General features: G+C 44.2%; 1 protein-coding gene across 1 annotated transcript; it reads left to right on the top strand.

Annotated features, from left to right (window-relative positions):
• Window positions 1-71,838: 71,838 nt before the first annotated feature.
• On the top strand, window positions 71,839-129,936 carry LOC309551049 (adhesion G-protein coupled receptor F3-like). The gene is made up of 7 exons (XM_082251490.1): window positions 71,839-71,894; window positions 79,212-79,382; window positions 81,107-82,474; window positions 110,095-110,136; window positions 116,474-116,527; window positions 118,921-118,971; window positions 129,857-129,936. Exons 1-6 carry the CDS (start codon window positions 71,856-71,858, stop codon window positions 118,945-118,947), a joined length of 1,701 nt encoding a protein of 566 aa, XP_082107616.1. The 5' UTR covers window positions 71,839-71,855; the 3' UTR covers window positions 118,948-118,971; window positions 129,857-129,936.
• The last annotated feature ends 14,243 nt before the right edge of the window (window positions 129,937-144,179 follow it).

Raw genomic sequence — 144,179 nt, 5'->3', positions numbered from 1 at the left:
ATTTATAACCCTATACTTTTATCATACATTTTTTTAGTGCTGCACTATTGTATTATGCAATCCGGTCTTAAGACCGGCTTCCTGTCCTGATTGGCAAGGAGGGGAAACAGGAAGACAGTAGCGAATGTTGATTTGCTAATTTCACAAGTGGGTGGGCTCCGCCCTAAGCCCAACTTTTTTGAAGCCATTTAGAGTCTCAGGCTCTAATCATGTGCTTTAAAAAAAAAAAAAAGTTTGTAGAAATCTATGCATCTGGCCCCCCGCATGGGGATTAGGGGCCGGCACATGGAGATTAGGGGCCCACACATAGAGATTTGGGGATTAGGGGCCGGCGCATGGAGATTAGGGCCTGGCGCCCCTGCCCCCCTATCCCTCTTATGGACCAGCCACCACTGATCAAGACAAATGCATGGACCGTAGCCCTACACTGCTGTAGGCATCCCTATGGATGTGAGGACACCATGGGACAGTCCACTGCCGGGCACAGGGGAGCACTGTATGCCGGGGAATGGAGGATCAAGTAAAACTGCTGCTACGGTCCCCTGGACTAAATAGGCATTTACCTACAGTGAATGGGACCTCACCACAACCACGTGGTCGGTTGGCATGTTGAAGGTCAAAGCAAGCGGTGATGAGATGACATATTGGGGTTGAATTACTAAAACTTGAGAGTGAAAAATCTGGTGCAGCTCTGCATAGTAACCAATCGGCTTCCAGGTTTTATTGTCAAAGCTTAATTGAACAAGCTGAAGTTCAGAAGCTGATTGGCTACCATCATAGGTGTGCACAGCCTATTGCATTAGGTCAGTGGCGTAGCGTGGGTTGTCAGCACCCGGGGCAGGGGGCGAGTAATTTGTGCCCCCTAACTCGCGGGATTTTAGCACTCGAGTCTGTTCCACTAGTTTAGTTAAAGAAACCCTTACCCCCTAAGCACATTCTTTGTTATGAAAATACTGATGTAATTAAAGTAAAATGCATTTAAATACAAGTTTGAATGACCAGCGTGCCCCCTTTCAATGCAGAATGACCAGCGTGCCCCCTTTCAATGCAGAGAAACCAGCGTGCCCCCTTTCAATGCAGAATGACCAGCATGCCCCCTTTCAATGCAGAGTGACCAGCGAGCCCCCTTTCAATGCAGAATGACCAGCGTGCCCCCTTTCAATGCAGAATGACCAGCATGCCCCCTTTCAATGCAGAGTGACCAGCGTGCCCCCTTTCAATGCAGAGTGACCAGCGAGCCCCCTTTCAATGCAGAATGACCAGCGTGCCCCCTTTCAATGCAGAATGACCAGCATGCCCCCTTTCAATGCAGAGTGACCAGCGTGCCCCCTTTCAATGCAGAGTGACCAGGGAGCCCCCTTTCAATGCAGAATGACCAGCGTGCCCCCTTTCAATGCAGAATGACCAGCATGCCCCCTTTCAATGCAGAGTGACCAGCGTGCCCCCTTTCAATGCATAGTGACCAGCGTGCCCCCTTTCAATGCAGAATGACCAGCGTGCCCCCTTTCAATGCAGAATGACCAGCATGCCCCCCTTCAATGCAGAGAGATCATCATGCCCCTTTCAATGCAGACAGACCAGCGCCAGGCTGCTGACCCACTTGCTGCTAAACTGACTGAGCAGTGAGGAGAGGCGGCATAGGCGGGGCTTGGCTTGCAACGCCACCCCACCCTACACCAATGGACAGGTGAGGCACAGTCCAGCCCCGACCCGCCATTTTCAGCCATAGGGCGGCCGCGCTGGACATCTCTCAGCCTAAAGATGGAGGTAGCCGCAGACAGTGTGTGAACTGTGTATGTCAAAGTCAGACAGACAGAGTGACACTGCAGATGTGCCCCCCCCAGATGTTGCGCCCGGTGCGGCCGGCCCCCCCTGCACCCCCCACGCTACGCCACTGCGTTAGGTGAGTGTATATATACTGATGGTTTTCTGTAGACCAGTGGACGGTGTCAGTAGGGCAGAGATTGGTGTCAGTAGTTTTTATTTCTATTATTTTATTTTGTATTTTTTTTCATTTTGCATTTATTAGGAGCCTCATTAGGGGGTTTTGGTGAAATATCAGGGGTTTAAACAGGAGGAATCTGCGCCACACAGGGTGATTAGGGCATGCCCAGGCACACCTGTCACACCCTGAGCACATGACTATGGCTACCATGAACAGTTGCACCAGATTCTGAGTTCTTCAGTTACAGAAAATCTCCTCCATCGTATCAGTAGAGAACTGGAAAACGTTTCATCATTTTCGATAACATTTAGTATTTTTTTTTTCCGTTTTCTTGCCTAGGAGAGAATGACATAGGGACCACCGCAGCCTCCTGGGACGTGTGACAAGGACATGCAAGGAAGCAGTGTTATTTTTAAAATCTCTATACATATCCCTACATAACAGACAGTCACAGTCCACATGGGCTTATCTGCTGCTTAACTGCAGACAGGAAAAAAAGACATAGAGCATACCACAGATGTGGCTACAAACAGGGTCATCTACTGCTTGAAGAATTTATTTCTACTATATTGTACAGTAGTTGTTGGACAAAATACAATTCTGTACTCCAACAGTTATATGGAAAGATGCGTGTCCACCACATGCGCAGACATGACGCTGCTCTCTGCCACTTTGAGAACTGGTAGAAACCAACTGTGTGCGTGCGTATGCATAGGGGGGGGGGGGTTCCCTGCACATGTACACAGATGTCATGTATATATCTCATATTTATCAACATTGTGGCGGATAGATCGGACCCCTAACTGACATTTTTGACAGTTTTGGGGGGACCAGTGACATTACTACAGTAATCAGTGCAAAAAATATGCACTGTTACTGTACTAATGACACTGGCTGGGAAGGGGTTAACTCCAGGGGCGATCACAGGGTTAAATGTATGCTTAGGGGGTGTTTTCTAACTGTGGGGGGGGTGGGCTTATGGAATCACTACAGGAACCTGTGTAGGCGGGTGCAGAGGACATGGCCAATAACGGAAGCCCCATAGTAAGTCTATGGGTGACGTCCCTTCCCATTTATTTCACAGTCGTTGTTGGCCGTGTCCTCTGCAGAGCTTCCGCCTCTGGAGATCTGGTCGGATCGGCTTCAAAAAAGGTAAGTATACTGATTTCTTCTTTACAGGGCTAGATAGGTTAGTATTAGATCATGGAGGTCTATGGACGCAGGGATTTTAGTTTTATTGTGGACTTATCCTTTAACTTTAGCAACCTCTTCATTTTCTATATGGAAACTAGTATAAAAAAAAAAAGAAAACGAACGATCATTTGTCCAATAATCTCATCATGTGTACTATGCTTTACTTTAAACAGTGCGGCATGGGCAAGCCGTCTCAGACCCATTGATCACATTTTCTTATAAATTACATTGAAAGGAACCAAGGTGGCAAGGTGTCCTTAAAAAAGTCAAGCTGTGTTTAGTTTTTGGGGTCAAATGACTGCAAAATAAATCATTTTAGGCCAGAAGATTACTAAAAACCCCCAAAATATTAATTTTGAAAAGGGTAAAGACCCTGGACAAAGTTCTATTCAGGGTCACAAGAAGCCATGCACAGTATACTATATGAGCCTCAGTAGATGATATATAAATATATATATATATATATATATATATATTTTTTTTTTTTTTTTATTTTTTTTATTAATAATATAATATATATTATTCATATCATAAAAATACACACACACACACACACATGTATATATATATATATATATATATATATATATATATATATATATTCTCTTTTTTATTATTATAATATTCTTAAAACTCAGACAAAATAAACTCTTTATACAGAATTAATTATCCATACAAGGCATTTCACATTGCAATTATAACCCCCTACTCCGCCCCCTACCATAAGAAAAAAAAAAAAAAAGAATAAAACCCCCAAATTATCCTCTTCCTACTGAATCTCACCCTGGCCCCCCCCCCCCCCTCCACAGGTCCATTTTTTGCTCCCATTCTAAGATATATATATATATATATACACACATATATATATATATATATATATATACACATTTATATATATATACATATATACATATATTTACAAGTATAATAAAGCTTGATACCTGATTCTAATCTAGTATAATATATTCTAATGTTTTGTATACGCTTTATTATACTCAATAAAACTTTTGAAACAAAAACAATATATATTTATGGCCAGTTCACACCACATGCAGTCCACTGCGTTTTTTTTCTGCATCAAAAACACATGGAAAGTAGGTTATATGGTTTCTGATCGGCATAGTTCACACCAGTGATTGCAGTTCCAGAGCGTTCCAGAAAAAAAAGTAGAACATGCTGCATTTTTCCTGCACTTGACTGTACTGGAACGCTGTATAACACACTGGAACGCACCTAAACGCACCAAAAACGCACTGGAACACACATGTCCTTATTTAAGGCTAAGAAAAAGAGAGGGGGAGAAATGCACTAGACTGCATCCAAAAACGCACCATAAACGCACTGAAACACATCAAAAACGCACGGAAACATAAAAATATGTAAAAAACGCACTGAATTGCACAAAAAAATGCACTGGAACACACATGTCCTTATTTAAGGTTAAGAAAAAGAGAGGGGGAGAAATGCACTAGACTGCATCCAAAAACGCACCTAAATGCACTGAAACACATCAAAAATGCACCAAAAACGCACTGAAACATATCAAAAATATGTAAAAAACTCACTGGAACGCACCAAAAACGCACTGGAACACACATGTCCTTATTTAAGGTTAAGAAAAAGAGAGGGGGAGGAATGCACTGGACTGCATCCAAAAATGCACCAAAAACGCACTGAAACACATAAAAAATGCACCAAAAACGCACTGGAACATATCAAAAATATGTCAAAAACGCACTGGAGCGCACCAAAAATGCACTGGCACACACATGTCTTTATTTAAGGTTAAGAAAAAAGAGGGGGGGGGGAATGCCCTGGACTGCAACCAAAAATGCACCAAAAACACATCAAAAACGTGTCAAAAACGCACATGCAGAAAAGCATCTGGAACGTATCTGGACTGCGTTTCTATAGTGTGAACTGACCCTTAATAGGAATAGTCTGTGCCTCTGCTAGCACTGTATTGGGGTAGTTTGGAGTTTACAATGAAAATGTATACTCATAAATAAGGAAACATTTCACTCTGTATGCTGACAGTTATTAGTGATGCAGAGAAGGCAGAGACTGCCCCCTGCTGGCCACCTTGCAAATTACACCTATTATTAATACTCTGCGGCAGGAATGGATTTGACATCTGCATGGCAGGCTATTAAAATGAAGAATGTGCTTGTCCAGGATGGTGCAGCCAGCTAAATTAAATCAGTAATGTATGCTTCAACAATGTCATTTCAAAGGTCATTTTCATTCTATTAAAATCTGCAACTCTAATTAAAATAATCTGCCTTGAAGGTCCTTTTTAACAGGAGCTTCCTGCTATAGGGTGACAACGCTCTGTCCCTGTTTCCTAAATGTGTTCTTTTGTTGTCATCCTGTCACATGCTCTCCCAATGCAGACCTCACTTATCAATTCTAATACACATTACTCAGGCATGGTCTACTGCTGTCTCCATCGAGAAATGCCATAGAACCATTACTGGAGTGTATATTGGCAGGAAGTGGCTGCAAAGAGACTTCAGGAGATCAGCAGCACCGAGTAAGTGATTAAATAAGGTAAAAATACTATTTTTTAAATTTTTTTAAAGGCAATTTTTTATGGCACACGATGCTTTAGCAGACTACTGTCAATGTAATTCAGGTGGCATTTACATCTACTTTAACCACTTCAGCTCTCATACTTTACCCCTTATGGACCACAGCAATTTTAACATTTCCACGATGGGCCCGTTCATTTGGGGAGAAGTTTGTCATTATTTGAGATAACAACGTAATATATACAGTAATTTTTTTTTTTTTGGAGGGGGTGGGGGTATTAACTAGGCTTTCTTTTGGCAATATTGTCTTGCAAAAAAATATTTCTATTTTCTATGTAATCTATAGACTAAAAAAATGCTTTTTTTTACATTTCGACCAGTCTTCCTTTACAAAAAAAACGTAAATGTACTATAAATTAAAAGTAGGCATTTCATTTCATATTTTGTACTTGCCCAGTTGAAAATGAACACTAAGGCCCCTTTCACACAATCGGACTGATCAGGTCTGCCTGTCTGTTTTTCGGGCGGACCCGATCGGGTCACCCATTCTACTTTATGGATAGGCGAATGTCAGTGGACATGTGTCTGCTGACACCCGCCTGGCATTTGACCCAACAAGATCCGCTGAAAACAGACATATGGCGATACATTCACCACCCGTCCAACGGGTCAGATTGGATGAAAACGGACAGGCTGTTCATTTACATCTGATCTCCCAATAGAGGAGAGTGGGACACTGACAGGTCTGTCTCTGCACAGTGAGCAGAGACAGACCTGCCATACGCCTGCTCAGCGGGGTCAGTCCAAATGGATCCGCCCCGTGTAAAATGGGCCTTATGCGACACCAAAAAATAAACTAACAAAACAAATAAAAACACAAAAAAAACGTTAACAGTAACAAAAATAAAATAAACAAAAAAACAAAAAAAGAAATAATTAAAGAAAAAAAAAAAACAGCAAAATAAAAGCAAAGGGAAGGAAGGAGTTAAGTACCGTATAATAATAGCAATGGGAAGGAAGGAGTTAAATACTGTATAACAATAGCAAGGGGAAGGAAGGAGTTAGTTACTGTATAAAATAACAAAGGAAAGGAAGGAGTTAATAACTGTATAATAATAGCAAAGGAACGGAAGGAGTTAATTGCTGTATAATAATAGCAAAGAGAAGGAAAGACTTAATTACTGTATAATAATAACAAAGGGAAGGAAGGAGTTAATTAATGTATAATAATAGAAAAGGGAAGGAAGGAGTTAATTGCTGTATAATAGGAAAGGGAAGGAAGGAGTTAATTGCTGTATAATAATAGGAAAGGGAAGGAAGGAGTTAATTGCTGTATAATAATAGGAAAGGGAAGGAAGGAGTTAATTACTGTATAATAATAGGAAAGGGAAGGAAGGAGTTAATTGCTGTATCATAGGAAAGGGAAAGAAGGAGTTAATTATTGTATAATAAAGAAGATTAAATGTCGTTGATCTAAAATATTTTGATTTTATTGAAAATTGATATCACTTATATGAAATATTGTTTCTCTTATGTATATACAGGGTATTATAGCTTGTTACACAGATAATAGCTCATCCATTGCATTGTAACGATACATGATACAAACATGGTGTAACTCACTCAAGGAGTGGTACACAGCCAACGCGTTTCGATACATGTGTGATCTATAACATACAAATCTTCATCAGGGATTCTGATTCACTCCTGAAAAGAGTACAACATAGTATAAGCTTTATGCATGTTATAAACAATATACAAAAAACATCTTTACATGCGTCTGTGACTTTTTCATAGAGGGAGCCAAGAGAAAACTACCCGAAAACACCACCCTCTCCCCCCCACATAAAATTCCACCACATACCTGATGACCTACACCCTGCTGTATTTTTCCTTGTAGGTATCCTGTATACTCTAAATGGAGGCTAGAGACATGCCTGTGGGCTGAACGAAAAAAAGAGAACCTAACAGAAATCACCACAGGAAAATTGTGTAGTATACACACCATTAACTGCCCAAACATCCAAACCCACTTATTTAATGGCGGGTATACATGACTATATTCCACGTATACCTAAAGGTATTTTAACTGCAGTGATGAAATCAGCTTACCACAGCGCTGCCATCAGAGGTATCCATATATGCTGTGCGCAAATGCTGTTTGTGTCAGAATATATAAAATCAGTGTGGCAGCCGACGAGTACCTGCAAGGGAAACAGGTCACAAAAGAATGAAAAACAAACAAAGTACAGTAGCAAGAGTAGAACATAAAAATAACTGACACGACAACTGTTTTTGGCTTTTATATTTTATATTTTTTTTGTATTTTTTTTAACACTTTTTTTTTGTGAACTGCTATTTTCCAGCTTAGGGTCTCGGTCTCTCAAAATGTCTATAGCCATCGAACATCTTTCGAGACCCTGTGTTTGTGTGCCCTACACTATGTTGTGCTGTACCCTACACTAAAACTCCACTAGTGTGTGGTAGCGCTCGAAACATTCCCCGATGCAGAGACCAGATTGGTCAGGACAGGTGGGACAATAATAACGGGTGTCACGCCTAAAGCCGCGCCTGCTACAGACATGACATCTTCTTTGGGGACGTCTTTGGGTAGGGGTACTCGGGAGGACATGTGAAAAATGCCTCTCATGCAGCCGGCTCACTGCATCTGGAAGGGGAAGTTGGGCAGAAACACCTCCTGGGTACAGGTAGGCATTGATGATCTCTTCCTGGAATTCTCAGAATGATCCGGTTCGTCCTAACGCTCTGTATAGTACAAAGGCGTTCAGCATAGCCAACTGGAATAAATAAACAGACACTTTTTTGTACCAGCGTCTGGCTTTACGGCCAACTAAATACGGCGCCAAAAGCTGGTCGTTAAGGTCCAACTTTCCCATATTAAGGTTGTAGTCGTGGACACAGAGGGGTTTCTCCATAACGCCAGTTGCAGTAGTAATTTGGATCGTTGTGTCTGCGTGAAGGGAGGACAGAACGAAAACATCCCGTGTATCCCTCCACTTCACTGCAAGCAATTTGTCCTTTTCAAGCAGGCTCTCTCCCCCCGACTAAGATGGGAATTTACAAGTCATTGGGGGAAGCCCCGGCGATTAGGTCGCACGGTGCCACATGCACCAATTTGTAATTCAAGAAGGTGACTAAATAGTGACACGCTTGTGTAAAAGTTGTCCACGTACAAATGGTACCCCTTTCCGGATAAGGGTGACACCAAGTCCCAAACTATCTTGCCGCTGCTCCCTATGTAGTCTGGGCAGTTGGGGGGCTCCACAGAGCTATCTTTTCCCTCATAGACCCAGAAACTAACTGTATAACCTGTGGCCCTGTCACACAGCTTGTACAGTGCGACCCCATATCTGGCACGCTTGCTTGCTGGGGAGGTACTGTTTCATAGCAAGGCGGCCAGTAAACTTAATCAGGGACTCGTCAACGCAGACAACTTGTTCGGGGGTAAACAAGGCTGCAAACCGCTGATTGAAGTGGTCTACGAGGGGTCGAATTTTGTGGACCTGATCATATTCAGGGTCTCCCCGAGGACGACAGATTTCATTGTCGTTGAAATGCATAAATCACAGAATTTGCTCGTATCTCGCCCTGGACATGGAGGCAGAGTACATGCGCATATGATGAATTGGGCTAGTGGACCAATATAGCCGCAATTCACTCTTTTTGGTTATGCTCATGTTGAGGGAAAGGCCCAGAAAGATTTTAAAATCAGGAACTGTTATAGGTTTCCAGCCGAATGGTCTGGCAAAGGGCGAATTTGGGTTGGCGGCGATGAATTGTTGTGCATATAAATTTGATTGATTCACAATAGATCTGAAAAGATCTTCCGTGAACAGCTCATAAAAATTCAGGGGCTTAAAATTGGCTGTTATCACGTGGATTCCAGGTTGGGCAGTGAATGGGGGAAGTACGGGCGCTGTAGTATCAGTGGGTTGCCAATTGGGATATGCTAGTGCATCAGGGAGGGCACTATGGGCTCTACAGGCCTGTCTTCGAATACGCGGTGGCTGTGGGCCACTACTTGTGCTAGCCACTGGACCAGCTTCAACTGCACTTATGGGACTCGCCACATCACCAAGTGTTACTGCAGTGCTGGTTGTACTAGGTCCAGGGTGTACTAGGCCGCTGGCGGTTGCCAGGCCACCAGAAGGATGAGCGGCACTAGTACCGACACTCTGCTCCATACGAGCACGATGCGATCTCTGCACCTCAGCAACTCCAGAATGGGGTTGGGTATGCCTGGGTCTAACAGGGACCCATCCGTCGTCGGAGCTATCTGTCAGGGAGCCGCTGCTCTCTTCAGGTTCGTATACTGACCCTGATTCTGCCAGTGAGGCTTCCCCTTCGCTCTCATCTGACATGGTCAGTATACTGTAAGCCTCTTCACTACTGTACCACCGTTTGGTCATTTTAGTAACTAAATTTACCGGTACAGTAGTGTGACTTACAGGTAAAAAAAGCACCTGGTTGTCAATGACTATTTCAAGTGCTACCATAAAAAACTGCTAATGCTAGCAGGGATCAGGCCTGACTCTGCTAACACAGCGGTTTTGTGTGTTGTGTTTTTTTGTAAGTGACAGTAATCTATTGATTACTACACTTGCCTGGGTGGGGTGGGGTGGGCTGGAGGGGTTAAACGCAGGTGCTGGCAGGAATCAGTGCTGATCATGCAAACACCGCGCTTTGGGAACCCTAAACTATGGGGATGCTAGTATAGTTCTGATCATATCAGCTATTGATCTGTTCAAACCCTATACTAGTAATTGAAGTGTATGTGTGTGTATATGTGGTAATCAAGGGGTTATTTCTAACTATGCGGCGGGGATCTGCGCTATCTTAGACTGACACTAACACTAACTAATGTCACCTGTGTCACTAATAATAGTGATCAGAAAAAAAAACTGTACACTATAAAAGTGACACTGTGACAGGGCAATGAAGGGGTTAACTGGGGGGGGGGGGGGTCGGGGGTTAAATCTTCATGGGGGGGGTGGCGGGGACCCTAAACCTACTTGGGACAGAAAATAGTTTGCTAGCGCTAACTCAAGTCACAATCACACTAATACAAAAATACAGTAAACCACTATATTACCTGTTTATAGTGTGCAATGTGACAGGAGGGAAGAGGTTAACTGGGGGTGATCAGGGGGGATCAGGGGGTTAAATCTTTATTGGGGGGTGGCGGGTATTCTAACACTAAAAGGAACGGCCGCAAGCGCTAAACCTGGTCACAAGTCACACTGATACAGGTATATAGGAAACTGCTATATACTGTATGCAGTGTGTGTTGTGACAGGGTGTGTAGGGGTTAACTGGGGGTAATCAGGGGGTTAAATCTTTATGTCGGGTGGCGGGGACCCTAAACCTCCTTGGGACAGAAACTAACTCGCTAGCCCTAACTCAAGTCACAATTACACTAATACAAAATACAGTAAAACACTACATTACCTGTGTATTAGTGTGCAATGTGACAGGGGGGAAGGGGTTAACTGGGGGGATCAGGGGGGATCGGGGTTAAATCTTTATTGGGGGGTAGCGGGTATCCCTAAGTATAAAAGGAAGGGCCGCAAGTGCTAAACCTGGTCACAAGTCACACTTATACGGGTATATAGGAAAATGCTATATACTGTATACAGTGTGTGTTGTGACAGGGGGTGTAGGGGTGGTCAGGGGGGGATCAGGGGGTTTAATCTTTATTGGGGGCGGTGGCGGGAACCCTAAACCTCCCTGGCACAGAAACTAACTAGCTAGCGCTCAGAGTTGTATAAAGTACTTGAAACCCATACTTGAGTAAAAGTGCTCGATCAAAAAGTGACTTGAGTAGAAGTACTAAAGTATTCAACATTTTTTGTACTTAAGTATTGCAAGTAGTTTTTTTAAAAATTTTGCTACTCAAGTACTGAAAGTAAAAGTACCAGTAGTTTTTTAAAAAAAATTGCTACTCAAGTACTGAAAGTAAAAGTACAAGTACTGTGTTATGTAGTTATTAAAGAAAGAAGTCAAAAGTTTGAACATCATATTGTTTTTTATTATTTCAAATGCATCTTTTATTTATACATACAGTAGCTTTTATTTTCGTATGCGCTGATAATACACATGTTTTGAGCTTCATGAAACCTGCCATCTACTGTTCTGGCAGTGGTAATTTTTATAATTGTAACGAGTAACTATGCAGCACAAAAAAAAAAATATCGGACTAGAAGTATTGAAATCATTGAAAAAAAGCAGTGAAGTAAAAGTGTAAGTAGGAGAAAAAAATTATACTCTATGAAAGTACAGATACCGCCTTTCGGTACTTAAGTACAATAGTGAAGTAGTTCTACTTAGTTACTATACATCTCTGCTAGCGCTAACTCAAGTCACAATCACACTAATACAAAATACAGTAAAACACTATATTACCTGTATATTAGTGTGCAATGTGACAGGGGGGAAGGGGTTAACTGGGGGTGATCAGGGGGGATCATGGGGTTAAATCTTTATTGGGGGGGTGGCGGGTATTCTAAGTGTGAAAGGAAGGGCCGCAAGTGCTAAACCTGGTCACAAGTCACACTTATACGGGTATATAGGAAACTGCTATATACAGTATACAGTGTGTGTTGTGACAGGTGGTGTAGGGGTTAACTGGGGGGGGGGGCGATCGGGGGTTAAATGTGCCTATCTAAGTGTGTGTGGGTGTGCTGGTGCTGTACTCACAGTTTAGATCCGCTCTCTCCACTCGATGAATCCAAAAAGGATTTGGGGAGGAGAGAGCGGGTCTTTTCTGTGCCTCTGTTTACATGACACAGGCACAGATCAGTACCTGATTGGACAGGACCGATCAACGGGTCCAGGCCAAAAATCATTGGCCTGGACCTGATGACTGATTGGTTCTGAACCCAATCAGACAGTCAGCGGCGCCAGGGGCACGCGGGAGGGCGCCCCAGAGCGGCGTGAGCGAGCGACGTACTGATACATCCCTTTGCCTGTAGGGGGCTGACTGCAGTCGGTAAGTGGTTAATTGCTGTATAATAGGAAAGGGACGGAAGGAGTTAATTACTGTATTAGTCTGATTAGGCCTAACTAAGAATGAATGAATGTCGTAATGCGAAACTCCGCCCAAATGGTGAAATTCCACGTGTTTGCACTCTCCCCCCTCCACTGCCATGTTTGGCATTTTTTTGGGAGGGGGGGGAATTGCGGGTACCTGGTTTGGACAGATACACGCCCCCACTTCCCCCGTCCCTCCTCCTTCCTGAGCAGTGTTCTGGGACACATCACAGGTCCCAGAACACTATGGGACAATTCCCAAGATGCAGCGTGTGGCCCTCACATGTGCAGTAAGAAGAGGACTGTGAAGCCGTGAGGCCTAACTTCCTGTTTCCCTTACTAGAGATGGCGGTGCCAGCACACGGTAGCAGATTGAAGAATCGGCTCGAATCAGGACATCACTGGATCTCTGGACAGGTAAGTGTCCTTATATTTTTTTACATTTTTCCAAATCACAACAAGACATAAAACACACAAAACATTTCCACTAAACAAAAACAAAAAAAGTTTCCTTATAATAAAGTCAGCAGGTACGGTATTGGGGGAGCCTGGAGCTCCTCTTTAAATAGGGATGCAATTTATTAACCCCATGCTGTCCAGGGCAGTTTTAAAAAAAAAAAGAAATTTACGCACATGTTAAAATCTGAATTTATTTGCTAGAAAACGACATGGAACCCTCAAACATTATATATTTTCTGAACACAGAGGCCCTGGAGAATAAAATGGGGGCTGTTGCAATTGTTTGATGTCCTCCTAACAGCCATGATCTTCTGGCATTGCATAGAGATGCACAGAGACCCAGTGATGACATCACTGGCTGTAAAATTAGGTATGTAATAAAAACATACAGGTTGTAAAAATGAAATTGGCATGTTGATGGGGGAGGGGCAGAGAGGACAAACTATTAGGAGATTAAACCTCAGCATTAAATAACACTTCCAGGTCCTGTACCTCCCTCAGACTCTGATTAGAAAGGGAAAGAAGAAGCAATTGACTGATAACTCATCTCCCTGTTCCTCTGCTCTCTTCTCCTATCAGCATTCTCATTGTTAGCACATAAGCACTGTAGTATACCCGACTGGCTTTTTGTGTTCCTTTTCCTTCTTCCAGTCTGAGCTCTTCTGTACAGGGACAGCAATAGGCTGATACCAATGCAAGTGTACTTACTGTCACTGCTTGTATTAAAGAAAATACATATAATGATTGCAAAGCTGCAATATTGTGTGTCTTTATTATCTGCCTGGTCTACCCAGGGGTCCCCAAACCTGATAAACAAAGAGCCAGTTTACTGTCCTTCAAAATGTAGGGGGGCCGGACTGTGGCCAGTTGGAATAGAAAATGTCTTGATTTCAGTGGAAGTAAACAATGCCCCATCATTGGTGTCCATGGGAGGAATAGTGCCCCATCATTGGTGTCAGTGGAAGGAATAATGCCCCATCATTGGTATCAGTGGGAGGAATAGTGCCCCATCATTGGTGTAAGTGGGAGGAATAGTGCCCCATCATTGGTGTAAGTGGGAGGAATAGTGCCCCATCATTGGTATCAGTGGGGGGAATATTCCCCTATCATTGGTGTCAATGGGAGGAATAGTGCCCCATCATTGGTGTCAGTTGGGGGAATAGTGTCCCATTATTGATGTCAGTGGGAGGAATAGTTTTCCATCATTGGTGTCTGTTGGGGGAATAGTGCCCCATCATTGGTGTTAGTTGGGGGAAATAGTGCCCCATCATTGGTGTCAGTTTGGGGAATAGTGCCCCATCACTGGTGTCAGTGGAAGGAATAGTGTCCCATCATTGATGTCAGTGGGAGGAATAGTGCCCCATCATTGGTGTCAGTGGGAGGAATAGTGCCCCATCATTGGTGTCAGTGGGAGGAATAGTGCCCCATCATTGGTGTCAGTGGGAAGAATAGTGCCCCGTCGTTGGTGTCAGTGGGAGGAATAGTGTCCCATCATTGGTGTCAGTGGGAGGAATAGTGTCCCATCATTGATGTCAGTGGGAGGAATAGTGCCCCATCATTGGTGTCAGTGTGAGTAATAGTGCCCAAACATTGGTGACATGGGAGGAATAGTGCCCCATCATTGGTGTCAGTGGGAGGAATAGTGCCCCATCATTGGTGTCAGTGGGAAGAATAGTGTCCCATCATTGGTGTCAGTGGAAGTAATAGTGTCCCATCATTGGTATCAGTGGGAGGAATAGTGCCCCATCATTGGTGTCAGTGGGAGAAATAGTGCCTCATTGTTGGTGTCAGTGGGAGGAATAGTGCCCCATCATTGGTGTCAGTGGGAATAATAGTACCCCATTGTTGGTGTCAGTGGGAGGAATAGTGGCCCATCATTGATGTCAGTGGAAGGAATAGTGCCCCATTGTTGGTGTCAGTGGAAAGCGGGGCCTCTCCTGCTGGAAGCTCTCAGCCATCCCCTGGGCTGATGGGAGACATACCTGCCCCTGTACAAGCCGTGGCTGGTGATCTCTCTACTCCTGGTGAGGACGAAGGTTCTGGGTCCATTCGGGAATGAGTGGTGGCCTGGATCAAGGTCCTCAATAAGGTGAGAGACAAGCTCTACAAGCTTAGAGCGGATTTGAAGTGTCTGCGAAAGCAGCGTGGAAGCTTGTTCAGCCAGAACCGTGGATCCATGGATTCAGAAGTCCAATTGGCTAAGGTCCGTGTGGAACACCAGGAAACCATCATGGCCATTGTGGAAGGCAGAGATTGTGCTTTCAGGGAGAAATTTTGCAACGACACAAGGTTTGCAAAGATGGAGGTGGAGGAGGAGACCCCCAGTTCTGACCCCCTGCCCCCTCAAGGTAAGGTAAGCAGCCCATTGCCATCTCAGGGCTCAAGAGGCATGCTGAGAGTCATTCAGGTAATGGAGTCTCCAATATGGTGGGATCAGCTGGTGTTTGGTGGTGAGGAGGACTTACCTGACAATGTACCTGATAAAGTAAAGGCAATCAAGCCCCAGGTAATAGATAAAACTGTTTTTGCGCCATTTAGCAACTTGCCTAATGATGGGTTTCCCAGTGACACTCAGTGTGATACCCCCATGCTCAGCAATGTTTTGCCTGCTGATATCCAATCTGGAAAGGTTACGTTTAAAAAAATGACATTTCCGCTGAGGAACTACAAATTCCAGCAGAGCCAATTAACCCTCCTTCTGCTGAGTCCAAATGAGTCTGGATAAAATCCATGATGAACGTTGCATCTGGACTGGGGGTTGGTTGGCAACCGTCAGGTTGGCCAGGGATGCGAATGTTGTCCATCACCTGCCCTCCTCTGCTTTTATAGGGAGGGATAGGATAACTATTTTTTACCCATGCCAAAGCTGTGTCACCGCTGTGGAGAAAAGGTGCATTTTAGCTCCTCCTGTTCAGCATTGATCTGTTCAGTGTGTCGAGGACAGGGTCATGTGGCCAGGGACTGCACCCAGTCAATAAGGTGCAACCTGTGCCTGCGCCTTGGCCACAGCTGATGTCCTGAAGCCTGGCACAATATGGAGAAAGAAGTATTAGATGATCTGTTAAGGATGGACAGGTTGGAGGATGAGAACCCTGGTGTACCATCCTCCTCTGCGGTGACTGACTCCCCTGGTCCTGTTCAGGATCCCTCCCTAGTTTCTGTGCCCACCCCTCTTGTATCTGTAAGTATTCCTTCTGTGTCTGTCTCTGTGTCCCCCCCAGCCTACTGTACCGGTTCCTCTTGTGTGAGAACCTTCTAAGCCTGTGCCCCCCGAGTCAGTTATTCCCCATTAGTTTTCCATTCCTGAGTCTGACCTAAAGGAAGCCCCCCCCCACCAGGAGTGGTAGAGAGTACCAAAAAGGGTGCTGCTGCGGCTTCCTCTGTAAAGAAGTCTTCTGCAAAGACTTCAAAGAAGAAAACAAGAGATGAAAGCATCTCTGAGTCTGACCTGCAGTACCTGCAGGTGAGAAGGAAGGTTGTGAGGCGGAAGAGACGGACGGTGAGGACGGAACAGGGACAGGATGCTCCAGTGCCTGTCTCCAACCGTTATAGGGCTTCTGCTTGGGATATTTCCTCATCTGGGGATTCTTCTGAGCAGAATTCAGAAATTGAAATGGAGTTGGAGGAGGCTTCAAGAAAGAGAGAGGCTTCTGGTGATGAGCAGCAGAGGGGAGCTAAGAAGCAATCCCCCCCAATAACTCAAATGGTGGTTCCCCCTCCGTTAAAAGTGGTGACAATAAATGTCGCCAGCATTAAGTCAGTAGGAGCTTGTTCTATGGCCTTCTTTTTGTTCAGCCAATTAGATGCTGAAATGTTATTTCTGCAGGAGACTAGGCTCACCTTCTTGGCAGATATTCATGTGGCCAAGAGAGAGTGGAGGTATGGTCCATCTTACTGGTCTCTTGTGGCCGAGCCTTACGGCGCTGTGGCGGTGTTGTTCAAAACCAGCATGGTAACTGTCCGGCGGGTTATTGAGGTGGAGATTGGGAGATGTATGGTCTTAGACGTCCTTGTGGGAGGGCAGGACCTGCACCTAATTAATGTAAATGTATGGGCCGCACACAAAGTGGGACAGAAAATGCCTTTTTACAAGGATCAAACCATTTCTTTTTACATCCTGGCAAGTGGTTTTTGGAGGTGATTTTAATACTGTGACTAGGCCCAAGGACAGGAGGGAATTCAAAGACAAGCTGGGATATGATAGTGCTTTTTTAAATAATATTGTTAGGGATGCTGGTCTTGTTGATGTGCACATTAAGCACCTTCCAGATGACACAGGGTTCACCTTTCATCGAGGTAGTAGTCAGAGTAGGATAGATAGTTTTTTTTTTTTAAAGGAAGCCTCTGTTTTCTCACCCCCAGTGGTGCAGGCAGTGGAGTTCTCTGATCACTACTATACTTTTTTGGTGCCTATCGGCAGTAGCAGAGTCTTTGCTTTCTCGCCATCAGCACTGTTCGATCCAGGGTAGGAGCACCTTCACAGCAGTTTTATCTGTCCGGGAGGCCTTGGAGCAGTGCAGGGCTGCAGGCTGGGGAAAGTATTTGCTGGCATTGGATCAGGCAAAGGTATTCGATCGTGTCAACCATGAGTACCTGTGGTTGCTCTTTAGTAAGTACGGTCTGCCGTACAGTGGTTTTGTCAATTGGTTAAAAGTCTTGTATAAGGGGGCAGAAAGCATTCCTATTGTTAATGGTTGGGTTGGACAGTCCTTTAAGGTTGGCTCTGGTGTGCGCCAGGGTTGTCCCCTGAATCCCCTGCTGTATGTGTTTGCAATTGACCCCTTCATCAGGAGACTAGAGAGCAGCATGATGTGTGGGGTACCAGTGGGAATCCCGGGAGAGCTGCCTTTGAGGGTTGTTGCCTATGCAGATGATGTGTCAGTGATTGTCATTGGGACAGATGAAGTGGAGGAGGTGGTCTCTCTGACATCGCGGTACTCTGAAGCATTAGGCTCCAAGATCAATTGGGAAAAGAGTGAAGTTTTCTGGGTGGGAAAGGAAGGTGAGGAGTTTGATCTTCCGGACACCTTTCCAGTGCCCCAGGAAAAAATTAAGATATTAGGCATTGAATTTGGACCTGGCGTTTATGGCCTCAAAAACTGGGAAGGCAGGCTGGAAGTTGCCAATACTAAGGTGGTCAGCTAGAAGAGATGGAAGTTATCTCTGAGGGAAAAGGTTGATCTGATTAAGACTTACCTGATACCGATCTTCTTGTATGTCAGCTTTGTCTTCATCTTTCCAGTGTCTCCCTATGCTAGGATCTATAGTGTGTTCTTCTAGATGCTGTGGGGGAACAGACTGAACCTCATCAAGAGGAATGTCACCTATCTATCCAGGAGGGAGAGTGGCTTAGGTATGGTCAACCCCGTTCATTTGTTCTCACTGCCATTTCTCAAGTTTAACATTGGCAATATGCTTGCAGTGGAACCTCCTGGATGGGCAGGCATTTTTAGATCTTGGTTTAGGCCTTTTCTATGACTTTGGGAAGAAGATGGCCAAGTGAAGAATCTCAGGGGTCATCGTGGTCAGCTTCCAGCCTATGTCACTTCGTGTCTGAAGTTGCTGCGGCAGTCGCGGCTGTCAGCTGAAGATCTCAGATCCACTCCGAGGAAAGTCCTTATGAGCCGAGTCTTGAGCAAAGTCTTTCATGACCCACAGGCCTTAAGGGATTGCCCGGGCCCAATTTTGAGAGAAGGGTTAAGAGTCCCCCTTAAATTCAGGGATCTGGCCTGGTTGTGCCTCCACGGGAGGCTCTATGTTTGGGGCAATTTGAAATTCCGCAGTGGGATAGATCGTGGTTGTCCTCGGGAGGAATGTGCAGGTGAGGAGGAGACTATGGACCATTTTCTGCTTCGTTGCCCTTTTAACATAGAGGTATACGAACAGGTGGGGTGGGCCTCTGTTTTCCTTTCCTCTCCAGGCTGGGTTATGCTGAGTGGGTGCATTCAATACTAGTGGGGGCTTTTGTTTGGATACGCTTTTTTTAGTTAGCCTAGTAGTCCGTTATTACACCTGGAATGCACGGTGTCAGGTCACCCTTCGGCGTAAAATCCTTCTTGTTCAGGTGGTGATGGTGTGTGACATTCTGCATGAGGTGGGCAAGATTCAGGTGCTTGAGAGAGACAAGTGGGCTCAGAGGGCTTGGTTGAAGGCATGGAGGGTTTTCAAGCCCCCCTGTGTAACGCTCCTGCGTTTTATGTATGATGTGGATTTACAGCTGCAGAAATATTCCACTTCAGTAGTCATGTAGAGAAACGCTGAGACACCAATCCCAACTCCCAAAGACTCATCATGTGTGGATGATCTCAATTCAGCAAGTAAATACACACACTCAATAAGAAGTTCCTGGAGTGATCTATGTATATAGTAGTATAGAGGTGATAAGCTGAAGAGACAGGTTGAGTAGAGACGATAGGTGACAGACACTTGAGAGGAATGTTCTTGAGAATGAGATAGTAATAGGTGGGATGCAGATAGGTTAGCAATCATGTATGGTAGTAGATGATAGGATAGCAGATGACATACAGGAGAGACTAACCCAGTGCAAGAGCAGATGATAGTAGGCTCAAGAGCTAGCAATCTAGATAGTGCAGATGTAGTAACAGTCCTTAGTATGCAGAGCTAGACAGTGTAAGCTTTAGTATGAAGGTTATTGAGGTTTCCCCTGTGGGGTACTTATCACTAGTAGCAATGTAGCAGAGGAGAGGTTCGACAAGAGCGGATGATCCGGTAGCGGGATACAGGGATCAGCGCAGCGTGGTTCCGACAGCGAGGTATGCTTGCAAGCATGAGAGCTTCAAGACAGGTTAGCATCAAGGCACATGTAGGCACACAGCAGGTTGAACGAACCCATGTGAGTGAGAGCTGGTGATTTAAATAGCTGTTCAGTCCGGCGCTCAGTGATGATGTCAGCACTCTTAAAGGGAAACACACCTATATGTGCTTCATCTATCTAGGTAGATGGAAAGCACCCGGAAAAGATGTGATAGGAGGCACTGAGAGTGCCAGAACCTTACACCCTGACTGCCAGGAGTCTTTTTCCTGGGTGTGACTTTCTGTCACTAATCACCCTAGATTTTTTCTTAATGCTTAGTTTTTGATAAATGGCTGCATACATACTGTAGGTGATGGGTTGTGCCTCTTAGGCCCTCTCTGTTGCTTTATGTGAATAGTTTTCTAAAAATGTTGGAAATGGATTATGTATATATTGTATATATTCTGCACATTGATGTGTATTCCTTTGTTTTCTGTTGGAATATTGTACTATAGTTCTGTTTTTTACTTTTGTATAAAATTTGTTGCTTGATTCTTTTCAATAAAAGATCAATAGTGCCCCATCATTGGTGTCAGTGGGAGGAAAAGTGCCCCATCATTGGTGTCAGTGGGAGGAATAGTGCCCCATCATTGGTGTCAGTGGGAGGAATAGTGCCCCATCATTGCTTTCAGAGAGAGGAATAGTGCCCCATCATTAGTATCAATGGGAGGAATAGTGTCCCATCATTGGTGTCAGTGAGAGGAATAGTGCCCCATCATTGGTGTCAGTGAGAGGAATAGTGCCCCATCATTGGTGTCAGTGGGAGGACTAGTGCCCCATCATTGGTGTCAGTGAGAGGAATAGTGCCCCATCATTAGGGAATGAGCTTCGAGTTTGAGTCGAGGCTAAGTTCTACTCGAACATTGGTCGTTTGCATTACAAAAAGGCTGCCCGTGCAGCCACAGCTTGTAGTGTGATTGTGCGGGCGAGGAGACAAGGAGACGTGTTTGAGGCAAGGAGAGGGTAGCTTTTTTTGGAGTTTGTCAGACAGTGCAGAGACATTCCTAGAGTGTGGGGAGGGACAAGAACGTGTTTGAAGCAGGGAGAGATTTGTTTCTTTGCAGTTTGTCAAACAGTGCAGTGAGACATTCCTAGCAGTGTAGGGAGGGCCAGGAATGTGTTTGAGGCAGGGAGAGAATTGTTTCTTTGCAGTTTGTCAGACAGTGCAGTGTCAGTGATTCATTCCTAGCAGGGATGGAGAGAGATTTCTCATATATAGGGCTATCGATTACATCATGTCACTTGCGTACATCTATAAGCACTGCAGCTCATCTATAGGGCTATCGATTACATCATATCAGTGAGAGTATTGTTAACCGGTCACTTGCGTACATCTATAAGCATCGCAGCTCATCTATAGGGCTATCGATTACATCATATCAGGTCATTGAGTATCTATTTGTCACTTGCGTATACCCTATATTGATCTGTATCAACATCATGTACGAAAGGCCGACAAGGAGAGGCTGATGCTCACAGGCCAAAAGAGGGCAAGCAGCCTCTGTGTCCATTGTGAAAAGTGGTGGTCACCATTGACATAGTGCATCCTCTGCAGGCGGGGCACGCCCGTCCTTTATTTCTGGTGCTGCCGGTACTATTTAGCCACAACATGTGGAAGATTTGGTAGAGTGGATCTATAAGCCGTTCTCGTCCTCTGAGACCCACACTCACAGTAGTTTGGTTTCCACCGCAGCTGCCAAAGCGGACCGCTTCACAGGCTCCTTCTCCACAGCTACTCCTTCTGTCGCCCCCACCATCATGTACGGAGGAGTCACCTGAACTATTCGATCATAGTGTCAGTGACATGCTGCCGGCAGGATGTGAAGCAAATTGAAAGCTGTGATGTTGGTTCGAAGGTTGATGAAGGGAATAACGTGAGCCTAGAAAGAGGGGGTGACAATGACAGACAAGAAACCAGCAGTCATGTTACCACAGCTGAAGCATATTGCCAAGTTTGCTCCAGTGATGAGGAGGGAGGGGATGATGAGGTCACTGACTGTACTTGGGTGCCTGAGATAGAGGAGGAGGGGGAGGATGAGGAGAACGCACAACTCCAACGAGACAGGATGTGCTCCAGGGGCCGCCATAGCAGTAGCCAACCTATTGCATCACAGCACAGAGCTCCACAGGTGCAGGGTGCTGCAAAATCCCCGCGGACTCCCAAAAGTTCATAAGTGTGGGCTTTTTTCAGTACCTGTGCAGTAGACCACAGCGTTGCTGTTTGCAACATCTGTCTAAAGCGGATCAAGTGTGTCCAGAACACCAGCCGCTTGGGCGCCACATGCTTGACAAGGCATATGACGACCTTTCATACAGTCCATTGGCAACAGCACCTGAAAGAGGCACCAGATCAAAACAAGCATATATCACCTTGCTCCTAAGCAGGTCCCGTTCCTGCACCCAGCAAGAGTATCTGCGAGGGCTTGGTTACGGTGTTCAGGCACCACCAACAGCAAAGGCCCAATTCTTGGCACCTGTATAGCCTATGCAATTTCAAATTTGTATGTAATTCTTACCAGCAGGTCCCATTCCTGCACCCAGCAAGAGTAACTGCAAGGGCTTGGTTACGGTGTTCAGGCACCGCCAACAGCAAATGCCCAATTTTTGCACCTGTATAGGTCATGCAATTTCAAATTTGTATGTAATTCTTACCAGCAGGTCCCGTTCTTGCACCCAGCAAGAGTATCTGCGAGGGCTTGGTTACGGTGTTCAGGCACCACCAACAGCAAGGCTCAATTTTTGGCACCTGTATAGCACATGCAATTTCAAATTTGTATGGAATTCTTACCAGCAGATCCCGTTCCTGCACCCAGCAAGAGTAACTGCGAGGGGTTACGGTGTTCAGGCACCACCAACAACCAAGGCCCAATTTTTCTGCACATGTATGACAAGTTCATGCGATTACAATTTTTTATCTAATTTCTAATGCCAGGGCTTGTCGCTATGCCCAGCAAGAGTAACTGTGAGGGCTTGGGGTGTTCAGGCACCCCCAACCACCAAGGCCCAATTTTTCTGCACCTCTATGACAAGTACATGCGATTTCAAAATTTGTATGGAATTTCTTACCAGCAGGTCCCATTCCTGCGCCCAGCAAGAGTAACTGCGAGGGGTTGCATTGTTCAGGCACCACCAACAACCAAGGTCCAATTTTTGGAACCTCTATGACAAGTACAAATTTCAAATTTGTATGCATTTTTTAGCAGCAGGGCCCGTTCCTGCGCCCAGCAAGAGTAACTGGGAGGGGTTACAGTGTTTAGGCACCACCAACAACCAAGGCCCAATTTTTCTGCACCTGTATGACAAGTACATTTGATTTGAAATTTGTATGTATATTTGTATATGACATTTTTTGCTTTAGAAATGTCAGTATTGCCTACATACATCGTAGAGATGCACTACTTTACAGGCACATTCAGGGGACCCCCCAGGCACGATAGTTGAAGAAATTTTTCATTTTTATAATTTCACTTTAAGCCTCATTAACTACTTAAGCCCCGGAGGATTTTCCTGCTCAAAGACCAGGACCTATTTTGCGATTCGGCATTGTGTGAATTTAACAGACAATTGCGAGGTCGTGCGACGCTGTACCCAAATGATATTGATGTCCTTTTTTTTCCCCACAAACAGAGCTTTCTTTTGGTGGTATTTGATCACCTGTGCGATTTTTACTTTTTGCGCTATAAACAAAAAAAGAGCGACAATTTTGAAAAAATAACAATATTTTTCACATTTTTTATATGAAATTTCCCCCAAAAAATATGTAAAAATCTAAATTTTTTAACATTTTAGGCCAATTTGTTTTCTGCTACATATTTTTGGTAAAAAAAATCGCAATAAGCGTATTTTGATTGGTTTGCGCAAAAGTTATTGTGTTTACCAACTAAGGGAAAGATTTATATTATTTTTATGGTTTTTTTTTTTTTTTTAACTAGTAATGGCGGCGATCTGCAATTTTTTTTTTTGCGGGACTGCGACATTGCAGCGGACAGATCGGACCCCTGACTAACACTTTTGGGGGTACCAGTGACATTACTACAGTAATCAGTGCTAAAAATATGCACTGTTACTGTAAAAATGACACTGGCAGGGAAGGGGTTAACGTTATTAGTGATCAAGGAGGGGTTAAGTGTGTCCCTAGGGGCGTGATTCTAACTGTAAAGGGGCATGGCTAGTGATGTAACCACAGAGACATACGATCCTACATAGCAGGATCGTGTAGTCTCTGCAGTTAGATCGGGGAGAATGACAGGCGGCTTTGTTTACATTAGCCGCCTGCCTTTCTCCCTCTCCACCGGGAGATCGCGGGTGACCGGTGGACATCGGAGCCGCCGGTCACTCGCACGGACATGTCAGGGAACGAGCGGGGTCGGGGGCGCGCCTCCGGCGGTGCACGCTCGCCCCCTAGAGGCTCGTAGGCAACCGACCTAGCCCTACATTGGTTTGCCTGGCCGGGGCTGACTGCCGCAGTAAATAGTCGTGCGGCGGTCGGCAAGTGGTTAAAATCAGTAAATCACTGCTTCTTTAAAAACGATTGTTTTAAAAACTTTTTTTTTCATTGCTACATGTTCCCCAGGTCAGTACCTGGATCCCCATACACTTTTTTGGGGCAATAACTTGCATTTAAGCCTTCAAAATGAGACCGTTTGATTTTCGAGGTTTGAGTCCCATAGACGTCAATGGGGCTCGTTTATTCGAACAAACTTTTCCTCTGTTCGCGGTGTTCTGGTGAGAACCGAATCGGGGGGTGTTCGGCTCATCACTAGCAAGAAGATAAGCAGGTAGGGGATAACAGCAGAGAAGAGGGAAGGGGAAGGAGGAGGGTAGTTAAAGAGTGTGAAGGAGAGCACAGGAGAACATGGGACCAGAGAAGAGACCAGGAAAAAAATAACGAATGGGAGAAGATAAGAGGGGAGAGTAGATGACAGGAGGGAAGGTGAGGGAGAGAGATGGAAGAAGAAAAGAAGAGGGAGAATGAAAGTAAGGAAAAAAAGGAGAAGGGGGAAAGAGAAACGTGAAATAATACATACATTTTTGTTATTGTAAAATACAGGTGCATCTCATAAAACTAGAATATCTTCAAAAGGGTAATTTATTTTAGTAATTCAATTCAAAAAGTGAAACTCATATATTTAATATAGATGCATTACACACAGAGTGATATGTTTTAAGCATTTCTTTCTTGTAATTTTGATGATTTTGGCCTACAGCATGTGAAAGCCCAAAATTCAGTATCTCAGAAAATTAGAATATTGCATGTAACAATGCTCATTGTAACTGAAATGTGCAGGTTTACCAATGCATTATCATAGTTAATCTTTATTGCAAGAAGTTCCTTTTTTCTGCCACAAGATGGAGCTTTATGAACTTGGATTAATCACCACACCAGTTAAGAGAATTTCATTTTGGGAGTTGTGGTTCCATAACAATGTTTAACCAACCCAAAAGGACTTCTAAGACCAGCCTGCTATTGTATAGGAGGGGGTTATATAAATTAGAAAACCTGGGAAGCCAGAGGGGAGTCTGGGAAAGGAGACTGGTGTGGGAGGAAGTGCAGGCCTTGTCTGGGAGAGATACAGGGGGAAAGATCAAGGAGAAGACTTTACAGTAGAGACAGTGCCTGTCAGTTCTGGGAACTGGTGAAGCTGCTGCCATTTGCTAAGACAAGTCTGCGTCCATCTCACCATGTGCGGGAGCCAGCGATCATCCTGAGACCTAGTGCTGGAGACCCAGACCTGCTGATTTCTGCTGTGACGCTGCTGAGTCTATCTAAAGGCTGTTGCTGTATCGCAGAGGTACTGCTGCCTGAATACTGCAGAGGTACACCTGGAATTGTTTCATCTTAAAGGGGGCCCCCGTTCATCCCCGAAGGACACCTGCTGCTACAAATACTGTGCTGTTGGAGAGGATTATTAATCCTTTGTGTCACACTGACTGACTCTGTAGTGAAATTCATTGTAAGACAAACTGCACGATCCCTCCTAACTGCTTTAAGACCGCCCGCTGCACATTTACTGCAGCAGGCAGCCTCTCCTGCGCAAACCAATGTAACCCTACGTCAGTTGCGCGCCTGGTGCTGGGGGGCGAGCACATGCCGCCGGCGGTACGCTCCCACACCCACTAGGCAGCAGGGATGTTGATGCACGGGTCCGGTGGCTGTGGTGTGCGGAGTGGTGTGGTCGGGGGGGGGTATGATGTGGTTCATCTGCTGCCCCCCCCTGCCCATGGAGCACCAGCCGTCACTGCTGTCACCTTATGTTGCTCATTTTCAGTGGGGAAAGCTACAGTTTATGCAGCTTTATCAAAACCTAAGGATGCACTCCTACTGCATTGATAACTGCAGTGATATTTTAAACTGTATATGCTAAAATGCGTACTACATTGTGATTTCCTGTTATATTTGACTGCTCATATTCCTAATATAACTTGTTATCATACTCCAAGGTCTCGAGTCTCATTTCAGGGTGACCCTGAGGTATTTTCCAAACCTTGTCAATTTGTGTCTGTTGACGGGTATACCCAAGGTGGCAGAGGTACAAAGGTCTTTGTAGAGGTCAAGGTAAGAACAGAGGACCCAATTCAACCAGCGGCTCCAGCGGGGGTAGCGCTACACATAAATTGTTTTCATTGTTGTCACAAGCAATGTACCTTTTCATAATGTCATTTTAAGAACCATTCCCTATGCAAAGACCGACACTGCATTATGCTGATTGCTTTGTGTTCAGAGAAATTCATTACCATTTGCATCCACTATTTACTAAAGCAGTATAGGATGTAATGTGCAGCTTGGCCTCTCAGTCTGAAGATGGCGGAGATAATGGATTGGATAAAGGCGACATTACCTTGCATTATTCTGCTTCAAGTCCTCTTCTACATCACCGCTGATGACTATGAGTATTCCTCTGAAGAAGATAACTTTGTGAGTAGGAAACCAACTTTGTAATTACTTTATCAGTTGAGATCCATACAGTGTTTACAATAAGTTATTGTGTATCCACAACCAAAATTTTTTTTTCAGTCTTGGAAAAAAATTCTATATCACTTATTGGGTTTGTATTGCTGTTTGTATTCCCACTGGGGAGCTTTGTGTAGCCATTTGGGCTGCCAAACTAGTAATTGAAACAGGCTTCATGCTCTCTGGTGTTTCCAAGGTACTTACCTATCGTTGTGTAATTTAGCTTAAATTCTAACTCCACCAATTACCCCCTACCTGTTAATACCCCGCAACCCCCTTGTAGCAACCCACAATTTTTTTGTGACATAATGTGGCCCTTTTCTTTAAAGCATTATGATTTTAGGGTGACTGGAAGGCATGTTCCTAGGGGGGCAGGTCATTGACCCCCTAGGATCACAGGGAGCGGATTACGTGACACTGAGCATCATTATACCTAGAAAATGGAGATTTCAGGGGACAGTGCCGGACATAGGGTGAGTATTTCACCCTGTAGCTGGGTTGTAACATTTTAAGCCCTGATGAAGGGAGCCTATTAGAAACCCAAAGTGTGTTGGCTTTTTTAATAGACACTGTGAAGGATGCGTTATTTATGGACTCCGCCACTTTTTGGTGCTCTCCTTACTCTAGTTCTGATCATTTTTTATTATTGCGGTCTGTGTTCCTACTAGGGGAGATTGACTTTCTCTTCCTCTCCTGGTTACCAGTAACTCCAGGGCAGAAAATAATGGGAAACGCAGTTATCACCAAATCAGGCTGTGAGGGAAAATCTTCCAACACACTTGTTCCAGAGTCAAGTATGCAGATCAGGAGTTCTTTTTTTTTGATCAATAGATTTTATTGAAGTTTTAAGGCACAATAATAAACATACATACATTCGGTTTTGTATTTGACATATAATCATAAGAGGTTAGCAACAGAACTGGAATGCAGAAGCATCAACCGCTTTTAAAGAACAAATATATGTAGCCTGTATCATCTGAATGTTCCATACATTTATGCAAAAATGATAATATTATAAGATCCTGTTGATAACTTAAGCAATACCATGGGAAAATGGGGTCTTAAATATATTTTATTTTAATATACTTAGTTCTTTACTTTATAATGGTAATCCTCTACTGGCTTTAGACACCTCTATTACACCCTTTAATTGCTATACCTACCCTGCATTTGGTTTATATGGTTTGGGAGTCCACTAAAACAATATTGGGTATTTCAGGGCATACTGGATATACACCGTTATGGTAAAACAGAGCGTTTTCTGAAATTTCCCATCTGGATGGATTTTCGAGATGGGAACGGGTGGGTATTACTACTCTGGTGCAACCGTATGATAAAGTGCTGAAAACCTATCAACAGCTCTGCATAGACTATGGTTTGGATCAAAGATGTTTTTTTTCAATATCTACAATTAAGACATGCTTTGAAGACCCAAGGTCTGGACCCAACTATTTTTTTTCATTCAGTCCCTATTTTGGATAGTGTAGTCCAAGCAAACAAATACCAGGGGACTTATCTGTAAATTTTATAAGCGACTATTATCTGAACTGCTTCTTAAATTTCCGATTTCATGTAGACAAAGATGGCATCACATGCCTGACAAAGGGGTCCTGTGTGGCTCCAAAACGTTGGACTGTTTCTGATGTGGTTCTTTTTTGAAATAAAGCTTTTGGACTGCTTTTGCAAGATCCATGGTGTGCTGGCGAATATGTATGTACCAAAGCTGGGAGATGGACGTTCATGTGGCACTAGGGGATATATGGAACAAAATAATGAAAAACGTACAGCTGGTTTCGATACCTCCAACCCATAGTGTGACCCAAGTCTTTTTTCTATACAGGGCTTACCGTACCCCAGAGCTGCTGTACAGGGTAGGTAGGAAAGAAAACTCTAAATCAGTGGTTCTCAACTCCGGGCCTCAGGACCCACTAACAGTCCTGGTTTGCAAGATAACTAAAATATATCACAGGTTATATATTTGGCTGCTCAGTGATTGTAGTATTCTAGTCTGCATCTTCCCAAGGTGATACTTAAAATCTGGCCTGTTAGTGGGTCCTGAAGACCGCAGTTGAGAACCACTGCTCTAAATGTGTAAAATGTCCTCAATTTCTTGGTCCTTTATACATCTGTTCTGGAGATGCCCAAAACTACATCGGTATTGGCAGGATGTGATAGATGTGATTAATTCTGTATATGATACTATGTTGACTCCAGATCCTGTCATATGCCTCCTTGGGTATATAAATTCCAATAATTGGGAATATGATGAGGCAGTGGCCATTATAGGAATGATCTTTTTGGCCCGCAAGTTATTATCCGCTCTGTGGGTTTCTCCCAATTCTGCTACCCTCGAAGACTGGATCCCGGAAATGGACAAACGTTTTATTTGAGAAATATAATTATGCTCAATGTAATGCTTCTCAGAAGTTTAAAAAAATACTGAAAAAAATAATGAAATGGCCCATGTTCCAATCTATGCTAACAATAGGGAGTAGGAAAAGGCAACTTTTTTTTTTTTTTGCTGTTTTCCTCATTGCTTGGACAGGCCGGCCATTTATAGCAACCTTTTTTCTATATTAAACATACAGTTAAAGTGGTTGTAAAAGGCACAAGTTTTTTTACCTTTATGCATCAGCCCCCCCAGTCCTCCTAATATTTACCTGAGCCCTGTCTCGACCCACCAGTGTCCACAAGAGCGTGTTTTGTTACATTTTTCAGGTAACATTGTCGCATTTACCACAGACAACACAGCATGCATTCAACATATCTTCATCCAAGCAACATTTCCTCATCATTAGTTAGCTAACACAACACAAAGAGCTCAATGTATACACACTGTACATGTCTTACATTACTGTAAAACTAGTATTCTACATCAGCTCATCATTTTGAAATTCAAAAAAGCTAATTTCTCTGAAACTTGCCTACAGTGCAGACTCAAACGCTTTTACTATCAAAAATTGAGGCTTCCTGAAGATACAACCTTTCCAATTGTATATGAGTCTCTTGGCCAATTTTTCAAAATAAAACAAAATTGCAAACCGATCGGCTTGCATCTGATCTCAGTTAAGCCAGCTAAGTATCTGACACATTTTCTACGCTTTCCTAATGTGCTATGGCTTACAATATAAGAACACAACTTTAAACCCAGGACAAACAATCTAGCACAATTCTGCATCATTATTTGTATCTCTAGTTTACACAAATCAAACACCCTACTTCTGGTACGAAGTGTTTTGTCACCTTTTTGGGGTTGTGTTCGATATGTGCAAAGAGAGATCACACAAATACTTAAAAGTATAACATTTATTAAATATAATGACAGAGAAAGATAAAGAAAATAGGACAAGAATACTTAACTAAAGATGCTGTTTCGCCACAGAGTCCCCCCATAAAGGAGTGGCCAGGTAATCAGACCAGACGCTTGAAAATTGCATGATGGAGACGAGACTAAATGTTCCAAGTAATACCTGTAGTATTTAAACTTGTGTAAGGAATAGACAATCCCCAAGGCATCTCCCTTTGCAATATGCCCCCTCAAGGACTTGATCAGTTAACAATGACATTCCTTTGGTGTAAGGTAAAGCTATGCTTATGTCCTTATATGGCCTCCTTAACCAAGATTTGGAGGCTTACAATTTATTAGCGAGACACATTATTAATAAGGAAATAAAAAATATACAGTTTCCCCATCAGAGCCTTGCCTCTCCAGGGACTCGCATCCCTGATTGGCTTTTGGCAGTAGTGGGAGCCATTAGCTTCTGCTGCTGTCAATTACAGCCGGTGAGCTAATCAGAAGATGGAGAGGACAGGGCCGAGCCGCGGCTCCATGTGTGAATGGACACACAGAGCTACGGGTCAGGAGCACACCTGCTTGGGTACCCCCAGAGCAAGCTGCTTGCTTTGGGGGCACCCAGCAGGAGGGAGGGGTCTCAAGAACTGTGTTTTAATGCTCAAGAGGAGTGAGAGGCCTACTTTATGGGAAGTAGGGAGAGTGGGATGAAGAATAAAATGCACGGTGATGTTTGCCCATGGCAACAGAAGAATTTTTGCCAGGATTACAAATTGTCTGATCAAGTGATGTGCTGGAGAACGGGAGAAATGCATCTTGCTGTACTAAAAAGACTGTGTCTGCTTAACAGTAGAATGTGCAAGTATGGACGGAGAAAATGGCGGCCCAGGGCATGTGAATCGTTGTGACAGGGGCCATGTGTGTGCTGGAGCTATGCAGGAAAATGCTGACCGTGCATCCAATGACAGCGGGACATTCTTACAAAATAGTGGCAGTGTGGATGCTATAGAGAAAATTGTTGACCATGCATTCAATGACAGCGGGACATTTTTCAAATACAGTATGGCGAATCTTGCTCGTACAAGTGCTAAGAAGAGAAATGTTGGCGGTGCATCTGACAGCGGGACAATTCTACTGACTAGCAAGGAGGGTCAGCTGGCTCAGAGTGATGGAGGTGCAGCTAGGGCCCTGGTACAAGCAAGGAGGGTGGATGCGTGCAAGCTGAGAGGCACGGTCCGCTATACAGTAACTTCCATGCAGGCTGAGTTGAAAGACAGCGGCATTGAAAGGGTTACTGTTCCTCGCGGGAAAGCATGTGTCTATTTGTGATTCACTGTGTCCAATAGGGGAGGGGCCTGTTGGACAGTGGAGGAAACACAGCCAGTGACACACAGACTTTGTAACTGTCCCAGTGGGTTGGCACAGACAGTGGTGCATCCTGGGATATGTATAAAAGCCAAGGACACATGTGACAGGGTGTCTTTTGACGGAAAGCCAGGTCCCAGGAGGAGGGTGACAGCTGTCTCTCCTCCTGTTTGCTGGGGAAGGTGGTCACAGGCAGTCGGCCTAGTGAGCCAGTGGTGTGGCTGAACCCAGAGGTCCAGTGAAACTGACTGTGGAGGTGAACGCAGAGCAGCTCTGGAAAAACAGTGTCCGTGAGTACAGGGGAGCTTGCCATAGGGTCTGCCCAGGAAGGGGACAACTCCAGTGGCTAGAGTCAGCGGACAGGTGTCAGCACACAGGCAGTGATAGTAAAGGGGGTGCCAAGTTATTAACCCTGAAGAGAATATTCAAACAGGAACAGTCTATTTATCTTCACTTCTGTGGCAAGGTGAAGCAGCGGCACAGAAATGGTGGGAATCCATCATAATGAGCATATCAGTGCCCATCAGTGCCCATGAATGCGGCCTATCAGTGCCCATCAGTGCACATCAGTGAAGGAGAAAAATAAACTGCTTGCAAAATTTTATAAAAAATTGTTTTCAAAATTTTCCATCTTTTTTAGTTTGTTTAGCAAAAAATAAAAAACCCAGCGGTGATTAACCGGTTGAAGACTGCTGCAAGCACATAAACTGCAGCGGTCAGCCCCGGCCAGGCAAAGTGACGTATGGGTACGTCCCTAGCCTGTAAGCCAATAGGGGCGAGAGCGCGCCCCCGCCCCGGCTCGTTCACGGACACCTCCGTGCGTGTGACCGGCGGACCCGATGTCCGCTGGTCACTCGCGATCGTCCGCTGTGAAGGGAGAAAGGCAGGCGTCTAATGTAAACAAAGCCGCCTGTCATTCTCCCCCTGTGTAACAACACAGATCATAAGGTCCTGCTATGTAGGACCATTGATCTGTGCTGTTACATGTAAAGCCACATCCAATCACAGTTAGAAGCATGCCCCTAGGGACACACTTAACCCCTCTTTCCCCAATAAAGTTAACCCCTTCCCTGCCAGTGTAATTTTTACAGTAACAGTGCATATGTATAGCACTGATTACTGTAGTAATGTCACTGGTACCCCCAAAAGTGTCAAAAATGTCAATCAAGGGTCCGATCTGTCCGCCGCAATGTCGCAGTTCCGCAAAAAAATAATCGCACATCGCCGCCATTACTCGTTACAAAAAAAACAACAAAAATGACAAAACTCTTTCCCTTAGTTAGTAAACGCAATAACTTTTGCACAAACCAATCAAAATACGCTTATTGTGATTTTTTTTTACCAAACATATGTAGCAGAAAACAAATTGGCCAAAAATGTTAAAAAAATTAGATTTTTACATTTTTTTTTTTTTGGGAATTTCATATAAAAAAATGTGAAAACTATTGTTATTCTTGAAAAATTGTTGCTCTTTTTTTGTTTATAGCGCATGATCAAAAAATCACACAGGTGATCAAATACCACCAAAAGAAAGCTCTGTTTGTGGGGAAAAAAAGGACATCAAATTCGTTTAGGTACAGCGTCGCACGACCGCGCAATTGTCCGTTAAAGTTAAGCAGTGCCGAATCGCAAAATAGGCCCTGGTCAGGAAGGGGGTAAAATCTTCCGGGGCTTAAAGTGGAGTTCCACCCTGGGAAAGTTTTTTTAATAAAAATACCCCCGGGACAGTCAGGGCTAGGCCAGGCCACAATGGATAGCCTCTGATCTGTCCCGGGTTGCACTTACCTTTTAGAAGATATACTTACCTTGAAAATGTATTGTCCAGCGCTGCCATCTCAGGTGTGGGCAGCTTGAAGCCAGCGCGATCCTCTTCTGCGTCCTCTTCCGTCTTCTTCGGTCCCACGATGCACTGCACCGGCCCCGCCGTCACTTCCGGTGCCGCAGCGTCATCCCTGCACAGCTTCTGGGCATGCCCAGAAGCTGTTTAGCAAGGTATGACGGCGCCTGCACCGGAACTGACGTCGGGGCCGGTGCAGGCGCATTGATTCCTGGGAGCGATGACGTTCAGCTCCCAGGAATCATTGCAAGCCAGGAAGTGACGAATCGCCGTGGCCGCCGAGGGGAGGAAGAGGAAGTAAGGTAAGTATATTTTCTTCTAAACGAGGTAAGTAAAAAAAAAAAAATTGCGATTATCCATTTGTTTTTCAGGTGACCCGGAGCGAGAAGATGGAGGTAAGTATCATTTTAGGGTGGAACTCCGCTTTAAGTGGTTAAATACCAATAAAAGAACGCTCTATTTGGGTAAAAAAAAAAAAAGATAAATATTTCATTTGGGTACAGTGTTGCATCACTGCACAATTGTTATTCAAAGTGTGACAGCACTGAAAGCTGAAAATTGGCCTGGGCAGGAAGGGGGGGTAAGTGCCCAGTAGGCAAGTGGTTAAGTAATAAAGTTATCACCAAATAAATAGGCTCATAGTGGAAGTGTGAAAAGTGCTCTGATCCATTATGGGTATACAGGGACGAGAGCTGTTAATTTGCCAGTTTACTTTGCAAATCAGTGCAGCACATTATGGCAGATCTCTTACTAATTTGAATAATGTATTTGTTAAATGAATTACTTGCTATTATCAATCTGTCAGTCCTGTTGACATGCAAACAGTGAATGCAAATGTTCTCACCTGGTCCATTACCTGATGAGCTCACGGTATCCATTGCAATGCTAATTGTAGATATGGATTATTAGCGTCTGTGTCCTTTGCTTACTGTATCTCATCAAGTGCGTACATTTTTAACCACTTCCATACAGGGCACTTTCACCCCCTTCCTGCCCAGGCCAATTTTCACCTTATAGCGCTGTTGCATTTTGAATGACAATTGCACGGTCATGCAACACTGTACCTAAACCAAATTTATGTCATTTTTTCCCCACAAATAGAGCTTTCTTTTGGTGGTATTTGATCACTGCAAGTTTTTTGCTAAACAAATAAAAAAAGACCGAAAATTTTGAAAAAAAAAAATATTTTTTGTTTAAGTTATACAATTTTGTAAATAGATACGTTTTTTCCTGCACTGATGAGCACTGATAAGGCCGCACTGACAGGCACTGATGGGGTGGCACTGATGGGGTGGCACGAATATGCGGCACTGATAGGCAGCACTGATGGGCACTGATATGTGGCATTGATAGGTAGCACTGATATGCAGCATTTGTGGGCACTGATAGGCGGCACTGCTGGGCACTGATAGGCGGCATTGATGGGCACTGATAGGTGGCACTGATGGGCACTGATAGGCGGCACTGATGGGCACTAATAGGTGCCACTGATGGGCACTGATAGGGGGCACTGATCAGCACTGATGGGCGGCACTGATGGGCACTAATGGGCACTGATAGGCTGCACTGGTGGGCAATAATGTGCACTGGTGGGGGGCACTGATATATGGCAATGATGGGCACTGGTGGGCATCACTGATGGGGAGGGCACTGGCGGGCAGAACTGATAGGGTGGGCACTGGCAGGCTCCCTGAGCCCTGAGTGCCATTCCTGGTGGCAATGGTGGGCATCCCTGGGGTCATGGGTGGGCATCCCTGGGGTCATGGGTGGACATCCCTGGTGGTTCTAGTGGCACCCCCCCCCTAATGATCTGCACTGGTAATCAATGCTCTGATTACCAGTGCAGACCCCCCCTGTCAGGAGAGCCGCAGATCGGCTCTCCTATACTCGTGCCTGTCAGGCACGAACTAAGGAAAGCCGATCAATGGCTCTTCCTGTGTACTATGTGACCAGCTGTGATTGGACACAGCTGGTCACATGGTAAAGAGCCCACGTCAGTAGGCTCTTTACCAGGATCGAAAATGCGGTGTGTCAGAGTGACCGATCGCCGCTCAGAGTCAGAGTGACCGATCGCCGCTCTGCGCGCCCCCGGGGGGCACGCAGAGCGCATTATTCTGCCACCATCATATGACGTCCGGTCAGGATAATGCAACCACTTTCCCGCCGTCAATCGCCTATAAGGCGGGCGGGAAGTGGTTAAAGCAACACATGGGGGAGATTTACTGAAACTGGTGCACACAGAGTCTGGCGCAGCTGTGCATGGCAACCAATCCGCTTCTAGGTTTTATTGCCAAAGCTTAAAGCGGTCCTAAGGGTTGAAGGTTTGAAGGTTTTTTACTTCAGTATGCTGCTCTTTGTGTCTTTTGGTCACACACAGCGGGGCTCTGGAGCGAGCATACACGAGTGTCCCCATAGCAGGTGGCTTGCTATGGGGGCACTCAGAGAAGAAGAGGAGCCAGAAGTGCCGGCGGGGGACCCCAAAAGAGGAGGATCAGGACTGATGTGTGCAAAACCTTTGCACAGAGCAGGTATTATTAACATGTTTGTTATTTAAAAAAAAAAATTAACCTTTATTATTACTTTATTTAAACAAGCTGAAGTAAGAAGCTGATTGGTTACTATGCACAACTGCACTTATTCTATGTGCACAGGTTTTAGTAAATAATGTATTCGCTAATCATATACTGCTTCTGCCATTGCATCATTCACCTTATTTATCAAAATCATTCTCTATCTGGAATTGTTAACATTTGCCCAAATGAGCAACATGTATCCATCTTGACTATAATTTCAGATGATAACATAGAATGTCAGGACAGTGGGAATCTTGTCACGAATAGCTTCAAACATACCTTGTCTATCAACACATTCAATAATTTCCTCCTTAGATCCTGTTGCCACATAGTAGGTTGCTATTCTTCTGATGCCCACCTAACCACCCACACCCTTGACACCATTCCTTCACAAGTATGCCATCCCCATCACGCTCTATTCTATCTTTCCTAATTTACATCTCCAATCTCCCTCTCTCTCTCTCTACTGGCATCTTCCTCGTCACTGGTTACCACCATCTTGAAAAACCTCCAATCTTCTAGACTACTTAGTCTACAACTGCCTTAGCCACCAACTCCCTGTTAACAACATTCTCTGATTCTTAACACTCCACAGAAACTGCTCTCCTAAAACTCAGTTCTCTTGCTCTTAGATGTTTTCTGAAGTTTTTGACACAGTTGACTTCTCATTCGGCCTGCTGTGTTAATTGCACTGCTTAATTGTGTTGGCCCGGCTGAAGTAGTGAGTCCTCATAATCAAGGGTTAACTCTGCCGGCCAGGTTTTCCCAGGCTTTTTGGAAAGTGCCCTCTGCTGGATGAAACATAAAAAGAGTTGATGACACCAGTTCCCGGGGGCCCTCTGTTAGTAAGTGTGACAGACCCAACGGGGAAAAGGGCTTTTGGAGGGGACTGCAAGGTAGCCTCTTGCCTTCTGACTATGGGTCCTGGCTTTTGAGGGGCCTCTATTCTTTGGGAGGTGTGTGTCTGGGCGACCTTTGGAGTGGTTTTGCTTCGGATTTGGGTCCATGTCTCCCCAAAACACACAGACTCTGGGAACCTTGGACCTGGATACAGATTTGGAGCTTCTATGCCCAAACCAACATTGATTGGTTCAACCCCCCCCCCCCCAAGACTCCGAGACTCAGAGCAGATGTTAACATAATCAGCTCAAAACAACCTGATGCTGGGGTCTCCTGCTATAATCTGTTTACTAAGGTATTTTTCTCTCATGGTATAATTTCCCCATTGTATGCCACCTAGGTGTGAATTTCCATTGTTATTTGAGTCACCTATTGTTTCTGTCTGCTATTTTTCTTGGAGATGTGACTAGCATTGTGTCCACTTTAACTTGTTACCAAACTATTGTGGGATGTTGATACGTTTATGTAATTAGATTACTGTTTATGGTAGTTGTTCATTAGATGTACTGATATTACTGTTTACAGTTTACATTGTTTAGGGTAATGTGATCAAACTCTTACCTGATTTTTTGTGGTATATATTCTGTGTAAATTTACAATAAAGTCAGTTTCAGTTTGCACCTAAGCCAGTGTCGTCTAGTTCTTGGGTACACTATTCAGCTATAATAACTGGTTTGTCAGAATGTTTATACTGCTCTGATATAACAGTGTCTATTTATACAAATAAGCAAAGATCTGTAAGTTAGGAGAATCTCAACTTATTTCTATAAATCATAAAAATGCAAGATCGTTTTAAGTGACACTAAACTGAAGATAGAGGATACAATTCTGTGCAAAAATATATATATTTATTAAATACTTCAGTGCAAAATAAATGTCAAAAAATATAATTGGTGATTAACACAAAGTTTCAATAAAATGCAATAATATATCACAAAGGTAATATGAGAATAAAATCAAAGAATATTATCTCAGAATAATAAAATGATCATAACCAAAGACTTTTAAATATAAGTGACAGTCTACATAAAAGATGGCAACCAATATGACAGGTTTGACATGTGACTTCTCTCATCCAACAGATATTCAATTTATATGTTTTAAATACAGTTGCATGGATCAACATTGTTGGACCATGCCTTAAAAAGTCCAGATTGTATTGATAAAATATGTTTCTATTTTCTTAACCTACCATAAAGAATACATCACAACTGAACCCTTTTACTAAAAGCCAGAATCAGCTTAAATCCCAAGATAAAAGAATTAAACCAATCATACTGCAGTTAGAATGATTTAACTTCAAATCTTGATGCTACAGATTAGGTGATGGGTCAGTTAAGTGCATCTAAATAAGGCAGATCAAATATCTATATGAAGAATAGGAACATACTTTACCAGCCAAATTCTATTGTCTGAGAAGTCACGTTGTCTTGGTTATAGGATCAATGGTCACCCATGAGTTTCAGAACTCCCTCACGATCTTTTCAGTCCTCAGCTCCCTCCCTCTCTTAGCAGACTAGGATTTTTAAACCCCCCCTGGAGTATGGGCGGGGATCTCATTACCATATAATCTCCACGTCACTAAAAGCATCTAATTACTATAATCAATTATTGGAAATTAAAATTAAACATCCACTAGGGGCAGTGTTGCATTACTTATTAAATTTTGTTTTAACATACGTCATAACATACAATGGCCTACTATTAAAAGTGACCTTGATGACCTGTTGACTAGTGAGAGCCCATTAAATCACTTGTCTGTGTCTTACACTGTCAATTAAGATGTCTGGCCTTTAGGATTTACAACACCTTGATCAGTCCAAAGTAATTCTTATATAAACACTCCTACCACATGCCTTGAAATGAAGTAATACGTTTTTAAGACGCACAAGTCCTTACACATCATAGAAAAGTATACTTATGTATATATATATATATATATTATATATCTAATATTATATAAGTATCAAGTTCACACTTCTATATTAATAAGAATACAATGTACTATCGTTAATATACATCTTACATATGATGATGTTTTCTATAAAAACTTATATGGTTCATCTTTAAATGTCTGCTAGAATATAGTGGGGTATTGTCCATTGTTATATACAGATAAGATAACAGGCCAGACTAGCCATGAGTGACTAGTACGATGTCTCGCCAATTGATTCTTATCTGATGAGATGTGTAAAGGGGTCTTATTTATGACTGCAGACTTACAAGGATTTTCTGTAGAACTTAAGACTAAAAAGGCATCTTGTAAAAGAACATGAACTTCCCATGAACTCCTAACAAAATGGATCCTGTCCTGTTCAGAATCTTATATGCATAATATGGTATATACATGGCTTTTAAAATCATTTTTATTCTATTAGTTAATTACACCCAATAGTCCCGCTAATCCCCCCCCTTTCTTCCCAGTAGGCAAGTGAGCAACTTAGGCATATCTGGGGAGAAAGCTTTTAGAAGGAGTAGCAAAAGAAAAAAAAAAATGTCTTGTTCTCATTTTGTAAGAGAATAATTCATATTGGGAATTGTTCAAAACTTTTAAGTAAAGCGGTAGAAAAAAAAAATTTGAGAAAAAAAAAAAATCAGTTCAAAAATGTCAGTTCGTAGCGACTTTGCTTAGCGTTAGCTATGTCACAAACTGTTCCTTGTTAGTCTCTTTGAATTCTGATCTCCTGGTAAAGAAACACAAATGTTCCTTGAAATCTGCATCTCCAGTTTGCAAAGTTTTAATGGAGACAGAAATTAACTGCTGCAATGGCATTGGCAACTACCATTCAAAGCGTAGTAAAACATTGTTGGCAATCAGGAATCCGAGAAATCTGTTTGAACGTCAACCTTGGATGTTGGTTGGATAATGAATGGTTTCAGCATGGCCTAGAGTGTCATACACCTAGACTGAGGTTTTGCTCACATGCGCAATGCACCATTCTCACATCACCTTCAACTGAAAACAGGAGATAATGTGATTCCTCTTAAGGGATTTCCTCGGATCAAATGCACAAAGATCTGTAGAAACAAATCTTCCTCTCCTTCAACAAGAATCTGTGGTGTCTCGCAGCTTGATTCCTGAAGAGGGACCTGATGCAATGAGAGGTTCCGTCCTGAGCTGTGCTCTAGGGAGAGATCCATCCGATCGCGGTGTCTTTGGCAAACATCATCGTCTGTACCAATCAACGACCTGGCATGGAAGGTTAATCTCTTCCTATTGGATGAAACATACAGTATGAATATATATATTCCCCTCAATTGATATTTTTCAGAATCACGCAACAATAACGAAACTTTGCATGTAAAGATCTGTTAAGTGAGAGAAAATATCACAATGTCAAATCATTAAGTACATTAGGTTTCTTCTTCAGCCTCGCCGTCCAGCATTCTCAGTTGGGACCTAGGATGACAAGCACGTAATTGATTGACATGAACCCATTTTTCTACAAAACCATCACTCTTGACAATTTTAATCTTGTAAGCCACAGGTGAGATCTTATCAATGATGGTGTATGGACCCTTCCATGAAGGAAGAAACTTCTTTTCCTTTACTCGATCCCGAGCAAAATTGTACAGATACACCTTATCACCTGTTTCGTACTCCTTCTTGGTGGTTTTGAGATCATAATAAGTCTTGTTACTTACAGCTGCTTTCTCGAGGTTCTTCTGCGCAAAAGCAAAAGCATGTTGGAGATGTTGACGTAGGTGCTCCACATATTGATGTGTCGTGGCTGCATTGATCAGATTGTGATCTGATGTGCGATACAACAAATGTTGTGGAAGAATCATTTTCCTACCTGTCATCAGTTCAAAGGGCGACATCTTGGTGGCAGCGCTTGGTGTGGCTCTAATAGCCATGAGCACTAGAGGCAATTTTATGTCCCAGTCTTTACCTGATTCTTTGATGAATTTCTTAAGGATGTTGACAATGGACTGGTTATAGCGCTCCACTGCTCCACTAGATGCTGGACGGTATGCAATGTGCAACTTCCGTTTAACCCCCAAGATTTTCCATAGCTTAGACATTACCTCACTGGTGAAGTGCCGGCCCTGATCCGACTCGATCCTTAATGGCAGACCAAATCTGGAAAAGACATGGTTAACAAGCAAAGTGGCACATGTTTCAGCAGTGTTATTATGAGCTGGTAAACATTCTACCCATTTGGTGAAGAGACAAGTGACAGTCAACATATAACGGTTACCTCGGGACGACTTTGTGACAGGACCTATAAAGTCAATCTGGATATCAGACCATGGCAATGAGAAACCCTTTCTTTGAAGCGGGGCACGATGCGTAGGGCCTTGAGGTTGGAATTGAGCACAGACCAGACAACCCTGACAGTATGTTTGGACATCTTTCAACATATGAGGCCAGTAAGCATAATCACGTAGTAACTCATGAGTAATCTTTTCACCACGGTGACCTGCTGTGGGTGCGTCATGGGCATGTTGTAACATTAGGCCTCTAAATGTAGTGGGAACTACCCACTGTTGAAGACCATTCTTAGATGTCCTCATTAGTAAACCATCCTGAATTTTGAACTGAGATTTAGTTCTCACAAGTAATCGGAGATCTTCCTTTTGGGCATAATCTTCCTCCGATAGGGGGTTGTTAATAGGATCCTCAATGTGTTTATAAAAGATTCCAAGTATAGGATCGTCTTTTTGGCTTTTAATTAGATCCTCACTTGTGGATTCTTGACTCCATTGTGCCACATTATTTGTAGTTTGAGCGTTAGCTCGTTGTCTAGTGACAGCTTCAATGTGTATCAGTCCTAATAAATGATCTATGTCCACATTTGTTCCATTTATGGCACCTTGTTTAGCAAGTTGATCGGCTAGATCATTACCTTCCTTGTCCATGTTCTGGGTTTTAGAATGACCTTTAGTTTTCTTCCAATAAATGGTTAGACCATTACTTTTGACTAATTCATCAATGGCACAGAATAGCTTGGCATGTTTTACAGGTTTGTTATTGGACCGTGACATGTTATTTCTTTTCCAAGTAGGCAGGTATTCAACAAAACTATTACGTACATAATTGGAATCGGTGACTATAACAAATTCTTTGATGTTGTGCTCTATAGCAATTTGAACAGTTTTGTATACAGCTGCTAATTCGGCCACTTGGCTGCTCTTAGCACCAATGCTGTATCCCACTGAAATATCTGGAAATCCACTGGTCCAAGCGATTCCAATACCTGCTACTAGTTCTCTCTCCTCCCCTGTGGTGGTGTGATAAGCACAACCATCAATATACACACATGGAAGTAAAGGACAGTAATCCTCATCATATGCTTTGTAAGGGGAAGAGATTTGTTCCTCTAAGAAATCCTCTATTGGCTCCTCTTTATGAGAATGAGCCGCACAATCATGAAGTTCGGCAAGTCCTTGAGCTACTGGACTCTTTTTATTTTGTTTATACCGAATTTCTAATGGCCAACCTTGTAAAGATAACGTCCATGCAGTTATTCTGCTGTTGGACAAATTGCCATCTCTAATTTTGTCACTTTGTAAATATTGTAGTGGTTGGTGTGCCGTTTCAACAATAATTTTCTCACCCTGAATATAACTTCTGAAGTTTTGAAGGGCCCAGACTGTGGCTAATAGGGCTTTTTCACAGTCATTAAATTTTACCTCTACAGGTGACAGGGCCTTGCTGGCATATGCGATGACCTTGTTTAGTTTGTCTTGTTTTTGACACAATACAGCACTAATGCTGAGATTTGTAAAACCAGTTTCCAGGTAAAAGGGTTTACCCCCCTCTGGATATATGAGACATGGGGCTTGGGTGAGTCTCTTTTTAAGTTCAACCATGGATTGTTCCTGGTCTCCCCCCCATGTCCATGGTACATTCTTCTTGAGCAATGTCAACAATGGTTTACTGATTTCTGCATAATTATCAATAAACTTACGTGAATAGTTCATCATACCCAAAAATGATCTCAATTCACTGACATTGGTAGGTGTTTTAGATTTCAACACAGCATCTACCTTCTTCTTTTGAGGATTTAGGCCTTCGGAAGTGACCTCATGTCCCAAGAAGTTTACTTTGGTACGACACCACTGGGCTTTCTGTAATGAAATTTTAACACCTGCCTCTCTCAACTGGTTAAGCACATGTCTAATCTCCTGGATATGCTGTTCAAAGGAGGTGCTTTTCAACAAAATGTCATCCACATATGTCAAATTTCCCCTTTCGGTAGCATCAGGCATCGCCTTATGCAAAAATACAGCAAATTCATGACCTGCATTTATATAACCAAATGGCATACGATTCCAGGTGAACTGTTCCTTGCCAAATGTAAATGCTAGTTTATATTGGTCTTCAGGACTTACCTTGATGGTCCAATAGCCTTGGGCACAATCCAGTGCAGTGAAAATTTTGGCTCCTTGCATTTGTGCCAAGCATTGGTCAATATATGGCACGGGCCAGCCGGACATATATACACGCTTATTGAGCTGTCTGAGATCAGCACACAAACGCCATTGACCATTCGGTTTGAGGATACCAAGGATAGGATTATTATAAGAACTGTGCACCGATCTTATAATGCCTCTCTCCTTGAGATTCCTTATTATTTCCGCTAGCGAATCTTAACAAGCTAGTGGAAGACGATATTGCTTGACATAAACGGGAGGTGCCTCTGGATCAGTTTGAATCCTAGCAATGTGGATATCTGTTTCACCACAATCATAGGAATCTTTAGCAAAGATGTCCTGACACTCCAGGAGAACTTCTTTTAGTCTCTGGCGCTCTGAGTCATTAGAGCATCCATCAGCTAAGGAGACTTCCTGCTGGACCATTTCTAAAAACCCTGGAAAAGCTTCAGGTTGACCTATTTCATAGGCTTCTTCAAGTTTGTCAGTGAGGTCATGACTTGGCTTATTAGTCTCACCGATAGACACACTATATTCCTTTGCTTCCTGCTCATTAAGTGGATGATCAAAGGTAAGGGAAGATTCCTCCACCTGGCAGGTACCTCTTTCAGGATCAAAAGGATAAATTGAATTAATGGTGAACAATCCTTCAGGAGAAGAATTAAATGTTTGTTCGACCATCTGTTCCTCGGTGAGATATTGTTCAGGAATTAGGCCGATGACTACATTTTGAAATCCAAAAGTATAATAATCTGAATCTAAGGCCAGACCAATTACAGTGTCTTTTGACAAATGGATTTCATTGGGAGTACTGTTGTTGACAATTATTTGAGTTTTGGATTGGTGAATATTTACCATGGGGATAGGACTTACTGAAATTCCCAGTTGTTGCATCCTATTTGAGAGGCATATTAATGCATCAAGGTTCTTTAATTTTTGGCCTTTTGGTACCTGAACAGGTAATAGGAAATTATTGGAACCTGGAGGAATGACAACATTTTGTGGTACTAATACCTTTACTGCATATGGCAGTATCTGGGATGATCTGAGGGCCTCATATTCATTCATGAAAGCACATGGATCCTCTTTTAATCTAGTCCACAATATGGAATTCACCACATCCACGTGTATGGCAAACCGATGTAATATATCATTGCCAATGTACATTTGACACCTTGGCTCATTGAGTACCAGGAATAAATGAGTGGCTGTTTTACCCCCTATGGAAATAGATAACATGCATCTTGCAATGACATTGTGACTTTCAGAGTTATCATCCAATTCATGGACCCAGTTATCTTGAGGGTTAGGATACTTAATTACTTTAGGAGTGGCCACTTGTTTTAGCAGATCCCTACTAATGTAACAGTGTTCCTGGCGCAGATCCAGTTTAGCCCTTTTAGTTCTTCCCAGGTCATTAACCTGTAGGGAAAAGAACATGTCATCATTCACCCTTTCAATTCCTGCTAAGAATTGTGTATGATCACTAAACCCAGTAGGGACAGGATCTTCGGGATGAAGGTGAATGGTCAGAACATCACTTTCCAAGCAAACATTTTTAACTCTTTCAGGGGACACACATATGGTGTTATCCTCCCGTCCACCAACTGTACAGGTGGGAGTGGCTTGTAGGAATGAGATGTCTGGAATTTGGGAATTCCTGAAATGGATCTCAATGGAGTCCGGTCTTTCTTCAATTACATGGCAGTTACGTTTACTGCGATAGGACTGGGAGTGCTCATAATTAATCGGCATTTTTGCTTGGGACCAAATAACCTTATTAATGAAATCCACAATGGGATTCAATCTCTTAAGGAGATCTATGCCAATAATCAAACGATCATAGGGCAAATAAACTATCAATATGGGATGGCAAATTATTTTATTTCCCAAGTTGATGGGCAACCAAGCTTCTCCTCTGACCTTTAAAGCAGTGCCTGAAACACTTATGAGGTTAGCTTTAACACTTTTCAGCTTGTATTTCTCAGAAGATAAATCCTGAATTTGTTGAAAATATTTCTGAGATAATATAGTTGCATGGCTACCTGTATCTAATAAAGCCATTATTTGTGGTAAATCATTATGCAATTTAATTTCCAGATAATACCTGTCATCAATTTCCTGTAGTGAACACAAGTATTTAGAATGATCAGTGAAAAGAATGTCATGTTGTCTCTTACCCCTCGACCCCCCTTCCTTTTTCACACAGGATTGCGTGCCTGTCAGTTTCACAGAGGAAGTTTTGGAAGTCTGCAAAATAGAGTCACAGACAAGTCGCCCCTCCTCCTTGCCATCTGGCATTGGAAGGGTTAAATTCTTTTCAGGCATACAAACAACAGGTTCAATGATTTCACTTTTAGACATTGATACAGTACAGGTATTTACATGACTGGAAACTTCTGTTATTGGGGGTTGCTTTCTGCAGAATTCGGTCCTGAAAAAGGATTGTTGGATTTGTTACTGAGAAGCTGGGATATTTTGTCCATCTGTTCTGCCATAACTCCCACTTGGTTCTGCATCTGATCCATTCTATCATAGAGATTATTTCTATTTTTCCAGTGAACTCTGGTGGCTGGATTTTTGGGATTAGCAGTCTGAGACTTGTCAGAACCTTCTGATCCAGAACAATTATTTTGATTTTCTTCAGGGCCATTTTGATAATTCCTAAACTTCCCTCTCGGGTATCTTTTAAATGGAGGATTGCGTCTTTTTACCCATTGATGCTTTTTATCTGGTGCACTATCAACAACTGGACCCTTTTTATCATCTGGATGTGGTTTAGCCTTATTTAATTTGGGAGTATTGGGGTCTTTAACCACATCTGCATAACTCCTTTTTGGGGCTTCAAAGTGTCCCTCATCTCTTTTATGATGAACCTCAGAAATTTCATTATTCAGCTTTTTAAACCTCCTATCCTGAGTCTCCTCGCTATTTTGCAATACAGCAAAAAGGGTTGTACTTTCTGATAGTAACCAATCTAGACCCCATTTGGGATTATATTCCCGGGCCAGAATAATTTTGATTTTATTTGGCAGAGCATCGTAGAACAATTGGATAAATTCAGGGTTTTCAAAGTGGGGCTTTTCCTCAGTCAGGCTATAGGCATTTTTGAGAATGGACAAAAATTCCCTAGGGCTTTGATTTGGCCGACATTTCAAAGTAAACATGGCCTTTCTAGCAGCTGTGGCTGTTTGATAGGGACCGAATTCAGTTTTCACTTCTGAAACAACTTCAGACCAGGTATTTTTGCCCATATCTCGTAGGGAATTAAAGAAAAACCTGTATTTTGATTCAAACACCCATGAAATGAATTGGATCTTCTGCCTGTCACTATTTAAATTCAGGGTCAGCATAGCCTCCTCGTAGGCCTCCAAATGATTAATTATAGAAGGAGAACCTTTCTTGGTAAACAGACCTACTGTTTCTTTTAAGAATTTTATCACCTTTGGGCTATCACATACAGGCTGAGAAGTCTTTCTTTCACTTCTTTGAGACTGTTTATGAGATAAGGTTGAACTCGCTTTGGGAAGAGAATGTCTTTTGGGTCTAAAAATCTCTTCCTCAAATGTGTTATTGGAATCACTCTCAGAATCTGACATTTGAGTTTTTGTGGGATGTTTAAAAACATTATGTTCAGCAGAGGTTCGGCTCAAAAATTCAGGGACATTTTCTCCCTTCCAAATAGAAGGTGTAACCTTTTCACTGCTGGTATCTTTTTCCAGCACTGGATACAGATAAGCCGAATCCTCTAACTCCTGTTGCATTAATTCTTTAGCAAATTGCAACTGGTCACATTTGATTTCTAAAGCAGCCCTCTGTCTGTCACATGTTACCAATTCACTATGTTTTTGACTCAGTTCTTTTCTTAGGGAATCAATTATTTCTTTGGTTTGATTGCTTTGCTCCTGATGACCTGATATATGATCAACCAGTTTCTTATTTTCATCAAACAAATTTTTAACTTGATTTCTACAGTCACTAATTATTTGTTGTGATTGTTCAACAAGCTTAGCCTGGGATCTCAGTTCATTTTGAATTTTGTTCAATTGAGCAGCTAATGCATCAATTGTGTAAAGAAATACTGGCCATGATCTATATATCAGTCCATCTTTATCTTTCTTATGTTTAGCAACAGCAATTTCACAAAGAAATGAAGCTACCCATGATCCTTCACTCCAGATATCATTTACATATCCTGCAATTCCTCGTTTCATTTCAACTACCCAACTATTGAGTTCACCTTTAACATCCAATCTATCTTTGACATAAGACATCACATTAAATTTGACCGTTTCTCTAGTCTGTTCATTGTGCAGACCCATTTCTGATTCTGGTTCTGGTTCTGTATCTGTGCCAAGGGGAAGTAATTCATCTGACACACCTACAGATTCAGCCATGTTCAATATTGTAACCAACAATAGCAACAATCAATTAATGTGAATGGCAATAAAATATATATTTTGCACAATTATAACCCCTATTTCACTAGGTACTTATCTCGCGCTCGGGCCTCCAATTATGTCAGAATGTTTATACTGCTCTGATATAACAGTGTCTATTTATACAAATAAGCAAAGATCTGTAAGTTAGGAGAATCTCAACTTATTTCTATAAATCATAAAAATGCAAGATCGTTTTAAGTGACACTAAACTGAAGATAGAGGATACAATTCTGTGCAAAAATATATATATTTATTAAATACTTCAGTGCAAAATAAATGTCAAAAAATATAATTGGTGATTAACACAAAGTTTCAATAAAATGCAATAATATATCACAAAGGTAATATGAGAATAAAATCAAAGAATATTATCTCAGAATAATAAAATGATCATAACCAAAGACTTTTAAATATAAGTGACAGTCTACATAAAAGATGGCAACCAATATGACAGGTTTGACATGTGACTTCTCTCATCCAACAGATATTCAATTTATATGTTTTAAATACAGTTGCATGGATCAACATTGTTGGACCATGCCTTAAAAAGTCCAGATTGTATTGATAAAATATGTTTCTATTTTCTTAACCTACCATAAAGAATACATCACAACTGAACCCTTTTACTAAAAGCCAGAATCAGCTTAAATCCCAAGATAAAAGAATTAAACCAATCATACTGCAGTTAGAATGATTTAACTTCAAATCTTGATGCTACAGATTAGGTGATGGGTCAGTTAAGTGCATCTAAATAAGGCAGATCAAATATCTATATGAAGAATAGGAACATACTTTACCAGCCAAATTCTATTGTCTGAGAAGTCACGTTGTCTTGGTTATAGGATCAATGGTCACCCATGAGTTTCAGAACTCCCTCACGATCTTTTCAGTCCTCAGCTCCCTCCCTCTCTTAGCAGACTAGGATTTTTAAACCCCCCCTGGAGTATGGGCGGGGATCTCATTACCATATAATCTCCACGTCACTAAAAGCATCTAATTACTATAATCAATTATTGGAAATTAAAATTAAACATCCACTAGGGGCAGTGTTGCATTACTTATTAAATTTTGTTTTAACATACGTCATAACATACAATGGCCTACTATTAAAAGTGACCTTGATGACCTGTTGACTAGTGAGAGCCCATTAAATCACTTGTCTGTGTCTTACACTGTCAATTAAGATGTCTGGCCTTTAGGATTTACAACACCTTGATCAGTCCAAAGTAATTCTTATATAAACACTCCTACCACATGCCTTGAAATGAAGTAATACGTTTTTAAGACGCACAAGTCCTTACACATCATAGAAAAGTATACTTATGTATATATATATATATATTATATATCTAATATTATATAAGTATCAAGTTCACACTTCTATATTAATAAGAATACAATGTACTATCGTTAATATACATCTTACATATGATGATGTTTTCTATAAAAACTTATATGGTTCATCTTTAAATGTCTGCTAGAATATAGTGGGGTATTGTCCATTGTTATATACAGATAAGATAACAGGCCAGACTAGCCATGAGTGACTAGTACGATGTCTCGCCAATTGATTCTTATCTGATGAGATGTGTAAAGGGGTCTTATTTATAACTGCAGACTTACAAGGATTTTCTGTAGAACTTAAGACTAAAAAGGCATCTTGTAAAAGAACATGAACTTCCCATGAACTCCTAACAAAATGGATCCTGTCCTGTTCAGAATCTTATATGCATAATATGGTATATACATGGCTTTTAAAATCATTTTTATTCTATTAGTTAATTACACCCAATAGTCCCGACAGGTTCCTGGTTCCAGAGTGGAGGAAGCTGTATCGTGGCGGAAGCACCCAAGTGGGGTGCTAGGTGGTCCGTCAGAGTAAGGCCAGGCGGCAGTTCAGTTCTACCCTGTTAAAGAACATAAAGATGTAACTGCTGCTTTTGCTGATTAACCACCCCTTGCAGGAGACCTTTTTGGGTTAACAGGGGTGTGGATTGGTGCTGCTAAAATTGACTAATGGACTAAAAGATTTTCTCACCTGTTATAAGAGGAACTGCAGTCAAACACACAATCAAAATACATAAATAAATAAATAAAAATACAACAGAATGCAGTTTAAATATTTTAAAGCTTAATTAGGAATTAGTATTATTTAAAGCTTACTTTTTCCATGTAAAATTGCACTTTTTTCATACCCCACACTGCTTTTGTGAGCGGCCATGTTTACCCCGGAACTGACGCGTTTCCCCTCAGAAGCAGTCAACTGGGATTGGAGGTCAGCCCCCATCGTCACGATCAAACTTTACATAATCCCGAGGTGAGAGACTTCCGGAGGCATACACAGGAACCGCGGACGTAGGAAAATACACAACTTCTGTTACAATTCTCTACTTCACTCTTTAAACTCTTTTTCACTCTTAATTGTAAAGGTAGGAGTCTTCCACAAATATAAGTAATCCATATTTTTTGCATTTTTTAAATAATTTTTAGACTTTTTGTGGCTTTTGTGCAATGGTGAATTTTTTATAATTGACCCTCCTATAATATTGTTTATTTCCTTCATAATTTTTTAATTTATGTTCATTTTTATTTTCATTTTGATCTTTAATTTATTTTTTTATTTTTCATATTTATTTTTTATATTTATATTTTTTTTCTTCTTTTTTAATTTTTTTGTTATTTTTGTTTCTCATTTTTCATTTTATTTTATTTTTATATGTTTATTTTTTATTTATTTTTTTAGTTTTATTTATTTTTATTATTATTTTTTCTTTTTTGTTTTATTCATTTAGTTTTATTTTTGGAAATGTTTTCTTTCCTGTGCCATTGAGGCTGATTTTAACCACATCCCGCCCGCCCTATAACAGAATGACGGCGGGAATGTGGTTGCATTATCCTGACCGGACGTCATATGACGGCGGCAGGATAATGCGCTCTGCGCGCCCCCTGGGGGTGAGCAGAGCGGCGATCGGTGATGCGAGGTGTCACACTGACTCCCTGCATCTCTGATCTCGGTAAAGAGCCTACTGACATAGGCTCTTTACCATGTAACCAGCCGTGTCCAATCACGGCTGGTCACATAGTAAACAGGAAGAGCCGTTGATCGGTTTTCCTCAGTACGTGCCTGACAGGCACGAGTAAAGGAGCGCCGATCGGCGGCTCCTCTGACGGGGGGGGGGGGGGGTCGGCACTGGTAATCTCAGATCATTGATTACTAGTGTAGACCCTCGGGGGGGGGGGTGCCACTAGAACCACCAGGGATGCCCACCCATGACCCCAAGGATGCCCACCCATGACCCCAGGGATGCCCACTAGGGGATGGCAATCAGGGCTCAGGGAGCCCCCCATTGCCCTCCCCATCAGTGCTGCCCACCAGTGCCCTCCCCATCAGTGCTGCCCACCAGTGCCCATCATCCCTGTCTATCAGTGCCGCCCACCAGTGCCCATTATTGCCCACCAGTGCCGCCTATCAGTGCCCAATAGTGCCCATCAGTGCCGTTCAGTGCCGCCTATCAGTGCCGATCAGTGCCGCCTATCAGTGCCCATCAGTGCCCACCAGTGCCGCCGCCTATCAGTGCCCATTAGTGCCCAGCAGTGCCGTCTATCAGTGCCCACCAATGCTGCATATCAGTGCTACCTATCAGTGCCGCCTATCAGTGCCACCCCATCAGTGCCTCCTCATCAGTGCCTGTCAGTGCAGTCTCATCAGTGCTCACCAGTGCAGGAAAAAACGTATTTACTTACAAAATTGTATAACATAAAAAAAAAACTTCAAACTTTTCGGTCTTTTTTTTATTTGTTTAGCAAAAAAGAAAAAACCTTGCGGTGATCAAATACCACCAAAAGAAAGCTCTATTTGTGGGGGAAAAATGACATAAATTTGGTTTAGGTACAGTGTTGCATGACCGCGCAATTGTCATTCAAAATACAACAGTGCTAAAAGCTGAAAATTGGCCTGGGCAGGAAGGGGGGGGGGGGGAGTGCCCTGTATTGAAGTGGTTAAAGAAGGCCATCTACATTTAAGGTAATTTTTATAAGTGAGCAAATATTCTAGTTCCTTTTCTTTTTAGTAAAGGTTTTAGTTTTAAAGAGTGAAGTAGAGAAATTGAAACGGAAGTTGTGTATTTTCTTATGTCCGGGGGTTCCTGTGTATGCCGCCGGAAATCTCTCTTCTCGGGATTATGTAAAGTTTGATCGTGACGACACGGGCTGTCCTCCAATCCCAGTTGACGCCTTCTGAGGGGAAACGCGTTGGGTGGAGCAGCCATGTCTTCACAACGCATGGTCCGCACCGCACACTCGTTAATGCTGTATTTCGTCTACCCAAATATAAGTGCAATTGCTTTAACAAATAAAAGATGTTTTGAGAGTTAATGCACTATTAGCCTTTCCATATGAGTTCTGGAGAGCCCTGAATATATATGAAGCATATTGATTCATGGATTGCCGTTACCTAAAGAGATGATATCATCTGCTGGGACCAGAGTTTGTCCAAAGTGTATAACTACAGGCTTTCTGTCAATGTCTTTCTGGTAAGCAGCCCTCCATTCCTCTGTTTGATCACCGTGGGATTGCATGCAGCACTTGGCAATACAAGTTGTGTGGATTCACTTAACAACAAGGAATCGTTCGTTGGATTTCACCGTAAAGCTCCATTGTCACTACACTGTTCATCAGACTCTTTATTGCATTCGTTTTTAAAATTTTTGACATTTTTTATTATGGCACCATTTGTATTTTTTTTTCCTGCACTTTTGTGGTTTATGGACTATTTTCAAGGGACATAATTTTTTATGTGTCACATCACTGTCATATATTATATGTTTGCATATGCATATTTAATTTCAGCGCACTAGTCTTTTTTTTTTACTTATCCATTTTTCTCCCAATGTCCAGGGAGTTCTAGGTGCTGCTAACTGATTGTCAGGCTAGCGCATCCTTTTCATAATTTCCCAATGAATGGATCCCTCTCACATCTCCTCCTATATCTGCCTTCATCCGGCACTCCTACACTCTCCTGTCCCACCTCCCCTGCTAGCAAACTCTCATAAGAGTGAGAGAAAAAAAAGGACTCCTGGGATACCTAATGATTCAATCACGGAAATCAGTGCGAATGCACTACACCACATCACTCGCCTGGGGAAAAAACAAGCACAAAAAGTTGAAGTAACGCAACTAAAGTATTTACTGGCACCAATTTACCTATGTACTTTCCAAAGTTAACATAGCAATTGCAGAACATTAAATTCAAAGAATTTTTAAAAAAAGGTAGTACCAGGGGCATGATAAAAGGTTTTGTGCAGAAATGTGTATTGAAAAGGTTTTTGAGAACTCCTCATCTGTTATGCTTAACTAGTTCAGTAAAAGAGGTTTGTTTTGATCTAATCCGCCTAGTCTGAAGTCATTAAATGAGTGCCTGCTTTCCAAAGAACAGAGCTTAATAAGGAGACAAAAGAAGTTTGTGAAGATACTGTACAAATGTCCAACGAGCAGGGAAGCTATCCGGAGGAGACTATATTGTTATTGCCAATGACTATATAGTATTGGTGTCATGTGCATATGCAACCAGCCATTATGCATTGCCAAGACCCTGAAACTGAGCGGCAGCACGGTGGCCAAGACCATACAGTGGTTTAACAGCACAGGTTCCAATCAGAACAGGGCTTACCATGGTCGACCAAAGAAGTTGAGTGCACGTGCTCAGCATCATATCCAGAGGTTGTCCTTCTGAAATAGAAGTTTGAGTGCTGCTAGCATTGCTGCAGAGGTTGAAGGGGTGGGTGGTCAGCCTGTCGGTGCTCAGACCATACGCCGCACACTGCATCAAATTGGTCTGCATGGCTGTCATCCCAGAAGGAAGCCTCTTCTAAAGATGATGCACAAGAAAGCCCACAGTTTGCTGAAGACAAGCAGACTAAGGACATGGATTACTGGAACCATGTCCTGTGGTCTGATGAGACCAAGATAAACTTATTGGTTCACATGGTGTCAAGCATGTGTGGCAGCAACTAGGTGAGGAGTACAAAGACAAGTGTGTCTTGCCTACAGTCAAGCATGGTGGTGGTAGTGTCATGGTCTGGGGCTGCATGAGTGCTGCCAGCACTGGGGAACTACAGTTCATTGAGGGAACCATGAATGCCAACATGTACTGTGACATACTGAAGCAGAGCATGAGCCCCTCCCTTCGGAGACTGGGCTGCAGGGCAGTATTCCAACATGATACTGACCACAAACACACCTCCAAGACTACCACTGCCATGCTAAAGAAGCAGAGGGTAAGGCCCCATGCACTCTGGATGTTTTTGGAGCTGCTGTTAGCAGCGTCAGACATTTTTTTTTGCAGCTGCAGAACGCCCATCCATGTTATTCTATGGCCTCATGCACACATAGAGCTTTTAGGAGCTCCAAGTGGCATAGGCGTTTAATAGCTGCAAAAAAAAAACAGGACCAGTGCGTTCTGGAGCTGCAGCGTCAAGCTGTAAAAACGTCTGACGCTGCTAAAGGCTAAATAACATTGCTTAATGTGCGTTAAGCCACGTTATATTTTTTTTTTCTTCCATTCAAAATCAATGGTTCCCTATGGGAGCCTATTGATTTGAATGGAAGGCGCATCGCAAGTCGGATCAGGATGATGCGACTTGTGGTGCGACTTGCGCTGTGAGAATCTTGAGGGGGAACTCCACGCCACGATCGGAAAAATGGCGTGGGGTCCCCCCCAAAATCCATACCAAACTCTTATCCGAGCATGCAGCCCAGGAAAGGGGAGGGGACGAGCGAGCGGCCCCCACCCCCCCTTGACCATACCAGGCCATACCCCCTTAACATGGGGGTGTGGGTGCTTTGGGGCAGGGGGGCTCTGCACCCCCCCACCCTAAAGCACCTTGCCCCCATGTTGATGAGGACAAGGGCCTCCTCCCCACAACCCTGGCCGGTGGTTGTGGGGGTCTGCAGGCAGGGGGCTCATCGGAATCTGGGGCCCCCCAGATCCCGGACCCCCTCCCTATGTGAATGGGTAGGGGTACATTGTACCCCTACCCATTCACCCCATAAAAGGCAGTGTATGTAAATAATGACAGGAGACGTTTTGAAAAGTTTATTAAAAATCTTCATCCGGTCTTCTCCGCTCTGGTCTTCTCCTCTCCACTCTTCTCCCCTCCGCTCTTCTGCCCTCCGCTCTTCTGCCCTCCGCTTCTTCTGCTCTCCGCTCTTCTGTTATTTTGCTCTTCTGCTTTTTTGCCTCCTCTGGTCTTCTTCTTCCTCTGGTCCTCCTCCGACTCTGTCCCGGTGATTATGCCGGTCTCCGGTCTCTGCAGATTATTATATAGCCATTAGGGGCATGGCCTACCGGTGACGTCACCGGGAGGCTCCACCCCCTTATGTCACCAGCGACGTCGTCAATTACATAAGGGGGCGGGGCCTCCCGGTGACGTCACCGGGAGGCCACGCCCCTAATGGCTATATAATAAGCTGCAGAGACCGGAGATCGGCATAATCACCGGGACAGTGTCGGAGGAGGACCGGAGGAAGAACAAGACCAGAGGAGGCAAAAGAGCAGAAGAGCGGAGGGGAGAAGAGCGGAGAGGAGAAGACTAGAGCGGAGAAGACCGGATGAAGATTTTCAAAACCTCTCCTGTCATTTTTTACATACACTGCCTTTTATGGGGTGAATGGGTAGGGGTACAATGTACCCCATACCCATTCACATAGGGAGGGGGTCCGGGATCTGGGGGCCCCCTTATTAAAGGGGGCTTCCAGATTCCGATGAGCCCCCTGCCCGCAGACCCCCACAACCGCCGGCCAGGGTTGTGGGTAGGAGGCCCTTGTCCTCATCAACATGGGGGCAAGGTGCTTTGGGGTGGGGGGGTGCAGAGCCCCCCCTGCCCCAAAGCACCCACACCCCCCCATGTTGAGGGCGTGTGGCCTGGTATGGTCCAGGGGGGGTGGGGCCGCTCGCTCGTCCCCTCCCCTTTCCTGGGCTTCCGGGCTGCATGCTCGGATAAGGGTTTGGTATGGACTTTGGGGGGACCCCACATCGTTTTTTCCCCATTTTGGCGTGGAGTTCCCCCTCAAGATTCTCACAGCGCACCCCAAGTCGGATCTTCCTGATCCGACTTGCGATGTGCCTTCCATTTTTAATCAATAGGCTCCCATAGGGAACCATTGAATTTGAATGGAGGCAGAAAAAACGCTGCTAAAAGCGACGTGGCCAAACGTGCAACAACGCAAATGGAAAAAGCTACTAAAAGCACGTTTTTACAGCTGCTTTTTCCTGGCGTCAAGAAACAGCTTTGGAGCTCCTTTTTATGACGCCCTGTGTGCATGGAGCCAAGGTGATTGGGTATGCATGTCTCCAGACCTAAACCCTATTGAGCATCTGCGGGGCATCCTCAAATGGAAGGTGGAGGAGCGCAAGAACTTTAACATCCACCAGCTCTGTGATGTCAGCATGGAGGAGTGGAAGAGGACTCCAGTGGCAACCTGTGACACTTTGGGGCCAATGTGGACATTGTCACTTAGGGGTGTACTCACTTTTGTGGCCAGCAGATTAGACATTAATGGCTGTGTGTTGAGTTATTTTGAGGAGACAGCAAATATACAAGCTGTACACTCACTACTTTACATTGTAGCAAAGTGTCATTTCTTCAGTGTTGTCACATGAAAAGATAGAATAAAATATTTACAGAAATGTGAGAGGTGTACTCACGTTTGTGAGATACTGTAAGTATGAAACTTGGTAAAATTACGTACAGGGACAAATCACTACAACACAGGTGTGTTACCTTAGAGTGCTAGGTTGCCATTCAAAATGAATGACACCATACAGCAGAAACAAATGCTGCGTGCGTTATAGCGCATTGTGGTGATAATGGTAATGAACTTGTTACCACAACACAGAAGTGTAAATGGGCCCATAAGTTCAGGAATTGGTGGATTGATCGATTTGTCTATTTGGTACTCCATAGTTACAGCACCCTGGCAACCCCTAAAATCCACCTAAATTCCGATAAACTTTACTTTATTATACTTATAAAACATTTATAGAAATACGTATTTCTGTAGATTATTTATAATTTATTTATTTATTGATCTCTGTTTTTTAGCATGGACCAAAATTCTCATTTATATGCTCAAACTTTTTTTTTGTCATAATAAAATCACTATGCATTTCGTATAGAAATTTACATGAAAGATGCTGTCATGTAAAATTAATATTGTGTAACATCTTAAAAGCACACTGTATGCAAAATATTATGTGAAAGATAATATACCCTACATTCTACAACATACCAAAACCAGTCAAACGGTGCAAGACAGGAGCTACCCACCCAGGCCAAAACAAAGCAGTGAAAAGGCAACCAAAAGAGGAGCAAGGGAAAAAACAGCAAACAGTATCTAGAATGTGTCTATTAACTCCTTGTTGGCCCTAAAGTAGATATGTCCACTTAGTCTACATCATTCCACACAACACTAGTGGCCGCTCCTCGTACGTGTAAAGTGGGCTCTGAGAAAATAAAATAGAACATAGAACAGCAGAGGGCGCCAGACTAAGTGTAGAAGTGTGAATATGATTTTATTGAAAGACAGTTGGCAACTCATATTGGGATGTGATAACAAAGCATGTCTCCATCTACAACAGAAATAGCCCTGATTTTGTGATTTGTTTTGATGCAGATAGACTACTGGTCACTGGATGATACTGCAGAGAATAATGGATCCCGGAGCAAGCGAGCAACATGTATGAAGATTTTTAAATAATTAGTATTATTAGTAATAATAGATAAAAGTTTATCTCAAAATGTGACATGGGGAGGGCAACAGAAGAGCGCTCTATGGGTAATATTACAATCTCTCTCATTCTCCATTTCCATCTCCCCCCTCGCCTCTTTCTTTCACTTTCCACCATCTTTATCTCTCTTTCTATCTCCCTCTCTCCTTCTGTCTCTTCCTTTATCACCCCTCTTTCTCGTTCCTTCTCTCTTTCTCTGCTTCCTTCCCCTCTCTCCTCTTTTTGTCTCAAACCTCCCTCTCTCTATCTCCTCTCACTCTCTTCCCCCTCCTTCTCTTTCTCTTTTTGCCTCTCCCCCTTTCCTTCTCTTCTTTCTCTCTCTCTCTCTACCCCTCCTTCTCTCCCCCCCTTTCCTTCTCTCTCTCTCTATCCTTCTCACCCTCTCTTTCCTTCTCTCTCTCGCCTTCTCGCCCTCTCTTTCTCCTTCTTGCCCTCTCATTCCTTCTCTCTCTCTCTTTCTGCTCCCCCCTCTCCTTCTCTCTTTCTTTATTTCTTTCTTTTCTTTTCTTTCTTTCTTTTTCTTTTCTTTCTTTTTTTCGCTCCCTCCCTCTCTCTATCTCTCTTACTCTCGGTACAGGGGCTACCTCTCTTTCTCCCATTCGGCCTCTCCTCGTTTCCTTCTCTTTTTCTCACTGCTTCCACTCTCTCTCTCTTTCTCTCCTTCCCTCTCTTTGTCTCTGTCCCTTTCCGCTTTTTCTCTCACTCCCCATCCCTCCATTTCTGTCTCTCCCCTCTCCCCTCTCTCTATCCCTCTTTCCATTTCCTTCTCCTTCGTCCCCCCGTCCCCCCAATCCCTCTTTCTCTCCCTTCCACCCTCTTTCTCCCCTATTTCTCTTTCTTGTTCCATCCCTCCAATTCTGTCTCTCCCCTCATTTTCTTTCTCTCCCCTCTTTCTCTCCCCCCCACCCTCTCTCCTCCTTCTTTCTACATCCCTCCATTTCTCTCTCTGTCCTCTCCCTCTCTCCCCTCCTTCCTTCTCTCTCTCTCCCACCCTTTCCCTCTCCCCTCTTTCTCTCGCTCTCTCCCCCTTTTCCTTTCCCTCTCCCCCGCTTCCCTCTTTCTTTTCCTTCTACACTCTCTCCCTCCCTCTCCCCTTTTTCTCTCCTTCCAACCTTCTCTCTCTCACTCCCCCTCTCTCTTTCTCCCCACTCCTGCTGTCATATCGACAGTTGGGAATTGTTGGCAAGTGTGGGGGGGGGGGGGGAGTGATGGCAGTGAAAAAAAAAAACAAGGCGTAGATTCTCCCTCTCTATTTGTCCTGGTATGTCCATTCTAAACAGGACAGGAAATGCAAAATTTGAGAATTGCCCCAAAAACAAGAGCCTGTGTAAGAGGAGAATTCCCCTCTCTTTGCAGGTATTTTCTTGCACTTTCTCTGCCATTTCTGGGAAAGGAAGGGAAGGGAGATCTCCCAAACGACACACAGATAGCAAAAAACTAGGAAGATGTTTCCCTTCCCTACCTAAACCAAAACAAAAAAAAATGATTTGGCTATTCACAGTGTATACTTTACTTTAATTTCAGATAATGTAGCAGAGCGACAGCCTCTTTATTTAATAAAAAGTATCATTTTTTATTATATTATTATTATTTTAATTTTACTTGCTGTGAAAAAAGTCAAATAAAAACAAACTACAGTAAACACACACAGACAAAGGAAATAAGGCAATTAACACTTTGCAAAGCAATGTAGGAAGGTTCGCTGTTTTACAAACCAATTATTTTAAGCAAAAATTATGTCAAAATTAGAGAATCATTTTGCCAAAGTTTTGCATGGGGTGAAATCAATTTTGCACATATTTTACTCATATCAGCATGATAAAACTTTGATCATATGCTGCAAATCAATGGATTGCTAGATGAGTGCGCCATCACTTCTTTTTTTTCCTACAGCAACAAGCAGTTTGTGTTACTTTCCATTTGTGTTCAACCATCGCATCTACAGAACATGTACCACAGACGGCGGGACGGCATTTCTATGGTGCAGTCAGACCTATTACTTCGAGACAGACTTAAAATGGAGCCTATGTAACAGCCAAGGTAAGAATTGTTTTCACATGCTACATATTCATACAGTTAAATTATTCCAACGCCTCAGCCAAAGCTCAGGGGCTCTTTTTACACCGGTGAAGGAGTAAAAACAGGCAGTTAAGGCACGGTTCGGTTGTACAGACTCCCGGGCACCCACTGGAATTCTAACATTACAGTCTGACCGGGCTGTACACATGCCACGGCCACAGCAATTTTAACTTGGCCTGCAGAGTTTGACAGGGGGAACTGACCGTCAAACCTGCTTATTGAGATCAATGGGGCTACACTGCAACTGCAAACTAAATGCTTGGCCTTCAGTTGTGGTGCAGTGCCGTAATCTAAAATTGGTTGTGTAGAAAAAGATTAAAGTGTCCAGCTTGTACTTTTCCTCCTGCAGCTACTGATCCCAGCACCACCTCCTCAGGCACTGCCAACCCACCTGGTTTTAGCTGCCTCTTTACTAGTTCTCCAGGCTAACTTCTCCACACAGTCCTCCAGACTGACACTCACCAGCCCAACCGGCTGACTCTCAGGAGATCTCCAAGTAGCGTTCACCTGCTCCTGCTGTCCTCTCTCCTTGCTCCCATTCCTCCCGGAAGGGCTTCCTCCACGTATTATGGCAGGATCCTTCCAGCATCTGAGGGCTGGCCCAAGGTCCCCCCCCTAGACTAGGGGGCACCCTTGAGGGCCACAGCCAGCCTCCTCAGCACTCCCTCTCCATGTTCCACCAGACTCCCCCTCCCACCTATTTATGAGGTGGCCTGCCCCCTTACAGCCCTTAACTGGGGATTGGCTGAGGCCCTCATAAATATGCCAAGAAGCTCCTAGTAACCTCCACACACTGTCTAGAACATTCTCCAATGTCCCAGAAAATAGGGGAAAGGCACCAGAGAGGCTGCTAGGATGAGTCATCCAGCCCTGAGTCACTGAACCCTGACCCAGATTTACAGCTCAGGCTTAGCCCTTCATTAAAGAAATTTCCTACACTAACACCTAGCACAACTTGGGGGTTCTACATTAGAAAAGGTGTTTTAAATTTCCTTCTTCTATTTATATTTTTAGACAAACCCTATTAATCAATCTGATTGATGGTTTATTTGCTCTCACTCAAAATTCCAGGTAAAGAGGGTAAAGGCACAAGGCACCCATGGAACAAAAGTCTTCACTGATTGAGAAACTTTAGGCTGACCCAGCATTCTGTGACTGTTCTGTGCAGCCTCTGACTGCAAAGCACTTATTATTTCAGCTGCCACACCCTGGGGTGAAGTCATTATACTCCATTGAGGTCCAAGTTTTTAATCCAAGTTTCTCTGGCTCCTCAAGACATCAAGAGTTCATCCGTAGCTCCTCAATCCCCAGGTTACACAAGCTAAGTCTCAAACTCAGGCCTTTAAACAGACACATGCTCACCCTTTCAGGCAGCAGGCCTAGGGTGATTTAATAGCAAAACACATCCCTGCCCTAGGCAGGAGGCCCAGGAGACAAGGTCACTCTCTGAATATTTATACTCTCTCCCAGTATGCACCTCTGACAATAAACCTCCTAGTGGTTGGCCAGGGAGGGATATTTATAACTCTGAGTGCAGGGCAGTAGACAGGAAGTCAGTACAACCAGAGCCTAGGTGAAACCTAACAACGCTGAACTATGAAATCAGCTAAGCTGGCTCTATTTCCGTAAAAATTTACTTTTGAACAATTTCTAGCCCTCTCCCTCTTTGCACATCATAGCCCTCTCCTCCACTAAGACTGTCTGTGCTGCTTCAACTCCTCTGTCCACCCCCCCCCCCCCCACCCCCACACATAATCTTCATGTAGCTGATGGAGGAGCAGTGATAGGGAAAACTATAGAATGTCCTTTGAGTGGCAGCACTAAGTTTTATGGGGTAGACAACATCACACCCAAGATGGCGGCACCCAGCAGAGTTCTCAAGGCTTTTGGATATCTACACAAGGGAGGATTTTACAGGTAAATAACATGCATACAATAAGTTACATGCACATATAATCTTATGTGAAGATGGTCTGGCAACAGGCTTTCATCAAAGTTTATCTAAACCCAAGAACAAAAATGTAATATATTGCAGCTTACTATTTCTTAGATGTGGTGGCTGTATAGGTTTTCGTTTTCCAAGAACATTTTCAGCAAGCACAAAAAATAGCTGTTGATTCTCACCAAAATGCTGTTTCCTGAAGTATCTTGTGTCTGTAATCAACTAATCTTTGCATCTTCCATGTAATGGAGATTAGGAGAATAATACTGGTTTGAAGTCTGCCTGGGTGACAACACCATTCCTCTATAGATAATGTAGAGTGCATAAAGTGAGTGTTGTCATCCTTGTACAGGATTTTTGGCAGGACCGCCAGATAAAAATAAAGGATACAAAATGCCTAGAAAATGAAAACTAAGTCAGCCACTACAACTTAGGACTGGTAAGCTAAAAATATTAAGTTTTTGATTTGGGGTATTAGATAGGCTTTAATTTTACACTGACATTTCGCCAACATATGGGACAGAAAGGTACAGACAGCGATAAACATTGTTAGGAGCTCTATCCTTTCCGATTTACCCTTTCCGCTCTATCCTTTCCCCGCTCTGCTACAAATGTGTTTTGTCTCGACATGAAGTGGTGGGAAATCTCCCCAACAGGGACATAAATAGTAAAAAAAGATACAGGCAGGGGTCCTAACCCTTCAAGTTGACCTTTAAAGCTAAAATCAGACCAAAAAAATATTATATAAATAAATGGGTTATGTACAGTATCTCACAAAAGTGAGTACACCCTTTAAATTTTTTGTAACTATTTTTTTTATACCTTTTCATGTGACAACACTAAAGAAATGATACTTTGCTACAATGTAAAGTAGTGAGAGTACAGCTTGTATAACAGTGGAAATTTGCTGTCCCTTCAAAATAACTCAACACACAGCAATTAATGACTAAACCGCTGGCAACAAAAGTGAGTACACCTCTAAGTGAAAATGCCCAATCTGGGCCCAAAGTGTCAATATTTTGTGTGGCCACCATTATTTTCCAGCACTGCCTTAACTCTCTTGGGCATGGAGTTCACCAGACCTTCACAGGTTGCCACTGGAGTCCTCTTCCACTCCTCCATGACGACATCACAGAGCTGGTGGATGTTAGAGACCTTGCGCTCCTCTGCCTTCCATTTGAGGATGCCCCACAGATGCTCATTAGGGTTTAGGTCTGGAGACATGCTTGGTCAGTCCATCACCTTTACCCTCAGCTTCTTTAGCAAGGCAGTGGTCATCTTGGAGGTGTGTTTGGGGTCGTTATCATGTTGGAATATGGTCCTGCAGTCCAGTCTCCGAAGGGCAGGGATTATGCTCTGCTTCAGTATGTCACAGTACATGTTGGTATTCATGGTTCCTTCAATGAACTTAAGCTCCCCAGTGCCGGCAGCACTCATGCAGCCCCAGACCATGACACTCCCACCACCATGCTTGACTGTAGGCAAGACACACTTGTCTTTGTTCTCCTCACCTGGTTGCCGCTACACACGCTTGACGCCATCTGACCCAAATAGGTTTATCTTGATCTCATCAGACCACTGGACATGGTTCCAGTAATCCATGTCCTTAGTCTGTCTTCAGCAAACTGTTTGCAGGCTTTCTTGTGCATCATCTTTAGCAGAGGGTTCCTTCCGGAATGACAGCCATGCAGACCAATTTGATGCAGTGTGCGGTGTATGGTCTGAGCACTGACAGGCTGACCCCCCCCCCCACCCCTTCAACCTCTGCAGCAATGCTGGCAGCACTCATACGTCTATTTCCCAAAGACAATCTCTGAATTGAAGCTGAGCACGTGCACTGAACATCTTTGGTCGACCATTGTGAGGCCTGTTCTGAGTGGAACCTGTCCTGTTAAACCACTGTATGGTCTTGGACACTGTGCTGCAGCTCAGTTTCAGGGTCTTGGCAATCTTCTTATAGTCTCGGTCATCTTTATGTAGAGCAACAATACTTTTTTTCAGATCCTCAGAGAGTTCTTTGCCTTGAGGTGCCATGTTGAACTTCCAGTGACCAGTATGAGAGAGTGACAGTGATAACACCAAATTTAATACACCTGCTCCCCATTCACACCTGAGACCTTGTAACACTAACGAGTCACATGACACCGGGGAGGGAAAATGCCTAAATGGGCGCAATTTGGACATTGTAACTTAGGGGTGTACTCACTTTTGTTTCCAGCGGTTTAGACATTATTGGCTGTGTGTTGCGTTATTTGGAGGGGACAGAAAATTTACACTGTTATACAAACTGTACACTCACTACTTTACATTGTAGCAAAGTGTAATTTCTTCAGTGTTGTCACATGAAAAGTTAGAATAAAATATTTACAAAAATGTGAGGGGTGTACTCTTTTTTGTGAGATACACTGCAGAGCAAGTATCATGCTGATATGAAAAAAGAGAGCAAAGTGACAGATACACTATATTACCAAACATATTAGGACGCCTGCCTTTACACGCACATGAGCCTTAATGGCATCCCAGTCTTAGTTCGTAGGGTTCAATATTGAGTTGGCCTACTCTTTGCAGCTGTAACAGCTTCAACTCTTTGGGGAAGGCTGTCCACAAGGTTTAGGAGTGTGTCTATGGGAATGTTTGGCCGTTCTTGTAGAAGTGCATTTGTGAGGTCAGGCACTGATGTTGGACAAGAAGGCCTGGCTCTCAGTCTGTGCTCTAATTCATCCTAAAGCTTTTCTATCGGGTTGAGGCAAGCCAATCAAGTTCCTCCACCCCAAACTTGCTCATCCATGTCTTTATGGACCTTGCTTTGTGCACTGGTGCGCAGTCATGTTGAAACAGGAAAGGGCCATCCCCAAACTGTTCTCACAAATTTGGGAGCATGAAAATATCCAAAATGTTTTGGTATGCTGACACCAAGAGTACTCTTCACTGGAACTAAGGGACCAAGCCCAGCCCCATGAAAATCAACCCCACAATGTGATGGACACGGGTATTAGATCCTTGCCCTGCTCACTAACTCTTGACAAAGGACTGGACAATCTCACACCACGCTGTCACTTGCGTGACAATGCCCCTCTCAGCTGCACCCTGCACAAAGATTTTCCAGCTCGTGGGACCACAATCAAGGTGCCAGCAGCCAGTGAGCGATTGTCACTGGACTAATTAAGCAATTAACCCTTTAACTACCACCACCCCCTTTTTTGGACCGAGCAGGTGGGACTGGTAATTCTAGCAATACCAATTAAGATTTTGGAATAATCGTCTGTAACACACACTGTCACCACAGAGAGGTGTATTCATAGGATTTATCTTATACGGTAGCACCCTTTAAGAGACAGGTTATTTTTAGATTGCATTAGGAGCTTAGGGACAAGGTTAACACTTTTTACTTTTATTAATGAAAAGGTCAAAATTGGTGCAAATAAAATATTTACAGAAAAAGGTGTTATAAAGAAATAAAGACATATTTCAGCAACAGAGAAATAAAACAGAGTGAGAAGGAGAATACTTGCGCAATGTCCTTGGGTTGAACAGAGTTTGGTCCATGAGCCAGGTGTTATCGGTTCTCAAACTTGGCAGATGTTTCTGGTTTGATGGTACTGTACTTGAGAACCGTCCAATGGTCCTGGCATTCCTTTTTTATTTGGGACCAAGGGGGCATTGACAGATGGCCTCTGACCATTTAGGCATCTGTGGGTTTGTCACTGGGTGGCCACCACTTTCATGACCAATGTCCCAGGTACAGTTTGTGATAAGTATTTATTCTCTGTATCTCTACTGTTTACAGACTGCTAACATTCATATTATGGTCCAGTGTGAAATTTGCTTAAAAAAAATATAAACATGGCAGGTTTCCGATTTCTATTTTACCTAGGAGGAATAGGAATAAGGGGGTGACAGTGGTTCTCCATATGATCTGACATAGGGGTGCCTTGACTTGAAACATTACAAATGATCTGAGGAAAGTAAATATGTCCATATTATGGCTGTGCTACTATTATTTTGGAGGTCATGGAATGTACTGGAATGATGGATTCTACCGAGACAGAATGTGTATTGTAGACTCACAGGTATTTATGACCCAAGTCTGTTAACTTTTCTAGTCACTGAAGAACTAAGTCAGACACTTTTATGTGCCCTGAGATGGGTATTGGGAAATTGATAAGAGGTGTCTGATATGAAGAGGTTGTGGATTGTATCAGCTGTAAGAGAAGGCGGAGGGGGGAAGGTCACTGCAGCTGCGTCTTCTTATGACAAGATGGCATGGAAGACTTGTGGCCTAACCAAAATGGCTGCTACGTACACAGCTATGCATTAGCCCAGTAGGCATGACCAGTACACACACCATAATCCCCCGTCCACCAAATGATTGGGACCAGTACACAAAGCAAGGTCCATAAAGACATGGATGAGCGTGATTGGGGTAGGGGAACTTGACTGGCCTGCACTGAGTCCTGACCTCAACCTAATAGAACACCTTTGGGATGAATTAGAGTGGAGACTGAGAGCCAGGCCTTCTCGTCCACATCAGTGCCTGACCTCACAAATGCGCTTCTGGAAGAATGGTCAAACATTCCCATAGACACACTCCTAAACCTTGTGGACAGCCTTCCCAGAAGAGTTTAATCTGTTATAGCTGTAAAGGGTGGGCCAATTACAGGCCAAGACTGGGATGCCATTAAAGTTCATGTGTGTGTAAAGGCAGGCGTCCCAATACTTCCAGTAATGTAGTGTAGATACGTTCACCAGTGTACTTCTAATTTTTCACTGTATGGCAGGGGTGTTAAACTCAACTTAATTGAGGGCCGCATCAGTATTATCATTGCCCTCAAGGGGCCGGTTGTATCTGTAATACTAGATGTCCAGAGTATCCCAATCCCCTTACATTAGATGTCAATAGTCCCCCCCACATCAAAGTGCACGCCCTTACCTTGTGTTGCTGCTAGGAAGAAGCTGGGGACAGAGCTGGGAAGCAGAAAGTGCATGGTCTGGAGGATGCCCAAAGGAGGGCTGGAGCTCCAATGCAGCTCTAGTAGAGGTGCAAGGGCCACATAAAATGGCCTGGAGGGCCGTATTCGGCCCTCGGGCTTTGTGTTTGACACATGTGCTGAATGGTTTTAGGTTTAATGTAAAGGACTTGTAATCAAAACAAAAATTGCAGCAGAGAATAACAGGGTTGTGCACGTGGAAGAACTGTGAGCTGAGGAGTATGTATGGACACAAATACAAATCCTAGGCCAGGTGAAAGCTTTTATTTATGTATTTCATCTGTGCATTTAGCTATTTGCCTGGGGTTTAGCATTACACTATACCTCAGTTTCAAATTCAATGTACTCAATCAATGTTTTGATCTTGTTTCTGATCATTTTAAAGGAACCGAGGGAATTTCAAACTGTACTTCGTCAACACTCTGCAGTGCTCAGCTAGATGTCTGCACTCTTCTATATAATGACACTACAAGTCAAGCTGTCGCTAGCATATCCTGCAAAATGCTAAATTCATATGTAGATGGCTATGAACAAATTCTGTGCAGTGGACCAGGTACATTGTGAATTCTGTATGCACTGACTGCAAAGTTTTGAATTTATCTTTTATGTTCTCTGCTTGGTTTCTACTTTTTTTATTTTCATTTTTTTTTTTATTTCTTTACAGTGTTACCATCAAATAACACCTTGTGTCCTACTATAAATGAGACAGCATCTACCACAAAGTCAACTCCACCACCCACAACAAGTGCTCAACCTTTGATATCAACCACACTTCCACCATCTACAACAGCTGTCCAAATTACAACACCAATAAATATACCTCCACCACCCACAACGACTGTACAATCTGTGACATCAACCACACTTCCACCATCTACAACAGCTGTTCAAATTACAACGCCATTAACTACATCTCCACCACTCACAAGTGTCCAATCTGTGACATCAACCAAGCTTCCACTATCTACAACAGCTGTCCAAATTACAACAGCATTAACTACATCTCCACCATCCACAACGAGTGTTCAATCTGTGACATCAACCACACTTCCACCATTTACAACAGCTGTTCAAGTTACAACACCCATAACTACATCTCCACCACCCACCACGAGTGTCCAATCTGTGTCGTCAACCACACTTCCACTACCTACAACATCTGTCCACGTCACAACACCAATAACTCCATCTCCATTACCTACAACGAGTGACCAATCTGTGACATCAACCACACTTCCACCATCTACAACTACTGTCCAAATTACAACACCAGTCACTACATCTCCAACACCCACAACAAGTGTCCAATCTGAGACGTCATACACATATCCACCATCTACAACAGCTGTTCAAATTACAACACCATTAACTACATCTCCACCATCCACTACAAGTGTCCAATCTGTGACATCAACCATACTTCCACCATTTACAACAGCTGGACAAATTACAACACCAGTAACTACATCACCACCACCCATAACGAGCGTCCTATCTCTTCCCCCAACCACACTTCCACCATCTAGAACTACTGTCCAAATTGCAACACCATTAACTACATCTCCAACATCCACAACAATTGTCCAATCTGTGATGTCATCCACACTTCCACCATCTACAACAGCTGTCCAAATTACACCAGTAACTACATCACCACCACTCACAACCAGTGTCCATTCTGTGACATCAACTACATATTTACTATCTACAACTGCTGTCCAAATTACAACACTAAAAAAAACATCTCCACCACCCACAACAAGCGTCCAATCTGTGACATCCACCACACTTTCACTACCTACAACATCTGTCCAGATCACAACTCCAATAACTCCATCTCCATTACCTACAACGAATGTCCAATCTGTTACATCAACCATACTGCCACCATCAACAACAGCTGTCCAAATAACAACGGCATTAACTACATCTCCACCATCCACAACAAGTGTTCAATCTATGGCATCAACTATAATTCCACTATTTACAACTGCTGTCCAAACTACAACACCAATACCTACATCTCCAGCACCCACAACAAGTGTCCAATCTGTGACGTCAACCACACTTCCACTATCTACAACAGCTATCCAAATTACAACACCGTTAACTACATCTCCACCACTCACAACGAGTGTCCAATCTATGACATCCACCACACTTCCACCACCTACAACATCTGTCCAGATCACAACACTAAAAACTCCATCTCCATTGCCTACAACGAGTGTCCAACCTGTGACACCATCCACTCTTCCACCATCTACAACAGCTGTTCAAATGACAGCACCATTAACTACATCTCCACCATCCACAACGAGTGTACAATCTGTGACATCAACAACACCTCCACCATCTACACCATCTACAACAGCTGTTCAAATTACACCAATAACTACATCTCCACCACCCACAATGAATATCCAATCTGTGACATCAACCACACTTCCACCATTTACAACAGCTGGACAAATTACAACACCAGTAACTACATCACCACCACCCACAACGAGCGTCCTATCTCTTCCCCCAACCACACTTCCACCATCTACAACTGCTGTCCAAATTGCAACACCATTAACTACATCGCCAACATCCACAACAAGTGTCCAATCTGTGATGTCATCCACACTTCCACCATCTACAACAGCTGTCCAAATTACACCAGTAACTACATCACCACCACTCACAACCAGTGTCCATTCTGTGACATCAACTACATATTTACTATCTACAACTGCTGTCCAAATTACAACACCAATAACTACATCTCCACCACCCACAACAAGTGTCCAATCTGTGACATCCACCACACTTCCACCACCTACAACATCTGTCCAGATCACAACACTAAAAACTCCATCTCCATTACCTACAACGAGTGTCCAACCTGTGACACAATCCACTCTTCCACCATCTACAACAGCTGTCCAAATTACAACACCATTAACTACATCTCCACCATCCACAACGAGTGTACAATCTGTGACATCAACAACACCTCCACCATCTACAACAGCTGTTCAAATTACAACACCTACATCTCCACCACCCACAATGAATATCCAATCTGTGACATCAACCACACTGCCACCATCTACAACAGCTGGACAAACTACAACAGTAACTACATCTCCACCACCCACAATGAGTTTGCAATCTGTAACATCAACAACACCTCCACCATCTACACCGTCTACAACAGCTGTTCAAATTACAACACCAATAATTACATCTCCTCCACTCACAACAAATATCCAATCTGTGACGTCAACCACACTTCCACTATCTACAACAGCTGTCCAAATTACAACAGCATTAACTACATCTCCACCATCCACAACGAGTGTCCAATCTGTTACATCAACAACACCTCCACCATCTACAACATCTGTCCAGATCACAACACTAAAAACTCCATCTCCATTGCCTACCAGGAGTGTCCAACCTGTGACACCATCCACTCTTCCACCAGCTACAACAGCTGTCCAAATTACAACACCATTAACTACATCTCCACCATCCACAACGAGTGTACAATCTGTGACATCAACAACACCTCCACCATCTACACCATCTTCAACAGCTGTCCAAATTACAACAGCATTAACTACATCTCCACCACCCACAACGAGTGTCCAATCTGTGACATCAACCACACTTCCACCATCTACAACAGCTGCTCAAAATACAACACCAACAACTACATCTTCACAACCCACAACAAGTGTCCAATCTGTGACATCAACCACACTTCCACTACCTACAACATCTGTCCAGATCACAACACCAATAACTCCATCTCCATTACCTACAATGAGTGTCCAATCTGTGACACCAACCACACTTCCACCATCAACAACAGCTGTCCAAATTACAACGCCATTTACTACATCTCTACCACCCACAACAAGCCTCCTTTCTGTGCCTTCAACCACACTTCCACTATTTACAACAGCTGTCCAAATTACAATGCCATTAACTACATCTCAACCATCCTCAACAAGTGTCCAATCTGTGATGTCAACCACACTTCCATCATCTACAACAACTGGCCAAATTACAACACCATTAACTATGTCCCCACCACTCACAACTGCTGTCCAAATCACAACACCAATAACTACATCTCCAACATCCACAATAAATGTCCAATCTGTGACATCAACCCCACGTCCACTACCTACTACATCTGTCCAGATCACAACACCAATAACTACATCTCCATTACCTACAACGAGTGTGCAATCTGTCACATCAGCCACACTTCCACCATCTACAACAGCTGTCCAAATTACAATGCCATTAACCACATCTCCACCACCCACAACGAGTGTCCAATCTGTGACATCAACCACACTTCCGCCATCTACAACAGATGTCCAAATTACAACGCCATTAACCACATCTCCTCCACCCACAACGAGTGTCCAATCTGTGACATCAACCATACTTCCACCATCTACAACAGCTGTTCAAATTACAACACCAATAACTACTACAGTTTCGCCATCCACAATAGGTGGGACATCTGTGACAACGTCAACGACTACAATTGCTACATCTACAACATCAGTTATTTCCACAGGACAACAAAGCACAGCCTCTCAGCTATCCTCAAGGTCCCCTTTGCCGGGGTCAAGCCCAATGCCTTCCACATCCAGTAAGTAAATGTATTTTGCTAAAATTACATTCTGTGGGGCTGACTTACTAGTGTGGGAAAGGTCGTTAATTTTAAAAAGTGGAAAAGTGAGTGTTGACAACTAAATTGTGTTCACTTTGACTATCCAATCATGTATAAGCAAGATTTAAAAAAAAACCTAAATAAAAACAGGATTTTTGCTAGTAGAAGCCTGGATATTCAGAGTAAACAAAACTTACGTTGTTTCTTAATATTTGCTTTGCATCACATTAGAAGATATTTTGCCTGTTTGCTTCCCTGTCTCTATTTGAAATGTCAGATGATGTCTGAAAAAAAAATCAAGAGAAAGGGAGACGAAGAAGCCAATGCTCTGGTTAAATGTACAAAAGAGCCTAGAGTACCACTTGTTGGCTTGATATGGGGATCTAAAATAAATCATATACCTTTAATTAAAAAAAAAAAAAAGAAGAATATATTTTTTTCGTTGTTTTTTTACTCCTTATCATAATAAATCAATAAAGAAAATATATGTAAAATCACCGTATGTTGCTTTGAAGCTTCCACAAGTAATTTATTAATGTGAATAGACCATTGTGAAAGGAATGCAACCTTCTATTGTATAAATGAATAATAATAATCCCTTATGTGTTCCATATCAGCCACCAGTACATATGAAATAAATATGGCCAATCTACAGCTGTGGATGAATCAAGCATCTTTGGTAAGTTCAGATTTTTGCCAGTCAAAGAACAATGCTATAGAAAGGTAAAAAGGCTCTGGAAAGAGTCATTGGGATGGTTGAGGAGCCTAATAGCAATACATACCCTATACCAGTCATGGTGAACCTTGGCCCCCAGATGTTTTGGAACTACATTTCCCATTATGCTTACCTACACTGCAGAGTGTATCAGCATCATGGCAAATATCGTTCCAAAACATCTGGGGTGCCAAGGTTCACCATCACTGCCCTATACAGTACATTTAGGCTTTTTGCACACGGGAGTAAATGCCACATTTTTTACTGATCTGAGCACAGGCTGTCTATAGAAACCATGCACACGTGGGTAAAGATCAGTAATGCAGGGATAAGTTACATAGTTTGTGAGGTTGAAAAAAGGCATCAGTCCATCCAGTTCAACCTATGATGTGTGCGTGTGTTTGTTGTTAACCGTACATTGTATACCCCTGTATGTTGTGGTCTTTAAGGTGCCCATCTAATCGTTTTTTGAAACTATCAATGCTCCCTGCTAATACGACTGTTTGCGGAAGAGAATTCCACATCCTTACTGCTCTTATAGTCAAGAACCCCTTACGTATTTTAAGGTTAAACCGTCTTTCCTCTAGTTTTAGTGAGTGGCCATGTGTCTTATTGTATTCCCTTTCTCTTAATAGTTTGTTCCTTATGCTAGAGTCATCACCAGTACAGTATTTGTACATTGATATCATATCCCCCCTCAATCGTCTCTTCTCCAGAGAGAATAAGTTCAGTGCTTGTAGTCTTTCCTCATAGCCGATGCCCTCCATTCCCCTAATTAATTTTGTTGCCCTTCTCTGGACTTTCTCCAGTTCCAGCACATCCTTCCTGAGGACCGGTGCCCAGAACTGGACAGCATACTCCAGATGTGGCCGGACCAGAGTCTTGTAGAGTGGGAGAATAATCTCTTTATTTCTGGAGTGAATCCCCTTTTTGTACATCCCAGTATTCTGTTGGCTTTGCTTGCAGCGGCTTGGCATTGCATGCCACTGCCAAGCCTGTTGTCTACCAGTACCCCCAGGTCCTTTTCCATCCTAGACTCACCCAGAGGTTCCCCCCCTAATGAGTAGTTTGCTTTCTCGTTTCTGGCATCCAAGTGCATTACTTTACATTTTTCAAAATTAAACCTCATCTGCCATGTAGTTGCCCATCTCAGGTCCGCTTGTAAGGTTTCCACATCCTGCATAGAAGATATTGGCATGCTAAGTTTAGTATCATCCGCAAATACTGAGATTGTACTAGATATCCCCTCCTCCTCTAGATCATTTATGAATAAATTAAACAGGATTGGCCCCAGGACAGAACCTTGGGACAGAGCTGTACACTAAAAATAGAAAACTTTACATTTGAGTGCAGTAATTCACATGCATACGTACGCATGTGTGTATAAGTGCAAATATTGCAACACTGGCAACTAGAAGAGAATAAAGAATTTTACGCGTATATTCATATGCATGTTTATATGCAACGTCTTTACGAAACATTTTTCAGGATCCTTCTGTCAACAAGATTCTGAGTATAAACATCAGTAAGGCTCCGTTCACATATAGGCGTTTCGGATCACGGGCAGAAATGCCGTGATTCTGCCCACGATTCCGTACCGTTGCAAGTTGCGGGACGCCCGAACGATTCTTGTGACTTGCAATGGCACCCCAAACGTGGAGCGATTTTGCTGAGATTGTCTGCCCGACGAATCGCGGTAAAATCACGCAAACAGAGTCGCGGGACGCCTGAGGCCCAAAAGAAGAATCACTCGGGCGTCCCGCGACTTGCAATGGTTCAGAATCGCGTCAATTCTGCCTGCGATCTGAAACGCCTATATGGGAACGAAGCCTCAATCATTAGTGCTTGTGCAAGAGTGGTCATTAAAAATGAGTGTGTTCCTACCTGCTATTCGGGAAAGGAATTGTGATTTACTCATTTTCAGCATATTGATTATGATAAAAGAATTATTTAAAAGGTGGGTTTTTGAACGGGTTCTCCAAATAAGTAATAACATGCAGTATATCAAATCTCCAATTTTTTTTAATTTTGTAATTGTATGGGTATCTGGGAGGTAAGAAAAAAACATGTAAGTTTGCAGGTTAATGGGCTAACTTGAGTGATGAGTTTCATGTGTTCCAGTTTCTGGGATAGAGTATTGTACATTTTTCTTTTTCTTTTTTTTTTTTATTAATTTTGATTATCTAACAGATGTTATAAGTTGTCCCGTGAGCTTGAAAATCACTGTGCAGGATGAGGCTGAGAGTGTAATACTTCACACTTAAGCCCCGTACACACGCACAGATTGTTGGCCGTAAATTGTCGGCCAACGTCCGATCGGCCAATTGTCGGCTTGTTAGTATGATGCTTCCGACAACCAACTGCGAATTTTCGGCCGAAAAAAAATCTGGTGTGCATGCTATAAAATTTTTGTTGGCCAACAACAGAATGGCCGATTGTTCCTCAGTCAGTACAGATTTTGGCAGACAAAAATCAGATGAGCAAGACTGGGCATGCTCAGAGAAGAAAAAACACACGGAAAGTCAACCATCACATGACATCACTTCTGAAGTTGGTTTTTGTTGGCCAACAAAAGTCCAGTGCAAGTCTAGAGCACATTTCAACCAACAAACACTGGACAAAAGACGGCCGATCGGTCGGCCAACAATCTGTGCATGTGTACGAGGCTTTAGTTCATTGGATAACTTTCCCTCGGGCATACGGATGATACAACGTTGGAGATTAGGAAATCTCCTGCTAAAAGAGGTTTACCCTCCTCCGAACATGTATAGTCCATCCAGTAAAACCAGGTTTTCTTATAGATTTATCCATCCATTATCCATCCAATTCGTTGCACATTTGACAACGAGCATATCACTGGGACTTTAAATATGCCTCAAACAGTGACCACAAGGTTATATATAAAAATAATCTTTATTACAGCAACTTTGTTTTACAAGATTAAAATGGATTAAAAGCATAGAGAGGCAATCTTTCAAATGGCTTGCAAACCCAGAGGTCGTAATAATAATTATTAATGACAAATGCTCCAACAAGATGGAAATGAGAGCAATGTGCAAAGGTCAACGTACTTTGCGGAATCGTCCACTTCTTTAGGACCTTCACCCCCGGGTCAAAGTACCATTAGAACTGTAACAACATACATAAAATGAATAGTAACAGAAAAAACGCACTAAAAGCAATATATATGTTTAAACTAAATACAAACAAACATTTATATCCTGTGCCAACCGGGGAAGCTCTAAAGGGGAGGGGGAAAAAAAAGTTATATATATATATATATATATATATATATATATATATATATATATATATTCAGGTTAATAATATAACTTAGATTACATAATCTTCAAAATCTTGAAGAAATTCTGAAATGATTACACACCACAACAAAAACTACTACATCTAGTATTTTGTATGATCTCCATGATTTGTAAGGACAGCACCAAGTCTTCTAGGCAAAGAATGATCAAGAAGACAACAGATTGCACCATCTATCTTTTCCCATTCTTCAAGAACGACCTCTTTTAGAGCCTGGATGGAGAGTGATGCTCAGCTTGAATTCCTCATAGGTTTTCAATTGGGTTCAGATCGGGAGACATACCTGGCCACTGAATCACTTTCACCCTGTTCTTTTTCAGACAGTGGCCTTAGATGTGTGTTTTTGGATCATTGTCATGTTGGAAAAGCGCACGACGACCAAGGGCACAGAGTGATAGTAACATCTTCTCTTTCAATATAGAGCAGTACATCTGTGAATTAATGATTCCATCAATGAATACAGCTCATTGACACCTGCAGCACTCATGCCACCACCATGCTTCACAGTAGGCACCATGGATTTTTCTTTGTATTCCTTACCTTTGCGACGCCATACAGTTTTGAAGCCATCAGTTACAAAAACATTTATCTTGGTCTCATCACTCCAGAGTACAGAGTGCCAGTAGTCTTCTACTTTTCCAGCATAGATCCTGGCAAATTCCAAGTGGGCTTTTTTGTGCATGGGCTTTAGGAGAGGCTTCCTTCGTGGACGACACCCATGCATGCCATTCCTCTGCAGTGTATGCTGTATTGTGTCACGGGAAACAATAACCCCAGTTTGGCTTTCTACCTTTTTAGCTAACGGCAGTGAACTTACATGGTGATTTTCTTCAACCCTTTTCATCAGAAGACGCTCTGTCGAGGTGATAACTTCCGTGGACAGCCTGGATGTCTCTGTGAGATGGTTGCAGTTCCATCTTTGTTAAAATTTTGTATCACTTTTGCTACACTATTCTGACTGATAAGTAAAGCTTTGCTGATCTTCTTGTAGCCTTCACCTTTCTTGTATAAAGAAATGTTTTTCTTTCTCAGGCCTTGTGACATTTCTCTTCCATGTGGTGCCATTGCTGACAGCATGAAATGGGTGGGGCTTTCTTTGTTAAGTAATGCCCTTTTATAATCAGCTGTCTGCTGGACACCTGTTTAATTAATAATTACACTCACCTGTAGTTGAATTCTTGGTAATTAAGATTTTGTTGTCTAAAATTTAGCTTTACACCTAATGCTGGCCATACACTAGCCGAAAAATCGTTCAAAAATCTGTCATTTGGTCCGTTCCTTCGTTTTTCATCCAGTTAATGGGCACAAATAGAAAATCGGTTTTAACTTTTCAGACCTGAAAAATCGAAGGAATAGTTTGGAAAATTCTGCCGAACTAACGATAAATTGAAAAGTTAATGTGTTTCTCGCCAGAATGGTTTGCACTAGGCATGTGTGACAAAACGGACAAAAAACTGATTCATTTATGTCCATTGAATAATTTATGGATCAAAATTCAGTCATTACATGATGGCACGATCATTCAAGAAGGAAGGCAGTTCAGGATCTTGTTCATAGGAAGGATGATGTCCATGTTTATTGTTTCAGTCTAGCTGGGTATTGCATAATTCCTATTCCCTATTAAAGTTATCATCCCTAATAAAACAACAAAATCAAGTTTATAGTGTATACCAAGTTCAGTTTCTTCTGTCTGCATGGAAGTGAAAAAGGCTTGTTGATTGGCTGTGCAGGAGTAGGGGAACCAATTACCAGCAGCCCCCATGCAGGTAGTGCTACATATGTAAACCAGCTGGGGGCTAGGTAATGTATAAACTCCAGGGGAAGGGAAAAAGCCCAACTCAGGGAACTTTTGCTGAGGTCTGAAAAGCCTTTCGCAACCCACTCTAGCCTCCTCCTCCATAAGGGCCAGGAAGTCCACAGCCAGCTCTTCTGCATGCGGGTCCAACTTTCCTTGGCCTCTAACCCTATCCAGGGCCTGAACTTGATGGCTACTTATAAATAGATGCTGGGTGTTTTTGCTCTGTTTGGCAACTGCACTTGGGCTCCTCCCAAACTGGCTTACATGTAGGCCCTAACTCACCTATTACATCACTACAGGAGGGCCTAGCACTTGATGACACTATCCTCTGTAACCAGACACTATTCTTGCAAAGAGCCACCTAGTGGTAGACTAGCTAACTTCACCTGTTTACAGTGAGGATTCTAATGTGATACAGACTCCATTTCAGATAGCCTCAAAATTTAGCATTTTCTCAAATAGTGCAGTAACGGAAAAAGGTTGAAAAAAAACTGCAGTACAGAAATACAGGGGCAGCGGTCACTGACATTGCTTTGCTTATAAACAAAGCCATGTGATCATGTCAGACATGGTGATTACATGACAGATTTTGAGGCTACCTGCAACTATATTTCTGCAAAATCAATTTCACTCAGTCCTTACAAGAGATGTATAGTGTATAGGTCCGATGCGGCATCTGTCCCCTGGCGCCTCTGCACTGAGAACTGAGCGATCGAACACCACTGATCGCTCGGTTCTCACTGCTCCATGAGCAGAGAGCTGCTGACTGTCAATCAGCGGCTCTCTGCTCTGTCCCCCTCTCGCTCAACGACTCAAGCTCTCAGCAACTCACTGAGTAGCTAAGCCATGTGGCGGGCCAGGCATGTGGGCAGATCCCGACTCTATGGTCGTGATGACGCCCGAGCCTGGACCGATTCTGTGACATCAGCAGAGAGCGGAATTCAGACCGATCCCTGCTGAAAATGGGTCACAGGAGTGCAAAACGAACTGCACTCCTGTGATCCGTAGGAAAAGTAGAGGTGATATAGACCCATAGAATTAGATTGTGTCGGATAATGCACTGACCATGCTACATTGTTGTAGACTGACAGCCAGTCACTGTACATACACTACTGTATATTACCAAAAGTATTGGGATGCTGACCTTTACACGCACATGAACTTTAATGGCATCCCAGTCTTAGTCCGTAGGGTTCAATATTGAGTTGGTCCACCCTTTGCAGCTATAACAGCTTCAACTCTTCTGGGAAGGCTGTCCACAAGGTTTAGGAGTGTGTCTATGGGAATGTTTGACCATTCTTCCAGAAGCGCACTTGTGAGGTCACTGATGCAGATGAGAAGGCCTGGCTCGCAGTCTCTGCTCTAATTCATCCCAAAGGTGTTCTATCTGGCTAAGATCAGGACTCTGTGCAGGCCAGTCAAGGACCTTGCTTTGTGCACTGGTCCAAATCATTTGGTGGAAGGGGGATTGTGGTGTGGGGTTGTTTTTCAGCGGTTGGGCTTGGCCTCTTAGTTCCAGTGAAGGGATCTTTTTAAGGCATCAGCATACCAAGACATTTTGGACAATTTCATGCTCCCAACTTTCCGGGAACAGTTTGGGGATGGCCCCTTCCTGTTCCAATTTGACTGCGCACCAATGCACAAACAAGATCCATAAAGACATGGATGAGCGAGTTTGGGGTGGAAGAACTTGACTGGTCTGCACATAGTCCTGACCACAACCCAATAGAAGACTTTTGGGATGAATTAGAGTGGAGACTGCGAGCCAGGCCTTCTCATTCGCATCAGTGCCTGACCTCACAAATGCACTTCTAAAAGAATGGTCAAACATTCCCGTAGACACACTCCTAAACCTTGTGGACAGCCTTCCCAGAAGAGTTGAAGCTGTTATAATTGCAAAGGGTGGGCCAACTCAATATTGAACCCTACAGACTAATACTGGGATGCCATTAAAGTTTATGTGAGTGTAAAGGCAGGCGTCCCAATACTTTTCGTAATATAGTGTACAGTAATTGTTTTTTTGCACATTGATGAAATAAAGGTTCTTTGTTATTTTTAGGGAGGTGAGGGGATTAGAAAATACTTAGATATGTTCGTTTGATGAATTATGTTTGATGCCTTATTATTCACCATGCTATTTAACTTTTCTACTGTATTTCTAGAACCAGCTGACTTCGGGAGGAGTCGATGTCATAGAGTCACTCTGGAGTTATACCACCAGCTCCTCTGTTGGGTTTCAGCAAACCGAAATCCCACTAGCATTATACATTTTAGGGAATATCACTAAAAATGCTCAACTGGCAAATCTCAAGTTTGATGTGACCACAGTAGATGTAAGTATCATAAAGATCACAATATACTATTATATATATATTATATATATATATATATATATATATATGTACTGTACATTGCTGGTTTAGCACCAGGAGAGCACTAGTAGTTCTTTCAATCATGTTAATACATTAAAGCAGAACTAAGGGAGGACACTCACCTTCCTATTGCTCCTTCACTGGTGCCAACATCTTCTCCTGTGTGCCGGGTTTTGGACATCTTCATTGGCCGGCGCAGGATGACGTAACTCCTGCACCTGCGCAGGAGCTTGTCATCCCAACACACAGGATCAGCCTGGTCATTGTAAAGTGAGCTGTGCACGTGCAGCTAGAATTACAGTCCAGGTACAGCAGGTAGGTGTGTTTTATTGCAGAAGAGATGTGCAATAAAATGCCGGCCTGCTCACAGTGTGTCATGACGGAACTTTAGAGCACTATAGAATGCTGAATGCTCCACATCTAAAAGTGCTTGAAAGGAGTTCTGGTGGAATTGCATATATACCCGGGCATATATAACCGGGCATATATACCCGGGTATATGTAATTAATAATAGAGATACTTCCAGATAAATGTTGCAGCAAAGTTCAGTCGCAGGGGCCCCTGAGGATGATCATGTTGCGTCCATCTTTGTACTGGAGATCTATAGACAAGATCAGCGGTCATGGGGAGATTCTCCAACTGTTGTCCAACCAGCCTGGAATGCCGCTTCTTTCTAGCAGAAACTGAGGTGTGGCACTGGAACTCAGGGTCCGCTATGTACTCTGCTTCTTAATCCCTAGTAGTTTCCAATCTGTCATTCACCTGTCATGGACCTCTAACTACCAGAAGTGACCATTGGGACAGGGTTCACTAAATTTACAGGAGCTACATATAAGCTCTATTAGAATAAACAGGTTCACCAACTAATATACAGCAAGCTGAACCCTACAGAGCATGTAAAATGAAAACACTTGCCTATTAATCCTCTGTGGCCTGGATTTAGCAGCAGCTTTCCCATGGAAAGGACACATGGTCTTAGACTTTCTCACTCCACTTCCTCTTTCTGGGGTTTTCAACCCAATAACCAAGAGACAGGAAGTGCATATTTAACATATCAACAGCAGAGGCATTTACAAATACAGACAGTAGAGGACAGCAGATTCCTATAACAGTTTTGTACTAATTTTTACTTTTTGGGTTTAATGCTTTACTCAAACTTACGCTATGATTCTGAGTATGTCCATTTGAAAGATGTTGTGACACTTAGAGCAGAACTAAAGGCAAAACTTTTTCTTCAATTTTGATAGAGAAAGGGCGGGTTATAACCCCTGTCAGGTTTTTAATTTTTTTTTTTTTTTTACCATCTGTGTCACAGGGGGAGTCTCCCTTCACTTCCTGTCCCATAGCCAAAACAGGAAGTGAGAGGAAATGCCGATTGTCCCCAGGTTCACCAGTACAGTGTACCCATTGGAAGATTTCCTCTCTATTCCTATTCTGGGGACAACCCAAAATTTGGGATTTCTTTTGCTTTCCCTTTCAGTGATAATGGTAAACAGGACAAATATGGTGAATCTCCCTAACGGGGGCACAGATAGCAATACGAACTCGACAGATGTTCTAATCCCTCTCCTTTAGTTATACAGTAGTGTAAAATGAAAGGAAGTATGTAAAATAAATATGAGATAAAAATAAGACACACATAGACAGATATTGTGCAACTGATGTATTTTTTTCTATCACACAGAAAGTGCTTTCAGTTACTGACCACCTGATGACGGACATCTCTTTGGAGCCTTCAGTCAGTCTGGAGGAGAACCTTGGTCCTCAGTTACTGAGGTGTCTTGAGAATGTTTACTCGGTGATGCCAGTGACCTATGAGCCCATAAGTAAATCCTACAAGAACTTTGAGTTTTTCTGCACTGTGTCCCCTTGTGGAGATCTTGAAGATAACAAAATCCTGCACCTTGACTCTTCAACATCTGTATCATTGCAAAATAAGGACAACAATTTTCCATCTGAATGTTATATGAATTTACTTTTTATGACTTACAGTCCAAAAAACTGTAGCTTTACTGGCCTGTATGATAGTAATACAATAGATACAGGCTACTTTTTGGCCAGTGACATACAGATATATGTAATGATGATAAATAACAGAAGCTACCACATGGCCAACATCAATACAACCTTTACATGTGGGAACAGGCTGTGTGACCAGACTGCTGTGTGCGTCTTTTGGGATTTCCTTTCTAATAAGTGGTCATCGCAGGGTTGTGTTACACAACTTTCCAATGGATCCACCTACTGCACGTGTAGTCATCTGACCTCCTTTGCTGTCCTAATGTCCAACTCCATACAAATAAATACTATTGATTCAACTATACAGGACTACATTACCAAAATTGGACTTTTTATTTCCATGGTGTCTCTTGTAGTTTGTATATTGATACAAGTGATACTTTTGAAACACTCTCTGAAAATGGCAGCTCTGTACAGACATGTGGTCATCATCCATATGTCTGTGTTTCTTTTGATTGGCATGATCTCTTTCCTAGCATCTGATTTCATTGACCACTCTGTTCAAGATCAGCTGTGCATGGCCTTCACCTTCTGCAGTCATTTCTCATTAATGGGCTTTTTCTCTTGGACCCTAATTCAGAGCCTTTATCTAGCATCTCGACTGCTCTTTGTTTTCCACCATGTTACCAAGATCGAGCTTGTGTCCGTCTCTGTTGTGCTGGGATACATGTTTCCAGTGGCTATAGCTGTGGGCACGTTCTTGGCGTATTTTCCAAATAATTACATGCAGGACAATACTTGCTGGCTGGACAGTGAGTCTGGTGCCAATATGGCTTTTAATATACCAGTGATGGTAACCTTGTTCATTAATTTCCTAGTACTCATTGTTGTGATCCGGACACTCCTGAGGCCATCAATCTCTGAGGGGAAGAGTGAAGACGAAGAAGTGCTGAAAAAGATGGCAAAAGCAGTTGTCTTTTGTGTGCCACAGTTTGGTTTGACATGGGCTATTGGGATCCCTCTCTTCTCTATCCCAGCAGCCCAAAATCTTTTAGTTTTACAGTACATGTTTGTAATTCTCAACCCTCTTCAGGTAAGTTCCTTTGAAAGGCATTATTTCTTTTATTTTTTTTTTAGGAGATAAACACAGATGGTTTCAAGCTGTATGATGTTTTTGATTCATATATGGTACAGGCATACCCCACTTTTAAGTACACAATGGGACCAGGAAATGTATGTAAAACGATAATGTACTTAACCAGTTGCCGACCGCCGCAAGTATACTGCGGCGGTCAGCCCCGGCCAGGCAAAGTGACGTACCGGTACGTCACTAGCCTGTCACTGGCTTGTGAGCCAATAGCGGGCGAGCGCGCGCCCGCTGAGGCGCGCGCCCGCCCTGGCTCGTTCCCTAACAAGTCAGTGCATGTGACCGGCGGACCCGATGTCCACCGGTCACTCGTGATCGTTCGCCGGGAAGGGAGAAAGGCAGGCGGCTAATGTAAACAAGCCGCCTGTCATTCTCCCCTGTGTAAAAATGGAGATCAGACGGTTCTACTATGTGGGACCGTTGATCTCTGTTTTTATACTAGTAAGCCATGTCCCATCACAGTTAGGAGCACGCCCCTAGGACACACTTAACCCCTCCCTCTCCAATACAGTTAACCCCTTCCCTGCCAGTGTAATTTTTGCAGTAACAGTGCATATATATAGCACTGATTACTGCAGTAATGTCACTGGTAACCCCAAAAGTGTCAAAAATGTCAGTCAAGGGTTCGATCTGTCCGCCGCAAAAAAAATCGCAGATCGCCGCCATTACTCGTTAAAAAAAAAAAACACCAAAAATGACAGAAATCTTTCCCTTTGTTAGTAAACGCGATAACTTTTGCGCAAACCAATCAAAATACGCTTATTGTAGCATAAAACAAATTGGCCGAAAATGTTAAAAAATTTTGATTTTTACATTTTTTTTTGGGGGAATTTCATATAAAATAATGTGAAAAATATTGTTGTTTTTGCAAAATTGACGCTCTTTTTTTGTTTATAGCGCATGATCAAAAAATCGCACAGGTGATCAAATACCACCAAAAGAAAGCTCTGTTTGTGGGAAAAAAAGGACATTTAGGTACAGCATCGCACGACCGCGCAATTGTCCGTTAAAGTCACGCAGTAAAAAAATCGCAAAAAACCCCCCTGGTCAGAAAGGGGGTAAAATCTTCCGGGGCTTAAGTGGTTAAAGTGAAGCAATACCTTTTTTCATTTCTCAATTCATGTAAATACACTAGCTCCATAGGAAATCTTGGTCAGCTTGACATGGCACTGCTCCCAAACCATAAGTGACAAGGACACCAAGCTTGGGGAGCATGTTAAGGGGATCCAGGACTATGACATGGTAGATTACCTAGGCAAGCTGGCCGGCCACAAATAGGGAGCACAGAGAGGGGATCCAGGACTACAACATATCCTAAGTTTGGTATCCCTGTCACTTATGATTTGGGAGCAGTGCCATGTCAAGCTGACCAAGATTTCCCATAGACGCCAATGTTAAAAATCGGTAGTGCCATGCCAAGCTGACCAGGCTGTGTCCGTACACGCGAGTGTGCGTAAAGTGAGTGTACTTAAAATGCGGTATGCCTGTACCTAATTTCTAAAAAACATGAAACATATGCCATAAGCATTTTTGTGCCCAAAAAAGTGTATCTTTTTACTGAAAGTTACAGGTGATATACCATTGCACTGTGATAAAAAAAAATTGGAACTACTACTATTTTATTTTCCGGGGTATCTGATTTCTAGAAAATATAGAATGTTTTGGGTGTTTTAAGTACTCTTCAGACCTAAAATGATTTTTTTTAAACGTGTGTAAAAATTCAAAAATGGCTCTGTTAACAAAAAAGTTTAGGGGACTTGTCAAAAACCATGTCTGTGTTTAACTAATTTACATAGGTTAATCGGTATCTGGGTGCCTCTTTCTGTTAAGATTCCAATAAGCCCACAACTGGCAGACCCCCACAACCATCGAGCCAGTCATGGGGGGAAGAGGCAGTTGTCCTCATCAACATTGGGACAAGGTGCTTTCCCAGCAGGGTCCCAAAGGGTCCGGTACAGAACTTTAGGTGGACCTCAAGCTTTTATTTTTATTTTGTGTTTATAGCGTTGGGTTCCGTTAAAGAAATACCAGACCTAATGGGTCTGGTATGAATTAGAGGGGACCCCATGCAGGTTTTTTTTGTTTGTGGGTGCCCTGTTAACATCTGTATCAGACCAGGCTCCACCTAGAATGAGGATCGGGTATAGATGAATGGAATTCCTAGCTGCTTTGAATAAAAACAGAACGAAGTGGGGGTGCTCTCAATTTAAACACACATTTCTCTAGCGCTCATCGACAGACGTAGTCCTCGGTGATACACCACCTTCGGGTTAGGTTACCTCCGCAGGAGCAGGACTAGACAGGAAATTAAAAAGCTCTGGCCACACCCTAGGGGCAGTCCCAGAGGGTATATCCTCTCTCTCTCTGCCTCAGCAAATCAGTTATTTTCTGTCTAGTTAGGAGTAAGGACCTAGACACCTTGCTGGGATCTTAGGTCCTGGCAAGAATTTTTTCTTAAAGATTTTTTTTAGACAGCTTTTTCTCCAGTGTTCCTGTGAGATCTTCAAGCAAGAAAGCTGAACTGGGCGACGGGCTGGATGTTGAGATCCGGTGGTCACCCCAGTTCAGCCTACGAGGGCGTGCAGGCCATAGCTCCGCGCTGGGTCGGCCACGACAAAGTCCCGTTAAAAGGACTGAACCCGCGAGTTAAACGTCTCGCTGAAACGCCAAAGACCATGAGTCACGGCGTTCGTATCGGTCGACAGCCCTCCCGCCCCGGTGGAGAGGGGTACTGTCAGGAGTTGGTGCCCGCCTGGTTCCGGTATGGTGAGTAGTATGTTCCCCCTTTCCCCCTGACGGGTTTTGTGGTGAACGCGGGCCCCTCTCTGTATGGTAAGAAAGAGTCCTTTCTGTCCTATAACATGTCACAGATCCTCCTACTTTGAGTGTGATTTTTTGTGTACAAAAGCCAGGAGGCTTGGTTTGGGAGCTAACAATCTATTGTATACATGTTTAAAAGATGTAATCTGTGGCATTCTGGGAATCTTATGGGTTTAGTATAAGCTACCTACCAGTCAGAAGCCACGGACATGTAGACTGCCTTCCAAATCAGATCTCCAGCTATTAGCAGGCCTCCCGGAAGGCCATGCGGTCCGCCAGGGGCCGATACCGCCAACCACGCCATATCCCCAGGCAGAGACAGTGTTGTGTGCCCTGCAGCACACCGCCATTCAGCAGGCCACCGCCATTTTTTCTTGCAGGATCGCACGAGCCGCCATTTTGGCGTAGCCTCGTGTCTCCAGCATGGGGGCGGCCATGTTTGAGGTGATCCTACACCTCGTGGAGCTTGGGGGAGGCGCCGGAAGGCGTGCAGAGGGGCGGAGCCGCCTCCTTTCTTCCTGGGCAGCCAGCCAAAAGACTTCCTGTTTGTCAAGACAGCGCTGTAACCTGTTGCAGTTTAACTCTGAGCATCAAGTGGTGAGCCTGGGGGTCTATCTCTCTCTCTCTCGATCGATAGGGATCCCTAAGCAGGTAACACTAAGGGGCTTTTTTGTGGCGCCGGGGGTCAAAAAAAAAAAAAAAAAAAAAAAGTTTTTTTCTTTACTTTTGAATTATATTATCCAGGAAGTAACTGGAGTTATTATGGACCCTGCCACACATATTCCCCCACCTGTTTCCCTCGAGGGGGCCTCGGGACCCGCCGGTGCACAGAGTATAGAGTCATTTACAGCAATTTTGGAGTCTATGGTGGCTCGGGTGGAGGCGGCCTGTCAGGGACGGGGGTCAAGGAAGCGACCCCCGCCTACCCCTATACTATCTGACACCTCTGACTCAGATTCAGAGATGGTCACGGCAGTTGCAGGTTCCTCTGCAAGGGCTGTTATCCCAGGTAAAGCCCCCTCAGACAGTGAGGAGGACGCTTCTTCTCTTGCTATAATTCAGGAAGAAGCATTGGTGGACGCACTAGTTGTGGCAGTGCAAGAAACCTTAAAACTTGAGGCTTTACCGGCAGAGGCAACTGAAACAGAGAGGCCTTTTGGGACTAATAAGCCCATCAAGACGGCGAAGGCTTTTCCTGTACCTAAATGTTTTGGTAATCAGATTAAAGGAGAATGGGAGCATTCTAAACGTACCTTTACTATTTCCAAGCGTATTGCTAGACGCTATCCGTTTGAGGAATCCATCATTAAGAAATGGACGGTACCACCAGTCGTGGATCCGCCTATTTCCAGGCTGAATAAAGCCACGGTTATTCCAGTGGAGGACACTTCGTCCTTTAAGGATCCGGTGGATCGAAAGATAGAAGCAGAGTCCCGCACTATCTTTTCTCTGATAGGGTCAGCATTTAGACCAGTAATCGTTATTGGTCTAGTTTCCCAGACACTTACGGAATGGGCGAAAATGGTACGCCAAGATCTTAGGGGAAAAGATATTCCCCAGGAGACATCTGATTTGATGGAACAGATCATACAAGGGCTACGGTTTATCTGTGACGCAGCCTTGGACACTACTCCCTTATTAGGGCATGCATCTAAGTTAGCAGTGATCCTCAGACGTGTGCTGTGGTTAAAATGCTGGTCAGCTGACCTAGGTTCCAAAAAGACCTTGACCAATCTCCCCTTTCAGGGGAATCGTCTATTTGGAGCCAACCTAGATGAAATCATTAAGGATGCCACTGGGGGCAAGAGCACTTTTTTGCCACAGGCTGCAAAAGCTAAGGGACCTCGCAACAAGCGAGGACCTTTCTTTACCGCCCATAAAGGGCGCCCGGCTGGTACTAGCGGGAAAGGCAAGACTCCTCCAGGAGGGTTCAAGAAGGGGACCAACCCAGCCAAACCCGAAGCAAAGGAGTACACAGCCTGAAGGTGCGCCCCCACCCGGTTTCAGGGTGGGGGGACGTTTTCACCGGTATTCAGGACATTAGATCGAGCATCAACCACTACTACCGGTGCGATTCTTCCCTTCCAACATTTAAGTACCACAGGAAGCGGTAATTACCGTTCCCTGAAAAGATCTTTTCCTTTACCTTTTCCTAAGATTAGTCCCGATACCTCACAGGAATCGGATCTGGTTGACCAGATAGGCCAAGTAGCCTCTAGTCGGGTGACTTCGGTCCCTGAGGTTCAACCAGAAAAGATCACCTCTCCTGATAACTATCAGGTATTTGATAAATGTGTGGGAACAGAAAACGACCAGACTTTCTCGGATGGTCGGGGCCAGATAGCTCTAGGGACGCCTGGTTCAGATCCAATCAGCGCCAGTGGTCCTAGAAATTCTAGGCTGGCCTCATCAAGCCGGCCTGGCCGACTTGGACATGTTAGTCGCAGACGTTCCGTGGGAACTTCGTCTCAGGGAGTGTCTGTGGTCTCAAGGACCAATTTACCTTCGTGCTTTACAGTCGCTGGTTTTAATGGCCTGGCCATTGAGACCCAAGTACTGAAGGACAGAGGTTTGTCTACTTCAGTCATTCCTACCCTTATTAAAGCAAGGAAAGCGACTTCCAGCAAAGTCTATTATCACACATGGAAGACTTATATTGCGTGGTGCGAATCTTTAGGATTTCCTCCACGTACCTATTCGGTGACTCGAATATTGGCTTTTTTGCAACAAGGGGTTGAGCAGAAGCTAGCCTTGAGCACCATCAAGGGTCAAGTTTCAGCATTAGCAATCTTCTTTCAGAAACCTTTAGCTACCAAATCCTTGGTGCGGAATTTCATCCAGGGGGTGCGGCACCTGGCTCCTCCAGTCCGCGCGCCCTTACCACCCTGGGATCTTAATTTGGTTTTGTCGGTTCTACAGAAACCTCCTTTTGAAAACATCAGGGAGATTCCCTTGCTTACTCTATCCCAGAAGGTGGCCTTCTTGGTGGCTATTACTTCTGCTCGCAGGGTGTCAGAACTGGCTGCATTATCATGCCAGTCACCATACCTAGTGATTCATAGGGATAAGGTAGTACTTCATCCTAAGCCATCTTTTCTTCCCAAGGTGGTTTCAGATTTTCATCTGAATGAAGATATTGTCAGGGTATACCTGAAATCTACGGAATCATTCCGTAAGACGGATTCACTTTTTGTGATCACGGATGGCCCCAGAAAGGGTTTGCCTGCATCTGCCGCGACCATTGCCAAATGGATTAGACAAACGGTGGTACAGGCTTATTCTATTAAGGGTCAGAGTCCTCCGTTCCCTGTTAGGGCGCACTCCACTCGAGCGCTCAGTACTTCCTGGGCCTTTCGCCATCAGGCGTCAGTGGTCCAGGTATGTAAGGCGGCCACCTGGTCGTCGGTACATACCTTTACAAAATTCTATAAAATTGATGTGACGGCATCGGCGGATGCCTCATTTGGCCGCAAGGTTTTGCAGGCCGCAATTTGAGGAGACCGGTGGTCTACCTCGAGGGTTTTTTTCTGTTTGAAAAAAAAAAAAAAAAATTGTTTTCTCCTTTTTTGTTGAGTCTCATCATAAAGGATGAGCATTGTAAACTTCTAGTTGGCACCGGTTGGGCTTTCTAGATTGGGATTTGATTTCCATTTTCCCACCCCTCAGTTGTGATACTGCTCTGGGACGTCCCGAAGGTGGTGTATCACCGAGGACTACGTCTGTCGATGAGCGCTAGAGAAAAATGGATTTTTGTAAAATCTTACCGTAAAATCCTTTTCTCTTAGCTCATCGACAGACGTAGTCCCCGCCCCTCTGTTTTGGAGTTGGGTTGGGTTAAATTCTCTAAGCACTGCTTTTTCACATAACTGATTTGCTGAGGCAGAGAGAGAGAGGATATACCCTCTGGGACTGCCCCTAGGGTGTGGCCAGAGCTTTTTAATTTCCTGTCTAGTCCTGCTCCTGCGGAGGTAACCTAACCCGAAGGTGGTGTATCACCGAGGACTACGTCTGTCGATGAGCTAAGAGAAAAGGATTTTACGGTAAGATTTTACAAAAATCCATTTTTTTTGGTAAATGTTGGTATGTTATTTAGTTAGTTGAGTTTTGCATTTATGTTGTTTCAATATAAGCATTACTAAAATTGCTGCTCCCCACCAAATGGAGATTTGTAAAACATTTTTATTGCTTTGGTATATGTTTCCTGGGATAGTTGGCAGACCCATAACTCCCCTCCCCCTTTCCCCCCATGCTATTTGTTTGACAGTCCCATCCCTATTATTAACATAGAAAATGACCACCATTTGGCTCTTATTGATTTACGTGGGATTCAGAATTGGCACACTGCTCATAAGTAGGGGACTGATAGATATTATTTTGGCCCTTTTTTTGATAAGGAAATATGCTGCTTCCTTCTGAGAGCACTGAGGTCACAAGGAAAATCCCCCTTGTTGGAGAATATGCTTGTGAGCAGGTCAGATGCTTTTTCCAACTTTTTTATGGTGATCATGTTGCTTATTTATGGCCACCTTTACATTCCCCAAAAATGTTTTACATTTGGCAAGAGTGGGGCCTGCAGCATCTGTCCTGTCGAAAGGGACCTTGAAACCTCTACCTAAAGTAAGCAAGGCTGTGATATGGCAAACTCAGCTGAGCCACTGGAAGCCCCATTCTCAAGTGAATTCTGTGTGTGCTTTTAATGAAAACCCACTAGAAGCCACAGAAATATTTATCTCCTATGGATCCACATTAGGAATATATGGGCAAGTCTTATCTATAGGACTGTATAAAGAACTACTAGCCAAACTTGACCCATTACTGCCATGCAAGGGTGGGGATTTCCTGTGAACACCCACTGAGTAGGGGTGAGATTCAGCTCATAGGTGGGTTTGAGGCAAACTCAGCCTGTTCGCAGTTCATGGACCCACTGAACTAATGTGGCAATTAGCAAGGGGTCTCGGGTGACATCCTTGATCACATTTGGTCATTGACCATATTTGGTCAATTACGGCACCCTCAAGCAAACCAGGACCACTAGGTTCTCTCCCAATATCCGCCTTCAGGAGCTCTAGTGAAGAACAACTGTCACTTAGATTCATATAACCTGCTAAGACGGTAATTTAAACAATAATATGTGCATATACTGTAGGTCAAATGGCAATGCTAACTTCTGGAGACTCGCAAGGTCCCCTTTCTTAGGGCAACGCAGTGACAGCAATTTAAATCCATTAATGACCACAGCTTCTTTCAATGTAAATCCTCTTTACAGTCACGGTGACCCACACCTTGCGCTCCTCCACCTTCCGTTTAAGGATGGGTTTAGGTTTGGAGACATGCTTGGCCAGTCCATCACCCTTACCCTCAGCTTCATTAGCAAGGTAGTGGTCATCTTGGAGGTGTGTTTGGGATCTTTATCATGTTGAAATACTGCCCTGCGGCCCAGGAGGGGATCATGTTCTGCTTCAGTATGTCACAGCACATGTTGGCCTTCATGGTTCCCTCAATGAACTGTAGCTCCCCAGTGCCGGCAGCGCTCATGCAGCCCCAGACCATGATGCTCCCACCACCATGCTTGACTGTAGGCAAGACACACTTGTCTTTGTACCCCTCACCTGGTTTCTGCCACACACGCTTGACACCATCTGAACCAAATAAGTTTATCTTGGTCTCATCAGACCACAGGACATGGCTCCAGTAATTCATGTCCTTAGTCTGCTTGTCTTCAGCAAACTGTTTGCAGGCTTTCTTGTGCATCATCTTTAGAAGAGGCTTCCTTCTGGGAGGACAGTCATGCAGACAAATTTGATGCAGTGTGCGGCGTATGGTCTGAGCACTGACAGACTGACCCCCCACCCCTTCAACCTCTGCAGCAATGCTGACAGCACTCATACCTCTATTCCCCAAAGACAACCTCTGGATATGATGCTGAGCACGTGCACTCAACTGCTTTGGTCGACCATGGCGAGGCCTGTTCTGATTGGAATCTGTCCTGTTAAACCACTGTATGGTCTAGGCCACCGTGCTTCAGCTCAGTTTCAGGGTCTTGGCAATCTTCCTTTAGCCTAGGCCATCTTTATATAGAGCAACAATTCTTTTTATCAGATCCTCAGAGTGTTCTTTGCCATGAGGTGCTTTGTTGAACCTCCAGTGACCAGTATGAGAGAGTGAGAGCGATAACACCACATTAAACACACCTGCTCCCCATTCACACCTTAAACCTTGTAACACTATCCAGTCTTATGGCATTGGGGAGGGAAAATGGCTAATTGGGCGAAATTTGGTCACTTGGGGGTGTACTCACTTTTGTTGCCAGCAGTTGAGACATTAATGGCTATGTGTTATTTTGAGGGGACAGCAAATTTATACTGTTATACAAGATGTACACTCACTACTTTACATTGTAGCAAAGTGTAATTTCTATAGTGTTGTCACATGAAAAGATATAATAAAATATTTGTAAAAATGTGAGCGGTGTACTCACTTTTGTGAGATACTGTACGTGGAAAGCGTACATTTCTTGGTGTAAATCAGTTGCCGCTCATCCTCGCTCCTTTTCTGTGGCTTGGAGTTTGGCCTTCTTCAAAGGAGCATTTACCAGAATTGGCCTTGAGTACCATCAAGGGTCAGGTGTCTGCCTTAGCAATCTTCTATAGGCGACTCCTAGCCACGCACTCTTTAGTTCATACAGTACCTTTATTCAGGGAGTTAGCAATATGGTCCCTCCTGTACGCTCTCTTTTGCCGCCGTGGAATTTCAACTTTCTCCAGAAACCTCCGTTTGAGAATATTCGGAAGATTCCCTTGCCTACATTGTCCCAGAAGGTGACATCCTTGGTGGCTATTACATTGGCCCGTAGGGTGTCGGAGTTGGTGGCAATATCCTGTCATAGTGTAATGTTCTGGTACCTTTGGGTACCCTAATTACTCTTTCATAAGTGTATGCGCCCCACCATTCTCTTTTGGTAAGGTGCGCATACACCTTTAAGACTGATGCTGTCATCACTGAGCGCCGGACTGGATGGCTATTTAGATCGCCGGCTCTCACTCACATGTGTTCGTTCAAACTGCTTTGTGCCTTGATGCTAACCTGTCTTGAAGCTCACATGCTTGCAAGCATACCTCGCTGTCGGAACCACGCTGCGCTGATCCCGCTACCGGATCATCCGCTCTTGCCGAACCTCTCCTCTGCTACATTGCTATTAGTGATAAGTACCCCACAGGGGAAACCTCTATAACCTTTATACTAAAGCTTACACTATCTAGCTCTGCATACTAAGGACTATTACTAGATCTGCATTATCTAAGATTGCTAGCTCTTGAGCCTACTACCACCTGTTCTTGCACTGGGTTGATCTCTCTTGTATGTCCACCTGCTACTCTGTCATCTACTACCATACATGATTGCTAAACCTATCTGCATCCCATCTGCTACTATCTTACTTTCAAGAACATTTCCTTTCAAGTGTCTGTCATCTACCATCTCTACCCAACCTGTCTCTTCAGCCTATCATCACTGTGTTACTATATACATAAGCCACTCTAGGAAACATCTTATTGAGTGTGTGTATTTACTTGCTGAATTGAGATCATCCACACATGATGAGTCATTAAGAGTTGGGAATGGTGTCTCAGCATTTCTCTACATGACTACTGAAGTGGAATATTTCTGCAGCTGAAAATCCACATCATACGTAAAACGCAGGAGCATTACAGATTGAACGAACCACAAATGGATTCAGCAGAAATAACCACTCAGATGACACAATTAAAACAGCAAGTACCTGCGTTAATACACGCACTTGCTGAATTAAAAGAAGACAATCAGGCTCTGTCGCAGCAGGTAATTAGACTGACACAACTTACCACTGCTCAGTCCCCTGAACCCAAAATAAATCCTCCTTTGGTATTTACAGGCGATCGCAAAAAATTTCGCGAATTTAAAAACGCATGTGAGTTACTTTTCTTGCTAAAACCCCGTACCTACCTTACTGATCACATTAAGGTTTGTACTATTATTTCTTACCTAACAGGCGATCCTCGGGCCTGGGCAGACTCTCTTTTTGAGAAAAGCGACCAGCTTCTCAACTCCTATGCCTTGTTCCTAGCAGAACTCACTAGCCTATATGATGATCCCAATAGGCAGAGTACTGCCGATCTTCAATTAAGATCCTTGAAACAAGGTGGGAGACCTGTAGAAGACTTTGTCGCAGAATTCAAGAGATGGACCCTTGATTCAGAATGGAATGATGCATCTCTGAAATCCCAATTTAGGCTTGGCCTATCAGAGGCCGTTAAAGACGAGCTCGCCCGAGCGGATCTGCCAAAAACCCTGGATGCATTGATACAACTCAGTATCACCACAGATAGAAGACTACGAGAAAGAAAGGCTGAGAAAATGGGAATGCCATTATCCAGTTCTTCTCGGATTTCGGCCGTTGACCCCGTTCCTATGGAGGTAGGAACCATACGCCCACCTCTATCAACTATGGAAAGAGCCAGAAGACGATCTAGTAATCTCTGCTTGTACTGTGCATCCCCGGATCACAAGATAAACGTCTGTCCCCTAGTCTACAAAAAGAAGGGTGAGTGTTCACATGTCCTCCTAGGGGGATTGACAACTTCAATCACTAACCCTTACCTTTCTGTTTGCTTAACATTACAGTGGGACCAGAACAGGATTACTACTAAGGCCATGATTGACACAGGATCTTGTGGAAATTATATTGACATACGTTTTGCTGCTTTAAATAAAGTTCCTATTATTTCTAAACTTAAACCTGTCTCAGTGAGTCTTATTAACGGTGTTCCTTTATCCTCTGGTCTGATCACTGATCAGACACAGGCACTCCTAGTCACTACTAACGGGTCTCATATGGAGACCACTACCTTCGATCTAATACCTTCACCCCACTTTCCCATTGTTTTGGGACTTCCCTGGTTGCACACACATCAACCAACCATAGATTGGAAAGAACGGACCCTGACCTTCCTCTCTTGCTATTGCGAGGGTACGTGTAACCTCCCGTCTTTCGGGAAGATCCTGTCTGTGGTGACAGATGAGATTGCACCACTATGTTATCAGGATCTCTCTGAGGTTTTTCTTGAGAAAAATGCTCAAGCACTACCTCCCCATCGAGACTATGATTGTAGCATTGATCTACTCCCAAATAGCAAATTGCCGTTCGGTCATGTTTATCCTCTTTCACAGGATGAACTTTCCCATCGCAAAGACTATTTGGATGAGAATTTGGAAAAAGGTTTTATTAGACCTTCCACTTCTTCCACAGCAGCAGGACTCTTTTTTGTCCGCAATAAGGACTCAAGTCTCAGGCCTATCATCGACTATAGGCAATTGAATGCTATTACAATAAAAGATCGCTATCCTCTACCGCTTATCCCTGAGCTCATTGAGCAGGTGCGTGGAGCTACCTATTTTTCAAAATTGGACCTGAAAGGAGCATACAATCTCATTCGAATCCGTGATGGACACGAGTGGAAGACTGCATTCAGAACCAGATACGGATTGTTCGAATATCTTGTAATGCCATTCGGGCTATGCAACGCCCCTGCAGTTTTTCAACGATTTATAAACGATATTTTCAGAGACTTACTAGATGTCTGTGTTGTGGTGTATCTGGACGATATACTTATATATTCACGATCCCTGTCTGAACACATAAGACATGTAAGACTAGTATTATCGAGATTGCTTGCACATAACCTTTATGTGAAACTGAAAAAATGCTTGTTTCATAAAGAAGAGGTACTGTTTCTAGGCTACATCATATCCAAAACAGGAATCGAGATGGACATGAGTAAGATATCCTGCATTCAAGATTGGCCTACACCAACCACACGCAAGGCGCTACAGCGATTCCTTGGATTTTCGAATTTCTACAGGAAGTTCATTAGAAACTTCTCTGCCATTGTGAGACCCCTCACACAGCTCACTAGCATTAAAAAAACATTCAAATGGTCAGATGAAGCAAATAAAGCTTTTCACCTGTTAAAGACAAGGTTTACTTCTGCTCCCATACTACGCCATCCAGACCCATCCCTCCAATACATTCTGGAAGTAGATGCGTCAAACATGGCAGTAGGAGCAATACTCTCCCAACGACCAACCCACACTTCACCACTTCATCCAGTCGCCTTTTTTTCTAAATCCCTAAGCAGTCCAGAGATAAATTACCCCGTGGGTGAAAAGGAACTGCTTGCTATAAAATTGGCTCTGGAGAATTGGCGACATCTACTCGAAGGCACCCAATTACCAATACTTATATACACGGACCATAAAAATCTCCAATATCTTCAGACTAACAAAACTCTCTCGCACCGACAGGTACGATGGTCACTATTCTTTCTAAGGTTTAACTTCCTAGTGACCTACACACCTGCAGATAAGAACAAAAAGGCGGATGCACTATCACGACTAACTGAAGAAAACTACTTCGAAATCCCTTCCGTTCCTATAATACCTCACAAACGCATTATTGGAGTTGTCCGTTCCTTGAAGGAAGAGGTTTTGCATGGTATAAGTTTGGATTCACCCCCACCACAACTAAATACTGATGCAGAAGGCTTCCTCTACTACAACGACAAACTTTACATACCACCTACCATACGCACCAAGATCTTGGAATTATCGCATGATGTGCCTATGGCAGGACATATGGGTATGACAAAGACTCTTAATCTGATTACCAGGCAATTCTGGTGGCCTCAAGTCAATGAAAAAACAGGAATATCGGCGCAAGCATGAATAAATAAATGGATGGAAATAAATAAAAGCAGCTGACACCAAGGTAAAAAATATGTAAAACCCAATGTAAAACTGATAGTGAAAAGTGCAGCGCTAAAACAATAAGACAATAAAAACATCAACGGATAAATGAAAAGTCTATGAATGGCACGCAGTAGTCTTGTAAAAAAGAGGAGAAAACAGTCCAATAAGAAATCCCAATGAAAGTGCTCAGTGCTGATCAGTAAACAGGACACAAGTGCTGTTCAGTGCAATCCTTCACCAGAGGTGCTAGCCTCTCACCTGTAGGCTGTGAAAAGACAGCCTTAAAAGTACACTCCCAGCAATGTGAAAATCCTGACCAGGACAGCAATCACAGAGGGCATCTCTCCTTTTTGTAAAGGTGTTCACAACGATCCCCATGTAATAGAAAGGGGGCAGACCATAGTGCAATATGTTTCAAACACCACAATTTATTAATAAAACAAATGGACAGCCTCTTACTTCAAGGTAATGCAAAAACGAGCAGTACAGCAATCCAGCTGATCTCCAGACAGAGCGGAACGCTCTGCTAACAGGGGCTACGAGTGACGTCACAATCTCCTCCCCCTTGCGCACGCGTATCGTCCGTGGGCGGGACTTCCTCAGCGTATGGGCGGAGGGGCGGACGTCACTCTTTTTATATGCATCACTCCGCTCAATTCAGCGGAGTGATGCATATAAAAAGAGTGACGTCCGCCCCTCCGCCCATACGCTGAGGAAGTCCCGCCCACGGACGATACGCGTGCGCAAGGGGGAGGAGATCGTGACGTCACTCGTAGCCCCTGTTAGCAGAGCGTTCCGCTCTGTCTGGAGATCAGCTGGATTGCTGTACTGCTCGTTTTTGCATTACCTTGAAGTAAGAGGCTGTCCATTTGTTTTATTAATAAATTGTGGTGTTTGAAACATATTGCACTATGGTCTGCCCCCTTTCTATTACATGGGGATCGTTGTGAACACCTTTACAAAAAGGAGAGATGCCCTCTGTGATTGCTGTCCTGGTCAGGATTTTCACATTGCTGGGAGTGTACTTTTAAGGCTGTCTTTTCACAGCCTACAGGTGAGAGGCTAGCACCTCTGGTGAAGGATTGCACTGAACAAGCACTTGTGTCCTGTTTACTGATCAGCACTGAGCACTTTCATTGGGATTTCTTATTGGACTGTTTTCTCCTCTTTTTTACAAGACTACTGCGTGCCATTCATAGACTTTTCATTTATCCATTGATGTTTTTATTGTCTTATTGTTTTAGCGCTGCACTTTTCACTATCAATTCTGGTGGCCTGACATGAAAACATCTATACAAAAATTCGTCTCTTCATGCAATGTCTGTGCCAGGTCCAAAATTGACACTACGAGACCATCCGGTCTACTATGCAGTCTACCAATACCCCAAACTCCATGGGAAGTTGTGTCCTTGGACTTTATAGTGGAATTGCCTCCTTCCAAAGGATTTAATACCATCTTAGTGTCAGTGGACCATCTGACAAAAATGGCACATTTCATTGCTATTCGCAGACTACCTTCGTCCAAACAAACGGCAGAACTCCGGATGAAACATGTCTTTAAGTTACATGGTATCCCAAAAACTCTTCTGTCTGACCGTGGATCACAATTTATTTCCAAGTTCTGGCAAGAACTATGTCACATACTACGGATCGAGCGGAAGCTCGCTTCTCCTTACCATCCGCAGACCAACGGACAGACTGAAAGAGTCAACCAATGCATCGAGCAATATTTACGTTGTTACACTTCTTACCAACAGGATGATTGGGTGGATCTTCTCCCTCTGGCAGAATTTGCCTACAACAACGCAACCCACAGTACAACCAAGCAGAGTCCGTTCTACTTGAACTATGGGTTTCATCCCTCTATTCTTCCACCACGCATCCTTCCTTCAAATAACCCAGTAGCTTCAGACTATCTTACCCAAATAAAGGACTCTCTGGGTTTGCTTAATACTACCATTGCACACGCTCATAGTCAACAAAAGAAGTACTATGATCTCCGCAGAAGACCTTCTCCTCAGTACGCTATCGGGGACCTCGTTTGGCTCTCAACAAAAAATTTAAGACTGAAAATCCCTAGCAAAAAGCTTGGACCTCTGTTCTTGGGACCTTTCCCAATCAAGAAACTTATTGGAAAAGCTGCAGTACAGCTTACATTGCCAATAGACCTCAAAATACATCCCATTTTCCATGTGTCGCTACTGAAGCCCCATGTTCCTGACCAAGGAATAAGGCCTACTATCCCTCCTCCTCCTCCTGTACAAGTTGAAGGTGGAGAAGAATATGAGATAAAAGAGATTCTGGATTCTCGTATCCACAGAGGAAGACTTCAGTACTTGGTTCGATGGAAGAACTATGGGCCCCAAGACGACACCTGGCTAAACACCTCTGACATACATGCCTCTAGATTAATCCGCAATTTTCATGTGTAGCGGGGTTAAACATGCCTAAAGACACTGTTTGATATGTGGGAAGGAACTAGGCTCCCTCTAGTGGTAGCTGCATGGAATTTCCCGGGCTGTGACTTCCTTTTCACAAGATGAAGAAACTACATCTCCCAGGCTGCTTTGCAAGATCCAGGGTGCACGGCTGCACCGCACGGCACTATGGGGGAGGTTATTTAAAGGAGAGAGAAGCGCGCGAAGGGGGGCCTTTCTGCGCTGGACTCTGAGGAACCAGCGAGCGAGAGTGAAGGACTGACACTGGATATTGGGCCAGAGCCTTTTAGCCTGGAGGGACGACGTGGAACCGTCCCATCTCAAGCACGAGGCACATTCCTGGAGGTCATACTGCTGTTTGCCGAGACCGGAAGTCATCCGCCAGAAGGACCCCGCGCGGCTGGCATATAGCCAAAGGACTGAGACCGCAGTGGAAGCGCGCGAAGGAGAAACTTCTGTTGGTGAGAGGGCACATGCCCAATAACTGACTTTATCTGCTGAAGAGACAGTTTTATCTACAGATAGCGGTAGCGCAGCAGGAGGTGATAAAACCCCGGGGTTTATCACCATACTCTCTCAGGAGACTCATAGACAAACAATAAGGTCTGTAAAGGAGTCGCCAGAGGCTTATCTCTCTCGCAGAAGTTATTGCTCAGTTACGCAGACACCCTGCGGTGACAACTAACAGCTCGTTGTTTTCTCTCTCTTGATCTTTATTCCTAATCTGGATTACAAATGAGCTCTATTCAATAACCTTGCTAGCGAAGATCAACAAGAAAGAAGAGAACTCTGGGGGAGGGACTCAGATAGGCCCACCTACCTGGTACTGTGTCTAGCCTTAATGCAGGAGGAGTGTGGGGGTATTCTTTTACCTTTTTAAAGCTGTTTTAAATAACCTTTTATGGACTTGTATTGTATTGTATTGTATCTCCCCTATTCAATTTGATATATAGTAAACTAAGTTTGGTTAATTACAACCTTGTGCGTTGTTCCATTGTGTCACCCAGAAGGACTACTATTCAAGAAGGTAACAAGGTATTGTTGCATAGTGAAGTATTGTATTCCAACCTGTGTATCTATTTGATAGTCCAGTCCTATTCTGGGTCAGTTGTGCCTGAGGAGGGATCAAGCCAATTTGATTGGGTTGTTAGGCAGGGTGTAGACCCAATAATATAATCAGCAGCTCCTGCGGGGGTGGTGCTACACGTGGGGGCTCGTCCGGGATTTCTACAGTCCTGCAACACAACCCTCTCAGCCCCAGAATCCCCTCCCACGCAGAAATGGATCCTGTCGCTGCTGCTGAGTGGTGCAAGGAAGAGAATGTCATAGTGGAAAATGGCCTGGTGGTTGAAATCAAGGGAGAAGCCTGGACTGAAGAAAAGCTCCTCCCTGTTTTAAGGGCACTATCCACAGACAGGAAATTCTGGGTGATTGACATAAAAACTGACACCACTGCCCCACACACGTATGCACTGTGTGAGTGGAGGAAAGGGGTCCCTGATTATTTCAATGGAAACAGTGTAAAAACTATTGACCAAACAGAACTTTTCCTGATACATCCAGGAGTTCCTACTGCGGGTCCCTCATCCACCACCCCTGGGGTATCCAGCCAAGAAAAAGGTGTCCAAGAAGGGCATCCTGAGTCATCACCTTTGTCGACTTTTAGCTCAGAACTGTGTGCTGTTCTTGGGGAGATTGTGGCAAAATGTAGCAAGGACTCCTCGAGCTATCTGATGACTGGATATAGGAAGCTCCGGACATTCTCTGGGAAACAGCCTGTGCCTTCAGCAGAAGATGGGTTCGAAGAGTGGCTAGATACCGCCACTCAGGCTTTGGAGGAATGGGAGGTACCAGAACAGCACAAGAAGCAGAGGATCACAGAGAGTTTAAGGGGACCTGCATTAGAGGCTGTACGTAATCTAAAGCTTAGCAAGAAGAACTGCACTGCACAGGATTATTTGGACATTCTGCAAGATGTGTTTGGTCGGACGGAGAACGCGGCTGAACTTCTCTACCAGTTGGACCACTGTTATCAAGAAGAGGGGGAGAAGTTGTCCGAATTCATTAAACGTCTGGATAGGATTATCCACCAGATTCTGTTAAAGAAAGGAATAGACCCCCGGAAAATAGATGAGACTCGTGCACGACAGGTTCTGAAAGGGGCTCAACCTTTAGATCCCATTGCCATACTGTTACGAACTCGTCGAGATGGCGGCATTCTAGAATACCCCGATCTGATTCGAATGGTCAGAGAGGAAGAGGTCATGTTGGACAACAAGAAGAAAAGTCGGCAGTTTGACTCAACTGCCCGGGTTGGAGTGATAAGTGTGGAAGAGGGTGACTCTCAAGTTGAACTCCTAAAGACCCAAGTGTCTCAGTTGATAGAAATGGTGTCCATCCTGACTGGTCAGGTATCCACTCTACCCAAGGGGAGTATATCGGAGAGGCCAGATGAACCTGTTAGTCTCAGCACAGATCCAGAGCCACGGCCTGCAAGATTATTAACTTGTTTCAACTGCGGGGGAGTTGGGCATGTTAGAAGGGTATGTCCCAGCTCAGGAAATGCTGCCGCGAAACCTCGCGAGCCAGCGGGAAACTTCAGAGGACACCGGTGAAGGAGTCAACCGGGTGTCCGCCAGTCTTAAGGGACTCCAGAAGTGGTGCAGGATCAGGGAAACTGAGTCAGGGGGTCAGACCCAAATATAACACCCCCAGTTCTAGACTCCGGGTTACTGAGGGAAGGAAAGTCAATGCACACCGGATTCGGCGGGGGCCTAGATCAAGGAAGAAAAAGGAGAAGAGGGCCAGGGTACAGAGAACTGAATCAGATAACAAGGCTACATCAAGAGAATTCCCAACTAACTTGGTCGGGCCCTCCCCAGTGGTCTCGGTTCAGGTGGAAGGAATTTACACAAGAGCCCTCCTTGACACAGGGGCCCAGGTGACTCTTTTGTATAGAGACTTCTATGATAAATATCTTACCCATCTACCTTTGCAGAAGTTGGAAGATCTGGAGATATGGGGTATTGGGACCCAAAGTTTTCCCTATGACGGGTATCTGCCAATCAAGTTGACCTTTGATCCATCAGTGGCTGGTGAAGCGGAAACCTTCGACACCTTAGCGGTGGTCTGTCCTCGTCCACCAGGGGCCAACAAAAGCTCTCTCATCGTAGGAACAAACACTGACCTGGTAAGGCGCCTTCTGATACAACTGGTCCAGGGACAAGATGCTCAGGCGCCAAGGATCCATCCCATGCTACGGCAGGCCTACCAACGATTAGTGTTGGAGCAAGAGACCCCCGCAGAAGGAGTTGGACGACTCTGGAAGCTGGATAGAGCAGAAAAGGTCTTACAGCCAGGAGAGGTGGCCTGTTTTAAGGCTTCTGTTAAACTCACATGGCAACAGCCGGGTCCCTTCATTATCTTTGAATCAGGTCAAAAGGAGAGACAGAGAGGGATAGAAGTGATCCCTGAGGTGATCCCTTTGAAGGTGTTACAGGAAAACCGTGGAAGGGTTTTAGTGAGTGTCAGAAACACCTCTATTACACCAGTGAAGGTACCGGCCAGAGTGCTCCTGGGCCAAGTCAACCCGGCTACCCCAGTTGCCCCCATTGATTTCAAAGAAAAGGAACAGGGTGAAGCGGTTATAGAGGAGCTTTGCTCTGGAAACGCTGCCCTCCCGCCGGAATGGGTGAAGAGGGCCAAGGCACAACTTGCTCGATGGAGGGAAATATTCTCTAAGGACGAGTTTGACGTGGGATGTGCCAGGAGCGCCACTCATAAGATCCGCCTGAGTGAGGACAAGCCTTTCAGGGAGAGAGTCCGGCGAGTCCCCTTAGGTGACTTAGAAGATCTACGTCAACAGCTGGCAGAGCTCAAAAAGATCGGGATTATCCGAGAATCCAGGAGCCCGTATGCTTCCCCGATAGTGGTAGTCCGGAAGAAAAATGGATCTTTGAGGCTTTGTATCGACTACCGAACGCTGAACAGAAGAACCATCCCAGACCAGTATACCACTCCTCGAATCGAAGATGCCCTACAGAGTCTGTCAGGGGCGAAGTGGTTCAGTGTGATGGACTTAAAGAGTGGGTATTATCAGATCCCCATGCACCCTGAAGATCGGGAGAAAACAGCCTTCATCACCCCTGTGGGGTTCTTTGAGTTCAATCGCATGCCTCAGGGGTTGTCCGGGGCCCCTGCTACCTTCCAAAGGCTGATGGAGAGGACCGTTGGAGATATGAATTTGATAGAGGTACTGGTATACTTGGATGATGTTATCGTGTTTGGCAGAACTTTAGAAGAACATGAGGAGAGGTTGGAAAAGGTCTTGAAGAGGCTACATGAAGAAGGTCTGAAACTTTCTCCTGAGAAGTGCCAATTCTATCAGTCCTCGGTCCATTACCTGGGCCATATCGTGTCTGAAGAAGGGGTGGCCACTGACCCGGACAAGCTGGATGCTGTTGCTTCCTGGCCGAGACCCACAAATGTGACCGAACTCCGGTCATTCTTGGGCTTTTGCTCCTATTACAGGAGGTTTGTGGAGGGATTCGCCCAGATTGCCCGACCCCTAAATGAGCTCCTGAAGAATGAAGAAGATGATGTCCCTGAGTTGGTAAAGCCGGCGAAGTCCACCATAGGCCCCCGGAAGGCTAAGGAATCCATCCAGGATCAGTGGACCCCGGAATGCGAAGGGGCCTTTGTCCAGCTGAAGGAAACCCTAACCACTGCCCCTGTGTTGGCCTATGCGGACCCCACAAAACCATATGAACTGCATGTTGATGCCAGCCGAGATGGGCTGGGGGGGGTACTTTATCAGGAGCATGAGGGTCATCTGCGACCTGTTGCCTATGTGAGCAGAAGCCTACTGCCTGCTGAAAGGAATTATCCTACTCACAAACTTGAATTCTTGGCCTTGAAGTGGGCAGTGGTTGACAAATTGAAAGACTACCTGTACGGAGCTGAATTCATTGTCAAGACAGATAATAATCCCCTCACCTATCTGTTGACTACGGCCAAGCTGGATGCAACAGGACATCGATGGTTGGCTGCCCTCTCTAGCTTCAATTTTAGCCTGAAGTATCGGCCAGGAATCGGAAATAGGGATGCAGATGCCCTATCCAGAAGGTTGCATGTTCCACAGGAACCTGCGGAAGAATGGACTCATTTGGCTCCAGAAGGGGTGCGTGCCCTATATCAGGGAACTGAATTTCGATCCCGAGGAGGGTCAAGAGCAGAAGAGATTGGGGTTTCGGCTATCGGAGTACCCAAATGCTACTGCCAGGTGACCCAAGTTGAAGGGGAGGGTTTGCCCCGGCTGTCCAAAAGGGACTTGCGGAAGGAGCAGTTGGAAGACCCTTTGGGAAAACTTCTCTTGGAAGCCCTGGAGATCCAGAGCCCTGAGTTGCTTCTAACTGACTCCCCTCAGGGGGCCCGTCTGTTGCATAGAGAGTGGACCCGGTTACAGATCAGAGAAGGAGTGGCCTACCGGAGAGGTCCATCTGAAGATCTGGAGGAGAAGTGGCAACTGTTCTTACCAGCTAAATACAGAGAGGGAGTTCTGGCCGCTCTTCATGATAATCATGGCCATCTGGGGCCCGAAAGAACCTTTCAGCTTGTCAGGGACAGGTTCTACTGGCCTTGTATGAGGGCCGAAGTTGAAGGATACTGTCATTCTTGTGTCCGGTGTATACAGAGGAAGACTCTGCCACGTCAAGCAGCCCCAATGGGCCATCTACAAAGTCAGGGACCCATGGAGCTTGTGTGCATTGATTTCCTTTGCTTAGAGCCTGATCTGAGTGGCCAGGGGAATGTCCTTGTGGTAACAGACCATTTTACCAGATATGCTCAAGCATTCCCAACAAGGGATCAGAAGGCCTCAACGGTAGCCAAAGTTCTTGTAGAGAAGTTCTTTGTACATTATGGGTTACCACAGCGCCTCCATTCTGATCAGGGAAGGGACTTTGAAAGCAGACTGATCAAGAGACTGTTAGATATGTTAGGCATTCAAAAGACTAGAACCACTCCCTACCATCCACAGGGGGATGCCCAGCCTGAACGATTTAACAGGACTCTTTTGGATATGTTGGGGACTTTGAGCTCAGAGAAGAAACAGCATTGGGGCAGGCACGTAGCTGCCATTGTGCATGCCTACAACAGCACTGTCAGTGATGCTACTGGATATTCCCCTTATCGGCTGATGTTTGGAAGGGAGGCTCGGTTGCCAGTGGATTTGGCCTTTGGCATTTCGCCTGATCATACCTCTTCAGCATCGCATAGAGGATATGTGGACCGACTGCGGAAGAGTCTGAAAGCGGCCTATGACAAGGCTCAGGCCACATCTGATCAACGTGGACTGCGGAATAAAAAAAATTTCGACCTAAAAGTTCGGATCCATGACCTGCAACCAGGGGACAGGGTTTTGTTGAGAAACTTGGGTGTCCCGGGAAAACACAAGTTGGCAGACCGCTGGAAGTCCCAACCTTATGTTATCTGTAAGCAACTGCCAAACCTTCCTGTGTACCAAATTCGGCCTGAGGGAAGTGTGGGTCCATTGAAGGCTTGGCATCGGAACCATTTGCTGCCTCTCTCTGAAGCGGTTCGTATGCCCCCTGTGGAAGACTTGTCAGCGGCCCCTTCGACTTCTCGCCGGTCCAGACCAGTTACCAGATCTCAGACGATGCTCCCAGATGAGGGAGAGGGAAGTTCTCCATCTGAAGATTTGGAAGATGAAGAGGAGGTACCCGACTGGTTGTGGTCATCTCAGTTGCCAGAACCCACACCTGCCTCCCTGTCTTCGTCTGACTTGGCTGATAGAGGAGCCCTTCGGGCAGAAGCCCCTGAATTCATACCCTTTCATATGCTTCCAGAAGAAGCAGCTGAGGATGAAGATCCTGAGGAGGAGGTTGCACCCTTCTCTGAAGAAGAACTGACCTCTCTTGAACCATCAGGTGCCTCTGTGTTGGAACATGAGGAGGGGGACATGGAAGAATCCTCAGAAGTGCCTGATCCTAGTACCTCTGAGAGCATGCCTCCACGGGAACAGAGGGAAAGGAGAGTCATTCACCCACCTAAGAGACTGACCTATGATCAATTGGGTGAATGTTCGGAAGAAGCTGTTTTTATCTCCAAAAGGTCTCCTGACCAGCCTAGTTCCTCCACTGTAGATTTGGTGGGGGACAACCCTAGCTCACCCCCAGGCACAACTGTACAAGCCACCCAAGTTTTGGGGGGTCTGTGAGAGATCATGAGAACAAAGTATTGAAGTAGAAAACGTTTGCATTTAAGTTTGTACATAAGGATATTGGGTTTGGCCATTATAATAAGCACAGTTTTTGATGTTCACAATTTGGTTTACTTTGTGAGTTAATGTTTGCGCACATTTTGTTGCTCTGACCTCACTATATGTTTTTTTCTCTTTCTCACCTTTTGATGTTTTTTTTTTCAACACAAACTTTAAGATGTAAGTGTTTAAGAAATTGCAAAGGCACATGTGCTTTTTAAAGGAGCACTATATTAACACTGTAGAAATCACTTATTTGCTTATTAATTGCACTTTATCGTTTTACTGTTGCACTGCTATTAGAATACAAAATTGGATGTATTCAGATTGACTTATTTCAGCAAAATGTTAATGTTTTTGTTGTATAATGCCAACCTATGCACTAGGGTACATACTGTTGACCTCTTTGGGGACCAAAGTTTCTCAAGTGGGGGGAGTGTGTAGCGGGGTTAAACATGCCTAAAGACACTGTTTGATATGTGGGAAGGAACTAGGCTCCCTCTAGTGGTAGCTGCATGGAATTTCCCGGGCTGTGACTTCCTTTTCACAAGATGAAGAAACTACATCTCCCAGGCTGCTTTGCAAGATCCAGGGTGCACGGCTGCACCGCACGGCACTATGGGGGAGGTTATTTAAAGGAGAGAGAAGCGCGCGAAGGGGGGCCTTTCTGCGCTGGACTCTGAGGAACCAGCGAGCGAGAGTGAAGGACTGACACTGGATATTGGGCCAGAGCCTTTTAGCCTGGAGGGACGACGTGGAACCGTCCCATCTCAAGCACGAGGCACATTCCTGGAGGTCATACTGCTGTTTGCCGAGACCGGAAGTCATCCGCCAGAAGGACCCCGCGCGGCTGGCATATAGCCAAAGGACTGAGACCGCAGTGGAAGCGCGCGAAGGAGAAACTTCTGTTGGTGAGAGGGCACATGCCCAATAACTGACTTTATCTGCTGAAGAGACAGTTTTATCTACAGATAGCGGTAGCGCAGCAGGAGGTGATAAAACCCCGGGGTTTATCACCATACTCTCTCAGGAGACTCATAGACAAACAATAAGGTCTGTAAAGGAGTCGCCAGAGGCTTATCTCTCTCGCAGAAGTTATTGCTCAGTTACGCAGACACCCTGCGGTGACAACTAACAGCTCGTTGTTTTCTCTCTCTTGATCTTTATTCCTAATCTGGATTACAAATGAGCTCTATTCAATAACCTTGCTAGCGAAGATCAACAAGAAAGAAGAGAACTCTGGGGGAGGGACTCAGATAGGCCCACCTACCTGGTACTGTGTCTAGCCTTAATGCAGGAGGAGTGTGGGGGTATTCTTTTACCTTTTTAAAGCTGTTTTAAATAACCTTTTATGGACTTGTATTGTATTGTATTGTATCTCCCCTATTCAATTTGATATATAGTAAACTAAGTTTGGTTAATTACAACCTTGTGCGTTGTTCCATTGTGTCACCCAGAAGGACTACTATTCAAGAAGGTAACAAGGTATTGTTGCATAGTGAAGTATTGTATTCCAACCTGTGTATCTATTTGATAGTCCAGTCCTATTCTGGGTCAGTTGTGCCTGAGGAGGGATCAAGCCAATTTGATTGGGTTGTTAGGCAGGGTGTAGACCCAATAATATAATCAGCAGCTCCTGCGGGGGTGGTGCTACACATGCGAAGTACCCAGACAAACCAGCTCCAGAGGCCTTCAGGAGCCGGCCTTAAGGGGGGGGGGTACTGTAATGTTCTGGTACCTTTGGGTACCCTAATTACTCTTTCATAAGTGTATGCGCCCCACCATTCTCTTTTGGTAAGGTGCGCATACACCTTTAAGACTGATGCTGTCATCACTGAGCGCCGGACTGGATGGCTATTTAGATCGCCGGCTCTCACTCACATGTGTTCGTTCAAACTGCTTTGTGCCTTGATGCTAACCTGTCTTGAAGCTCACATGCTTGCAAGCATACCTCGCTGTCGGAACCCTGTATCCCGCTACCGGATCATCCGCTCTTGCCGAACCTCTCCTCTGCTACATTGCTATTAGTGATAAGTACCCCACAGGGGAAACCTCTATAACCTTTATACTAAAGCTTACACTATCTAGCTCTGCATACTAAGGACTATTACTAGATCTGCATTATCTAAGATTGCTAGCTCTTGAGCCTACTACCACCTGTTCTTGCACTGGGTTGATCTCTCTTGTATGTCCACCTGCTACTCTGTCATCATCTACCATACATGATTGCTAAACCTATCTGCATCCCATCTGCTACTATCTTACTTTCAAGAACATTTCCTTTCAAGTGTCTGTCATCTACCATCTCTACCCAACCTGTCTCTTCAGCCTATCATCACTGTGTTACTATATACATAAGCCACTCTAGGAAACATCTTATTGAGTGTGTGTATTTACTTGCTGAATTGAGATCATCCACACATGATGAGTCATTGAGAGTTGGGAATGGTGTCTCAGCGTTTCTCTACATGACTACTGAAGTGGAATATTTCTGCAGCTGAAAATCCACATCATACGTAAAACGCAGGAGCATTACACATAGTCCCTATTTGGTGGTCCATAGAGATAAGGTGGTTCTTCGTTCCTTTCCATTAGTCCTACCTAAGGTTGTTTTCCGGACTTCCATTTGAATGAGAACATTGTATTGCCTTCCTTGTGTCTCAAGCCAGCTCTTCTCAAGGAATTTGCTCTGCATACCTTGGATGTGGTTCAAGCAATACAGGTGTATCTGGCAGCCACAGAGTCCATTCAGATGTCAGACTCGATTTTTGTGGTTACACAAGGACCAAGGAAAGAGCTGGCCGCTTCTTCGGCTACCATCTCTAGATGGATCAGACAGACAGTGATTCAGGCCTACTCTTTTAAAGGTCAGGTTCCTAATTTCCCTGTCACAGAGCATTCTACTCGGGCGCTTAGTACTTCCTGGGCTTTCTGTCATCAAGTATCAATATCTCAGGTTTGCAAGTTGGCCACTTGGTCGTCGGTGCATACTTTCATCAAGTTCTACAAAGTAGAAACTTTGGAATCTGCGGATGCTTTTCTGGCTGCAAGCTGTTTAAGAGGGGCTGTTCCTTCTTGAGGGTTGTTTTTCTTTCAATTTTTATTTCAGATGGGGCTCTTGTGTCCTGGTTGAGCTCCTGTGACCCAGTTAGGGCTCTTGTGTTAAGCCTTGGGTTTTTTTACCCACCCCTCATTTTCCTTTTGGCGCTACTTTTGCACTTCCCTATAATCATGATTACTGGAACGTTGTGTCTTCATGATTACTGCAACGTTGTGTCTGTTGATGAACTAAAGAGAAAATAGGATTTTTGCACTCACCGTAAAATCTATTTTTCTAAGTTCAGCACCCACCCCTCTATGGAGTTTTGATACTTCTAATACTGCTTGCTACTAAACTGAATACCTATAGCAGATAGGGGGTTATATACCAGCTCAGGACGGGCTATGGGCGTAAGCAAGTTTTTTGTTCTACCTAATCCTACTCTGCAGGAGGCGATATAACCCTAGAGTCATGATTAATGGAGCACTGTGTCCATTGATGAACTAAGAGAAATGGATTTTATGGTGAGTACAAAAATCATATTGTTTACTTTAAGGTCATCACGGAGGACAAGGAGGAATTTCTAGAGGAAAAGAGTTTCATCTCCAAATACGAAAAGGTTGCTTCACAGTAAGAGCTGTGAAAATGTGAAATAGACACCCTCCAGAGGTGGTTCTGGTCAGCTCAGTAGATTGCTTTAAAAAAGGCCTGGATTCTTTCCTAATTGTACATATAACTGGGTACTAACATTAATAGGTAAAGTTGACCCAGGGAATATCTGATTGCCTCTCAGGGGGATCAGGAAGGAATTTTTTCCCCTGCTGGAGCAAATTGCTTCATGCTTCGCTGGGGGTTTTTTCCTTCCTCTTGGTCAACTGTTGGTATAGGATTGCGTATATGGAATTGTATGATTTTTATTTTTTTTATTTGTTGAACTAGATGGTCTTGTGCCCTTTTTCAACCGAACTAACTCCTTCCCATGGCAGCGGCCTTCTCTCCATGCCTCTTTTTAGTACTAGATTGCCTTTAAAATGGACTTGCCACTGAGTTCGCCAAACCTCCCACAAACCAAACTCAAGCAGATTCACTCCTATGTATCGCTGACAAATAAAACACAGCCCTAGTTCCCCCAAAATGTAAAATGTTAAAAATGTTTACTGTGATGAAAAGCTATTTTATATACATGTATGTTCTTTTCACCCCACAGGGTTTCTTTTTGCTGCTGTTTGGCTGTCTTCTGGATAAAAAGGTTAGCATTTGCTTGGTATAACAATAGTCTGTTAGCTACTTAATCTATAGAATTTTTATATAAACTTTTTCTTATCCATTTAATTTGTTTGTTAATTCCCAATCAGGGTTTTGTAATATGTTAAATATTTAATACCCCCACACACACAAACACAAACCTTAGGCTGAAAAACTTACCTCTTCTCTGGGGCTACATCACTCCAGAGTTGAATAGTGAATACCAGTCTTCTTCTAGGTTTGAATGACATACATTCATACTGACATAGCAAAACATGTAGAGTCAGTACTATGTCTGTCATTTCCAGTAACGTGGTGACATTATTTTCGGGTTGCGGGCTTTGGAATGCACGGAGTGGCAGCTTATAGAGTATTGAGCAGTGTGCATTAGTGCTGAGGTACTGGGCACCTGATAATGTGAGTTTACTACTTTGTTATTCATTTTTGCACATTTTGGTCAATAAATACTACACTATGAGCATATTTGATAAGAAATATCTAAATAAGGGAGAATTACTTGTGAACCAGACCACTTGAGAACCCCTCAAAAATAGGATTAAGCGCAATATTACCTTTTTTAACTAAGGGGTCATATGTTTGTGGTGAGTGCAATTGTTTGTCACATATAGTGTGTAGTGTTGGGCGAACGGTTTAGGTCTAGTTTGAATTTTGGCTGAACATTAGCTGTTTGCCTGTTCGATGAACACCTGAGTTGTCGGGGTGTTCGATGTTTGTTTGGCCTGCTGAGCGCACCACAGTGCATTGTTAGCCCGGATTGACTGAAGCAATGAATGATTTGCCCAATCGGGGTACAGAACACTGTCAGAGCCATGATTGGAGAAAGTAATGATGACTGTGCCCAATCATGGCTCATTGCTCATAGACATTTCTCACAGCGTGATACTGAAGTGGCTATAGATAGAACAGGGCTCTGTTTATTTCTACTAGCAAGTTTGTGTGCTATAGTGTGCTATTGTGAATATTATGTGAGTGTAGAGTGTCAGTGTAGTATGAATACAGTGATAGTGCAGCGTGAGGGTAGTGCGACTTTCATTTTTTACTTGTCAGTTTAATGTGTCAGGGCAGGTTTACTGCAGTATATTGAGGTGTATCAGCTTAGTGTGTCAGGACAGGTCTATTGCAGTATATTGAAGTGTGTCAGTATAGGGTGTCAGGGCACTTTTACTGCAGTATATTGAATTGTGTTATTGCACTTTTACTGCACTATATTGAATTGCGTTAGTGCACTTTTACTGCAGTATATTGAATTGTGTTATTGCACTTTTACTGCACTATATTGAATTGCGTTAGTGCACTTTTACTGTAGTATATTGAAGTGCGTTAAGGCACTTTTACTGCAATATATTGAAGTGCATTAGTGCACTTTTACTGCAGTATATTGAGGTGTGTTAGTGCACTTTTACTGCAGTATATTGAAGTGCTTTAGTGCACTTATACTGCAGTATATTGAGGTGCATTAGTGCACTTTTTCTACAGTGTATGGAAGTGCGTCAGTGCAGTTTTACTGCAGTAAATTGTAGTGTGTCAGTGGAGTGTGTCTGTGTAGTGAGTCCTAAACTTAAAGTGCACCAAACACCACTTTACATTGATTAAAGTGCATCCAAATACACATTTTCCCATTTCTATTACATTTTGGTAATAATTCCCCCCTCCATCAAGTCTGGGAGGCCAACAAGCGGAGGCAGACGTTCCCATCGCACTGTGAGGGGGCCAGCAGCGTCTGTGTCCACAGGCAAAGGTGGGTGTAGACCATCCTCAGGCAGGGACTATTTCCTCTGTTTAGTGATGTTGCCAGTGATATCCACCCACAGCATGCAGAGGAGGTGGTGGACTGGCTTACTAAACCATGTTCCTCATCCTCTATCGCCCAAGCTAGTAGTCCACCACAGCTGCCACAGTGGCTTATTCTGCCTCCTTGTCCACAGCTACTCCTGCCGTAGCCCCAGTATCATGCATGAAAGAGTCAGCTGAGTTATTTGAACACAGCTGCAGCCACTTGCACTTTGGCAATGCACAGCCATTACTTGATTCTAAAGTTGGTTCTGAGGTTGAGGAAGGTAGGAACAAGCAAGGCCAATTCCTTGCTTTCATCAAGAGTACCTCTATAGGGTTACAGTGTGAAGGGATCACCAACACCCAAAGCCCAATTTTTCGCACCTGTTACTTCTGTCCAAAGTCTACGAAGCAGACACCAGAATTTATTTAAAAAGATTCTAATCTTGTTCCGAGTGCACTAAATTGTGGCCTCATTATACAGACTGGCTACACAAGCCGTTGATTAGAAAATAAAGAAAGCTTACACAGAAAATGTCATTTATTTGGCTTTATTAATGTCACTTTTGCTGCAGCAGGTTCTATACACTGCACACATGCACAACTTTCCAGGCAGACTAAGGGGACCTCCTAGGCACTATATTTAAAGGAATTTTTCATTTTTATTATTTCACTTTAAGCATTAGTAAATCACCGCTCATCAACTTTTGGCAATGTTGATGGTGCAAATTTAACAGTTGTTCTGTCTATCTCTACCTATGGGTGACATCATTGCCCAGGCTCTGCAGCCATTGTCAGCGATCTCTACTCTTTACTGAATCTGGCTGCTGGAGAGATCTCATGACTGGACTGGATCACTCTCACAATAGGTAAGTATACACATGTTCATTTCACAAAGTATATAGAATAGGATTTAGAAGGGAAATGGGAGCAGGTTTAAGCTTGGTTATGAATAGGCTGGATTTCTACTTTAAGTATTAATTAGAAATTTATCCTTCAGCTTAAATGATCATTCTGTCTGACTACAACTCTATTTAGTTATGTGTATTAAAATATTTTAATAAAATGATTGAAACAGAAAAATAAAAAGTTCTATTAATTTCACTCTCCCATGCAATTGTCCCATAATCTTAGGCTGGCCATAGGTGGATCAAAGTTTGGCTGGTTCAGCAGGAACCGGACGACTTTCTATCCATTTATGTGAAGGCTGGTTGTACTGAGGTTGATCCATCGATCGACTTCAGAACACCAACCAGTCTGTCGGGTTTTTTTTTCAAGCGATTACTGCTGGTGGCTATAGCTGTCAGATTGCCTTGTGGCTTGGAAACCTGCCGCTGTCAGAATACAATAGTGCAATGGGAAGGATTTCCCCCTCAACATTGACTGTGTTGATTGGGGGATTGAGCAATTTTCTTTCTTTCAACCTGTGATTAAAGAAAATTGTATGATGTATAGCTTGCTTTAGCTGAGCCACAGTGACACAACTTGCATGCAGCTTCTGGAACCCCTCACCTCCAGAGTGTGGCTAAAATCACATCCTTTATTTAATTTAGGGATGAGTGGAGTGATTTTACTGAAACTATATTTGTAACAAAATACAACATAGTGTTAGGGTTAGAGTTAAAAGATATCTAAACCCATTAACAAAAAAAGTATGGCTGCATTAGATTTCTTTTTTTCCAGACTAGGTATATTTTTAGCAAGTACAGAAAATACCTGTTGATTATGTTTATAAATGCGGTGTCCTGGTCACTCCCTGTGAATTCAACTGAAATCACAAGCAGTGTTATCTTCCTTCCAAGCTATCTTCATTAAACTCAAAATTGCCCCACTCTCCCACATGTAATGGAAATGAAGAGAGGAGGACATATTTGTAGTCCAGACTAGAACAGCCCCGTGTGACAGCCATAGTTTTTCCATAGATACAGTGGAGTGAGGGAGCAAAACAACATCAGGTCGGGAAATGTGTTAGCCACAGGATTACAAGGTAAAGATAAATGAAAAAAGAAAAATAATGCAGGTACCACCTCTAAGGTACACTATATTACCAAAAGTTTTGGGACGCCTGCTTTCTCACGCACATGAACTTTAATGGCATCCCAGTCTTCGTCTGTAGACATATAGGCTTAGGGATCTCTGATTCATGATCCAGCACAGGGTTTACTCCTCTTCCCTCTGCAAATTGAATCTCACCTGAGACAGACAGCCAATGTTCTCATCCTGGGGAATCTGGCAAGTCCTGTCTGAGAGAGCTGATGAGGTTGGTGAAAACAAACAAATTGTGTATGTGGAAGCTGACAAGTGGTCGGCTTGCTAAGCCCGATAAGTAGGATCAGGTATATTTGTTTAGTTACGGCTACAGCTAGGCTTTTGTTTTGTTAATATTTGCCTGTTTATTTTCTGGAAACACTGTACAGCACCTGTGAATGGGTCTTGTATATAGCACCAGTAAACACTGCACTGTTTGATTTCACTCCCTGGATCTGTTATCTGTGCCTGGAAGTGTGCTCACCCCAGGGAGCTTTTGTACCCGCTACCTATCCCTAGCTCACAATAAAAAATAAATTAAAAAAAAAATATATATATATATATATATATATATATATATATATATATATATATATTTAATTGAATTTATTAAAAGTACAGCAAAAGACATCCAAACACCAGCAAACAGTTAACATAAAGATATAAGTGAACAATTAACCAAATGGCAAAACACCTAACTAGCTAACTTTATTACAATATATACTGAGGAACACGGGTCACAGGTAATACCAGAGATGCAAGGTAGGGGGAACCAGGACTGGGATCAGGAACAAGGGGAGCAGATATAAGGCAGCAGGGTGCAAAGTACAGGATGCAAGGCAAAAGCAAGAAAAGGAGCAGTATACATGGCAAGCAACATCCTACTTAGCACAGCACAGAAAAAGAAAACACCAACTTAAAAGAGTACTAGCCGAGGAGAAACTAAATAACCTCCCAGCAACCAGCATCAGGTGGTGATTAATAGAAACTGCTGGCTGCTGGGAGATGCCAACTAGTGGACACTAAAGCAACAGACTAAAACATTCTGCTCCAGGAATCACAGTGCCACCAACAGGTAACCCAGGTCCTGACAAAGTGGCACGGGTGACTGCAGGTAAGTACTGGCCAGATGAAAGTCTAGGTAATGCAGAGTGACTGGAGATGCATGGCTGGAACTCATACAGGATGTCATTATGAATAATGTGCATGTGGAAGACAGAATTGTAGTCAGGAAAGCAGAAGTAGGCAACAATCAGGCAGGTTGAGATGCAGATTCAGGAGACAAAGGCATGAACAGAAGCCAGGCCAGGATCAGTAGCACAAGAACAGCAAATGATACCAAATTGAAAGGCAGGAGGTGAAATCAGATCAAAGCCCAGAGGTCAGATAATAAAAGGATCAAGATCAGTCGAAGTTAGAGGGCAAACCAGTTTGAGCACAGATGAAACAGAAATATGTCTGGTCACGGGTTTCAACAGCTGATGACCACTCAGCAATTCTCCAAAAGAGGAATTAAACTTCTATACATGCCTTTTACCTATATATAGGTAAGCCTATAATAAGGCTTACCTATAGGTAGTGTAAATATCTCCTAAATTTGCACCGTTTAGGAGAAATTTACATTATATGCAGCCAGTGACATCAGAGCCCTGAAGCGGCCGTTCCTTCAGAGCCCTGTGCCGTGAAAGGCGGCTCATTTGGACATGCGCAGGAGTGACATCATTGCAGCCATCGATTCCACGAACCCGGAAGCAAGACGGGTGAAGATGAGAGCCCCTGCTGTGCTGACATTGCAGCGCTGGAATGGCTTAGCTTTAAGGTAAGTTTCACATAATGTGCTAGTATGCGATGCATGCTAGCACATTCTGACTTTACCTTGCAGGGAAAAAAAAAAATTCCAGTGGTATATGACCACTTTAAGCTCTGCTATACTTTAAATAGCCCACTGGGCATCAAAGTCAGTTCCAGACATGCAAGCTAGTTCATGTTGATGCATGCACGCACGGCCCTCATCCTGTGCACTGGTATGTAAACCTTTCCGTGCGCACGCATAGACCTTCGGACATGTCCATGTATTCTGTTTTCTTGACATTTAGGAACCTCCAAAAATACCTTAACTGACTCTGTTGACCTTAACTGACTCCAATAAATCTCGCAGAATTGGTGCAACTTCAGTCCTGGTTTTCAGCTAAATTGAAAAAAATTAGGTTCAACTGCCTATGGAAAGGGTTATAATATTGCAAGAATGTTGGATATTGTTTTAAAACGTATCTGCATGTTTCTTTTTTATCATGCATTAAAAAATAAGGCCCCCCCAAAACAACAGAATTTGGGAGAGTATTCTGTGCTCAGCTCTGGCTTAGTGGTAGGCTTTTTCATTTTTCTGAGCCCACCTTGCCATATCCTGTCTGGATGTACTATTTAGCTGTGAACATTGGATAGTTTATAACCGAGCCATTTGAAATTCTCCAGTGAGTCTGTATTGCAAATAGCCTGATTCTAACTTATTTTTGCCTCAGGTTATGGATCTTGTGCGAAAACATCTTTGGAAGAATTCATCCCCCAGCAGCTTGGTAAGAAATGCTTTAAAACTGAAACTTGTTTGATGTAACCTTTGCACATAATATATATTTCTGTTAGAGAAAGAGTTTCTAATGTTAATTGCATGGTGTAAAAGCAGACACAGAGCTTATTTCCTCCTTTGCTGTTTATTATAATGCGAGAATATCGCTATAAAAAAGCTAATAAAAAACAGGTGATAATGTAAACACTTTCTGTTATACATAAAAGTGTTACACTATTTCAGCTCTGCATTAATATTATCATTCGTCTCTGGCGTTATCCTGCTCACCATGCAGAAGATCCTGACATAGGTGACACTGAGTAGACATTATTTAGCCTTAAAGCTGAAGTCTAATGTACACTTATGTAGCCACCCTACCTTAACATGGATTGTCTCTCTAAATTTAGTACTGCTTGACTGTATTCAACTACAGTTTAATTGGTATAGACTATCTCTGCAGGGGCGTAACTACAGGGGTTGCAGGGGTTGCAATCGCAACCGGGCCCCATGCTCAAGGGGGCCCATGTGGCTCCCCTGTACACCTGAATAGGAGGGGTGGCGGGGGCAGCATGTAGAGAAATCACTGTCCTCCTTTTTCCTTCTGTAGCTGCAGGAGGAAAATGGAGGAGATTGTCTCCTCTGTATGCTGCCCCTGCCGCCCCTCCTATCCAGTTCACTTGTGTTCTGCTGTCTCTGGGCCCCTGTGTGCTCCCCTGGTCCCCCCCCCTTCTGTGCTGCCCCCCCTTCAGAATTCTCCCTTCCCTCACCGTAATAAAGGGCCCCGCAACTAGAGTAAAGGGCCCCAGGGCGCCAGGGGTCCAGGGGGCCCTTCATGGTTTCTTGCACCGGGGCCCTGAAGGTTCTAGTTACGCCTCTGTATCTCTGATTGTCCACTTCGAAGAGAAATAGGCCTGGATTATGAATATCAATGTCCTTCTTTGGCTAACCACCAAGAGGTTTGTCGTCAGTGGTGCTTGCTGGGGAAGGGTATAAATCTTTGGGTTGACCTTGTGAAGGTCTTTACTCCCAAGAGCCTGGCTTGGAAGAGGTAGGTGATTTCTGCTTTCCTCCTAGGCCTGCTGCCTAGAGAAGGCCTACCTGTGTTTTGAGATGTCAGGTCTGGGGTTCCAGCCAGAAACTTACTCTACCTGTATAGAGGGAAGCATTTAATGAAAGAACACATTCCCATCAATCATTTTTGCTCTTCATCCTGTGTGGGCATGATCTTTATAGCTTCCCTTTAGATGTGCATATCTGCTGGTCACTGGGTGTTGCAGACTTTAACAAGAAACTATTTAGTAGGATGCACAGCTAAAGTCTGCAACACCAAGTGTCTTGCGGGGATGCACATCTAAAAGAAAGCTATAAAGATCATGCTCACACAGGATGAAGGGCAAAAATGATTGATGGCAGAGACAGCTAACAGCTGCGAAAGACATGGCAACAACAGTATGGATTAGGAGTAGAGGGATTGGTGAATCTTGAAGCTATTCAGATTTCAGGAAATTAAGGTGGGCTAAAGGTAGCTGCTGCAGGTTCAAATGATTATAATGTTGATATGCAAGTTTTCAGTGTATTGAGAGTAAACAATATCAACACAGGATTTGTTTCCTGAACTTCTTTGGGAAAAAGCGGTGCTGGAATTACCATTTTTCAAATAACAGTATAAGGTTTGGGCCATTTACTCAGAAATCAGTTGGGTTGGAAATTATTTCAGCCTATTCATTTACAGAGGGAATACAAAGGCTTCATTTGGGATACATTGTGGTATCTGTTCTGGAAAAAAGACCACAATGAGATGAAACTGGATGAATTGTAACATCTCATACCACCCATATACTGTATCAAGATCAATTGTATTTAGTACTGCCATTGTGAGTGTTGGCAATGAAAATCTTGTAGAGATCACCAGAGTTCACTGATCAGATATTAGGGTTACTTCTCCTTGGTATCCTCATGGGCTCTACCCCTGGTAAGGGATGTTTGGGCTTGTAGACACAAGGATGGCACAATCTTTAAGTGGTTGGTTCTTATATTACAGTATTGCGGTTCCCCATCAATGACTCTCCATGCTCTTGTTCGAGTTTTCATCATTTGATTGAAAGCAAACATTTTGTCTTATGCAATACTGTAACAAGATACAAGAGATGCTATTGATGGTGTTCTGGGGGGAGATGCCTGCAAAATTTATTGGTTGAACTAGATGGACTTGTGTCTTTTTTCACCCAGACAAACTATGCAAAATATATACTGTATTTTAGTATGTATTAGCCATTTTTCATACATGCTTTTATATAATTTTAATGAATTAAAATAAAATAAAAATCTCACCAGCAGAACATCAGCATTGTCTTACTCAATGGATGTATGAAAAATAAACCAAACCATTTACTTGATTTATAGGCCACATCAGTGATATCCACTACCTGAACAACCCTTGAACAATGCTACTCGGTAAGTACAGCATGAAGGTTTTGCAGTTTATCCCAGCCTTTCTCAACTTTTTTTTTATTACAAAGGACCACTTGAAATAATTTTCAGGTTTTGGGGAACCCGTGCTAAAACTAATTTATTGAGTGCCAGTGAGAAGAATGCTCCTCCTACAGTAGAGGTCAGCAGTGGCGTAGCGTGGGTTGTCAGCGCCCGGGGCAAGGTAAGTAATTTGCGCCCCCTACACAAAGACCACTACACTGACACCTACACTGACCTAGCTGACCACTACACAGACCTACCTTATTCCTACACTGACCCCCCTTACACTGACAACTTCACTGACACCTACACTGACCCCCCATACACTGACCTAGCTGACCACTACAGAGACCTACCTTATACCTACACTGACACCCCCCATACACGGACACCTACACTGACACCCCTTACACTACCAACTTCATTGACACCTACATTGACCCCCCTACACTGACCCCACACACTGACACCACACACTTACCCCCCTACACTGACCCCACACACTGACACCACACACTTACCCCCTACACTGACCCCACACACTGACACCACACACTGGCCCCCCTACACTAACACCACACACTGACTCCCCTACACTGAGACCTACACTGACCCCTACACTGACCCCCACGCTGACCCCTACACTGACCCCCCCCCCATACACTGACACCCCCTACACTGACCCCCACACTGACCCCCCCATACACTGACCCCCCCATACACTGACACCCCCATACACTGACACCCCCTACACTGACCCCCCATACACTGACTCCTACACTGACAACTTCACTGACACCTACACTGACCCCCCATACACTGACCCCCACACACTGACTCCTACACTGACACCTACACTGACCTAGCTGACCTCTACAGAGACCTACCTTATACCTACACTGACCCCCCCCCTTACACTAACAACTTCACTGACACCTACATTGACCCCCCCTACAATGACCCCATACACTGACCCCCCTACACTGACCCCACACACTGACCCCCCCTACACTGACACCACACACTGACTCCCCTACACTGAGACCTACACTGACCCCCACCCATACACTGACACCTACACTGACCCCCCCATACACTGACCCCCCCCCCATACACTGACACCCCTACACTGACTCCTACACTGAACCCCCCTTACACTGACAACTTCACTGACACCTACACTGACCCCCACCCATACACTGACACCTACACTGACCCCCCCATACACTGACCCCCCCCATACACTGACACCTACACTGACCCCCCATACACTGACACCCCCTACACTGACACCTACACTGACCCCCACCCATACACTGACACCTACACTGACCCCACACACTGACCCCCCATACACTGACACCTACACTGACCCCCATACACTGACACCTACATTGACCCCCCATACACTGACACCTACACTGACCCCCCATACACTGACACCTACACTGACCCCCCCCCCATACACTGACACCTCCTACACTGACACCTACACTGACCCCCCCCATACACTGACCCCGCATACACTGACAACTACACTGACCCCCCCATACACTGACACCCCTACACTGACTCCTACACTGAACCCCCCTTACACTGACAACTTCACTGACACCTACACTGACCCCACACACTGACCCCCACCCATACACTGACACCTACACTGACCCCCCATACACTGACACCCCCTACACTGACCCCCACCCATACACTGACACCTACACTGACCCCCCATACACTGACACCCCCTACACTGACCCCCACCCATACACGGACACCTACACTGACCCCACACACTGACCCCCCCTACACTGACACCTACACTGACCCCCCATACACTGACACCTACATTGACCCCCCATACACTGACACCTATACTGACCCCCCATACACTGACCCCCCCATACACTGACCCCTACACTGACCCCCCATACACTGACCCCCCCATACACTGACACCTACACTGACCCCCCATACACTGACACCCCCTACACTAACCCCCCCCATACACTGACACCTCCTACACTGACACCTACACTGACCCCCCCCCCCATACACTGACAACTACACTGACCCCTCCCATACACTGACACCTACACTGACCCCCCCCCATACACTGACCCCTCCCATACACTGACACCTACACTGACCCCCCCCCATACACTGACCCCCCATACACTGACACCTACACTGACCCCCCATACACTGCCCCCCCTACACTGACCCCTCCCATACACTGACACCTACACTGACCCCCCCCCATACACTGCCCCCCTACACTGACCCCCCCCATACACTGACACCTACACTAATCCCCCATACACTGACCCCCCCCATACACTGACACCTACACTGACCCCCCCATACACTGACACCTACACTGACCCCCCCCCCCATACACTGACCCCGCATACACTGACAACTACACTGACCCCTCCCATACACTGACACCTACACTGACCCCCCCCCATACACTGACCCCCCATACACTGACACCTACACTGACCCCCCCCATACACTGCCCCCCCTACACTGACCCCTCCCATACACTGACACCTACACTGACCCCCCCCCATACACTGACCCCCCATACACTGACACCTACACTGACCCCCCCCCCCATACACTGACCCCCCATACACTAACACCTACACTGACCCCCCCCATACACTGCCCCCCTACACTGACCCCCCCATACACTGACACCTACAATGACAACCCCCTACACTGACCTATCCCCCTCCCATGTCCACTTCCCTGGGCCCCTGGGGCAGGCAGCACATCACTCTTTCTGTGTCCAGACACTGGGGAGTTGAGGAGGCGATCTGGAGGGGAGGAGAGACACAGCGTGCCAGCAGCAGCCAGCGTGGAGGCAGCCATTGTGGACAGACAGGAGAGGCTCCAAAAGCGGTGCTGCCATCTTCACCTACGACCAGCCCCGCCCCCTGGCCGCACGTGACACCTTCAGTGTCCACCGCTCGTCCTGCACAAAGGGACAGAGCCAAATGCAGGAAACAGCCTGCCCCGGACGGGGCATTGTCACAGGGGGACACTATTATCCCGCAGATGGCGGGCGTAAGATGCGCCCCCCTAAATGTTGCGCCCGGTGCCAGTGGCCCCCTCTGCACCCCCCACGCTACGCCACTGGAGGTCAGAATGCCACCCTTACTGACAACCAAAATATCATTGGTGTCAAGCAGCTAGCTCTGACCAAAAGCCTTGGCTCCAGAACTATGCAGGAACGAATAAAGAGGACGTTTTTCAGCAACAGCTAAAGGAACCCCTAGCAACTTATGGAGGAACCCTGGTTGAGAATGGCCGGTCTATCCTATTTTACAGTTGTTCTAATAGTAAAATTAATTTTTATTATTACCAAATAATAACAATAAACATAGTTAGAGAATACCAGAAACTTTCAGACAGAAAAAATATGACTGCATGCCTAAAGGTTAGTCTGAATATAACCAACATTTATGATTACATCAAATTGTAAGTATTGGCTCATATGTGTAGAGTTTCCAGCTTGATTGGTTTACAAACACTTACAATTCATTTACCATTTCCCTTCTCACATTTGTGCACCCCCTATGGACCAGAGCAATTTTTACATTTCTTCCATAGACCATCTTATTTGGCAATAACATTGTCATTACTTAAAGGGTAAATTCACCTTTTGTAACATGCTACATGTTACACCCATTATCAAAGTGTATCATGTTACAGATGCACCAGTCCCTGCACCACCCCGATCCCCCCGTTTTGACAGTGAGCATGAAATCTTCTACCCTCACCCGCTGTCACAATCTAAAATATCTCAGACCGGTACGGTCCACCCGCCCAGCCACGTCATTCATTCACAATGTTCTGAGAATGTAAAAAAAAAAAGTCCCAACAGCCTTGGCGACTGTCGGCTTGTAGTTCTCAATGAACTTTCAGGGAGCTGCTGAGCGCTCTAGGTAGTTCATTGAGCTTCCTTGCTGCCCGTATCCTAGGTATGGGTAGACATCTACACAAACAGTCTGCAGGATCATGGCATTAAACCCATCATGGGTGCAATGTTTAAAATGCTTATTTTTTTTACATGCAAAAAAAGGTGCATTCATAATTTTTTTGTAAAGGTGAAATTATCCTTTAAAATAACAAAGTGATACATAACGGAAAATTTATATCAAATACTTACCGTAATTTTCCTTTCCTGATGGACTCCATGGCAGCCTACGTGTGGGTTAGTCCCGCCTCCTCCTACCTCATAGGACCCCACTCCCATAAATTTCACTCTGCCCTAGAGACCATGTTCCATAAAATAGCCTCCTCCGGCAGATGGGTGGGGACTCCGGCTGCCATGGAGTCCATCAGGAAAGGAAAATTACGGTAAGTATTTGATATAAATTTTCCGTTTTTCTGACAGACTCCATGGCAGCCTACGTGTGGGAAATAACTAGCCAAACACACCAGGGTGGGCAATCTGCTGTTCAAAAGAAATTAAATTTGCACCATCAACTGATAGTATCCGCAAACCAAAATCAACAGATGATAAAGAAGCTGGCTCGACACAATAATGAGCAATGAAAGTATGAATTGAAGACCATGAGGCCGCCTTGCATACAACTTCAGGAGCCACATGATGGAACGCTGCCCAAGAAGTCGACATTCCTCTTGTAGAATGCGCTGTCACAGCCTCCGGGGGAGCCAACCCTTTAGCTCTATAGGCCCACTGAATGGACTGGACAATCCAAGATGCGATTGTTCTAGATGAAGCACGCAAGCCTTTATTCTTCCCATAGAACAGGACAAACAGATAATCCATATGGCGGAAATGAGATGTGGCTTCCAGATATAGCTTCAGAATTTACTCTACATCCAGTGGATGAGTCGCAGAGTCAGAGGATTTGAACGTTGGCAAGACAATTTCCTGATTTTCATGAAAAATAGAGGATACTTTAGGATGAGAATCCAACATGGGAATCAGAACCACCCGATCCGGGAAAAACATCAAAAAGGGTTCTTTGCTGAGACCCTTTTTGCTGAGGTGACTGCCACCAGGAACGCTACTATAAGAGACAATTCTTTGATGGAGAGTTGAACCAGGTTATCTCTTCTGAGGTCTGCAAAGAAATCCAGAACAAGCGGAAGATCCCACTTAGGGAATCTGGGCTTCCTTTGTGGTCTGAGCCTAGAAGCTCCTCTGAAAAATTGCCTCACTAGGGGATGCTTTGCCCAGGATGTTCCTGTGAAAGCCGAGATAGCTGACACTTGAACTCGAAGAGAGCTGACTGATAAAGGCAGATCCAGGCCAGATTGTAGAAAACTCAAAATATGTTGATCCTTTGGAGTGCCTTGCACATCCATATTTCCGGAGATATGAGACATGAACTTCTTCCATATCCTTACGTAGACTCTATTTGTTCCAGCTCTTCTCGCATTCAACAGTGTGGAGATAGCTCCGCTTGGACACCCTAATGCCTCCAGCCTTTCCCTTTCAAAAACCAGGCCATCAGGTGCAGATGGGCCGGGCAAGGGTGTAACACCGTTCTCTGAGACAGGAGATCCTGCCTGCAAGGTAGTGGAACTGGCTCGCGAAAGCTCAGCTGTAGCAGCATCGGAAACCAGGGCCTGTTCGGCCAATATGGGGCTATCACAAGAGCCTCCACTTCTTCCGACCTGAGTCTCGTCAGGAATCGAAGGAGGACTGGAACTGGTGGGAAGGCGTAAGCATTGTGAAACCTCCACTGCTCTGTTAGGGCATCCACCCCGAAAGCTTGTGGGCATTTGAATCTCGTGTAATACTTCTCCAACTTGAAGTTGCACGGGGAAGCGAACAGATCCACTTCCGGAAGGAACCCTAGGGATTTTAGCCACTGAAACACATCGGCATGAAGACTCCACTCGTTGTTGTCCATGGAGACTCGTGATAGAAAATCCGCCTGGATGTTCTTTGATCCTGGTAGATAAACCGCAGTGACGTTGGATAAGTGTTTCTGAGCCCAGACCATTATTGGCTCGACTTCTTTCAATAGAGAGTGACTGCGAGTTCCCCCTTGACGCTTTATATACAACACTGCCGTGGTATTGTCCAGCCTCAGGAGGACAGATGTTCCTACTGTAAGGTGATGAAATGCTTGGAGAGCTTGAAATGCTGCCCGAAGCTCCAGGATGTTCGAGACTTCCCTGTGTAACCGAGGATTCCATTTGCCCTGGGCTATCTCTGATAGGCAATGAGTGCCCCAACCTGTGTTGCTTGCGTCCTTGGTTATCGTGACCCAGGAGATGGGAAGGATAGAATGGCAATTGAGTAGATTCCTCTTCTGCAACCACCACAGGAGACTGTCCCGCATTACTGGGGAAATCCAAATCAGATGATCCATGTCGCCTGGGCACCATTGGCAAAGAAAACCTGTTTGAAAAGGACGCATCCTCCATTGAGCCCATTTCACCATAGGTGTCGTGGCCACCATATTACCTATTATTTTGAGGCACTGTGAGGCCCGGAGATGGGATGATGACATAGCCAGCTGTACTCTGTCTCTGATAATCGGATTTTCTCTAGAGGCAAGGAGATGGTGCCCTTGACTGTATTGAATTGAGCCCCGAGAAAGATAAGTGCCTGTGTGGGCTCCAGATGGCTCTTTTCCAGGTTTAGCAACCAGCCGAACTCGAGAAGAGTCGCAGTGACTAGATCTCTGTGAAACAGGAGTTGCTCTTGATCTTGCAACAGAAGTAGTAAGTCGACTAAATAATGGTGAAGACGAACTCCCATGATTCTGATCAGGGCTACCACAGCCAATAAGAATTTTGAAAATACTTGAGGAGATGTTGTGAGCCCGAATGGGAGACATGTAAACTGAAGATGGTGTTGATCCACAGCAAACCGCAGGTATTTCTGGAACTCTGTTGCTATAGGCACATGGAAATATGCATCCTTCCAAGTCTATTGACACAAGCCAATCTCCTGGTTGAACCGCCTGGCGGATTATCAATAGTGTCTCCATTTTGAATTTTTCCTTTTTTATAAAGGAGTTTAGATGTGTGAGGTCTATGACCGGTCTCCAGGAGCCATTCTTCTTCACTACTAAGAAGAGTGGAGAATAGAGGCCTTGAAACCTCTCTTTGGCTGGTACTGGAACTACTGCGCCTTGAAGCAGCAGCGCATCTACGTATGCTGAAAGGATTTGCCTTTTTTCTTCCGACCGTGGAAGAGCTGTGGGAACGAACTTGAGGATAGGTGGACTGCAGAACGACCAAGTGTGGCCTGTGGAGATTGTCCTGATGACCCAAAAATCTCTTATCGAGGCTGCCCAGATGTGTCGAAACCGGAGAAGGCGAGCACCGACCTGAACCGTCTGGACAGGCCCAACATCAAAAGGACTTAGCCGCTTCCCAGCTACTAGAAGAGGCTCCTTTGGAAGCCTTTTGGTTTGAAGATTGATTTTTCCTCCATGTTTTCCGGAATTCACGACCAGGTTTGTAACTTCGAGCATCCTTCGCTCTATCCGAAGATTGTCAGGACTGTGTCCTTCTCTGACCCAGCAGGCGACGATCCTGCGGGAGGAACCCCGACTTACCGCCCGTGGCCCGCGAAATAGCGCTCTCCAGCTTGTTCCCGAAGAAGGAAGACCCTTCGAAAAGGAATACGGCACCAAGCCTGCTTGGAGGAAGGATCAGCCAGCCAGGGGAGCAGCCATAGAGCCCGTTTAGCTGTCACTGAAGAGAGCATGACCCGGGCCACCAGACGAATAATATCTAGGGAAGCCTCCCCCAGAAAAGAAGCCGCCAGTCTGAGCTCATTCACTGAAGAAGCTCTGGCTACCTCTTCTGATACAGACCTTAGATCCGAATCCACCTCTAGTGTCAAGGCCTCCATGGCCTTGGATAAAGCCGCAATGGCTAGGGCTGGTTTACAAGCCATTCCAGCAGACACAAATCTTCTTAAGGTCAGTGTCGATTTTTCTTTCCAGCCCATCTTTAAAAGACACTGTGTCTTAGAGTGGAAGAGTGACGTGCTTCGCTAATCTCATGAGGGCGGCGTCCACTAGGGGCGCTGACTCCAGGTGCTTCACATCCTCACTCTTGAATGGGTACATCCTGGAAACTTTGGATACCAGAGAATTTTTCCTCTCTGCACATGCCCACTCATCCGAGATGATTTCGCCAAGCTCACCTAAAAAGGGAAAATTATGGCGCTCTTTCTTTAGGTGTTTGAAGTACTTGCTTTGTTTAGATGGAGACTCTACTGGCTCCTCCCACTTTAGGGCTCCCTTAACTGCCTTAACCAGGGTAGGGACCAAGGCAAAATCAAAGCCTGTGCCAGGAGTATCCGATTTGTCCTCACTATCCGAGGAGTTGAAGCCGGAAATGCTCTGCTGAGAAGGGCCGGGAGTACTGAGACTATCCCTAACGGGGATGTCTGCCATACCAGCCGAGGGGCTACAGGTGCGGTCAACCTCCAGGTTTTGTAGGGATTCTTGGACCACCCGTCTAACCAGGGATTCCACCTGCTGGTTATCATTCCCCCTTTCTCTAGAGGCATGGGCAAAACATGCATCACATAGTGATTTGCCATCAGAAACACGTGCTCCACAACCCCAGCAAGATCTTCTATCAGGGTGTCTTTGTGCTGATGCAAGCGTGGAGCCTTCCTTGTGATGTTTGGTAGAAGACTTGTGGCGACTAGTGCCAGGAGATGTGTGATGACGTTGTGACCTAGTAAGGTCCTTATCTTCGCATGCTTTAGTTTGTTTATCAGACCTAGAAGGGCTAAGAGAAAAGGGAAAAACTACCCCTACTGCCCTAAATCCGAACCGTACAGGGATAGGTAAAAATAATACCATTCTTACCTGTAGAGTAAGGGTTGGCCACTGGGGGGCGGTGAAGTATCCATACTGCTCTTAACAGGAAGACTGTAACAAACACAGGAATAAGGAAGTGCTGCATACACCACAGACTGCACACAGACATCCAGCAGGATTAAGTTTACCACTAGCAGAGACAGATCAAACACAGGGAACCTGCCGCATATGCCCGCAGTACAATCCCGATGTGACCCACTGTGACAGCAGTTTAAATCTGCCGCCAGATGATGACGTCACCGCCCCCCCCCGTGACAGACAGCATCCGTGCGCATGTGTGAGCACCAACAGCCACTCCACTGCGCTAGCACCGCCCCCAGACACCCAGCGGTGACCCGGAAGCTGCGCTGGGACACAGGAAGAGCCGGGGGCCGCAAGATGAAACGCACCTGCGTTCCAAAACACAGCAAGACAAAATACAGATACAAAAAATGGCTGCCATACGTTACCAAGCACGCTCCGAACCACGGTCTGACCTGGGACATGAAAACCTCCAGTGCATCGATTCGGGGTGTATTAATGGGCCTCCTGCTAGTAGCTAGGACGATTGGCCATATTCAGCTTGCCCGCCAGTGGCCAGGCTTTATGCTTCTCCAATGCATGGGATTGCACACCCGTGTCCTACCCCGCTAGTAGCTAGGGCGTACTGGACTCTTCAGGAATTCAGCCTGGAATCGATCGTGTAAATCACCAGGAAATAGACCGAAAATCTTCATGAGGTAAGACTTGATATCCATCCAACAGGAGGAGGACAAAAAAGGAACATGGTCTCTAGGGCAGAGTGAAATTTATGGGAGTGGGGTCCTATGAGGTAGGAGGAGGCGGGACTAACCCACACGTAGGCTGCCATGGAGTCTGTCAGGAAATATTGTTTTATTTATTTATTTATTTATTGTAAGACAAACAGGCTTTCTTTTTATGATATTGTCTTTTAAAATTAACTTTTTTTTTTTTAACAATTCTTAGATAAAGAAATGTAACAAAACTAAAAAAAGGACACTTTTTAAACCAGTGTTTGCAATGCATAAAAGAAAATAGTGTTCCTGTAGAATAAAAGTATACATTTTAATTTCATAATTCATCCTGTTTAAAATTACATTAAAACTCAGATTCTGGTGTAAAGCTTTGCAAAGTTATTTGCAAATGAATACAGTTTTAGTAACTGCTGACTTTCAATTTTCAGAAAAACTACTGGAGCACCTCTTTGATGATTAACAAAATAGAAATGAAAAAAAAAAAAAAACAGCAGAAAAATATTAGTTGCTGGGAGAAGGGGCAGAGGGAGTTAATTCGGGCTGAATAGGGTAAACTAAGGGCTAATATGGAATTAAATAGACAAATGTTAAAACAGCATCTGCAGATTGAAGTTCACTCCTTTGATGTATAGATCATTGGAACAGAGTAAAAAATAGTGACAATGTCCTTTTGTATTTCTTCTGAACATTGTTAATAAACTCTGAGTCAGAAGTTCTTTTTTTGACAGCAGCAGCTGCTAGAGCTGCTGTATGTACACAGCAACTTCCAGCTTAATTTTCAGAGCCGAGCATTGCTAGCAATTGGGGGGGCGGTGGGGTATGAAGCAGAGGGACAGAAGAACTGAACATGGTACGCATGTCCTGTGTACCAAGATGACATTTTTTGGGGTGTGCGTAACACATTGTGTCCTCAATTGGTTAAAACTGGGCAGATACAAATGACACACATTGATGTAACCCTGTTATTATAAAGATATCATTAAATTGTTTTTTTTTTTTTTTAGTAATGCAAGCAGTGTAAGTACTTGGATTTTTATGGTATCAACCTCACACAGTCTTGGCCTCTTCCTGGAAGTAGAAAAATTAACGGGGGGGGGGGGGGGGGGGTGCGGGGTTGGCTAAAAAAAGAAAAAAAAAAGCTATATTAAAGCTAATAGCAGACTGTATTATATATTTATACTTTAATATTAGATTGCATTTAGTGCATACCTTTTAATTATGTCCATATCAAGGAACTGAATTAAGTTTTCCTTTTTTTTCCCACAGTGACCCCTGGGATGCATGGTCTATGGCTCCGAAGACACAACTGTAGAATGGGGTCATACATCTTCACCACTAAAGATTCTCTACATCACAGAGTTCAACTCTAGCATTGAAAATTAACATCTAAAGTCTCTAAGAAATAAATTCTCTTGTACCAACATATTTTCTGCCACAATTCTGGGATTTTACAGCAAGAAATAATAGAATTACGCTTTAAATAAAGTGAAGTTATTTTTGGATACAGTCTTCGTTTGCTTTTTAGCTGCATATACTGACTTTCTTTATTGCCACAAAAAGGTGGCTGTTTATGTAAAAATCAATCTGCGAATATCTCAAGCATTTGAACAACTGTCACAAATAATTGTATTTTACCTAATGGGTTTATTTTCTTTGGTTGTCTGCTCCATCTAGTGGTCATAATACAATATTTTCCCCAAATATCTCAGTCAGAAAGAAATACAGCATCATAGCCCCTAGATGGAGCTGTTAAACATAGTCTTCAAAATGCGGGGATTATTTGTGATGGCTGTGCAGATGCTTATGATACATTTTTACAGCAATTTTTTTTATAAATAGACCCCTAAGATTTTTACAGCTGAACTCTGGGCCAAACAAATACTGTCTTCAGTACATAAAAGTAAGATGTGTACTTTCAATTTAATCTTGGTGCTCTTTGTGTATTTCTTCCTGATCTGGGCAGTAACCTAGCATGAATTAAGTTGGAACTAAATTTCAAAATTAACAATTCTCAGGATCGCCCCTCAAGGAGATGAGCAAGCCTGCGTCCAGTAGCAGATACAGCAGGTAGGGATAAGCAGAAGTGTAGTCAGTACAAGCCAAAGGTCAGTTACCAGTGGTTGCAGGTTGAGATCAAACAGAAGCGTAGTTGAGGACAAGCCAAGGTTTGGTTTCTAGTGGTTGCAGATTTGGATCAAGCAGACGCATAGTCAAAGAACAAACCAAGGGTTGATAACGAGTAGTAGTGAAGATACAGAGATATTGGCTGGAGGGAGTTCCTTGGAGAAGCACATGGTTCAAGGTTCAAGGCAGGATCATTCATGGAATTGTCAGAGAGCTGTCTCAGTGGTTCAGCAAGAAAAGATGTCGCCAGACAGGCAGAGTTTGCAGTTTCAGACCTGGCCTCTGACAGCCGTGGGGAAGATCCCAGCAAAAGTGAGGGATCTTGTGGGCTTCTGACCATTGTAGTAGAATTAAATGTTGCTCATTTTAGTTCTGCTTCAACTCTTGTACTTTTTTCCTGTAACTCCTCCCTTTTACAAGGTAAAACCTGGGTTTGAAAAGGCATTTAGTGCATACAAAGTGAATTTATATCCTTTGGTTCTATTGAATATAAATTGTCAGGAACTGGATCACCTGCTGGTGGCACTGTGCTTTTTCAAGAGTAGAAGTTTGGAGTTTCAGTGTCGACCAGCGGGTGTCTCCCAGCAACCATCAGATCCAGCAGTAATCATTTTCCACCTGATGCTGGCTGCTGGGAAGGTATTTAGGTCCTTCCTTACTAATGCCTCTCACTACAATGCTTTGCTCTGCTGCCAGATACTGTGTGCCATTTATTCTGATCCTGACCCTGATCTTGGTCCTGCCCTGCATCCTGTACTCTGCTGCCGCTTATCTGCTCCCCTTGTTCCTTTCCCAGTCCTGATTCCTCCTTCCCATTTGCTCCCTGCATCTCAAGTTTACCTTGTTAATCTCTATTCCCTATTTTGTATATATTGCTATATATTTATATATTGTATATAGTTTGTTTATTAGCCTATTAGCTAGACTTTTGTTGTTAGGTAATTGTCACTGGATTTTTGGTTCGCTTGTACCTCTGTGTTTGCTGTGTATACTGTTTTCTGGTGTTTGAATGGATATGTTTTACTGTAATTAAATCTCACCAAGCATACACAGTCTGGTTTCAGTTTCCTGAGTGTAGCTACCAGAAGGCCATCCAGGACACTTGCTCCACAGTTCAGAAGATAAGATGTCTTGATGTAGTCAATTGGATATCCATAATTTTTTTTTAAAAGTTAAAAGATTTAAGTATAACTAAATGTAAAACAGTTTTTTTTAGTTTTGGATAGAGTGGAGATGGATTAGTAAGCTTGTTAGGTGGAGACTGTGAGCCAGGCCTTCTCGTCCAGCATCAGTGTCTGACCTCACAAATGCGCCTCTGGAAGAATGGTCAAAATTTCCCATAGACACACTCCTAAACCTTATGGACAGCCTTCCCATAAGAGTTGAATCTGTTATAGCTGCAAAGAGTGGGCCAACTCAGTATTGAACCCTACAGACTAAGACTGGGATGCCATTAAAGTTCATGTGCATGTAAAGGCAGGCGTCCAAATACTTTTGACAATATAGTGTATGTAAAAAAGCAACAACATAATATCACCACATGACAACAAGCCCCCCAGAAAACTATGCATGGAACTCTCAATATTGTAAAGCTCTATATCATTAAACATGTGTAGCATCTTCCTAAATTAACCAAATCCACCACAATATGTGTAGCACCCTCCTAGGTAGGTGCTAGTGAGAGAGTATCGTTTTTGGCTCTGTCTGCCTATCAGAAGAGCAGCAGGGAAATCTATATTGCTTTCTGCCTACCAGAGAGCAGGATCTGTGAGTTAGGTCTGCTCAGTGTGCTCAGTATGCGATTCATTGGGTCTAGATAGTGTTTCACACTGGTCCAATAGGGAGGCATGTTGGACAGTGGGAGGAAACCTGACCAATGAGTACACAGGCTTTGATACAGTCCCAGTGATTGGTAGAGACTGGCTGTCTCGGTGCATTATGGGATACTGTATAAAAGCCAGGAGCACATGTACTACGGGGTTTTGGTTGGGGAGCAGAGTCCTGGAGGGAGGGTGGCGGCTGCCTCCTCCTCTGTAACAGTGGCACATGGTCACATGCAGCCGGCCTGGGGACCAGAGGAAAGGAACTGAACCCAGAGGTCCAGGAGAACTGACTGGAGTGGTAGACACACTGTAGACCCTCGAAAAACAGTATAGTACAGGGGATCGTGTCTAGGGGCCTGACCTGAGGGGGGCCACCCCAGTGTAGGATAGTCAGAGGATGGGTGTCAGTCTGTGGAGTGATAGGGGATACTAGGCGAGTATCCTGAATATAATCTACCCAATTAAGTCGTCTCTACAGAGACTTAACATACATTGATCTAGTGGCAAGGCAAATCTGCAGTCTGGCTGCATCATCAGTGAGAGTCCTCATCCATTGTGAATAGTTCAATTTGGAGTATCCCACTCTTCCCTTCTCCCATCCCTATTTAAAATAAAATACCAAAAACAACTACATCCACTAGACTGTTCGTTGACTGAGCCAAAGAGTAAAGTGCTGAATTGTGCATGCTGCAGTTGCTAACGGTAACACAGGGGGACCTGGAAGTGTAATATTCAGCAGTCCTCAAGGAGGTAGTGCTACATGTGTATATCACTTCATATCACTTCATCTCCAAATGTGCAGAACCAAGACAACTTGGTCTGGAAATTACCACACTTGTAGGACCCCCTAATTAATGGTAAGTTCTAATTTGATTATCATCCCTACTCCACAGCCTCATTTATCTTGATCGGGCATACACATTTCAACCAAACTGATTCTTCTCTACAAAATTGGTTTCCCAAAGTGTACAATACTTTTAAAAAGAAAGAGAACCTATCATGGTGCAGAAACACGCATATAATAAATGTAAAATGCACTATTGCATCCGTGTATTTAGAATCTGGGCTCTGATCTGACAATGACACAAATGTAGCACCCCCTGGAGGCAAGGTGGGCTGACATTTACCATAGGGCTGAGTCCATGACTAAGAGTGGGGGAATGAGAAACGTAAGCGTTTTTTTAGAGATTTCATAACTCAACACTCATTGAAAAAAGGGATAAAGGCTGAAGATAATCAAAAGCAACACTTACAGACTCGAGATCTGCATCCAGTTTGTATATTGTAAGGAACCCTCAAGCGGAAACCTTCAGCACTGTAGATAGAAAACTCCAGTTGGCTAGCAGAATTCTCCATGTATTCTTTTAAGCCTCTGTGCATTCTCCCAAGAGAAATCAGCCTCTCACCAGGTTCTCAATCCTGGTTCAGATATTTCCTTTGCCAGGCAAGAGAGCTTCCAAAGACCACATTTTGTCCAACTCCAGGCTTAAGCACAAAGCACATGTCAGGCATCACAAAGGCTACAGGTCCAACTGGACAGACTTTAGACAGCACACCTCCCCAAGCCTAAGCTCAGGGAAAAGAGTGTCTCACAGGGTTCACCCCAAATATTTATACTCTCCCCCAGCATGCACGGTGACAATAAATGTCCTACTGGCTGGCCAGATGGAACATAAGTATTCATAATTCAGTATTACTTTGACTCTATCTTTTTTTATGCCAGAGGTACCAGTGACCACTACAGGCAGCAGGCAGAACCAACAGCAACGCTGAGCTTAGGAGAAGCCCACATGAGTACAGACTACATATCAGCTTGGGCTGTTTATCACTCAGCAGACTAAAATTAGATAGTCACCCCTTCTTAGGGAAGGGTTGCTGTACATACTTGACACCATCTCTTGGCAGCAGCAACCTTGAAGTCCATGACTCACATCACTGAGTATCCAGAGACAAGGAAAACAGCAAACAGCAAGAGAGAGGCTTCTCCCTCTTACAGGAAAGGTCCTTCAATTTGTTTGACAGGTAACAGGCTTGTCATTTTAGGTCCTTGAGGCCAGCAAATAAAGTAGATAAGTGGAACTAAGGTAGTAGAGTTTGGCCCACACAGTAAGCCGAGAGGGACTAGGGACTAGAAAAAGGGGCTATGTCATACTCAGTGAGTACCATTTTTGGAGACACTGTCCTCCATATGAGGGAAAGATTTATTTGGGGAAGTCAAGCTTGAAGTTACCTCTATAAGTGAGCACCTACGTCATTACGCAAACAGAATTTTGCAGTATTGTGCTCAACTGGTAAATACCAGTCTGAGCAACAAAAACCACTGGCCATCATTCCATCTGGAGATGGGAGTTTTTGTATCTAGTACTTTTTCAATAAATATATATGGTAGCCTCTGTTTTTTTTTTTCTTCCATGTTTTCTTTCCTTCTGCTCTACATTATGGCTATTTGTGGTGACACCCACCTAAACAGTAGGGTTAGCCACTTTAATAACCGGGGGATTCCCCCCAAACATTCAATTTTGTGCTCCATAAGCACCCGATTTGCCAAGAAGAAATACTTGTTAAGCTCCTGTGATGGAGAAGTTTATGTTTAATACTGGATGGACTGTAATGTTTAATCTCTTCTGGGTGAAACTTTAGGTTTCTATTGAGTGAACCTGACAGCCTTCTAGTTTAGGCTTGTAAATAAAGTGAAAGGATGAAGTTTAGCATTGCAGTTGGCTATGTTTGCATAACAAGAATAATGATAATGCTTAATTCTACACTCGTTCTCTGCCCGGGTTTTTGGGGCCAACGGGCCCCTGTATTGTTTTTTTCTTGTTATGGAGGGAGGAAGTGTTCCAAAAAAAATGTTGAGACTCGCCATTGGTTACTGATAATGCTGCTGCACCAAAAAGTAGCTAAAGACTTAAATACATAATCACAAAAAAAAAATAATAAATAAAAGTGTGCTGTCTTCAATTGTTTGCAGGTAAAAACACCATTAATAAACTGGTTAAATTTTTCATAAACCAATTATACCACATAAAGTGCAAAGTGCAATTCTAATCAAACAAACGCCACAGTGATTGTGATAAAGATGAAATGTACATATGACAGGGAGATAATCAGAACAGTATATCCATCAAACAAACACTTAAATATAACTACAAAATTATAATGAAGTCCAAATAGTCCTTCTGGGTGCAATAAAAGTGCTCTTTTAGTATTCTATATGAAATAGATCCCAGATAATCCACCACTTGACTTCCACCCGAGTGCAGGTGCAGACAAACCAGTGCTCCGACTCCAGTGGATGTATAATTTAATAGCAAGGAGGAGAACCCATAGTGCATTACTGATGATACAGTACGTTTATTCAGACAAAAAATTATTGCAATTACAGATAGATAGAGTATCCAAGGCAAAAAATCGTAACCTACGAACAAGGCCGATTCACTCTATCAACTTGTGAGTGCTGATGTTTAGTGATGTCGCGAACATAAAATTCGCCGTTCACGAACGGCAAACGCGAACATCGGCGAATGTTCGCGAACCGGCGAACATTGCGAACCGCCATAGACTTTAATAGGCAGGCAAATTTTAAAACCCACAGGGACTCTTTCTGGCCACAATAGTAATGGAAAAGTTGTTTCAAGGGGACAAACACCTGGACTGTGGCATGCCGGAGGGGGATCCATGGCAAAACTCCCATGGAAAATTACGTAGTTGACGCAGAGTCGGGGTTTTATTCCATAAAGGGCATAAATTACCTAACATTCCTAAATTGTTTGGAATAACGTGCTTTAAAACATCCAGTGTGTGTATACGATCAGGTATGATGTTGTATCGATCAGGTAGTGTAAGGGTTACGCCCGCTTCACAGTGACAGACCAAACTCCCCGTTTAACGCACCGCAAACCACCGCAAACAGACCAGAACCGACCAAAATGGGACAGGAACTGGGCTTTAAGGGTTAGGGTTAGGTTTAGTGTTAGGGGCTAGGGTTAGGGTTACGGTGAGATACTTAGGGTTAGAGTTAGTAACCCTACCCCTACGCCTCTAACCCTAACCGTCTAACCCTAAGCACTAAAAATAACCCTAACCCTAACCCTAGCCCTAACCCTAGCCCTAACCCTAGCCCTAACCCTAATTCTATTTTTTTTTTCTGGTTCTGGACATGCTACAGAGCTGAAACTTCACAGGTACACTTTTTAGACCCCCAGACACTGAATCACACAAAAAAAAGTTCTTAAAAATTGTAATTTTTTGATAGAGAGCCAATTATTGGAAAAATTAAAAAAAAAGGGTTAGGGTTACGGTGAGATACTTAGGGTTAGAGTTAGTAGCCCTACCCCTACCCCTCTAACTCTAACCCTCTAACCCTAAGCACTAAAAATAACCCTAACCTTAGCCCTGACCCTAACCCTAACCCTAGCCCTAACCCTAACCCTAATTCTATTTTTTTTCTGGTTCTGGACATGCTACAGAGCTGAAACTTCACAGGTACACTTTTTAGACCCCCCCCCCCCCCCCCAGACAATAAATCCAAAGAAATTTTTTTTTTTAAGTTTTTTTTTTTTTTTTCCAATAATTGGCTCTCTATCAAAAATGACAATTTTTAAGAACTTTTTTTGTGTGATTTAGTGTCTAGGGGGTCTAAAAAGTGTACCTGTGAAGTTTCAGCTCTGTAGCATGTCCAGAACCAGAAAAAAAGATAATTTTTCAGTAGAGCAGGGATGGTGGGACCCTCCTTTTACACCTATATGATCTTTTTTTTCTGGTTCTGGACATGCTACAGAGCTGAAACTTCACAGGTACGCTTTTTAGACCCCCCCAGACACTAATCCAAAAAAAGTCATGCCTGCCACCGTACATATCAGTGGTGGGTGGGCAGTGGCACTGCAGTGGGCACAGTACACTCTGTGGACCTGACAGTCACTGGCACCCAGGCAACTGCAATTATAAAAAAAATATATATATTTTTAATTTGCAAGCTGCTGTGCCACCGTATATATATATCAGTGGTGGGTGGGCACGCAGTGGCACTGCAGTGGGCACAGTACACTCTGTGGACCTGACAGTCACTGGCAGCCCAGGCAACTGCAATAATAAAAAATATTTTTTTTTTTCAATTTGCAACAAGATGCTGTGCCACCGTATATATATCAGTGGTGGGCAGTGCACTGCAGTGGGTACAGTACACTCTGTGGACCTGACACAGCACTCACTGCAATTATGACAGAGGAAAAGAAAAAATATTTTTTAACCACTTTACCACTAGAGCATTTTGCTGTCTTACGTCTGAGCCACTTTTTGCGATTCGGCGCTGTGCGACTTTAACTGACAATTGCGCGGTCGTGCGACGCCATACCCAAACAAAATTTACGTCCTTTTTTTCCCACAAACAGAGCTTTCTTTTGGTGGTATTTGATCACCTGTGTGATTTTTACTTTTTGCGCTATAAACAAAAAAAGAGCGTAAATTTTGAAAAAACAACAATATTTTTCACATTTTTTTATATGAAATTCCCCCCAAAAAAATGTAAAAATCAAAATTTTTTAAAATTTTTGGCCAATTTGTTTTCTGCTACCTATGTTTGGTAAAAAAATTCACAATAAGCGTATTTTGATTGGTTTGCGCAAAAGTTATTGCGTTTACTAACAAAGGGAAAGATTTCTGTCATTTTTGGTGTTTTTTTTTTAACGCGTAATGGTGGCGATCTGCGATTTTTTTTGCGGGACTGCGACATTGCGGCGGACAGATCGAACCCTTGACTGACATTTTTGACACTTTTGGGGGTACCAGTGACATTACTGCAGTAATCAGTGCTATATATATGCACTGTTACTGTAAAAATGACACTGGCAGGGAAGGGGTTAATTTTATTGGAGAGGGAGGGGTTAATGTATGCCTGGTGCTTACTGACGTGTGGGGGGGAGGTGACTGTGTGAGCCAGGGACAGATCGGAGTGTTCAGCTATGCTGAACACTCCGATCTGTCACTGCCTGTCACTTGGGAGATCCGCCCGCTTGTGTTTACACAGGCGGGCGGATCTCCACACTAGATCCCCGACGATCGGGGCAGAGCAGCGGCGATCGCCGCTGCTCCTCCTCTGGCCCGACTCCCGCTGTGACTGAATACAGCGGGAGTGAGCTTCCGGCGGCGCGCAAGTGCCGCCCACAAGGGGGAATGTCTACGACGTAGGTCTACGTCGTCAGACGATAACGAGCCACTTTGCCGCAGTAGTACTATGGTACTCAGTGGCAAAGTGTATATATATATATATTATATATATAAATACTCAAATACCAGCCCTCAAAAGGGCTTTTGGGGACAATAGATATATATATATATATATATATATCACAGAACAAAAAAAAATACACAAATACCAGCCCTCAAAAGGGCTTTTGGGGACAATAGATATATATATATATATATATATATATATATATATATATATATATATATACAGTAAAACCTTGGTTTGAGAGTAACTTGGTTTAAGAGCGCTTTGCAAGACAAGCAAAATTTTCAAATAAATTCTGACTTGATATACAAGCGATGTCATGATATACAAGTAGCCTCAAATCACAGCTAAATATAAAAAAGAGAGGCGCTTCTAAGTGTAGCAATATGGTTAAATTTAATGAAGGCAGTGGCGTACCTACGGGGGGGGCGGGGGGGCGGGCCGCCCCGGGTGCCACGCACTGGGGGGGTGTCAGGCTGCTCGGAATATGTCAGTGTGAAGGAGCTGCAGTTTCTAAAGTCCGCGCTGCTCGCGGGGGCGGCTGCCGGCGGGAAGAAGGTGAGCACTGAGCAGCCTCCTCCTGTGTGTCTGTGTGACTGTCTGGACTGGAGAGGAGATGGGACAGCTGGATATAGAAGGATTCATCTTTCCGTATTTCTCCTGCTGCCGTTGAATGGCCGATTCTCCTCTCCCTCCTGCAGTCAGTTAGTGGCAGCAGGAGGAATATGTAAAGATCAAATCATCTATATGCAGCTGTCCCATCCCCTCTCCTATACAACTTGCTGGCCCCCTAGTGCTCTCCAGCCCCCCCCCTCCCCTTGCTCTTAACACCCCCTTCTCTTAACACCCCCCCTGCTCTAAACACCCCCCCTGCTCTTAATACCCCCCCTGTTCTTAACACCCCCCCTGTTCTAAACACCCCCCCTGCTCTAAACACCCCCCCTGCTCTTAACACCCCCCCCCTGCTCTTAACACCCCCCCCTGCTCTTAACACCCCCCCCTGCTCTTAACACCCCCCCCCTGCTCTTAACACCCCCCCTGCTCTTAACACCCCCCCTGCTCTTAATACCCCCCCTGTTCTTAACACCCCCCCTGTTCTAAACACCCCCCCTGCTCTTAACACCCCCCCTGCTCTTAATACCCCCCCTGTTCTTAACACCCCCCCCTGTTCTAAACACCCCCCCTGCTCTAAACACCCCCCCTGCTCTTAACACCCCCCCCCTGCTCTTAACACCCCCCCTGCTCTTAACACCCCCCCTGCTCTTAACACCCCCCCTGTTCTAAACACCCCCCCTGCTCTAAACACCCCCCCTGCTCTTAACACCCCCCCCCCTGCTCTTAACACCCCCCCCTGCTCTTAACACCCCCCCCTGCTCTTAACACCCCCCCTGCTCTTAACACCCCCCCTGTTCTAAACACCCCCCTGCTCTTAACACCCCCCTGCTCTTAACACCCCCCTGCTCTTAACACCCCCTTCTCTTAACACCCCCTTCTCTTAACACCCCCTGCTCTTAACACCCCCCCTGTTCTAAACACCCCCCCTGCTCTAAACACCCCCCTGCTCTTAACACCCCCCTGCTCTTAACACCCCCCCTGCTCTTAACACCCCCCCTGCTCTTAACACCCCCCCCTGCTCTTAACACCCCCCCCTGCTCTTAACACCCCCCCTTCTCTTAACACCCCCCTTCTCTTAACACCCCCCCTTCTCTAAACACCCCCCTGCTCTAAACACCCCCTTGCTCTTAACACCCCCCTTGCTTTTAACACCCCCCTTGCTTTTAACACCCCCCTTGCTTTTAACACCCCCCTTGCTTTTAACACCCCCCTTGCTCTTAACACCCCCCTTGCTCTTAACACCCCCCTTGCTCTTAACACCCCCCCCTGCTCTTAACACCCCCCCTTCTCTTAACACCCCCCCTTCTCTTAACACCCCCTGCTCTAAACACCCCCCTGCTCTAAACACCCCCCTGCTCTAAACACCCCCCTGCTCTAAACACCCCCCTTGCTCTTAACACCCCCCTTGCTCTTAACACCCCCCTTGCTTTTAACACCCCCCTTGCTCTTAACACCCCCCTTGCTCTTAACACCCCCCTTGCTCTTAACACCCCCCTTGCTCTTAACACCCTCAGTGCTCTTAACCCCTCAGTGCTCTTGCCCCCCAGCGCTCCTTAGCCCCCCAGTGCTCTTCAGCTCCCCGCAGTGCTTTTCATCTCCCCCCTATGCTCTCTGGCTCCCCCAGTGCTCTCCACCCCCCTGTGCTCCCTGCCTCCCCCCTCAGTGAGTTCCACCCCTGCGCCTTCCAACCCCCCTACAATGCTTTTCAAACCCCTCTTAATTCTCTCCAGTCCCCCCCCCCCGCGCCCTTCAGCTCCTCCAGTGCTCTCTGCTTGCCCTGTGCTCTCCGGCCCCCCTAATGCTCTTCTCAGTCTCTGACCATCTCTTGGATCATGTCCTCAGTCTCTGACCATCTCTTGGATCATGTCCTCAGTCTCTGACCATCTCTTGGATCATGTCCTCAGTCTCTGACCAACCATCTCTTGGATCATGTCCACAGTCTCTGATCATCTCCTGTATCATGTCCTCAGTCTCTGACCATCTCCTGTGTATTTTCTGCAGTCTCTGACCATCTCTAGTATCCCGTCCGTAGTCTCTGACCATCTCTTGTATCATATCCTCAGTATCAGATTTCTCTTGTATTAGGTCCGTAGTCTCTGACCATCTCTTGTATCATGTCCTCAGTCTCTGACCATCTCTTGTATCATGTCCTCAGTCTCTGACCATCTCTTGTATCATGTCCTCAGTCTCTGACCATCTCTTGTATCATGTCCTCAGTATCTGATTTCTTTTGTTTTAGGTCCGTAGTCTCTTACCATCTCTTGCATCATGTCCTCAGTCTCTGACTATCTCCTTTAGCATGTCTCCAATCTCCTACTCAAACTTAAACACATTGATAATAGTATTAGCTATCTGTCTATGCCAAAGGTAGGGAGGCAGAGAGTGCAAAAGGGGGAACTGTGATTAGAGAGACAGGGGGGGGGGGCAGACTGCAAAGGGCACTGTGATAGGGGGGCTGGGAAATTTGTGCAATAAATATTCTTGGAGACATTACAATTTTTTGCGGGTGTTTTTACATTTTAAAGTGGGGGGGGGGGGGGTGCCAGATATAGGATCCGCCCCGGGTGCCAAATGCTCTAGGTACGCCACTGAATGAAGGTACAACATTTAGCAACTCACATGGTTGATGATTGGAACAGGCACATCTAAGGATGCAGGCATCCAGGGTAAAGCTGTTCACATAGACCGTACTCCGCACCAATATCTACGTCATCCCTTCCATGCTGCCCCTCACTTTCAGATCGCTTTACTGCAGGGTGGTCTTCCCGGTCAGGATTACAGACTGGCAGCTGGCGGTGCGGAGGATGGTCTATGTGGACAGCTTTAACCCGGATGCCTGCATACTTAGAAGTGCCTGTTTTATTCATCAACCATGTGAGTTGCTAAATGTTGAACCTTCATTAAATGGAACCATATTGCTACACTTAGAGGCGCCTCTCTTCTCTTTGATACTCTGTAGCTCCTGCTGGATTTTGCTTCTAATCCCCTTATGGAAGCGGCTATTTGTGGATGGACATTTTATGCATCCTATTGCAATGCTATAATCTTTTTATATGGACTATAAACTGAAGGAATTATGAATAAATGGTGTGGAACGAATCATCTGAGTTTCCATTATTTCTTATGGGGAAATTCGCTTTGATATAAGAGCGCTTTGGATTACAAGCATGTTTCCGGAACGAATTATGCTCGCAATCCAAGGTTTTACTGTATATATATATATATCCAAAAAAAACCTCAAATACCAGCCCTAGGAAGGGCTTTTTGGGGTGCTGTCCTTACAGCAGGAGTGTACCAAGAACACTGGCTAACAAGACCGGGAACACTGACTAACTGTCCCCAGCTATAACAGCAGCAGCAGCAGCAGCACTTTCCCTGCTCTCAGTAACACAGAAATGATCTAAGATGGATGCTGCCCTTGCTTATTTATAGGAGGTGGGAGGGTGTGGGAGGGAGGTATGCTGATTGGCCTGGAATGTGTCTGCTGACTGTGAGATTCAGGGTCAAAGTTTGCCTCAATGATGATGTATAGGAGGCGGACCGAACATCGCATATGTTCGCCCGCAGCGGCGAACGCGAACATGCGAAGTTCGCCGGGAACCGTTCGCCGGCGAACCGTTCGGTACATCACTACTGATGTTACACCGCTGGCTCCTGTCTGACACTTTTCCCCTTAGAAGGCCTCAACTGGGATTGGAGGCAGCCTCGAAAATTGAATCTTTTATATATTATCTTTATAGCCTTTTTGCACATTAGCATTCACACTTAATAATTTACAGACAGCGCACTTTTATTTATTATTTGTTTTTAATTGGAAGTGTATTTATTGAGTCTCAACAGTAGGCCTTTGGTGACCTACAACGGAGCTGTACCCTGTAATCACAAGTTGTTTTATCCAGCACTGACACTAGGGGGAGCAGACCTCAAACTTGGTTTCATATGGCGACTATCAGCAGGATGGATCAGGTTCATGGATTTAGATATATGAGGAGTCCGCGCTCCAAAGGAGGGCTGGTTGCTTAAAGGCTGGGTTCTGCATTCCTGACTGTGAGGCAGATGGCATGGGTATTATGCATGGATACTGTCTCCTGTTGAGGAGTCTGCACTGTTTCCTCCTTAGTCCATGTCTTACAAGCTGTGTAAGCAATTTCCTGCCCAGCCACAAAAGATTAGACAAAAACACATAATTAGGTCCCTTTATCTATGGTTTAGAGCCCATTCAGACTAGCGTGACACGACTTTGGGGGGCGCCGCTGTGCACCGCGACTTCGGCGCGACTTGCAGAGACTTCACATAATGGAAGTCTATGCAAGTCGCTCCGAGGTCGCCCCAAAGTAGTACAGGACCCTTTTTCTAAGTCGGAGCGACTTGTGTCGATCCTATTAGAACGGGTCCTGTGCTAATCAATGGACCGCGACATACCCTGACTTGTCAGGCTGACAAGTCGCGCTAATGTGAATGGGCTCTTATAGTGCTGCCCAGTTGTGTGCTGGTTTATCTATGGTTCAGAGTGCCTTACTGCACTTGAGGAAGGATATAATCATTGCTTGAACCAGTTTTTATGGCATCAATGGTACCTGAATCAACAGATCAAAAGAAACATGAACTCGAGTTCCCCCATGAAGAACTTTTTGATCAGCTGGAAAAGGGTTGTCAATCCATCTATGAGAAGATTGTATGGGAATACATGGGAGTTCCCAAGCAGTAGCCCATCCACAGAATTGAAAACCAGTGATTGACCGATATCGGTTTATCGTTTGCAGATACCGATACCAATATTTTGGCCAATGCATAT

Source organism: Pelophylax lessonae, assembly GCF_965119305.1.
Source record: "Pelophylax lessonae genome assembly, chromosome: 3".
NCBI lineage: Eukaryota > Metazoa > Chordata > Amphibia > Anura > Ranidae > Pelophylax > Pelophylax lessonae.
The sequence above is the reverse complement of the archived record's forward strand: the minus strand, read 5'-3'. Positions and strand labels throughout refer to the sequence as shown.

What these genes read in the sequence shown, in the direction of transcription:
- LOC309551049 (XM_082251490.1), top strand. Translation starts at nt 71,856, where the DNA reads ATGGCCAATCTACAGCTGTGGATGAATCAAGCATCTTTG. An exon ending in TTGATGTGACCACAGTAGAT is followed by an intron (nt 79,383 to 81,106) that starts GTAAGTATCATA and finishes TCTATCACACAG; the next exon opens with AAAGTGCTTTCAGTTACTGA. An exon ending in ATTCATCCCCCAGCAGCTTG is followed by an intron (nt 116,528 to 118,920) that starts GTAAGAAATGCT and finishes CTTGATTTATAG; the next exon opens with GCCACATCAGTGATATCCAC.